Consider the following 144,179-nt stretch of genomic DNA (forward strand, 5'->3'; position numbering starts at 1 on the left):
GAAATGGCTGCATGGGGCGACGCAGTGAAGGTGAAGGTGTTTTCGACAGTGGCGGCATAGCTCAGCACTCAGCTTCTGTTAATGGCTTCAGCCCCTGTGGACTCAGCGAGAACGCCTGGTGTGCGCGGTGGGCGGAGGCAGCCCTAGCGCGGAGGAGACACGCCTCGGCTCTCTGCATGCGTGTAGCGCCGAGGCTGTGAGACGGAGGACTGTATAGCGGAGGAGGCGGAGGGGGCGGTGAGAGCAGCAGCCAGCCCGGTGTTTGCAGTGCTGCAGGTGCGAGTATCTGTGTTGTGTTTACCTCGTTGAGACTGCCGCCTTTGGTGGGGGAGAGGCCCAGAGTGGCCTCCGTGGAGGGGTTTCACCGGAGGTATGTTATAAAGCATCTTTTGGGGGGATTGGCCAAAACGGAGTGAGTGATTTGAGCAAATTAAGCATACCATCCAAAGAAGGCATTACTATCGCTGCCACACGGCAGGAAAGGGGGACCCTTGGAGGCTTAGGCAGATGGATGGATGTTGATACAGGTATCCCTGGGGGGACGGAGGCATGGGGTGTGACCGTCCAAGCGAACCCAGTTAAACTCGAGGATACAGCACAGACCCTGACCCAGACACAAGGAACAAAGGTGAACAGGTATGCTCTTAGGGCTAGACTGACACAGGACCCCTACAAGAAAGCTCGGGGTACCCCACACGAGTATCACCTCCTATCTCTACTGTGAGACCTTGTAGCAAGCGAGGCAGGGTAAAAGTCTGCAATCTGGGCGAGGATCTAGAGGAGTCCGGGTTAGGCTCAATAACCAAAAAGGATATAGCGATAAACAGAAGAAAGGCAAAAACTAAGAAGAGCGTCCCACTATACACAAAGGTCACTCCCTCACTGAAAACATACTATAAAGTTATGGCCTCTAGTACCTCCCAGAAACCATCTAAGTCCTTAAAGCCCCTAAAATCACTGACGCCCTCACCCCGCCTCCTGTTACCCAAATAACAGGCAGTAAGCAGGAAACAGTGGGCCAAAAGAAACTCTCCCCACCGGAGGGGGGCCTTGGAAAGAAGAGAAAATCTGTGAACGCACCTGCGAAGAAATTCCCTAACGAAGATGCTGGAAAGGCGGCTGGCAGAGCAGGCACGGCGGTCAGGGTGGAAAATGATGTCGACGATGATGATGTTGTACTGAGTGTGCACCCGGATGTGAGTCTATCAAATAAATACTCTGCATTGGTAGACAGCAATCCTGAGGATGGTGATACCCTTCAAGTATGCCATCCCTCACTCTGACAGCCTGAGACGTGGAGAAACGCAGTACATATCAGCAAACTCAACCCGGATGTCACATCTTCAACCTTGGCAGATATTCTCTTGACGATGAAAGAGGAGATAACGAACAGGTTCACTGTCTCTGAAAATAACCAAGCGGAGTTGGCAAGCCGCTTTTTAACATCTGAGTCAAATCAGGCAGCTATTCAGGCCTCGTGTGAAGTCTTAGCAAGGAGACTGGACGAGGTCTCCTTAGGAACAGAGGCACTGGAAAAGGAAATGCCATTGATAAGGGAGTCTGTGCAAGCCACAGATGAAGTGGTGGCGAAGTTGAGTGCGCAAAACCGAGAACTAAAAGAAGACATTGAGAGGCTAGAGAATCTTTCTAGACGGAATAACTAAAATTTACTCAATGTGCATGATGCTTTGGAAGGGGCAGACCTGAAGGGGTTTGTGATAATGTTGATAAAGGGAACTGTTCTGAAGGTGGACGACACAGTGGACCTAGCTCGGGAAATCCAGAGGGTGCATCGAGACCCCTTCCGAAGGAACCGGGCGAGGAAGAAACCACAGAAGATCTTAGTCAACTTTTTGACCTATACAGTGAAAGAGCAGATTCTCTTGTTGGCTCTGAAAGAAAAAATAATCGCTTTTAACAGTTCCAACCCCTTCAATTTCCAAATAAGGTCTGATATTTCCCACATGACAGCTACTAGACAGTGGGAGCTTGGGAAAAGGTTGGAGGAGTTAAATCGATTGGGGGTAAGGCCACAGTTAAAGTTTCCTGCACATCTCAGGGTGATGTGGAATAACCACATGCATTCAATAAAATCAGTGGAAGAGGCAGATACTCTAATTTTGAAGATCAGGAAGGAACAGGGGTCGAAGGGCAGCGAGTAGAGTCTCTGTTCTGTCTCTCTTGCTCTTCTTCTTTCTCTCTTCTCTCTTCTTTTTCTTTCTTTCTCCCGACTTCTTCTTTCTCTTCTGTTCTTCTTTCTTTTTGTTTCTTTGTATCCCACTCAGGTGGGCCGATTAGATGCATAAACACCATGATAGAGGGATAACTTTCAGGATCTCATACACTTTAAAAGGAAAAAATGAAAATAAATATTGCATCCGGGTGAGGGAGCTGAGTCAATTCGGCTTAGCCTTTTGGAAGGGGGGGGTTTCTTAAGGGGGGTAGGGCACAGGGGGAGATGGCAAGGGGAGGGGTTACACGGGGAGCAATTGGGGGGGAGCATAGGGGAAAAATAAAAAAAATACTCACCTCACTAGATTCAAGAATATTAGCCTGCTAGGAAATACAATAAACGATGGGAGAACAAAGTTTGGGGAATAAACAGACCACCTTCACTACTTGGAATGTCAACGGAATGCGGTGCCCCCGTAGGCAGAGACTTATTCTTAAACATTTGGAATTGTCGAGTGCTCAGATCTGCCTACTGCAGGAGACTCACCTGAGCTTAATAGAAAGTCGCTCAGTATGTTCCAGGACAAAATGGATAAAATATTTTGAGGTATCTCAGCAGACAGCACACAATAGAGGAGTGACCAAACTAGTGAAACACAGTACAACCTGTACGATTAGAGGGGTCCAAACAGATACCTCTGGGAGATGGATAGTAGTGAAGATAGCTTTGAACAATATAGATATAGTATGTGTCTCCTTTTATGGCCCCAACGTGGATGATCCTTCTTACCTCCTGAAATTACAATCCATACTGATGCTGGAGTCACCACCCTATATTTTGGGAGGGGATTTTAATGTATTATTGGATCCCATAAAAGACAGGTCCAATGTGAGTAACTTTATAGGGGCACCAAAGATACGGCGGGACTGCTAAATATGATTCACGATCTAGACCTGGAGGATGTGTGGAGATCCAAGCAGGGAATGCACCAGGGTTATACATTTTACAGCAAGAAATCCAAACATGCCTCTAGGATCGACTACATATTCGTAGATAGACATTCCACCGTAGATATTGAGAAGATAGGGGTCAAGCCTAGCCTACTATCAGATCACGCTCCTCTACAGTTCGTATACTCAAAAAGCAATCTGCAGGCGCAGTCCAGATGGACACTAAAGAGGGCTATGCTTTCCAACCCCGAGATAATTGACTCTATCCAGGCTTTCACCTCAGAATTCTTTATATTTAATATGGGGTCCACAACCTTGGATGATATCTGGGATGCATACAAGGCTGGGCTGAGAGGGAGGCTCCATGCTATCATATGTTCCAAGAACAGAATGGAGGCAGGGACATTGAAGGAAATCGAGAACAGAATTGGGCAGTTGGAGCTGGAAAGGATTAGTACGCATAGTGCAGACCAGGAACGGCATCTCCAGATCGAACAGGGCCTAGATCTGGCAAAACAAACATATAGAGGGAAGTTAGATGCAAAGTGTAAAGCACAATGGGATGCAAGTAGGATGGAATATTTTGAATATGGAGAGAAGGCAGGAGCATTATTGGCTTGAAAATATAGAACCGACCGGGCTAGGAATGATATCAAAGAGCTAATAATCAACAGCAACGGGGAAACATCGAGTAAAATAGAGGATATGCAAAGATGCCTCCTCACACTATTTACAGATCTATATACAAAGGGGGTTAATCCGTCCACTGAGGCTATACGTACATGGTTGCTCAGCAAAAAATTGCCAACACTATCTGAAGAGGGTAGGATTAGCTTGGACGCCCCTGTCACAGAGGAAGAGATAGTAGCACAAATAAAGAAATCAAAAAACAAAAAAGCTGCCGGCACGGACGCGCTCCCAAGCGAATTTTATAAACATCTGATGGATGAACTGTGCCCCGTTGTTGGCACTATTTTTAATACTGTTTATTCACCTACGGGCAATGTCCCTAACTCATGGAAAGAAGCCATTATTGTTCTGATCTTGAAGCCCGGCAAAGACCTGCCGACTATAACATCTTTATGGGTATTCTGGAGGGGAGATTGGCTAAAATAACACCTAAGCTAATACATACAGATCAGACGGGCTTCATGGTAGGGAGGCATATCGAAGACCAGACATATCTCCTATTAGGGAACATTGACCTAGCAGTTGGGAAATCTGAACCATTTGCCATGGTAGCCTTGGACGCGGCCAAGGCATTCAATAAAGTCTGCTGGGATTATTTGTGGGAAGTGCTGGAAATAATGAGGTTTGGATGGAGAAAACTACCTAGGCAGTAAGTTCAAAATTTAAAAACACAATACAAAAAGGACCAAAACTGAGAGTGAACAGCTTCCAGTTAAGTACATAAGTTTATTACAGTTTATTATAGTCACAATAACAAAAGATAAAATTAACATTTCATAAAAAAATTTAAATTTACACCAATCATGACATAAAAATTCTTGAACATGGAGGGTAAGTTGTGTGTCGACGCGTTTCGGCGACCAGCGCCTTTCTCAAGACAATTTACAATGTTCTGAAAATAAAATACAATGTATAATTTAATGTTACATGCTCGGTTTTCACAATAACATATTATATACATGTTTTCTAAAATATACAGGAATAACTGTTCAATAAACTCAGGTCCCAAATTAATTTAAACATTCCTGATAATTCGAGAAGATATAAAACATCGTTCTAATATCATAACCTCTTTTGTAGCCTGCTATCGTTAGATATAATTTTATTAACATAGTCTAGTGATATAATGACTTGTAATATGCTGATCTCACTGTGTTCATGTTTCAAAGGAAAGTCTATGTTGTTATCCAAAATTATCATCTCTGACAGTTGTAAATCTTGATGCGTCAGCCTACGTGGAAAACATAGATCGAGTATTGATAGAGTATAGAATGAAATGAAGGAAAGAGATTCGCTCTAATGATTACTATTTGTGTCTCTCAACACTGTATTTCTTTCCACTCTTAATTTGTACAAATTTGTATTGATTAAATGGTATTGATGCTTAGGTTCTTAAAGCATAGTTCACCCTATTTTAGAATTAAATTATATAGCACTTACCGCAGGTAATATCAGAATGAACATCTATGTGATGACTTTAGATTAAAACGGTTCCATCTAGTTTTCCGAACCGGATCACGGAATATCGGAATTAAATCTATAATATTGGATGAAAGCAATTGTTTTAATAATTAAAATGCAATTATGTTCGTAGGTAAGCAAAAGCTCTCTAAGAGAGGATTATCTACGAAGGAGGGTAATTTAGTTGATAAGAGAGGCGGTAGGAGGATGCAGGCTTACTGACCTTTCAAGGACGTATGAATTTTTCTTGTTTGCTTCTAATAGGTTGTAAGATTTCAGTCTATTTCATTTAAAAGAATAATAAATGTCTAAATGGAAAATAAAAAATACATCCATTGTATTATACTATATTTTATGCTATATCTGATTTTGTTTAGGGACTATTAGGGAGGTAAAAAAGAATTAACCACTGTTCTTACCAGGATTAGGACTTTAAATAGTTTAGCCTCCACCCTACAGATATATCTCGGTCGATTATAAGTTGCGTGTCGGAATCTGATTTATCTGAATAACTGTAAACAATCACATAACAACCAATTAGATATGGTCAACCTTTAATGATGTCTTCATTCGTCAGGTCTTTATGTGAAAACCCTATTGCATGCTTACCGGGTATATAGATAATGGGATAGCGTCTAAGAATGGGGTTCATGGGCCGTGAGGTACTTGATATGTCCTTTAATCGCCCAACGTTTCAATATATTTAGAGACTTTTGGATCCTTAAAAACAAAAAATGCTTGATATAAGCAAGAGTTTGCATTTGCTAGTGAAAAATCTAATAATTAAAATGCCGGTTATGTATTACGTACCTCTTTTTTTCATTTGGCTATTTAAAATGTCTCCGCAATATAACGAAGTGGAGTATGGGCAAGATAGTACCCGTAGTTAGGGTTTAGCATGTCCCTATCTTTATCTAGGCTTTATAAGGTAAGCTACCCTTAGATAAAGATAGGGACATGCTAAACCCTAGAACGACATACGGGAGCAATAGTTATATGAATTTTAACACAGGAATTATTTTAGCCCCACAGGAATCAGGATAACGGCACTACGGGTACTATCTTGCCCATACTCCACTTCGTTATATTGCGGAGACATTTTAAATAGCCAAATGAAAAAAAGAGGTACGTAATACATAACCGGCATTTTAATTATTAGATTTTTCACTAGCAAATGCAAACTCTTGCTTATATCAAGCATTTTTTGTTTTTAAGGATCCAAAAGTCTCTAAATATATTGAAACGTTGGGCGATTAAAGGACATATCAAGTACCTCACGGCCCATGAACCCCATTCTTAGACGCTATCCCATTATCTATATACCCGGTAAGCATGCAATAGGGTTTTCACATAAAGACCTGACGAATGAAGACATCATTAAAGGTTGACCATATCTAATTGGTTGTTATGTGATTGTTTACAGTTATTCAGATAAATCAGATTCCGACACGCAACTTATAATCGACCGAGATATATCTGTAGGGTGGAGGCTAAACTATTTAAAGTCCTAATCCTGGTAAGAACAGTGGTTAATTCTTTTTTACCTCCCTAATAGTCCCTAAACAAAATCAGATATAGCATAAAATATAGTATAATACAATGGATGTATTTTTTATTTTCCATTTAGACATTTATTATTCTTTTAAATGAAATAGACTGAAATCTTACAACCTATTAGAAGCAAACAAGAAAAATTCATACGTCCTTGAAAGGTCAGTAAGCCTGCATCCTCCTACCGCCTCTCTTATCAACTAAATTACCCTCCTTCGTAGATAATCCTCTCTTAGAGAGCTTTTGCTTACCTACGAACATAATTGCATTTTAATTATTAAAACAATTTCTTTCATCCAATATTATAGATTTAATTCCGATATTCCGTGATCCGGTTCGGAAAACTAGATGGAACCGTTTTAATCTAAAGTCATCACATAGATGTTCATTCTGATATTACCTGCGGTAAGTGCTATATAATTTAATTCTAAAATAGGGTGAACTATGCTTTAAGAACCTAAGCATCAATACCATTTAATCAATAAAAATTTGTACAAATTAAGAGTGGAAAGAAATACAGTGTTGAGAGACACAAATAGTAATCATTAGAGCGAATCTCTTTCCTTCATTTCATTCTATACTCTATCAATACTCGATCTATGTTTTCCACGTAGGCTGACGCATCAAGATTTACAACTGTCAGAGATGATAATTTTGGATAACAACATAGACTTTCCTTTGAAACATGAACACAGTGAGATCAGCATATTACAAGTCATTATATCACTAGACTATGTTAATAAAATTATATCTAACGATAGCAGGCTACAAAAGAGGTTATGATATTAGAACGATGTTTTATATCTTCTCGAATTATCAGGAATGTTTAAATTAATTTGGGACCTGAGTTTATTGAACAGTTATTCCTGTATATTTTAGAAAACATGTATATAATATGTTATTGTGAAAACCGAGCATGTAACATTAAATTATACATTGTATTTTATTTTCAGAACATTGTAAATTGTCTTGAGAAAGGCGCTGGTCGCCGAAACGCGTCGACACACAACTTACCCTCCATGTTCAAGAATTTTTATGTCATGATTGGTGTAAATTTAAATTTTTTTATGAAATGTTAATTTTATCTTTTGTTATTGTGACTATAATAAACTGTAATAAACTTATGTACTTAACTGGAAGCTGTTCACTCTCAGTTTTGGTCCTTTTTGTATTGTGTTTTTAAATTTTGAACTTACTGCCTAGGTAGTTTTCTCCATTGAATTTATTTCCCTGACCTAGGGGTTGATTGTTAACGTGCATACAGGGAACCCTTGTTGTCTTCAAAGAATAATGAGGTTTGGGACAGTATTTATTCATACCTTAAAGAACTGGTATAAAGGTGCCTTTGCAAGGATTCTCCTCAATGGCATATTAACATCCTCTTTTAACATTCAGCAGGGAACCAGACAGGGGTGCCCCATCTCCCCGCTGCTGTTCGGTTTATATATGGAACCCCTGGCCCAGGCAATCAGGCTGGATCCCGCCATAATTCCATTTCAGTCAGGGCAGTATAGATCTAAGCTGGCCCTGTACGCGGATGACCTGATTTTATACACAAGCGACCCAGGTACAGCTATCCCTTGGATCGAGGAACTTACAGCAGAGTTCGGGATATTATCAGGGTACGAGGCGAATAGATTCAAGACCGAAGTTATGTGCTGGAACGTAGATCAATGGCATGCTACTGAGAGTTTGGAGTTCAGGTATCTGGGAATATATATTGTGAGAGATCTGGGCCGTATACCCAAGTTAAACCTAAATGGAACAATGAGGGAAATGGACAGTATGTTTAGCAGATGGAAGAACCTCCCACTGTCCATCTATGGGAAAGTGAACCTAGTGAAAATGGTCATCCTCCCAAAGTTCTCCTACCTGTTTTCCACAATACCGCTAACATTCCCTAAAAAAGGTATTAATAAGATACAGAGTAAAATAGGCAGTTTTGTGTGGGGAGACAAAGGGGTGCGCCTGACCTGGAAGAAACTTAGAAGAAGGCTATTAAAAGGCGGGATAGCTCTCCCTGACATCAGCTTATATGTAGTGGCTTTTCGGTTTAAAAGCCTTCTTATGATACTTACTAAGCCAGACTATTCATCTTGGGGCAGTTTGCTGGGAGAAATGGCAAGAGGAGAAGGGTGTAGGGAGACCTTTATGTTTAAATTTGGATCTCCAAGATTCTTCAAGAGGGTTTGTTTGAAGATACTAAAAAATGCCCTAGAGACATGGTACAGGGTAAGGGTAAGCAGTAGGATTGGGTATTATTCTGACTCTGCCCCAGTTTGTGATTCACCCGGTACCCCGGATTGCCTGAAAGATGCCTTGGCAGCTCCCATAAAAAGGGCAGGGATTTTGAAATGGAAAGAGTTAATTGACGAGGAAGGGGTACACCCATGGGAGTACTTGAGGGCAAAGGTAGGGTCGAATCTATCAAGATTTAAATATCTTCAATTAGTGTCTTGGCATGCGGCGGAACGCGAGGAGATAAAAAGTAATGAGGAAATAGAAAGGCTAAGTCAATCCTCTGCACCTATTAAAAAAGAAATTTCGGTATGGTATCAACATCTACTAAAGGCCGAAGACAATGGGTTAACCCCGGCAGAGGCGTATGGAATAACACCTCTATGGTATCTCAGGCCGAGAGCATGCTAGAACCATCACTGAAGATATAATACAAATGTATAAAACCTGCCTCTTTGAAAAAGAACAATTTTTTCATGGTTAATAGGCTTTATTATACTCCATATAAAATCGGGAAATTTGCCCCTGTACCACCGCCAAAATACCAGAGATTTGAGGAATTGCTGGCAGATGACATCCACATGTTTTCAGAGTGTAAAGATCTGGAATCATTCTCGAAAGATGTGGGACAAGTACTGTCTGGACTTTTTAAGACCAGGGTCGAAATAAATTCCTCTCTGATAATATTTGGAAACAATGGTCTATTCTATCGGACTGCTACATGGCAGCAAAAAGGGCTCTTACTGTATATGATTTTACTGGCTAGGAGGGAAATATGTAGGAGATGGAAAGACCGCTTGTCCCCGAGAAGTGAGGACTGGTTAAAAGCCTCTTTTTTCATGGCATGACTGGAATATGAAAGGGCAGTGGACAAGCCATCTAACATCTGGCATCCTCTAATAAGGTAGGGAAGGAATCTAAGAATGATCCAGTCACTCCAATGATTACACCATGTCCCCGGTACTAAAGGAGAAGGGTGATCAGCCAAGCAGCCCACAGGTAGAGAGTATGGCTGTAAAGGATCCACAAAGGCTTGACACGGTAAGATGAGGAGTAAAAAAAAAAAAAACAGGAGTTTATCCATAAAAGATCAAGGGAGAAGAATCAAATGGGATAGGGTGGTCCCGGAAGCTTTCTTTGAAGACCTCATAACCTAGGAAAGCACAAAAATGGTTCGATAATATTTGCTCAAGGGCTCATGGAGCCCTACTTTCGGCACTTAAAAAAAGGCCTAGAGATAGAGCTCTAGTTGCATCCCTGCGCGAGAATTATAAAACAGCTATCGCCCTACGCAAACGACAAATTAGTGAGGAGGCGTGGGATGATCTTCAATCCATTGCTGTGCTTAGGGATAGTAAGTTCTGGGCAACAATAAATCACCCATTCTTCTCGGAGCAGGAAAAGTTGAAGATTGACTGTGTAATCCCTGATGAACGGTGCCTTCAACATTTTAAGAACATTTATGAAGAGGGGCACCCTGAGTTATCGGAAGTGGATATGACTACTCGACAGACACACCCGCTAAATTTGATGTGGCTGATGTGGAAAGGGTCATTAGAAATATGTCAAAACATAAAGCCCCAAGCCCCGATGGGGTTCCTGCGGACTTATACAGTCTATATCCAAATTTTTGGGCAAAAATCTTGACTAATGTCTTTAATGTGTCTTCACAAATAGGTGTCCCACCTTCGTGGGCCACAGCTATAATAGTCCAAATTTTTAAAAAGGGAGACAGAGGAGACCCCGCCTGTTATAGGCCAATTTCCATGTTAGATTCTGCAGTAAAAATCTTGGGCAGAGTGATTCTTCAGAAACTGGGGGATTGGCTTAAGGACAGGAGGGTGCTCTCTAATCTCCAGTATGGTTTTATAGAACACAGTAGCACCGTGGACCAATGCTTAAATTTACATCTTCTTATAAGCAAGTATACCGTGGCCAAGGATGGGCTACTGCACATGGGCTTCATGGATCTCGCATTTGTGTGTGATCTAGTTAATCGTTCAAAACTATGGCGAATCCTTCTGGACATAGGCATAGATCCCGCCTTGGTAAACTTCCTAAGTGACCTGCACCAGGACCTTTCAGCCTCAGTTAGGGTCAACAGAGAGGGGCGATGCACTGGCCAATTTAGTTCAAGGAGAGGTGTCAGACAAGGCTGTATTCTGGCACCTATACTTTTTACAATTTACATCAATGCCCTAGAGGAATCCCTGGGACTGGCTACTTTAGATATTCTGCATGCAGGGGGAGTGGGATTCCTGGTTCTCCTGTACGCGGATAATGCAGTATTACTGGCATGTACAGGACTGGGCCTACAGAGGCTGCTGGATCATTTCGGTATTTTCATGGAGTCACTAGATCTTAGAGTGAAAATTAAAAAATCTCATGTAATGGTGGCCAGAGCAGGAAGTAGGAACATAAAAGCTAAAACATTTACGTGTAATGGAGCTGAATTATTGACGGTCCCGGTTTTTACGTATTTGGGGGTCCTGTTTGACGAGAAGGGTAAATGGGGCCCTCAACAGAAGCTCAAGAGTAATGTCATTGCGAGATCTGCGGCAGCACTCCTGGGCTTCTCAAAGAGGTTGGGAGCAAGACCAATGGAGGCAATGCTTAGGATTTACAAATCTAAGTGTTTAGCGATTGCCTCGTATGGGGCAGACCTATAGGGCTATACTGCTCTGAATAAAATCCAAATTGCAGAAAATAGGTTCCTAAGATCACTCTTGTCACTTCCCCAGTCAACTCCGACCTATACCCTACATACTGAATTAGGTATGGGCTATATTTCAGACCACCTAAAAATGGCCCTACTGATATGCTGGGTGAAAACGTGGTTAAATTAGGAAATTACATTAAACCATTTGATTTTAAAAGATTGTGTAGCCCTGGACAAGGCAAATAGGATCCCCTGGCTAAGGTACGTTAGAGCGGCGTGCTTTAGGCTTGGTTGACCTGAATTATACACATCAACTGAGGGCCTAAAAAAAGAGAATATAGGTTGGATTAAACATAATTTTTTGAACTTGCTGGAGTTGGAATGAGAAGAGCAGGAGCTTGGGAAACCAGGTGTTAGAAACTATTGAACCGTACTTAAAATGTGTAACCAAGCCTTACTACCGCTTCTTGTTGGTTAGATTTCGGTTCAATCTTATTTATTTAACTTTAGATATTTTTCCAAGGTGGGGGTAGACCGGAAAATATGTTCTCTACACAAGATACTCTACATTTTGTGATGTTTTCTGAGTATTATTCAGAGCCAAGGAAAACATTTTTAAACCCATTATTACATGAGGTTGGCTTCGTACAAGTGAGGCCGGCCCTGCTCTACCTGCAAATGCTCATTAGTATGCTTGTCATCTATAGCGTGGCATGCTTTTTGGTGGTCGCTGCCAGGAATAATAATAATAAGAAAGTTTGTATGTAACCACTTAGTAGGATTCATAGTAGGAAAACGCTTTTTATTAATTATACTTGACACAGCATATGACAAAATTTCGTATTGTAAATAGTGTATTGATGAATTGTAATAATCAAACGCATATTAATTATTTTTTATATTGTAAATTGTTTTTAGGATGTATGTGTTTTTATTGTTCTTTTATGATTTTAACTAATCGAAATAAAGAATTTTTACTGACTGACTGACTTTTATTTTTTTAATTTCTCAACAACTACCGAAAAAAAAGGTCGCTTTCTGAACCAAACTCTACCTTTTTTGCCAAATTTGGTGTAAATTTAGAAAAGCCCTGGGGACCGACACCCCCGGGGCTTTTCTAAATTATTCACGGGGGCACACGGCCTCCCCGCAGCCCTGGGGACTGCCAACCCCGGGCTTGTTTATTAAAAAATAAAATAAACCTGTGTGGGTGGGCTCAAGCCCCCCACATGCCCCGGGGACCGCCACCTTCCAGGGGCACTAATATTGCAAATACGGGGGTCCTTAACGGACCCCGAGCACCGGGAATCACCACCTCCCCGGGACTTTGCACTCATAGGGAGCTCTTGGTGGCCCTGGGGAACACCACCCCCCAGGGCCGGCTCCTGCAGTGTCCCAGGGTACCCACCCCATATACACTACTGTTCCCTTTGAAAGGGCAGCAGCATGACTCCCGCCCTGTCATTGCAAACTTGCTTTGGATTTTGGAAGCGAGAAGCTCTTGCTGCCAAAATCCAAAGTAGGTTGCTTTTCCACATGTGGAGCTGCATCTCAGAAGCTCCCCGTGTGGAAAGGAAATGCCGGCTTCCGCAGGAGGCAGGGAGCTGGCAGGACCGTCGGGCATTGGGGCTCCCCCCACAGGCCCCAACGGAGTGGCCAGGTCACGGGGTATGGGGTCCCCGGTGCTATAATTGGCCTGAGGATGGGGCCATATGGCCCTCCTTCCCCCAATAAATGGATGGCCAAGCATCGGGGGATGGGGTCCCCGGGCAAATAGTGTATTAAAAAAATAAAGAAAAGGAGATGGCCGGCCCCAGGGAATTGGTTCCCCATGGCTGAAATTGGCCTGAGGAGGGAGCCAAGTGGCCCCATGCCATATATATGTTTAAAAAAAAGAATGTTGGCGATGCCTGGGTGATGGGGTCCCCGGAGCCGAAAACGGCCTCTGGAAGGGAGCCATGCAACCCCCTTGCATTTAAAATAAATAAATAGGGGTCAGGCCCTGGGGGATGGGGTCCCCAGGGCCCAAAAAATAGGAAAGGAAGGGGGGCCACACAACCCCCTTCTAAAAAAATAAATAATAAGAAGAGCCGGCATCACACCAGATGCCCTGCCCCCTCCCAGCAACACTATGCAAATGCGCCCTGTGGCGCGTTTTACGTTGGAGAATTAATTCCCCTTCAAACGTCAGGGTCCCTGGGGGCCAAATAGTCCACCAGGTACCTCCAATTAGCACCAAAGGACAGCATTGCAGAGAGGTGTTCCGAGGTCATGCCCCTTTTTACACTTCTGCAACGCAGCTCTGTGGCGCTTACTAGATGTACCTGGTGGGGTAATTGGACCCGAGGAACCCTCAGGTTTCAAGGGAACCTAATCCCCCCAACATGAAATGCGCCACTGGGTGCTTTTGCACAGTGGCGAAGGGAGGCGGCGGGGACTTATGTGACATGTGTACAAACACATCCTGTGGCATGTTTTAAGTTGGAGGATCAAGTCCCCTTGAAACCTGATGTTCCCCGGGGGCTGCTGATGATGTCACTGATTAATCTCAAATTACATCACTGATGACGTCACTGATGACATAATCCAGTGAATGTGTGTTTTTGTGAAGTATACAAATCTGTTTTATTACCTACTGGCGGTCGCCAGTAGGTAGTTATAGTTAGGACCTAGTTTCCATAGGAAATCCACAACATTCTATTTGGAGTAAGTTTGGCGCCAGTGGACGAATCTTCGTGAATTTCTCCAAGAAAATGGCCTGCTCGGTTCCGCTCCTTCCCTGAAAGTTTGGGGGTGATTTGTCAAGCGGGCTGAGAAAAAAGGGGGTCCCAAAATGTGTTTTCACCATGCAATTTTCTATAGGGACCTTTAGCCAGGGTAGATTGCGCTTTTTGTTAAATGGTGTAAATCCGTTCAGTAGTTTTTGAGGAAATTGCAAGTAAAATCATAGCGATATCTAGAGAAGGGGTGCAGCACTCGTACGGAAATTCGTTCAAATACGAGCTCGAGCTGCATGCTGATTGGCTGTCAACTGTCTGTCAACACTCGAAATCAGGAAGTGTTGGCAGTCATCTTGTGCCTCGCTAGAACCGAGTCACAAGAAAACAGTAAAGAAAGTTCAGAAATAAGGGAATGGGGTAGGCTACAAACATGTTGATCCTTTACTCTTGCTCAGTGGGTTGTACATAGATGTTTAGGCTCTTTTTTACTTTTTTTTTTTAAAAGAAAAATCGCGGAGTACCCGTACGGAAATACGTTGAATTACGAGTAGGAGCTGCATGCTGATTGGTTGTGAACTGTCTGTGAATACTCGATACCAGGAAGTGTTGGCAGCCATCTTGTTCGTCACTAGAAGCAGTAAAACAAAGTTGCGAAGTAAGGAAAGGGGGCAGGCTAGAAACATTCTGACCCTTTAGGCTTGCTCAGGGGGTCATACATGGTTGTTTAGGCTCTTTTATTTATTTATTTTTTTCAAAGAAAAATCGTGGTGTACGCGTATGGAAATCTTTGGAATTACAAGCATGAGCTGCATGCTGATTGGGTGTCAACTGTCTGTGAGCACTCTAAACCAGGAAGTGTTGGCAGCATTGTTTATTTTGAAGTAGGCGGGGGGTCACTGGTCTCCTACATTCTTTAGGGACCGCCACCTCCCTGGGGCAGTAAAATTTAAAATAGGGGGTCTGTGATGGCATGGATTTCCCAGCTCTGGGGACTTCCACTTCTCAAGACTTTTAAATGTTGGGAGGGGGTCGCGCGGCCTCCTTGCTGGAACCCTTGATGGCCCTGGGGACCATCATTTCCCAGGGCCGGCTACTGCAGTGTCTCGGGGTGCCTGTCCCCGGGACACTGCTGTTTGTTATGGTAGGGCGGGAGCGCTGTGGCTCCCACTTTAGCACAGCAAACCAGTTTCCTATTTGAAAGAGAGAGCAAGTTAATCTGCTATGTCTTTCAAGTGGGAAAGCAGATTGCTTTTTGTTAGAGAGAGCAACATGTAAGCTTTTCTCTCTGAGAAAGCAATGCCGGTTTTCAAAGGATGCAGGGAGCCGGTTGGGACCGTGGGGGCATTGGCGTTCTCTCCACGGTCCCCAATGTTAATTTTGAGTCCCGGGGGATGAGGTCCCTTTGCAGCTCCTTAAACATTTGTTGATATAACTTCTCCAAAATCTTTTTTTTGTGTTTGGGAACAGAGTATTACTCCAGTGACTTTGTCATCCATGTATTTTTTTTACTTTTTATTTATTTGAATTCTGCTTTATTTACAGTATGTTTCTACCTCTCTTCAGAATGAGTTCCACAGCGTAGCGTCCGTTGCAGTGTTGTTAGCTTTTTTGTTCTTTTGCCTACTTACCAGTTTGATTTTCTATATTCAGTGTCCTATTTGTGTAGCTTTCCTTTGGGTATCTTTTGTGCAGCCTTCTTTTGTGTATGTTTTTTTGAATATGACTTTGTTTATTCAGTGTTTCATCCAGTGTGCTGAATATAGCAGTACATCTGTAGACCTGTACTTTACTCCTTTTCTTTGCCTCCTTCCACCCTAATTGACAACATAATTGGGTGAGTCAAACTAAGGCAGTGCTGTTGTTAAGTTTGCAAAACAGTAGGTAGTATAAATAAATAAATAAAGCACTTGACACAATGCAGAGTGACACTGTATTTATTGTATTTCATTTTAGAATATTTTTAAAAGAATATACACTCCTGTACAAAATATTTGTTTAATTGTAAGATATTTCATATAAATCATAAAATATGCTGATATTACAGTGAAGATACAATTAAGTGTTTATGTTTTTGTACAAGGACCTACAACATAAGAAATTCAGTATGGAAAATCAACAAAATTTGAAAGAGTAAATCATCTCAAGCATACTCAGCAGAGCTTAGCGTAAGGAACTATGTAGGAGTTTCTAAGTTCCTTAGCATACATTTTAGTTGTCCATGACGACGGTACCAGTACTCATTACTACAACGCTGATATGCCATGAGATTAATGAGGTGAGATTCCAAAATATTATCTTTCTGCTGTACTTTATGCATATATTTGCTTGATGAAACATTTTGCAGATGTACACGTGCTTTCATTACATTGTTTTGTACATAAGAAGTCCAGACAAATCACTCTCAAACAAAAGATGGAACAAATATGGAATACATTGTTGAAATCTTGGATTTTCTGCATATAACATTTATGTCTGGTATTCAGATGCAGGAATCTGCACAGGTCGGTCATCATATTGCCCTCTTTTTCGTGTGGGAAGGAACTGAGGGAAAGAACGATCTTCCAAGCTTTTTTCGCATACAGTAATGGGAATTCTCTTTGCTTTTTTCATTTGGAATAACTCTATAGTATTCCCTATCACTTCTTTAGAATGAAGTGGATGAATACTGTAATGTTCGTAGATGTCTTCAGTTATGAAAACATGCAGTTTTTCAATTAGTTCAGATGGGAAGTCAGTATCTTCTACTGTTATTTATTTTTTTCCCACATACACATTTGTTATATAGCAGATAGAACAGAACGTTGCCTTTTTCAATGTTCTAATATCTGGTAATTGTTGCCATATTTTCTTACTCTTAGTAGGAACACCATTGACAAGAACAACTAAATGTTCACACTGTAAATTTTCTACACCAATTGTCTGTGTTCTAAGTAAATCAAGATTGTATTGAATGTTTTCTGTAGTGCTAGCGCTCTTGGTGTCTAATTGTGAACTGTACTGAACGGAGAATTGATTGAAGGCACTTCTAAGCATACATAGTGAAGAGAAATTTACATTGAAAGCTTAATTAAAGTTGTGACCTCCACTGTGTGTAATGTAGATCGAAGGGACTAATTGATACAAATATTAACAAATGCTATTTTGTACAGTTAACAGAATCTGAGGACAGAGTACAATTGTTTGTATGTTAAGAAAGCAAGGGTAGATGTAATGCTGTACTTAATGTACAAGGAAAGCTGAATTGAAGTTGTGAATCCGGCTGTCTGCAGTGTACATTTAATGGTGGATTGTATCAATTGTAATCATGATTGAAATGAAAGATAGAACATGTATGGAATGCTTTGTCAAAGTATGTATGTTTCAGATTGTGACCTGTGTTGTTTGTAGTGTAGATTGTCATTCAGTGTTCTTTTGGACTTGTAAGACGAATTTTGGTATTGTACTAAACCTATAACTGAAATAAATCAAGTTCATGAAATGCAAGAATAATTGATAACCTTAGCCAAGTAAGGTAGCAAGTGTGCACATTTTTAAATATGTTTGGGTGGGGTAGTAGCTACATCAAAAAGGTTCGATAAAGGCCCTCGAGTTTGAATCAGAATATGAAATCGAAGAATAGTTGATAACCACAGTGAAGAAAGGTATTAAGTAGGTTTGTGTATGTGTGGATGATATGTTGATTGGGTGAAAGATGAATAAGGTGAAAAATAAGAATTGCTGAAGATGTGCAAGCTATCCATTTCCTTGCAAGGAAAGTGGGTGTTTTAGTTTTCCAGTCCATTACACCGATGGGGTGTTGGAATCTGCAGTGGGAGCCTGAGAAATGGGTACCATATATAAGGAGGCAAGCTAGTGCAGAAAGTACACACACTGTGCGGTAGAAAGGACACAAGGAAGGACTCAAGTGTGCAAATTTGCCACAGCTATTTTTGGGTAGTAGTTAACAAGAAGGGTCAATGAAGGGGCTGTAGTTTGAATTTTTGAATAATTGATAGCTCTAGTGAAGAAAGGTTGCAAATGTGGAAACTTTTACAACAGTAAAGGTTTAATGAAGGGCCTTGACTTTGAATGAGAATATAAAAATTGAGGAATAATTGATAATCCCAGCGAAGAAAGAAAGCAAGTGTGCATCTAAAGCAACAAAGTACTGTGTAGTGTGTGATGATATGTGGTGCAAGCAGCACGGATTGGTAGGAAAATCTTTAAAATCCAGTTTTCTAATAAATATTGGTTGTCTATTCACAGAAGTAAGTTGAAGTATATTTTCAAAAAGTATGATGTACTTTTTTCTAAATAAGTCATCCCATTCAATATGGTGACATGGTGATGATTTGTGGTGCACTGAGTTAGTAATACCTTTGGCGCTGAGCTTGAATGTACCCTGTGATGATGGTGGTCAGGGTGAGGTACAGTAATTGAAGTAATGCCTTTTGTTGATTGAATTCTGCATCAATTCCATTTAAAAGGACAGTATGTCTCACTGTCACATAAAAGTGTTCACTCTTGTTTGTGATTATTTATGGTGCACTGAGTAAGTAGTATCTTTGGCGGTGAGCTTGTATGTTCCCTGTGCAGTGTGGATTGAAGGCAGTTATTAACATACATAGATGAATGTTTTTTGTCACTTATTTAAACAAAACACATATAGTAGAATTTTGTCAGTATTAAATCAATGAAGGCTGAATTTCCTAGTGTTCAAAGTTTAAGAAAATGTGAGGATATTGTGCAATTGTCTGTGTTTTAAGTAAATCAAGATTGTATTGAATGTGTTCTGTAGTGCTGGCGCTCTTGGTATCTAGTTGTGAACTCTACTGAGCGCTGAATTTATTGAAGGCAGTTCTCAGCACACATAGTGAAGAGAAATGTACATGGAAAAGTGAATTGAAGTTGTGAACCCTGCTGTCTGTAATGTAGATCGAATGTACTAATCCATTGAAACATTGATGAATGGTATTTTGTACAGTTAACAGAATCTTAGGACGGAGTAGAATTGTATCTGCGTTAAGGAAAACAATGTTTAATGTAATGCTGTCCTTAATGGGGAGGGAAAGCTACATTGAAGGTCTGAACGCAGCTGTCTGCAGTGTAGATTGAAGGCAGTTGTTGACACAATGATCAATGAATGCTATTTTGTACACTTAACAGAATGTGAGGACACAGTATAATTGTCTCTGCCTTAAGGAAAGGAAGGCTGAATGCAATGCTGTCCTTTATGTAGAAGGAAAGCTGAATTCAAGTTGTGAACCCAGCTGTCCGTACTGTAGATTGAAGGCAGTTGTTCACACAAAGATTGAAGAATGGTATTTAGTTACAGATAAGAGAATCTGAGGAGACAGTGTAATTCTCTCTGCTTTAAGGAAAAAAAGGCTGAATGCAATGCAGTCCTTAATGTAGAAGGAAAACTGAATTGAAGTTGTGAATACAGGTGTCCCCAGTGTAGATTGAAGGCAGTTGTTGACACAAAGATCGATGAATGCTATTTTATCTTAGTTAACAGAGTCTGTAGTGAGGACACAGTATAATTGTCTCTACGTTAAGGAAATGAAGGCTGAATATAATGTTGTTCTTAATCTAGAAGGAAAACTGATTTAAAGTTGTAAACCCAGCTGTCTGGAGTGTAGATTGAAGGTAGTTGTTAACAGAAAGATCTGTCAAGGCAAGTTGTACAAGTTAACAGTATCCGTGGATGCAGTATGATTGTGTCTGTCTTACGGAAAGGAAAGCTCAATACAATGGTGTCATTAATGTAGAAGGAAAGCTGAATTGAAGTTGTGAACCCGGCTGTCTGCAATGTAGATTGAAGGCAGTTGTTGAAACAAAGATCAAAGAATGCTATTTAGTCACAGATAACAGAATCTAAGGACACAGTATAATTGTCTCTGCCTTAAGGAAAACAAGCAAGAATACAATGCTGTTCTCAATCTAGAAGGAAATCTGATTTGAAGTTGTGAACCGAGCTGTCTGGAGTGTAGATTGAAGGTAGTTGTTCACAGAAAGATCTGTCAAGGCAAGTTGTACAAGTTAACAGTATCTGGGGATGCAGTATAATTTTGTCTATCTTAATAAAAGTAAAGCTCAATACAATGGTGTTGTTAATGTAGGAGGAAAGCTGAAATCAAGTTGTGAACACAGCTGTCTAAAGTGTAGATTGAAGGTAGTTGTAGACACAAAGATTGATGAAAGCTATTTTGTGACTGTTTGCATAACCTGAGGACACAGTATAATTATCCCTGCCTTACGGAAAGCAAGGTTGAATACAATGCTGTCCTTAATTTAGAAGGAAAGCTGAATTTAAGTTGTGAAACCAGCTGTCCGCAGCTGTAGATTGAAGGTAGTTGTTGAAAGAAAGATCTGTCAAGGTAAATTCTGAAAGTTAACAGTATCTGTGGACGCAGTATAATTTTGCCTGTCTTAAGGAAAGTAAAGCTGAATACAATGGTGTATTTAATGTAGAAGGAAAGCTGAATTGAAGTTGTGAACCCGGCTGTCTGCAGTGTAGATTGAAGGCGGTTGTTGAGACAAAGATCAAAGAATGCTATTTAGTCACAGATAGCAGAATCTAAGGACACAGTAAAATTGTCTCTGCCTTAAGGAAAGTAAGCAAGAATACAATGCTGTTCTCAATGTAGAAGGAAAGCTGAATTGAAGTTGTGAACCCAGCTGTCCGCAGTGTCGATTGAAGGTAGCTGTTGACAGAAAGATCAGTCAATGCAAGTTGTGAAAGTTAACAGTATCTGTGGATGCAGTATAATTGTGTCTGTCTTAAGGAAAGTAAGGCTCAATACAATGCTGTCCTCAATGTAGAAGGAAAGCTGAAGTGAAGTTGTGAACCCTGATGTCTGCAATGTATATTGAAGGTGCTACTCGACACAAACATAGATGAATGTTATTTTGTACAGGTAACAGAATCTGAGGACATAGTACAATTGTCTGTCCCTTAAATAAATTGAGACTAATATGCCATACTCTGTTTTAAGACTTTGCAGCATTCTTAAATGTTCAATGGCAAGCATTAAGTTTGATACCATGCTTATGTTATCAATAATGAGAAGTTTCATTTTGTTCAAGAGTCTTCACAACAAGCTTCTCCAGATATCTTGTGGTATTGTAATTTGTTGTTATGCTCCATAGGTAGTATAAGTAAATGAGGTAATGTAGCATTGGTAATGTTAACATTTAGTTATATTTTAATATAAGGAAGTTATTACAAATATGCAATAAGGAAATGATGCTGAATATGGAACTATTCTACTACAAATAAGAATTGGAGAAATTACTGAACATGTCAAAGAAGTTTTACAGAGATGATTAGTTTCAAATTTGTTTCCAAAAGAAAATATTGTTGCTAAGCTTGTAGGTAATTTTAAAATAATTGACAACCCCAATGAAGAAAAGCAGCAAGTGTGAAAATATCCTACATTGATCGGCTGGGGTATTAGCTAAAAAGAAAAGATTAGATAAAGGTCCTTGACTTTGAATCAGAAAATGAAATTGAACAATAATTGATAACCCCTTGCCAAGAAAGACAGTTAGTGTGCACATTTTCACTGCCTTCAGCAGGAGTTGGAGGTACAACAAAAAGTGTTAAAGGGCACGAGTTTGTATCAGAATATATAATTCACGAAAAATTGATAACCCCTAGCCAAAAAAGGAAGTTAATGTGTAAATTTTCACTGCCTTCGGCTGGAGTCGTAGGTACAACAAAAAGCCTCAATAAAGGGCCACAAGTTTGTATCAGAATATGAAATTCACGAACAATTGATAACCCCAGCCAAGAAAGGCAGCAAGTGTGCAATTTTTTATTGCCTTCGGCTGGGGTACTTGTTGCAACAAATAGGCTCGATAAAGGGCTTGTAGTTTGAATACGATATGAAATAAAATAGTTGATAACCATAACCAAGAAACATGAAACAACAAAGGGTTTGGCTAAAGCGCAGTAAGGCCGCGCCGTATTTGATTCTCAACAAAGCAATTTGCCAATACTGCTAATCTGTTCGAGATAAATCTAAATGCACAATGACTGAAACAATTGTAGCATTATGACACAATGGATTTTGGCAGGATTAGTCTTTTTTTATTTTTTGAATGTTTTTACTTATTCAAAACAACAATAATTCGAACATTCTAAAGTGATTCTAAGAAGGGAGAGGGAGTATAAAAGTTTATCTAGTTATGAAAAAGTGAATTAATTTGGCAAAAATAAACGCACAAAGAAGGAGAAAAAATACTGAAAAGTGTTAGGTTAACACTTTTCAGTATTTTTTCTCCTTCTTTGTGCGTTTTAGAATCACTTTAGAATGTTCGAATTATTGTTGTTTTGAATAAGTAAAAACATTCAAAAAATAAAAAAAGACTTATCCTGCCAAAATCCATTGTGTCATAATGCTACAATTGTTTCAGTCATTGTGCATTTAGATTTATCTCGAACAGATTAGCAGTATTGACATAACCAAGAAAGGCAGCAAGTAGGTGTGTGTACATATAGATAATGTGTTGATTGAGTGGAATATGAATAATGTAAAAACTAAGAAAGGCTGTAAGTGAGCAAATTAGCCACTGCTATTCACGGGTAGTAGTTTGCAAGAAGGCTCAGTAAAGGGCCTGCACTATGAACTACAATAACAAAGAAAAGATTTGATAAGCATAGACTATACTGGCTCTTTTTTAATATTGGTAGACTTTTGTTAAGCTTTTTTTCATACATGAACGGCAGGAAGTGCGCAAATTACCCACTGCCATTCGAGAGTAATAGTTACCAAGAAGGCTCAAAAAAGGGCGTGCACTTTGAATTTGTATTACAAGAAGGATAATTGATAACCCCAGCCAAGAAAGGAAGCAAGAGGCCAAATGTACCACTGCCTTCGGCCGGGGTAGTTGATAGAATAAAAACGGCTTGATAAAGGGACTGCAGTTTGAATAGGAATATGAAATTGAACAATAGTTCATTACCCCTGCTAAGAAATGCAGCAAGTGTACACATTTCTTACTGCCTTCTGCCAGTGCAGTATCTATATGAAAAAGGTTGATAAAGGGCCTTGACTTTGAATCAGAATATGAAATTGAACAATAATTGATAATCCCAGTCAAGAAAGGCAGTAAGTGTCTAAATTTGCTACTGCCTTGGACTGGGGTAGAGGCTACAACAAAAAGGTTGAATAAAGAGTTTGAATCAGAATATGAATTTGAAAAAGAATTGATAACTGCAGCCAAAAAAGGTAGCAAGTTGGTGTGTGTTATGTGTAGATGATGTGTTGATTGAGTGGAAGATAAAAAAGGTGAACAATTAGAAAGGCTGCAGACGAGCATACTATCCACTGCGTTGTCAGGGAAGTGGATCTTTGAATTTCCAAATAATTATATGGATAGGGCATCGAACTTTGCAGTAGGAGCATAAGAAATGGCTACGACATCGTAGGAAGCAATGTAAGTGCATTAAGTTACCATTGTGAGGGGTAGGGCTGAAAAATTACAACACCGGGCCCATTTCAGGGACTCTACTTTGAATTAGAATAATACTTGGCAAAGGCTGCAAGAAAGTTAGGAGATATGCGTGTTTTAGGTAGTGGATGCAGAATAAGGTGAAAAGGAAGAAAGGTAGCAGATGTGGAAACAATCCCCTGCCTTGTAAAGGAAATGGGCGTTTGGTTTTCCAATCGATTACAGATTGAGTTGGATTCTGCAGTGGGAGCCTGAGAAAAGGGTATCTCATCTAAGGAGTTATGCAAGTGCACAAAGTACACACACTGTGCGGTAGAAAGGACGCTAGAAAGGACGCAAGTGTGTAAATTACCCACTGCCATTGTCGAGTAATAGTTGCCAAGAAGGCTGAATAAAGGGCCTGCACTTTGAATTTGTATTAGAAGAAGGATAATTGATAACCGCAGCCAAGAAAGGCAGGAAGTAGGTTTGTGTACGTGTAGATGATGAGTTGATTCAGTGTTAGATGAATAATGTGAAAAATAAGAAAGACTACAAGTGTGTAAATTACCTAGTGCCATTCAAGGGTAGTAGTTACCAAGAAGGCTCAATAAAGAGTCTGTACTTTGAATTACATTAACAAACAGAAGATTTGATAACCATAGACTATACTGGCTGTTTTTTAATATTGTTACACTTTTAAGCTTTTGTTTATACATGAATGGCAGGAAGTGCGCAAATTACCCACTGCCATTCACGAGTAATAGTTACCAACAAGGCTCAATAAAGGGCCTGCACTTTGAATTTGTATTACAAGAAGGACAATTGACAACCCCAGCCAAGAAAGGCAGTAAGTGTGCAAATTTCCCACTGCTTTCGGCTGGGGTAGTAGGTAGAACAAAAAGGCTCGATAAGGGGTCATGAGTTTCAATCAGAATTTGAAATTCAAGAGTAATTGATAATCCCAGGCAAGAAAGGCAGCAAGTATGCACATTTTCAACTGCCTTCGGACGGGGTAGTTTTTAGTACAAAAAAGCTTGATAAATGTCTAATAACTAATGTTGAGGACAGCGCTGCTGCTGTTTCTTGTTTTTGATGATGTTGATATAGTGTTTGCATAACACAAAAGGCCATCACAATAAATGCATAGAAATTTAAGTTTACGAAACTCAAGATCAATATGCGACTATGGACTGTTTGCTAAAGATGGTGTTGCAGCTGTTGATGTGCTTGGTGTAGTAGCAAGTGGTTGTCCTGCAATCTCTGTGTTGCAGCTCAAACAAAGTTGTTGGGGTGCAAGTAGTTTATGTGTTTTGTACTATATTTGATGTGCCAAAGGAGTATTTATTGGATTGATCACACCTTCAAAGATATGTTTGGCAAATTTTATAGGTTACTATTGGTTGGTGTTTTTCAGTTAGTATGTGTTTGGACTTCGCTTGAATGTTTAAGGGACACATTAGGGATTCCAAAATAGAGAAATGCTTTGTACTTAGCGAAATCCAATTCTATTTTATGAAGAACGGTTGACTTCTACATCCACCTCTAGTACTAGTGGGAGGGTAGTATTTCAAAGTGTTTGACAGGTTACACTACATGTTTCTATGTAGCTAAAGAAAAGTTAGCTTGGTTATGTATGGGCATGCTCTCACACAAAAGTCTAACTAAGTACACAGATTGCCAGCCACACACTTACTTAAATCCTCTATTTTTGAGGGAACAAACCATAAGAGACTTCCTGGTTCGTACTGGTATATCACTCAAACCCTTTTATTATTTATTTGTTTTTTGTCTTTTTTTAAGTATTGATGTATGAAAGGGACACCTTATCGTTTTGTACACCTTATATACAATTATTTACAATTCGCGATTATTTACAACACAAACACATACACATAACTAGTTGTATTATACAAAGTGAATTGCTCTGATATATATACACTCAAATATTCATACTACGAAGAAAAAATCATCCGTAATTCCATAAAGACCAGAGTCAAAAGTATAAACTTGATGACAATCATAAATCAATGAACTACAGTTGAATGTAGGCAGTTCAAAAAAGGAAAAATAGACTTCAAATTAATTCATTCAGTCCATTCAACCAATAAATGGCAACGCGTTTCGAATCCGGTATGTCAACTCTACGGATTCTCATCAGGGCTCTGTCTTAATACGGGATATCTGCAAGTGTATAAAATAAAACTTGTTTTAGCTACATTTCTGACAGTTGTTTAGCTTCCAACTACATTTAACTCGGATTCCTCATATTACCTGTTGAACCAGCAGCCGCCGGTCAAGGGTAGGGTATTAGTTCTGACTGAGTTTCTTTTCTTTTCGGGATCTAAAAACAAACGCAGGTATCATGACCTGTTCTTGCTCACTTTCTAAGACCAGAATGGGGCACATATGTTATCAACATACCTTACTGGATCATGCTCGTGATCCTACGTTTCCACCAAATGGGAGTTAATTTTCAGTCTTGTATTACAGCCTGAAAATAATGAGAATAACGTTTTACGCGCTTTTTATGCACAGACGGAGAGAGTATGGCACTCGTTGCTCTACTCGGCATACCTGCTCTGAGGGATTCCTCGCTTGGGCTGTTCGTGTTCTAATCGGTTGCAGCGGTAAACTCTTTCTAACCATGTAGGCACCGCTTTCCTCAGTCCTTATTATTTGCGCTCGCTTTCCCTAGAGGAAATAACAGTGTTTTATTAAGTTTCTGGGGCTACTGCAATATTGGTGGCAAATCAAACCCATGTTAGCTCTAGACTTACTTGAACAAGCTGTGACTCGGCATCTAGCTCTCATTCACTTAGTTTGGCAGCCATGTTGTAACATGGTTTTGGACCTACTTATAGCTACTTGCTTGGCGGCCATCTTAGAGTGGGGTCGCTAGAGAAAGCTCTCATTCACTTAGTTTGGCAGCCATGTTGTAACATGGTTTTGGACCTACTTATAGCTACTTACTTGGCGGCCATCTTAGAGTGGGGTCGCTAGATAAGGCTATCATTTAGATGTGAAAAAAGGTGAATTTAAACCACATATGGAAACATACGCGCAATTACCATCGACCCTTTCTTTTGGAGGCACTATATTTGATAAAGCTCACACTCTAGATATTTCAGAAAGCGAGTTGAGCCCGCTGAGTGCGCTATTAAACTTAAGTATAATGTAGGCCTCTTTTTTTAGTAGAAGTTTATCATGGTCAATGGGTCTAGACTGTTGCAGAACATATAGAATTGACCACTTTAAGTCATTCTCAGTGTGTTTATTTTCAATGCAATGCTCCACCATAGGTGCTGTAAGCACTTTATTCTTGATTCAAGACTTATGTTGCGTTATGCGCATATTCACTTGTTGTGTTGTCTTGCCTATGTAAATCTTATTACATGGGCAGATGACTACATACACAACATTTCGTGTTTTACAATTTGAGAAACTTACGTGTTTCCACTTAATATTCCCATGTTGGAATTCCTTCCCTTCCACAGTAGTCCCACAGGCCACGCATGTCCCACATTTATGATGTCCCTCAATGGGTTTCATTCCCCATTGAGACAATAGGTCACTCTTTGGTTTGGGTAATACTATCTCGGCTCGGACAAGATGTCCGATGCTCCTGTTCTTACGATACGCGAAAAGAGGACGGGGAAATGGACAGTCCAGGTTTTCTAGTAAGTGCCAATTTTTTAACACGGTTTGTCTGAATTTGTTTGTGTCAGGCCCAAATGTGGTGACACAGACTATCCGGTCTAGTTCAGCCTTTGATTTTGTTTGTAGCAAACATTCGCGTGGTGTACATCGTGCCCGCTTGAATGAGTTTTTTAACAGTTTTTTCGGATAACCACAGCTTTCCATTTCGTGACAGAATGTGTCAGCGTGTCTTTCATGCACTGACAACTCCGTGCAGTTTCTCCTGATACGGAGCTGTTGGCCATAGGGCAAGTTAGCCTTCAAGTTCCTGGGGTGGTCACTTTGGTGGTGCAGTATTGTGTTTTTATCAGTCTGCTTCTTGTACAAAGAGGAGACCAACTTCCCGTTTGAACATGTGATTTCCACATCCAGGAACGTCATTCTTGTGTCACTGATCTCAATAGAAAATGTAATGTCTGGATGTTTGGAATTAAGCCATCCATGAAATTTCATCAACCGTGTGGCTCCCCTGCCACAGGAGCCACACGTCGTCGATATATCGTAGCCATTGCTTAATGTGACTGCAATATGGGTTATCCTTTTCAATAAATTTCTTCTCATATTCTGCCATATACAATATGGCCATCTCAGGAGCATAGGGGCATCCCATAGCAGTCCCTTTGGTCTGCATAAAAAACTGCTCATTGAATCGGAAGTAATTTTTGCGCAACGCTATTTCTGCCAATTTGAGAATAAAGCTGGTAGGGACTCGATGTGGTCTTGCACAGGCTTCTAAATAAAGCTCAATTACTTCCAATGCCTCTCCTTGGGGTATTTGAGTATAAAGGGACGTGACGTCCATTGTCACAAGCTATTGTGATGCAGGATTAAAATCAGTCCCTTCTACTTTGACGAGGAAATCCATTGTGCCTCTGAGATATGATTTAACAGAGCTGACAAAGGGCTTCAAGAAAAAATCAACATATTTCGCAAGTGGTTTCAGGCAGGAATCGCACCCAGAAACGATGGGTTGTCCTGGCGGCTCATTTAGACTTTTATGGATCTTGGGGAGGAAGTACAGGATTGGAGTCCTGGGATATTTTTTGATTAAAAATTCACCTTCTCTCACACCAACATAGCCTTCATCTAACCCTATTTTAACAGTATCTGCTATCAGTCCCTGAATGTTTTTGACCGGATCTTCCTGTAGGGTTCTATACCAAACAGTGTTGCTCACCTGTGTATTGGCTTCAGCAAGATATTGTTCTCTTGGCCAAAGGACTACAGCTCCGCCTTTGTCGGCCTGTTTCACAACTATCGACGTATCATTCCTCAAGTCATGTAGTGCACTTCTCTGTCCTTTACTCATATTCTGTTGGAAATATTTTTTATTTCTCTCTAGTTTTGTCAATTGAGGAAAGCATGATTTGTTCGAAGGCATAAACCTGTTTAGGACCTTCATACCTAGTCAAAAAATTCCTAAACAGGTTTATGCCTTCGAACAAATCATGCTTTCCTCAATTGACAAACTAGAGAGAAATAAAAAATATTTCCAACAGAATATACCTTTATACTCAAATACCCCAGGGAGAGGCATTGGAAGTAATTGAGCTTTATTTAGAAGCTTGTGCAAGACCACATCGAGTCCCTACCAGTTTTATTCTCAAATTGGCAGAAATAGCGCTGCGCAAAAATTACTTCCGATTCAATGAGCAGTTCTTTATGCAGACCAAAGGGACTGCTATGGGATGCCCCTATGCTCCTGAGATGGCCATATTGTATATGGCAGAATATGAGAAGAAATTTATTGAAAAGGATAACCCATATTGCAGTCACATTAAGCAATGGCTACGATATATCGACGGCGTGTGCCTCCTGTGGCAGGGGAGCCACACGGAGTTGATGAAATTTCATGGATGGCTTAATTCCAAACATCCAGACATTACATTTTCTATTGAGATCAGTGACACAAGAATGACGTTCCTGGATGTGGAAATCACATGTTCAAACGGGAAGTTGGTCTCCTCTTTGTACAAGAAGCAGACTGATAAAAACACAATACTGCATAAGTGACCACCCCAGGAACTTGAAGGCTAACTTGCCCTATGGCCAACAGCTCCGTATCAGGAGAAACTGCACAGAGTTGTCAGAGTATGAAAGACACGCTGACACATTCTGTCACGAAATGGAAAGCCGTGGTTATCCGAAAAAACTGTTAAAAAACTCATTCAAGCGGGCACGATGTACACCACGCGAATGTTTGCTACAAACAAAATCAAAGGCTGAACTAGACCGGATGGTCTGTGTCACCACATTTGGGCCTGACACAAACAAATTCAGACAAACCGTGTTAAAAAATTGGCACTTACTAGAAAACCTGGACTGTCCATTTCCCCGTCCTCTTTTCGCGTATCGTAAGAACAGGAGCATCGGACAACATCTTGTCCGAGCCGAGATAGCAATACCCAAACCTAAGAGTGATCTATTGTCTCAATGGGGAATGAAACCCATTGAGGGACATCATAAATGTGGGACATGCGTAGCCTGTGGGACTACTGTGGAAGGGAAGGAATTCCAACATGGGAATATTAAGTGGAAACACTTAAGTTTCTCAAATTGGAAAACACGAAATGTTGTGTATGTAGTCATCTGCCCATGTAATAAGATTTACATAGGCAAGACAACACAACAAGTGAATATGCGCATAACGCAACATAAGTCTAGAATCAAGAATAAAGTGCTTACAGCACCTATGGTGGAGCATTGCATTGAAAATGAACACACTGAGAATGACTTAAAGTGGTCAATTCTATATGTTCTGCAACAGTCTAGACCCATTGACCATGATAAACTTCTACTAAAAAAAGAGGCCTACCTTATACTTAAGTTTAATAGCGCACTCAGCGGGCTCAACTCGCTTTCTGAAATATCTAGAGTGTGAGCTTTATCAAGTATAGTGCCTCCAAAAGAAAGGGTCGATGGTAATTGCGCGTATGTTTCCATATGTGGTTTAAATTCACCTTTTTTCAGATCTAAATGATAGCCTTCTCTAGCGACCCCACTCTAAGATGGCCGCCAAGCAAGTAGCTATAAGTAGGTCCAAAACCATGTTACAACATGGCTGCCAAACTAAGTGAATGAGAGCTTTCTCTAGCGACCCCACTCTAAGATGGCCGCCAAGCAAGTAGCTATAAGTAGGTCCAAAACCATGTTACAACATGGCTGCCAAACTAAGTGAATGAGAGCTAGATGCCGAGTCACAGCTTGTTCAAGTAAGTCTAGAGCTAACATGGGTTTGATTTGCCACCAATATTGCAGTAGCCCCAGAAACTTAATAAAACGCTGTTATTTCCTCTAGGGAAAGCGAGCGCAAATAATAAGGACTGAGGAAAGCGGTGCCTACATGGTTAGAAAGCGTTTACCGCTGCAACCGATTAGAACACGAACAGCCCAAGCGAGGAATCCCTCAGAGCAGGTATGCCGAGTAGAGCAACGAGTGCCATACTCTCTCCGTCTGTGCACAAAAAGTGCGTAAAACGTTATTCTCATTATTTTCAGGCTGTAATACAAGACTGAAAATTAACTCCCATTTGGTGGAAACGTAGGATCACGAGCATGATCCAGTAAGGTATGTTGATAACATATGTGCCCCATTCTGCTCTTAGAAAGTGAGCAAGAACAGGTCATGATACCTGCGTTTGTTTTTAGATCCCGAAAAGAAAAGAAACTCAGTCAGAACTAATACCCTACCCTTGACCGGGGGCTGCTGGTTCAACAGGTAATATGAGGAATCCAAGTTAAATGTAGTTGGAAGCTAAACAACTGTCAGAAATGTAGCTAAAACAAGTTTTATTTTATACACTTGCAGATATCCAGTATTAAGACAGAGCCCTGATGAGAATCCGTAGAGTTGACATACCGGATTCGAAACGCGTTGCCATTTATTGGTTGAATGGACTGAATGAATTAATTTGAAGTCTATTTTTCCTTTTTTGAACTGCCTACATTCAACTGTAGTTCATTGATTTATGATTGTCATCAAGTTTATACCTTTGACTCTGGTCTTTATGGAATTACGGATGATTTTTTCTTCGTAGTATGAATATTTGAGTGTATATATATCAGAGCAATTCACTTTGTATAATACAACTAGTTATGTGTATGTGTTTGTGTTGTAAATAATCGTGAATTGTAAATAATTGTATATAAGGTGTACAAAACGATAAGGTGTCCCTTTCATACATCAATACTTAAAAAAAGACAAAAAACTAATAAATAATAAAAGGGTTTGAGTGATATACCCGTACGAACCAGGAAGTCTCTTATGGTTTGTTCCCTCAAAAATAGAGGATTTAAGTAAGTGTGTGGCTGGCAATCTGTGTACTTAGTTATATTAATGGTCCAGCTAGCCCCACGTCCCAGGACCTGACTCCCCCATTCTTCTCACACAAAAGTCAGCACTCAGCATTCAGGATTGTAAAGGATTACCATAGGAGTGACTGATGAGTTTACACAAGTCAGTTTACAAAAGAGAAAACAAGTGCAATTGTTTTACATTAGAGATATACAGACCTGAAATATTATGCATTTAAATTCATGAAATCTTTTTTCAAGGTTTGGAAGAAAGCAGTGAAAGGGTGTTTAGAAGCAATACTGTCCAGCATACAAAGTGCATAAATATTTGGACACTCCTCTCCTGCAGTCTAGTCTTGTGTCCAAATTATCTTACAAAGTAATGTTGAGACACACTTTTTTTCACCTGTTACGATTTCCACAATGCTTTTAGAGTTGGAGCAGACTTCGTTTAACATTCCTACTTAATTTTCTTTTTGAAATGTAGTAATTTTTTTGTTTATCTGTTGAAATATAAATTTAAATCTTCCTCTTTGAAGGTGAAAAAGCAACACCGCTCCTCTACACAATATTGTTGTCTAAAAAGTAGTGCTAATTCCACTATCACCAAGGTAGATATCTGACAATAGAATGAATTATATTTTTATACCACTATTCCATAGTCCTAATGTAAAAGGTGTGTTTAGAGTCAACAAAATTAATGCATTTTTAAATATACAGGCTGAAAAAGACAAGTAAGATTTACATTTGATTTTGTTAATTGGAGGTGGTCATCTGCTGCATTGAAAACATTGGGCCTGTTGAGAAGAAAGTGAAAAGTACTTTGTAATTAATATTGCATTGTTTAAAGGTGAATAGCTTTTTGAAATAAAAACTTTATAAGTATTTACATGGTAAACATAGTTCCAGGGTCAGAATGGCCTTTTGAGTCTGTGCAAACCCACTAACTTCCATGTTTTATGCGTTTTTAAGAACTCTTCTCTAATCTTTTGTTATAGTGAAGAATGTTTGGGAATTTCTTCCCGACAATGGCAAACATCAACCAAGGTGTTGGAGGAAAAGTGAATTTGTAAACATTCAGATTTTTGCATGAGTAAATCTACACATGCAAATTTGCTCAACGCTAAAATGTAGTTCACAAATATTTTCTAGGAGTACTATTTCTTGTCCTACTTGTGTACATTTTTGGGAATTCACAAAAGCTGTGTTGCTGCACTTAATTCTAGGACATATTCCATGGGTGCACTTTTGAGACTTTCTTGAATAGTTGGGCCCCTAATTTGGTCTGGCATTAACCGTGACCTTTTGATTTTATTACATCTCTCTCTCACTCAGTTCCCTCCACTCTCATCCACTCTGCTCTCTCTCCTGTCTCTTTCTCTCTCTCTCTTTGTATCGGAGGGCTTCACTGTGAGTCACAGCATTATGCTGTTTCACAAGGAGTATATCAGCACACAAAGTAGTTTTGTTCCGTGCCAGTAACTACTGTGGAAGTTTGTGCTTTTTAAAACCAAAAATATTTTTTGCTTTTGCCAAAGTTTGTTATAATAGTGAGGGGGCAGCATCTTACATGGCAATTAAGTTTTACAGACATGATGCCAAATCGAATCACACCATGAGAAAAGTAAAAAGGTGACTATCAATTTCAGACCTACTGTGTTTGGCAATGGTTGTTGAATTGTGTTTTCCATAATCTTATTGAAAGTAGTTACAGAGATTTTTCATAATGAATATTTTTGGGAAATACTAGCATGGATGAACACGTTATTAAATGATGCTGCAAAAATTTTATAGTAGTTTAGCCAAATGTTTTTTTTCCTGCTTTCTATTTTTTATGAACATTTTATTTTGAAAGCAAAGTATTGTCAAACTTGCTTTTAAGCTTCTGGAATTATTTACGTCAAATTGCAGAGCATTGCGGGAGCAGTATACATAGCCTCATAGTGCTAAACTTTGGAAGTGTGTGTACACTTTTTTTACTACAGAAACTGTCAGTAGTGCAGTCTGAGTTTACAACATTTATTTGGAAAAGTCAGTCTAACTAATAATAATGACTGCATCACTGTTGTAGAAGTTTGAAAGTCTTTAACATATGGACAGAAATATTAACTCGGCAGTAGACATTTCTGATAAGCATACGTGGTTCAGGCGTGTTTCAGAGCTGCACGCTTTTGTATACTGGAGCCACTCACAGTTGTGCACTCAGAGGTTACAACATTTAATTAGAGTGCGCGCCTGAGTAATAAATGCATTCAAATAATGAACCATAAATACAGGTTGAACAGTATTAACATATGGGCAAACATATTACGTTAACTACAGACAGTGCCCTTCTCTGACCCATTATGTGGTACTGCTAACTGTCAGCTATCAGGTTTGTGCTGCTGGGAGCCGGGCCTACTTGTGGCAAGGACACAATACACATGAAAACTTGTTGCCCTTTACCTCAAACAATATGTGCTGTGCGTCGGGCTATAGGAATTACACATCGTTGACGGTGCATAGTCAGCTTTCAAATATAGTGCACACAACTCAGAAAAGATTCTTACCATAAAGTTTTCTGTATTAGTTGCTGAAGCTTTTTGGTTGCAGACACCACAATACTTTTCAATAGACTGTAAATGTAAAAGAGATGTATATTAGGGAATCATAATAGCAATGCTAACCATTGAAAAGGTAGTTTGCAACATAAATTTTATCCTTGAAACCCTCTTTGGTATTTATAAGTATTTTAAAGAAGTTGCATCAAGCAAAAAAACTGTGGCAAACAGGCGGAGTCTCTGAATCTTTCCATTTGTGACCGGTGTTTTTGCATTTGGGATGCATCATCCCAAATGCAAAAATCGCAATTAAGGAATCTCTAAATTGAGATTCCTTAAATTGCGATTGCATTTAAGCAGCAGCGGTTTGTGCAGGGCGTTATGCCAGGCGGTGACATCAGGCAGAGGAGGGGCAGGGTGGGGGTTGTAAAATGCGGGATATAGACGATGTCAGGTAAGTACTGAAAAAAACAAAACACATTTTGTTACCCGCGCTGCATCGTAAAATGGGATGCAGCGCGGGCAACAATTATTTTTTTTCGGTACTTACCTGAACATCATGCATACTGGTATCGAAACAGCTGCGTAAGCTCATCATAAGCATACATAAAGTCATGTGACTTTAAAAGGAGAGATTTGATTGGTTCATAAGTTATCCTATTGTAACTGTTGAAAGTTCCCTCCCATTATAATCATTTGACTTTGACTTTCTAAGAAGAATCATTTCTTCTGACAATTTTTTCAAATAGAAGGAAGATCATTATACGAGCAATGGACTCATCTTCCAGCAGTTCTTCAGAGGGAAGTTTCATTCCTGAAGAACCTCCAAAGAAGGGAAAAAAAGCTCTAATTTGGCAATTTTTTACTTTTCCAGAAGGTCAAAAAAAGGTTAATGCTCCAAATGTAACCTGTAAAATTTGCCAAAAAACTCTTTGAAGGGGTGATCCATTTAAAAATACTCATTTGGCACAGCAAATATGGTGCGACATGTGAAGAACTTGCACCCCAATAACTTTGCTCAAGCTGCAAGAGGGAAGTTTCAGGAGAACCCACCTGCTTCTGCACCAAACACATCAACTACTGCAGCAGAATTTTCAGCAAGCAGTCCACACCCACAAATTGATCCTTATTTTGCAGACATTAAAATTGTATGCATTCATTGCGATAGACTTTTGTGTTATAGGGAGCAGTCCATTGATCTGATGAAACGCAGGATGCAGGAGCATCGCTGTCCTCGAAATAATTTTTTTTTTTTCATTCTTTTGTTCCTGTTTGATACTTTTTGGTTTCCAGTTCAATTTTTTTTTATAGTTTAAAAAAAAACTTGTTGAGAAAACATAAAAAAAATTGAAAAGTAAAAACAGAAGAAAAAAAAATTATTTTTAGAACTACCTTCACTGGTCAAAGAAAGAACTATATTTCTATGTTAGTGTGTATAAGTTTGTCAGAATGAATGTGTAGTTTATAAATGAATAAATGAATATATTACTAGTGTATGGAAAATGTGAAAGTGCATAAATCTATAAGGTGTTTACCTATAGTATACTGTAGTATGTCCGAAGCACTTGAATGTAGTATATGTACATAAATATGTTACAAGTCTGTGCTTCAATTTGCGCTGCTGGTGAAACTGTCTGGGTGAATTTGTATGTGTGAGGGGCGGATTTACAATCCCCTTGTGCCTCTTTTACACAGCCGTTGCATCACTTTTGTGACACAGCGGTGGTGCAAAAGATGTGCCATGGTGTGTTGTATTAAGAATGTGATGCATCTGGAGGGTGCATTACGTTGTAAAGCCCTGTGCAAGAAGGAGGTTTCCCTGTGTAGGAGGGGGTGCCGCAACGTCTCCTTAAAGTGACTGAGGGAAATGTATGTAAAACAGTTACTTTTGAGCTTATGCTGCGTCAAAACCTTGCATATGCTCGAAGCAGGTGTAAGGATTGATACAGCATTGTGAGCATACGGCCCGAGAGCTTTGCTGGAGTTGTGTTATGCTTGCAATCGGAGTCAAGCAATAATTAATCCAAAAAATATTTTGCAATTTAGTTTTGTTAGTATTTTATAATAAGAATATGAAATATAATCTAAAAAAATAAAATAAATATAAATATTTATATTAAAAAAAATATGAAATTAGTATAAAAAGAAAGACATAATAATTAATACATTTATAAATTATTATTTACAAAACCTTTGAAATTCACTGAACGTTATATTTAGGAATTAGTATTTAAAAAACCTTAGAAATTCACTGAAAAAACCATAGGTTATAGCCACGTTATAGTTAGGAATTAGCATTTAAAAAACCTTAGAAATGAACTGAAAAAAACATAGGTTTCATCCATGTTATAGTTAGATGGACATTTCTCTCATACAAAACCATTGAAATTCCTCCGTTATAGTTAGTTCAGCTAACTATAACTCGCACGCCTGCAATGCACTGCTGATGACATCACATATTACATCACTCATGACATGGTCAGTGACATCACTCATGACATCACTGATGACATCTCAAATGACATCACTGATAACATCACTGAGGACATCATCCTTGAGAAAGAGTGGCAGACCTTCTCTCAGCGTAAAATTACCCTTGATACACACATTCAAAAATAGAAACTAAAATTTTCAAAAAAATGGAGATACCAATACCAGTTAGAAAAACCTATTCAGTAATTCCAAAATCTACATACACATCCAGTCATTCACTAACAGTTTTATATAGGCACTCATACATGTACTCACTCATCATATGTACTCATACACCTATACATCTTATTGCACACCGACACTCATCTATAGAGTTACTCACACACAAACTGACACATGCAAATAAACTATCAAACATCCATTTACTTGCATATACAGCTATACACCCACCACTACACTTACTTCTACAGAATCGTACATATACTTACTCTCTTAAACAATCACTTATAGAAACACATACTTATTTATACAGGAACTCTTACAATTTCTCGCTCTCACATATACTTACTTATATACATCACTTTTACACATCAATACTCACATATACTAGTTTAACACATGTGTAGTGACTCATAAAGATACTATTTAGACAATCGATCACTCACTAACACACCCATACACACACTCATCCATTGATAGAGTTCTGCGCACATGCTGTCTTCAAAATACATACAGTGAGTCAGTCATTCATGGATCTATGTGCTAAGTAATATCCCTCACTAAACCATGACAGACACTCATACTGATACTCAAAAATCAAATAATAGCCCATATAGACACTCATATAGCTTCTCACCAACCCATGCAAATATAACCTGTCTGAAACCTATGTTTTTTTCAGTGAATTTCAAAGGTATTTTCAATGACAATTGTCAAATGTATTAATTGTTATATTTATTTCTTTGGTACTGATTTACTAAATTTTTTAAATCTATTTATTTTTAGATATCTTATTTTCTACATTACATAACACATTTTTGATATATATATTTTTAAATTAAAATATTTATTTAATAAATAATTTTTAAATATTTTTTACAATATTTTTATAATATTTTCTTTTTTTACAATTTTTTGAGCAGTCCCGCACCCAACGCGCACCTCTCTCGATTACTGCGCGGAATGTAGCTGCCATTTTACAATTGTTCTCTAGGATCCGCGTAGGATGTGCGATGGGTGTGTATTTTCATGTGCGATCGCTATGGAACCCGTACGCAACTTTAAGCGCATATGCGACATATTAGTATCACGCCACGCCACACTCGTGCATTTCTGCATGACGTTCAAGCAGTGGGCGTGCGACTTCCGCGAAATTTTTTGATACATAAAAAGATAAATAAATGTATTTAATGTAAATATTAAGGCAACAAAAACTATTCTTCTAGTTGTAATAAACATATATTACTTTTAAATGCAATTTCACAGAGTAGCGCTAGGTGCGTGTTGCGTGTACGCACCCAACGCGGATCCCATGTGATAAAAAAAGAGATTTGATTGGTTTATATCACTTACTGTTCAAACTATTGAAGAACCCCACCCATTTCAATTGCTCTTCTCAGACCTTCCTTAGGAGAAGACCTGTTCTGAGAAGAACCTCACTTTTCCTTCGATGGAAATCTGAATTTCTTTTTTGGGTAAAAAAATGGTTTCACCGCTGGAACAATCATCCGATTCTTATGATTTTGTTGCTGAACAATTTCTACCAGAACCTCCCCCTCCCGAAAGGTACACATCCATCGTATGGAAATGTTTTACTTTTCCGGAGGGGCAAAAGAAATGTAATGCCATGAAGGTGACATGCAAGATTTGCCAGGCAGTGCTGTCCAGAGGAGATCCTAATAAAAAAAATACTCCTAGGGCACTGCTATTATACACAAGCACGTCCAATCCCTGCATCCTGTGAACTATGCTCATGAAGAATTTAGAAGACTGCGCCAAAATGCACCTTCGCTACCGGCAATAAAAAGTACTTCTCAGGCTTCACCTTCAACATCACCACCTGACATACGTCCCCAATTTGTGAAATTAAGAATGCACTGCGTGAAGTGCAATCGTTTAATTTGAAATGGGGAGCAGTCAGTAGACCTAGTTTGCAGAGCAATTGATAACCATTGATGCTCGTTTTTTTTTTTATTCCTTCGAAGTTCATGGTTTTGTTCATCCTATTGACTTTTTTCTTTTAAAAAAAAAGGAAAAAAGAAAAAATTGTTAAAAAAATAAAAAAAGTATATAAAAGTACAAAAAAAAAAGTTATTTTCAGAACTAACTACTCTGGTTAAAGAAAGAGCTAAATTTGTATACTAGTGTATGAAAGTTTATATGAATGTATACGTACTACATATTGCATTTGTGGTGTATGGTGATTGTATAACTGCAGAACTATAAGGAAGTGCTGTAGCATGATACTGTAAGCTCTTTACCTACAGCAGGCTAAGGTACTTCTGAACCACAGGGACGCAACATATATACATAAATATATTGCAACTCTGTGCTTCTCTCTGCACTGCTGCCTAAACGACATCGAGGTGGTGACATAGGCACCCTTACACCATGGCGCAAGAATATCTGTGTCATGTGTAGTTTATTTTTGTACAAAAAGGCTCACCTTCCTGCACAAAAACAATCAATGAACAAAGTTTTCTCCTTCAATGTATGTTGTGCATTTTAGCATATATTGAAAGAGAAAAAATGAGGAGAAATAAAAAGAATTCTCCTTGTTGTGCATTGCTACATCAATTTGGAGGATGGTGCAGTAATTACACAAATGTCCAGACTTATCATTTCTGATAAATCGGGTGATGCGTCTTGTTTTGTAAGTATTCTCTGCAAACATGCACAGCAACATCTATAGGACGCCCTTCCAACATAAAGTGGTGTGTATGATGAAGTCATATTTACATGGAAAAGAAAGGGTACACAGATTGCCTTTTCCTCTCCTTGTAAATATGAAAGATTTTTTTACGCTATCACTATGTTAAAAAAGTGACATATTGTTGGCATAGTATGCTTCCTATACATATCTGTTGGGGTGACACTCTGGGGCAGATTTACAAGTTCTCTGCGCCACCAGTACTTCACTTTTCGTGACGTACTGGTGGCGCAGGGGGCTACTCCATATTTACAAGGAGAGGAAAAGTCACCCTGCGTGTCTTTTCCTTTCTTTGTAAATACGGACCCTTCACATGCAGCAATTTGCGGTCATTGAGCGTTTCAAGGGTGTTGCTGTGGGTGTTCCCACGCAACACCCATGGAAAAAGACACATCTCCAGATTTACGAGAAATTGTCAATCTGGAGATGTGTCTGAATGCTACGCCACCCTAGAGGTGGCGTAGGGAGGTGCAATGAGGAAAAATGCTTTTATTTCTCCTTGTTTTTTCTTCTTTCAATGCATGCTGTATTCTATAGCATGCATTGAAAGACGAAAAAGCTTTTAAACAAAAACAATCTACCCAGGGCACAGGCATCCTTGCTCCATGATGCAAGGGTGCCTGTGCCGGTGCTTGGTAGCTGTTTCTGCGCCAGTGCAAGGGAGAGCACAGGAATGCGACATATCATTGTAGATATGTCACATTCCTGTGCTCTGAAAGTGCAGCAGCGTGGCGCAGCCAAAGAGCTTGCGGTGCCATGCTGCGGCACTTTCTTCTAGATATACCCCTCAGTATTCATGTTAATTTTATCCTGTAACTTAAAACATGCACAGAACATCTTTCAACATATATCTACTCCGTCCTTCTCCATTTTCTTCACCTGTGTGCAAACACAGGCTATTGTGCATTTTAATACTTAGTTAAATTTACCTGCACAATAATATAAAAAAAAAATGCCAAACTTTTTTTTCAGTTTTTTAATAAAATGTATTTTAATAAATGTGATACTTTAGAATTAGAATCTGTAAAAGAGAAGAAAAAATACAGTTAAAATACATAGTACTATACTTTTTAGAAAACAGAATAATTTTGACATTTCACAAATTATTGTCTTTGCTTTTTTTGCAGTTATCAGAATATATTGAATTTCACTAGAAACAGTGATTTCAATCATACTCATCACATAACAGCGGGCAAAAAAAATAATCTGTAAGATAGTTTAACCCGTTGGCTGCGTCGAACGTTCATCTCCAGTGCTGAACGTTTGAGAAAAAGGTGGGGCACCGTCGGCCAACGGACGTGCTCAGCACTACCAAGGTAGTGCACGTGACAACCTTTGGCCGACGGCAACAGCCAACGGGTTAAAAAAATAATCCATCCTCAATAAAATACAAATCACACAAATATAAAATGCTTACTGGTAAGAACATTTTATAACTTAAATTTATAAACACTGTAAATGCTGTTGCTTAATACTATACGCATGACAATGTGCAAAAAAAAGTCCGTAATTCAAATAAACACCTTTCCTGAAGGCCAAATGTTATTCTTGAAATCCGTTATTTTGAAATTTTGCAATAGTAATCGTATTAATACATATTAATAAATTCCTCAGAGGCCGAATTTTGTTCTTAAAACTTTGGCTTTAAAAATATTAGGTAGGATTTAGGTAATTCGTTTGGCAAACGTTGTTTAAAATTAACTGAGCATCATTACAAAGTGTCCAGCCTTTTTCACATTTTAGATAGGCAGTGTAATGTCCAGATGTTGTAGAAGGACCATCATGGAAAATTATTGCTACTGCTACGAAAGTCCTTCCTGATATTGATAGTTTACTTGCTACAAAATGTTTTATTAAAGTTTCTAATTTTTTCCATCAGCTGCACTCCATGTTCTGATTTGCTGCTTTAACTAGTTGTAATGTAATGTGTCTTGTAAAGCGCACTGCTGCCCTGAGGCGTCGTGGCGCTGTAGACCACTGGGGAACCCTTCCTGGCTATCCCTGTGAGATGGTCCCTACTGGGTATCTCCAAGGTGAAACCAGGCATCCCCGGAGAATGTGGGAGGCCGTTGTAGAGATGAGGTAAGCTAATGCCCAGAGTTGCCGAGTGTGATCCCTGGTTAGAGTAGGCACCGAGGCGAGAATTATCGAGTCCGCTGACCCTGCCGCGTCGGGAATTGAACCCTGGTCCCAGGCCGTTCTCTGCTTCTGGGTCTGCCGCCTCTAACCAGTGAGCCACACCACTCCACTGGTTATTGAAAGACACTGATTTACAGTCTGGCAATGTCAAATATATAAATCTTTCAGATTCTATGTTAATGCTACATGTATACATACAATTTTCACAATGATGTTTCCATTTATAACAAAGGCCAAAAAGGTTTTCAATTTGTATACCTTAATTTTCCAATATGGTAAGCATATACATTAGAAATTCCTGAGCATATTGTTCGATATTTTGCGTAAATTGTGTAGAACCAGAACATACATCCAAAAGATTACGAATATCACAAACACTTTGGGGCCCATTAGGAAGACGGGTGGACTGTCATCCTGTCATGTCGAGGGACCGCCCGCCATAATATTCTTGAAGCGGGAGTTACGGAAACTTTTTTGGGATACTCTAGCGCTTGTGCTCACTCCTTGTCATGGAAAACTCGGCCTAGTCTGTCCAAGGGAATTTTAGTTAACTCCTGGATGGCCCTATAGTGCCATGTCACTAGGTGTCTGCCCGTCCCCATCTGCAGTATCGTGTGTAGTACTGGGTGTGTTGGGTGTTCACAACTTCGCAGGTCCCAATATGCTTGACCACTGTCCATCAGTTGCCTATGCGTTAAGAATTGTCCCCGCGGGAGGCCGTACCACTCGACTAGCTGTTCATACATTTTCAGTTGCCCCTCGTGGAACAGGGCTTTCATCTCTGTCACTCCGCTGTCAGTCCACGCCCGCAAGTCTCCCTCGGTATAGTATCGCTCCTTCCGAGGAAAGCCCACCAAGGAAAGCTGAGGGGAATATAAGGGTTGCCCCTTCGACAGTCGGTGGATTCGCAACATGCACTTGCAGGCTACAGTTACCTGTATCGGGTTGGTGCGAACCGGTTTGGAGCCTGGCATTAGTATTCGCCTAATGGCGAGCAGGAGCAGCCCCCCACTGTCAGTGATCATCTCGCCCATGTGCCTCTCAGGTGCCCAGTGTAACAGCCACTGGAGTTGCGTGGCTAGAAAATATGATTCAAATGATGGGGCGCCCTGGCCCCCTTCCGTTGTGGGCAGCTGTAAAGTGTGCAGGGCTATTCTATGCCGTCCATCTCCCAAGATCAGTGTTGTGAGAAGCGTGTCCAATTCTTGAAAGAAGGACCGAGATGGGATCACCAGCAGATTTGTGAAGTGATACAGTAGTCTAGGTACCATTATCATTTTGGCTACGGCCACCCGCCCGATAGGCACCAGTGAGAGCGTCTTCCAAAAGCCAATCGTGGAGCGGAGGCCCGCCAACACCCTGCGATGGTTTCCCTCATACAGGTCCTCCGGGGAATGGTATAATCGCACTCCCAGGTATCTGGGGGCCGCCTCACTCCATTTCAAGGTCTGTGTTTCTATCTGCATGTCATGGGGTGCCAGATCAGGACTGAGTGGATAGATCGTCGACTTCCTCCAATTGACATTGAGACCTGACATGGCTTTGAAGTCCTGCAAAGTGCGCCAGATTGAGGTGAGAGCTCTCGTTAAATCCCGGACATAAACGAGCAAGTCGTCCGCGTATAGGGAGACGCAGTGGATCCTGTCTGCTATCGGAATGCCCCATCCCTCCCCCTCCCGTCACAACTGAATGGCCAGGAGTTCTACCACTAGTACAAATAGGAGGGGGGAGAGGGGACACCCCTGCCGGGTCCCCATCTCCACTGGAAACGGGGCCGAGATAAGTTTCCCGATTCGCACCCTGGAGGTGAGGCCCTTGTAGAGGAGTTGGGTGTATGCTGTCAGTGTGGGGCCTTTTTGTATTTCCCACAGGACAGCCAAGTGGTGAGGCCAGGTCAGAGTATCGAACGTCTTCTCTAAGTCAAAGATCAGGCAGGCCGCCCGCGTGAAATGGTCCATGACAGCATCTTCTATGTGGAACAGCCTATGCAGATTATTGGAGGTGTTGCGTCTGCGCACAAAGCCGCACTGGTCGGGATGTACCAAGGCCGGGAGGATTTGACTATAACGGTCGGCCAGTATCTTCCTCAGAATTTTGCAATCCACATTTAGCAGTGTGATCGGCTTATAAGAGGCCGGGAGTGTGGGGACTCTGTGCGGTTTCAGGAACGTCACAGCCAGCGACTCACAGAACGATTCTTGCAGTATGCCCCGGGCCAGGGCGTCCTCAAATGTGAATGCCAAATGGTGTGTTATCTCGGTCATAAAGGTAGTACTCCAGGGGGAAACCCATCCATACCTGGTGATTTTTTCCTTGCTAGCGAGCCTATGGCATGTTTGATGCCGGAGGGCGTGATTTTACAGTCCAGGTCTTTTCTATCCATCTGAGTTTGGCAGAAGGCTTGATATGTAAGGCACTCCTGTGGTAGTTTTCACTAAGCGTGGGCGTAAAATCCGTTTCGTTCACGAAATTTGCGGATTTTTGCCAAATTCACGATCCGCGAACCGCTCGAATTTGCCCAGAAATCCGCAAATTCACAAGCTGCGAAATATTTTGCTTTTTCGCGCTTGAAAAATACAATATCACGCACGCGGTGTTGACTTACCGTGATTCTGAGTCTGCCGAGTGGTTTTTCTCCCGGTTTGAGTGTGCTGCGCCATTTGCGATCTTGCTGTGTGATCGCGCAAGAGTTTTTCGAACGCAATTACGTCATTGCGGCTCGCCATCTTGCACAGCGAGAGTTTGACAACGAGAATACGTCATAAGGGCCCGCGATCACGCATTGCAGGAGTAAACAAGGCCAAACACGTAGATGCAGCGCGCAGCTGACTTCCGGCAGGAGATTTGAACAGCTCGCTTTCCCGAAATTGCAAAAATTGCAATTCTGCACAAGAAATCCACCGCAGGAAGCATAAACCTTCTGAAAATTATGATTTTGATCAGAAAAACTCCTCAGATTGACATTTGGCTGCACTTTCTGGTGCAAGGAGTCCATTTTTTTGGGGGGGATGGGAGGAAGGAAGTGCCCCAACGTCCTGTTCCTGTCCAGCAGACTTCTCCCAGTGCTTTGTCCATGTCCTGGTCACTTTTGATTTTGATCTGGAGCTGGAAGGATTACTTTTTGTGGCAGCTGCTAGATATTTGTATTTGAGGACTTTTTGGACTTTGGAGTTTGGATCACTTTTAGGCTTGAGATTTTACAAGTAAGTTGGTGTTCTTTGTTTGGGACATTGAAGTTGCTGCAACTACAGTTTTAAAAGTTTTTTCACAACTTAAAAAAAATATATATTGTGGGTAGCCACAGTATCCAGTAGGCCGAGGGTTAGTCATGGGTGCATGATACAACTGTTTCTGTGGGTTTATTTTAACTTAATTCTCATTTATGTCATAGAATTTTAGCTCACTGTTATATGTTGATTTTTTTTAAATTTTGGGGTGCCTGTAAAGCCTCACTAGCCAGTAGGCCCAGGTGTAGTGAATGGTGCATGGACCTAGTCTTTCTGTGGGGTGTCCTGAATTTAAAAATCATTGAGGGCATGGATGGCATTGGATTGTGGTGATTTATGTGTGTTTCTTGACTTTTTAGGGTGTTGTTGGGGGCCTGGCCATGTGGGTGGGGGCCATTTTGAGGCCTGGTACAGGCAGGGCCTGGCCATGTGGTGGGGGCCAGGGGGCCATTTTGAAGCCAGGCAGTGTGCTCAGGCCTGCACCCAGTTTGCCTTGCTTTTAACCATTATGCCCAGGGGTACTCAGTGGTGCATGGACCTAGTCTTTCTGTGGGGTGTCTTGATTTTAAACATCATTGAGGGCATGGATGGCATTGGAATGTGGTGATTTTTGTGTGTTTTTCGATTTTATGGGGTGTTTAACTGATGTTCCTTTGGCTTCCATTGCTTTTAGGCGCACAAGAGAACCACCAGTGCCAGGAAGAAGTTGCAGCGGTGTGTGCAGCACAACGTCACGGGACGTCGCATGTGGCCACAGACAAGACAACTCTGCAACTTTGCCTGTCATATTCTGTAGAAAAACTGGGTAGGATTGATATTTCCTTAACAGGGGTCTCATGTTCTTAAAATGAAATGTCCTGTAGTATTCGAAAAGATCAGGGCTGGCTATTCCTCCTTGCTCTTTCTTACTCCTTAGTTTGTTCCATGCAATTCTTGCACTTTTAGACGACCAAATGAAACTGGCTAGTTCACCCTGGATTTTCTTTAGTGCGTCTTTCTGGAATTCCAGGGGGATGGTGTTGAAAAGATATGTTAACTTAGGTAGGATTGACATTTTTATGATGTTAGATCTTCCCTGAAAGGTTAGGGGTAGCCCGTCCCACACTTTGAGTAGTCTTCTTGTTTCTACGAGGACTCTGTTAAGGTTTAGTTGGGGGATTTTTTCTAGCTCATTAACCAGGTTGATTCCCAAATATTTTATTTTATTTCCGGAGTATGGAGTATTGGGGTGTGTATTCCAGCTCATAGCCTCAGTTTTTGCTTGATATGTTAAATAACCTGATACGTTGCCAAACTTAGAAATCGTGTCCTTTATTGCGTTGGTAGAATTTTCAAAGTTATCTGTAAATATCATCAAGTCATCTGCATAGAGTGCAACTTTCTTTGACCATATTTGATGTTCGCAAGGAGATATTGAGGTGTGATTTCTCAGGGAGCATGCGAGGGGCTCGATGTAAAGGTTAAAGAGTAGGGGGGATGGTGGACACCCCTGTCTTGTCCCTCTTTGTATTTCGATGTTGCTGGTGAGGGTTCCGTTGATTAATATTTTTGCTCTTGGTTTTTTGTATATTTCTTTTATCGTGCAGCCAATTCTTGTCCCTAGATTGTATTTTTTGATGACTTGGTTTGCAAAAGGACCAGTTAACTCTGTCAAATGCTTTGGATGCATCGAACGTGATTATAGTTAGGGGCATTTTTTCGCAGATGGCTGTGTCAATTGTTGCAAATAGTTTGTGTGTTATTTTGTGTATTTGTCTTCCTTTCATGAATCCTTTCTGATCAGGATGAATCAGTTTTGATATTACTGTGGATAGCCTCTTTGCTATGACTTGCATGAAGATTTTGTATTCACAATTTAACAATGAAATGGGCCTGTAGGATTCACAATGCTTCACATTTTTTCCAGGTTTTAAGATGATACTGATCGTTGCGTCATTCCAAGAATCGGGAATATTTTCCTGGTCCAAATATATTTTATTTATTAGTTCTGTTAAGTGGGCTACCACTGAATCCTTCAGTGCTAAGTAAAATTCGTTTGGCAATGCATCGGGACCAGCAGCTTTACCCCTTTTAAAATCTTTTATAGCAGCTCTTACTTCTTTGACTTTGATTTCGTTATTTAACTCTTTCTCCTCCTCCTCCGTTAGTGATGGAAGTGGAACGGTGTCTAGATATTTTCTGATTTGGTCGTCAGTTGAGTTTATATCCTCTTTGTATAGTTTGGAGAAAAACGTTGCAAACTCCTGCATTATTACGGAGTCATCAGAACTCAGTATCATTAGGTTGTTCTGAATACAAGATATTTTTTTCCTTTTATGGTCTGTTTTAGTTCTCCATGCCAGCATTTTTCCGCATCCTTCCCCATATTCATGATTTTGACAATTTGCTTGCTTCCCATTTTTTTCTCACTATATTTTCAGGTAGTCGGTTAATTTCTTAAATACACAAGAAAGATACCAAGGGTCTCTGGAGATCCTATACTAAACACTCAAGTGTGGTGTATAGAGGAAAAAAGGAAAATTGGACCAAAGGAGAGAAAGGTCATCATCATGTGGCAACTGTTCTGTGTGCCCACAGACAAAGAAAGTATTATCGGTAGACATTGGTACACAACGCCCCTGGGTTTTAAAATGGCACACAAACTGCAATAGCGAAAAGGTTTTTTACTTAATCACCTGTCCCTGTGCCCTTCGCTATATAGGCATGACAACGAGGAAGGTTAAATTGAGGATACAGGAACACAAAAGCACCATTAGGCGCAATAAAAAAGCAACCCGGTTGACCAATCATTTTCTCATGATGAACCATTCAGTTGAAGATCTAGAATGGCTAGTATTAGAACAGCCATTCATACCTCCGCATGTTAGCAACATTTCCCAATTCCTGTTCAGAAAAGAACAGAAATGGATTTTTAGACTCAAATGCGATACCGAGGGGTTGAACGATGACATTCCGTGGATTCAGCTCTGATGGCATTTTCGCAGATAACAAGCTAAAGCTTTTGAGTCATGAGTCATTCTCATCTTTTTAGATTAGAAGACGTGGCGGTTCCATATGACAAGCAGACAACTAAGGATGGGAAGTTAAAAAGGACATTTCTTCACAAGCTCTCACCTTTGCCTGGGACAATCCAAATTCCCAGTGATGATTTTGCCATTAATGGACACAGGCCCTTTTTTTAAAAACTGATACTTTCAAAAAACTGATACTTAAAACTAATTTGTGGGTATCTTGTGGATAGTCCGAGGTTCACAGACTGATATTCAATTTCATCATAAACCTATCTTGGAAATTCGGTCTCTCTCCTTTTTGCTAAATGTAAGAGGACATGGTATTTGTCTTTGGTCTTCGATGCATACTACGAGCCAATCGATGATAAACACTTCCGGGACCTTGCTAGTCTCACAGGTTTTCATTTGTAATCTGGTTCGGATATGTTTGTGTTAGCTTCCGGTTTGTTTAGAACCAATCATAGTGGGTGAATTGAGGTAAACAAAAAGGGTGTGAGTATGGGTCCCTCTCTGGTCCGCACACAGCTTTTTTAATGGATGTATACGGTTATCCAAAGGAATATCCCTACAAGATCTCCACATTGTCCATTGACACCTGATCATGCGTGAGCCAAATGAAACAAGCACAATTATCGTTGGGTTTTTGCTAAACACATCTCAATTCGTTCAGAATGATTCCTATGCCTTTTAGTGTGACAATTCCAGTGAGTGTTTCAGCGAGGAATTTTTAGCGGCGGTGTGCCTGCATCTGAACCTCACATTTACAGGTTATGGACTGACATTTGGTTCCGTTTCTCACTGGGCATTCTGTTGCAGTGAGACGGAACAGCGATGTAGGTGCATTGTGTTTCCGGTTTCCGGTGTTTTTCAAGAACCAATCACAGAACACTTATGTGAACACTGAGGGTTTCCTTTTGGTCCGCATAAGGTCATTCTAGCTCGTTGCTACAGACAGGCCTAATGTGTTTCCTGTTTCCGGTTTATGTCGGGAACCAATCACTAAACATTTACAGGAACAGTGAGGGTTTCACTGTGGTCCGCATAAGGTATTTTTAGCTCACTGTCTCGGATAGGCTCACTACCTTCCCCTCGGCTCAGATGCCAGACCGAGGTAACGACGGAAAGGTGAGTGAGATACTAGCCAGATCTTGTCGGGCTTTAGATTCTTGTACTATGGGCCATTTTTCCACACTCTGCACACGATAAATATACATATTCGTCAGTTTAGATGTGTGAGATTTTTTTCAATCATATAAGAGCACTTGACAATTACATCGATTACAAGTGCTCTTTTTTCTCATTTTTTGTCATCATCACTTCTGCCCTGCAGTCCTGTCATGGGTCACCACCTACTAGGAGTTACATTTGAAATATTTATGCACCTTTGGGCATAGTATAGACATGTTACATTTTTTCATGTTTTTCCACCCTGGTTCTAGAGCGTGGCCTCTCTGTCCTGAGCGAGCGCCAGGCGAAGTGAGGTCTTCTCCCCTTCATATATGGGTGAGTTAACTATACCTAATCTTGGGAAACTGATTTTAATACATTCGTTGCTTAAAATGATTGACATTTGCTGTGCTTTGTGTGTATCCTTGTCTGTGTTCCTCTTTCCACAGGAGAGTTTATGAAATTGTGATGTGAGACTGCCTTTGAGTTAAAGCATACCGGTAGGTCTACACAATCATTCTCTACTTAGTTTATTTTCCCTGTTGCAGTAGTGTACATCAAAGGTCCTGATGAAAGCCTGTTTAGGCTGAAACATGTCGACCAATAAATATCTATGATGGATAGTAATTCCTTACATACTATCTTCACTCTGCTTTTAACCATGCCGTTGTGATGGTGACACCCATTAATACACTTTTAAGACCTCACAACAGGTATTTTTAAACATCACTCTTTTTTTCACACTTTATGAGCACTGCAAACTGTCCCTTCAGCCTACTAACTCCACCTACTGGTTGTCCGTCTTGCTGGAGGATCCAATACTAGTACCCCTCGATAAATATCTGATGAGGTGTCCAGCAGATACCAGTTTCCATTTCATAAAAACCCAGATGACGAGCTTCCGCCAATGGGTGGGCTGATGGGTATTTTCACATTTCTTTCTCTCCTTTGGTCCTTTTTCCTTTTTTCCTCTATGCACCACAATTGAATGTTTAGTATAGGATCTTCAGAGACCCTTGGTATCTTTCTTGTGTATTTAAGTTGTTCAGTTGGGGGTCAAGATACAAGCAGGTCTATAAATATCATTTCCCCTTGGACCCTTCTCACATTTTGTTCTTGGTAGTCGGTTAATTTCTCCTTAAGGTGTAGGACCTTTTTGTCTAATTTTTCTTTCGGTTCTGAGGAACTTCATTTGTACTGTGGCCCGAGGGATTTTAATTCCTGCATGAACTCCCCCAGTTTCCATTGTCTGTCCTGTGTGACTTTGGACATGTCGGAGCGGATTCTAAAAGTCCAGTTGTCTTTTTTCATTGTTCCATTTTTTAAGCCTTCACTTAGAATTTTTTCTTTTAATGTGTAAGTCTTAAAATTAATTAAGATTTTTCGTGGTGTCTTTCTTTCTTTGCTCTTTCCGAAGGGATCTCTGTGGACCCTTTGAATATCTTCCATCAGGTTGGTCTTCTTGGTCCAAGGAAAAAATTCTTCTAGGAGAGAGACAATGAATTTTTTAATGTCTGACCCTTCCTGATTTCTCTGGGACATTTAGAAATCTTCAATTATTTTTTCCTCGCTTGGTTCTCTAGCGATTCTAGTTTTTCTTTGATAATCCTGTCGCTATCTTTTAGCGATCTTATATCTTTATGGTTTATGTCCACTTTTTTGCTGAGAGTCTCTACTGTAGATTCAATTGCAGTGACTCTTTCTCCTAGATCATTTAGTTTTTGGTCAAGGTTCTCACATATTTCATGTATTTTATTCAGATTAGTTTCTGACACTGTGAATCTCTCCTTCATTTCTCTCATCATTCTATCCATTAATTTTTCCATCAATTTTTCGGTCTGATTAACTGTAAAATCATTCCCTGGTTCATTTGAAGCCGCTTCAGAAGGTTCTGTTCTGTGAGGAGTGTTAGGGCTCAATGTTGACTCCAATTGAGGAGCTTCGTGTGAGGCTTCCCCCCTGTTTGTGAAATTGCCTATGGACTGTGCTTTATCGGTTGAATTTGCCATTTCCACTCCCTCATCCAAGAGGGGAGTTAGTTTTACAATTTTGCTCAGGGGTAGATTTGGGGGCTCGTTCTTGTCTTGTTGGACTATGCCTCTACCCCTGACTTGAACCAACTGTTGGACTTTAAAAAAAGATCTTAAGGAGGGGGTAACTTTAACCTTCTGCTCCTGTTGAGGTTTTCCTTGCTCTTTTGCTTTTGCTGCTCTGGTCTTTGTATTTTGCGATAGGCTTTCGAGGTTAGGAGACCCGTTCTGTTTTCTTTTTGTGCTTCTAGGAACTACAATCTGTTTTATTGGCGGGAGGGTTTGTTTTGAGAATTGTCTATTTCTGAGGCAGAAGAAGGATTTTATTTTGTCACCGCTCTCACTGTGGGATTGCGTGTCTTTACGCCTCTCTACTTTTGGAGCTTCCCGGGTATCCGGTCTGATTACTGTCTCACTGTTTGTCCTCTCACTTCCCCTCAGCACCTCCTCACTCCTCTCTGCAAGGTTACTTCGGCCAGTCCCAGATAGAACCCACTGTGGTGTATCTTGAATTACATTGAGATATTTTGCAAGGTTAAGTTGTTTACACCCCACAATTAAGTCTGGAGCAGCAGCCTCTCACCTCCTTTGCCCCCTGTACCTTGATCATGGGCGTGTAGAAAGTACTCTCGGATTCCTGTTGCAGCTTAGGATTTTGATAACTCACTCTGTTGTTGTGTGACCAGAGGATCCTCCTCTCCAAACTTTTTGGTGCTTGATCTTAGTCTCGGTCTCCTCTGGGGAATTGAGCGATTTTCGGCACTACCCCGGGTTGGAATCTCTCGCTGCTGCTGACTTTTCTGTTTCTGTTTCTTGCTCCGAATCGCTCCCTTTCACTACCCGACAGTGCGGCGAGTCAGCTCTCCCCGTGTCTGCGTTGCAGCATCTGGTTCCGAAGCTACTGCTACTGCCTGAATTCCCCCGGAACAGGAAGGCGATCCTTCCCAGTGCCCTCCGACAGTTTCGGTTTGTGTCTTGCGCTGCCGCCCAGGTCCCGGTGTACGGCGTCTCGTTTGCTCCAGAGGTGCACCAGCGAGGACAAACTTGCATACCGGAATTACCAGTGAACACCAAGGTCTACCAAGTAGAGTCTAGGTGTGATCGCTATTACGCTAATATGCGATAATCATCTTTCAGTTACGTGGGGAAATTTAAGGAAAAAGGTGTGTTTTAATTTTGATTATGCATCGGTGAGGTCAGAGCTCCCGACCGAGCGTCTTAGCCGGCCGCCATCTTCCTCCTGTGATCTCTCCAAACCTTCAAACTCTCTGGCAAAAATCTCTAGAAAAATGCTGGTCTACCCTAAAACCAGCAACCTTGAAAAGGAAACACTTGCTCACAATTCATTTGGCTTATTGGACCCCAAAAAGATTATCGAAATGTAAAGGAACAAACACAAAGTCCTGCCCCAAATGTGGATTGGAGAAGGCGAATGACATCCATATGATCCAGGAATGCTCCCTTCTCACCTCCTTTTGGCATGAAGTTGGTAAGACGACAACTATGGTGTTGGGTCATCAAATAGATGTAAGTATTACCCTTATTATTTTTGGGATCTACCTTACAAATGATATGGAGACAAGTAAGTTGACTAAAAAACAGGAAAAGCTATTGTTTGTATTAAGAAAGATTTGTATTAACTGGGTTAAACCAGCACCTCCTTTACACGCAAACTGCCTAAACTCCATACTAACAACGAATAAACTTTTTTAGCAAAAAGTCACATTTCTGGGAACTTTGGGAACAATATTTTCAAACAGTTAACTAACACCTCTATATAGATCCGGCAACCAAATCCTATGATTAAAGCGATGACAATAATTCAGGCGGAAATCATTTCTGCCGAGTAGCCAGGATGGCTAGCTCTTCCCCGTGTAAGAATTAGAATTATTGACAATGATAAAGGATAAATGAGAAACCTGTTTGCAAACAACACCTAAAGGGATACTCCCCAGTCAATTACGAGAAACACGTGTCAGTGACGGCACAGAACGTTGAAACAACAGACTCCCGAAACTCCTTATACATACAATCGCAAAATGAGGATAAAAAATTAAAAAAACAGTCTGCCCTAAATGGAAGGTTCCTAGCCAGTCCTATTTTGCCAGTTGCGGTTCCAGCACTACATCAAGATGTGAGGGAGGTGATTGGGGCAGCTTTGCAGAAGAGTGCTGTTCACACTATCCACTGACAACAGACATGTGGACCAGTTGCCAAGCCCTTGATTACATGTGCATCACTGCACACTGGGTCTCTTTTGCAGGGGTTAGAGAAAAGACAAATCCAGGTGTTGACCCGGACACAGTTTTTCAAGCTACTCTGAAACATGCAACATTAGCCCTGTTTGCCATGGAGAAAACTCATACTGCACCTAACCTTTTGGACGAGTTTGATAGGAAGGTCTCTGAATGGCTGCATCCAAGAAATCGCACAGTTGGTTATGTTTCCACGGATAATGGCAGTAATATAGTTAAGGCCATGCATCAAAGTGGCTATTTCAGAGTGCCGTGTTTGGTACACTGTATTAACATTGTGGTGCAAGATTTCTTGAAAAAAGAAAACACAGTCAGCAAGTTACTGACCATCTGCCGAAGAATCTGCACACATTTCAGCCATTCTTTTGAGGCCCAGAAGGAGCTGAGGAGCATTCAACATGAATGTAGACTGCCAGTCAAAGGACTCATCCAGGAGGTGGCAACACGTTGGAGATTTAAGCCTGCTACACCATGAGAACATAGTATTCTATTCACGCTCCGTGGATAAGGAATTAACATTAACCTTGGAACAAAGAGTGAAGATATTCCACTTGGTCCACCCCCACTATAGGGGCCAACACTACTCCTTTGATTGCCCAATGTACTAGTCCTGATGAAGACTTGCATGGCCACGGTCCAACTCACCTTTAGGCCTTAAGATGAGTCGAAACGTGGACGCTCCCTCCCCCTTTTAATACCTGGATTGTGAAACACATTTTCTGGTGCAATAAGTTCTTGGAAGCTATGTCTCCATTCATTGAAAAATGTGTATAAAACTGATATCATAGGCCAGGTTTTTGTAAGACGGTGAACTGTGCTACTGATCTATTGTGAATATAATATTGTAAATATCTCTATGTCTTTATCTACTTTCTTCTACTAAGCACCTGACATTTCTTTATCTCCTGCACGCCCTCTTTAGGCAACCTTAAAGTCTCTTATACAGAGATAGTTGTAAATGCAATGAATTAAAATTGCCCCTGATTTTGTAATTGCTGCTGTTGCATTTTGCTGTCTTCTTTGTAAAAGATTTAATACATTGAATGTGTAGGGTTGATCTGAGAGACATATCCTGTAACTATGTGGCAACATTGAACATGTATTGATTAATTCAGTTCAGGTAAAAGATAGGGAAGTATAATTATTAATATTAATAGGAAAACTTACTGGGGCCAGCAGAGGAGCCCTGGCCTGCCTGATTGTGTCCCTTCAACATAAAAGAAAGACACAAACATGGATGATTATTGTCAACCAAATCAAACATTTAAAAAATACAATAACAAATTATTTCGGGGAAATAGACAACAATTGCACTAAATTTATTGACCTATCTGATATGGTCTACTAGGATATTAGTATTGCTGGATTCGCAGACCGTCTACTTGGAAAATTATGTAACTCACTAAACCAACTACAAAAAGGTTCCACTAGGACTGGCAGGCAGCAGTCCGCAGCACGCGAAGTAACAGACGCAGTCCATCGTGATTGCAGACCAGTGAGAAGTTGAACACTAAAAAATGTCCTACTAAATAGCCAGTCATAATATACTCAAACTATCAATCCACCACCACTATCTCTTCTAGTTCAGGCCCTTGTGATGTCCCACATTGACTATGGCAATGTGCTTTATCTTGGAGCGGACAAAGCAACAATTAACAAACTCCAAGTGGTACAAAATTCAGCCGCTCGCCTCTTGCGTAATGTTCCACGGAGAACGTCCGCAATGCAAGCCTTGCGTGACCTACACTGGTTGAGAATCTCAGATCGCGTGACTTTTAAAACACTGTGTTTTTTGTTCAAGATCCGTCAGGGTTCTGCTCCTACTTACCTCCTGAACCTTGTCCAGCCTTATCTACCTGGCCGTTCTTTAAGGTCATCTAATAATGGCAATCTTTTGATTCCAAGAATCTGACTGGCTAAAATGGGAGGTCGCTCGTTCGCATATCTTGGACCGAAGATGTGGAACGTTCTCCCGTTGGCGTTAAAAACAGAAACTAATCTTCTGGCGTTTCGCAAAAAATTGAAGACCTTTCTGTTTTGATCTCCTCACTTCGTGATCTCTTTTTTGCACTTGCTTGTTTTCTTTCTTCAGTCTGTCCCTGGTGCCGGGAAACCCATTGAGGGTAGCTGAGCGCAATACAAATCCAATAAAATAAAATAAAATAAATAAAATTAGTGGCAGGAGTACAAAGGAAGGACTGGACTTGAGTCTCTAGGGGCAGATTTACAAGCCCCTTGCACCTCTTCTGCTCCGTCGTTGCGTGACTTATGTGACGCAGCGGCAGCGCAAAAGAGGCGCCATGGTGCGGGGTATATTAACAACGTGACGGATCTGGGAGATGCATCACGTTGTAAAACCCTGCGCCATCAGGGGGCGTTCCGGCGAAAGGGAGGGTGTTACTGCACAGGAACGCCTCCTAAAAGTGGCTGAGTGAAATCACTTTTAGGCCAATGCTGCATCAAAAACATGCACCTGCTTGAAGTAGATGTACGGCTTGACACAGCATTGGGGAGATAGGGCACCCTAGAGCATTGCTGGATCTGCGTCGTGCTTGTGACGCAACTCCAGCAATGCGTCGCCTTTACGGCAGAGATGCTTGACGCGTCTGTGTCATTTTTGCCCCATGGTGCTAATTTGCAGGGATGTCCCAGTAATTGTAAATCTGCCCCTTAGTGTCTAGCATTACGCAGTTCTGTAAAGTACACTCATACATAATCACTCAGGCCAATGAAATGAGCACAAAATCGAAAACAAGTAAGCATAGTAGCACCTGCACCGAGCAGGCGAGCAGTGCACCTGCAATGCAATCACAGAAGATTTTGAAACATAATTTACCTACAATGTAATCCGCAGCATTATTGCTCTTCAGAAAAAAAAAACATTTGAAATAGAATAACATAGAGCAGGAGAAAACAGAGTAGTGATTAAATAGCTACTACTACTCACCAAGCCCTCGGATCTCGACGCCTAGCGGGTCGAGCATGTCATGTTCACGGTCCAGGATATCGGACCACCGGTGCGTGGCCTGGCTGTAGGTGTGCCGGACCCGAGACTGCCGATACATGGCCCGGCACACCTTCCCCCACAGCTGCCGACGCTCCCGGATCCCGTACCCGACAGTGATCCTGCCGCCTGCTGCGATGGTCTTGGGGAGGCGGCGCTGGACATAAAAAATCAGTGCAGCCACCTCCTCCGAGCAAAAGATCTCCCGGGCTATGACTTGCTCCCCCCTCAATCGCCCTCATGGGAGCCGGGTACGGGGCGCGGGACCCTTCCCTTTCTCCTTCCCGGCTCCCTTTGCCATGGTCCTGGACAGGAATAGAAATAATAAATAGGAAAGAGAATAGGGAAAAAGTAAATAAAAGAAGAGGTAAAAAAGTAGTTTTAAAGTAACCAAAAGTAGAATAAAACACAAAAGATAGATCTAGAAAAATAGAGGGATAGATAATAAGTACAAAAGATTAAAAAACACTTCAAACAAACAAAGGATGGCAAAGATTGAAGCTGGATAGAAAAAGCATGCCCAGACCCATAGCAATGAATAAAAAACAAGATGGCCGCGCCCATTGAGAACCGCGTGGGTAAGTTCTCATGATATTTCCCCCGTGAGTACGCAAAAACACACGCAAACTCATAATAGTGAGCTGCACACAACGCGAGATTGCCAATAGCGCCCGGAAATGGAAATACACAACGCGCACAAGATGGCCACGCCCATGTACGACCGCATGGGTAACTTCACGGTCGGTGCGCTGCAAGCGGCCCGCGAATACGCAAAAAACCCAGCGAACGCGCCAAAAAATAGAAATCTGCAAATTCGCACAAATTTGCGAATTTTGCGAATTGCAAATTAATTTTCGCGCAAATTCGCCGACCGCGAATTTGCAAATTTTGCCCATACTTAGTTTCCACGTTGGGACTGGGGGACGGGGCGGCCTCCAATGGAGGACCAATATGTACGCATTGTGATCTGATATGACTCGCCCCAAGTATACCGTGTACTGCATCTTGGGTAGCAAGTCTGTGGAGCATAGGAACCTATCTAGCTGGACTCGCAGGTCGTGTGGGATGGAATGGAAGGAGTATAGTCTATCAGTTGGGTGTAGCGCTCTCCATGCATCTACCAGAGACCAGTGGTCCAGCCACCGGCGGAAAACGCTGTTTGTTTGTGTGCTGGCAAGTGAATTGGTGGTGGATGTGATCTGTGTAAGTGCAAGTCCAAAACACAATTGTAGTTCCCCCTAGGAGCCATGGTATCCCTGCGTGACGGGCCAATATACCTGTAAGAGTATTCCAGGATTGGTCTTGGTCTATATTGGGGGCGTACACGCATCCTACAAGTATCAGCTGATCCTCCAGCAGGTCTGTCAGAATTACATGCTGTCCCTCCCTGTCAATGAGCCTGGCATGTTCCTTTAAAGGGTACCCCCGGCCTAATCCTTACAAGCATACCTCTGGCAAGGCCTGAGAACCCTGTGGTGCATATCATGCCCCACCATTTTCTGTGCAATCGATCTACTTCCTGTGCCGTCAGGTGTGTCTCATGTAGGAGGGCCACCTGGGCCTGTTGTCGCTTAATATAGGCGTAGACCGAATACCGTTTCCTGGCCGTGTGCATACCCCTGACGTTCAATGTGAGGATATTGTAATCCGTGTTTGACATTTTATGTGTCATGCGTCACCCGTGTGGTATGTGTCCCCACCACTGTGTGCACCCCCCGTGTCCAACCCACTCCCGCCCACCGCTCCCCGCCCGCCGCCAACCAGGAAGTCCACGCTGTGCACTCTGCTCCTCCCCCGCCCGCCCAGGGTTAACTAGAAAAAATAGGAAGGAAAGGGGGATAAAAAACTGCAACTCTGGGATGCGTTCCCAACATCGGGGACCTACTGCTCGAGGCAATACGTCCAAACTGGTTTGCATAGAAAAATAAACTTTAGTTCGTTGTGGATGGTGGTCCCGCGGCCAGTGAAAGCTTCTGAGGTGTGTCCGCCCGTGCCGCCTCTGTCTTTCATTGGTATGACTGGGTTGAGATGTCTTCGACCGTTGTGAGCGCTGTAGTACTGGCCAATGGTCTCCAAGCTGTAGTTCCGGTGAGCGAGGTTCACAGTCTGGCCCCTGTCCCTTTTTGCTCTTGCCAGTTGACCTGACCTTCGCTAGTTCATCATATCAAAGTGTCAGCTGTCTAGGAAGTAACCATGGGAGGCGTCACTGAGCCTTCTCGGGACACGGGTGCGTCGCTGCCCTCATCTTCTGAACTGAACAGATGGGGGCCTTCCTCCATGTCAGATCCTCTGCTCGCGGAGTCCAAGGTGGCCACCACCCGCAGGGCCTTCTGGCGTTCAACAATAGTTTGTGTTAGATCCGGGGAGCCCGTCCCGGATGGGCTGGGTTGCACCTCTAGTTGCGTCAAGGTGATTTTTCTAGGCTGTCGGCTGGCCCTGCGCGCCACCCGCCTGTTTTGTGTTGGTGAGGCATTGCCGCAATGCTGCAGGTGTTTTTCTATCCAGGTGTCCGCCTCCTTCGGGTCCGAAAAGAAATGCGTATTCCCGTCGTGGACAACCCTGAGACAGGCCGGACACAGAAGAGCGTATTGTACATTTCGTTGTTGCAGGGTACGTTTAACTGTCTGAAAGGTAGATCTTTGCCGCTGCACTGCTTGAGAATAGTCCGGAAACAGCATCACCTGTTTGTCTTCCACCTGCAGACGACCGTGCGCTCTGGCGGCGCGAAGGATAGTGTCCTGGGCCCGGAAAATGAGGTACTTCATCAGGAATGCCTGGGGTGGAAGGCCTGGTCTGGGTCTCCGCGCCGGGACTCGGTGCGCCCGCTCGATGGGAAAGTGGGGAGTTAGATCCTTGGCAGGCGTGAATGTTGCGATCCAATCCATGACGTACTTGATCGGGTCAGCTCCCTCCACTCCCTCCGGCAAGTTCATCAAGCGGATGTTTCTCCTTCGGGCGCGCCCTTCCAAGTCATCAGTCTTGTGCTCCAGTGTCTTGACCCAGGCTTGTAGGTCCTTAAGGGCTTGGTGGTGTAGCTGGACCTACGGTTCCATTGTTTGCATTGTCGCTGCACTCTGGCTCACTTTGTCTGTGAGCTTCCTATGGTCGTCCCGCAAGATGTTGAAGTCTGTGGCCAGGGTGTCAAACTTGTGCTCCATCGTCACTTGGGAGTGCTCTTTAGCCGCTAGGACTTGGTCCAGTTTCCTAGACATAGCCTAGTCTCTGGTGGGTTTGTCTCGTGATCTCATCACGCTGATGTCTGCGACGGCGTCTTCTGTGGCCGACCCATGCTGACGGGATTGACTTCCCGTCATGTCCTGTGGGTGCCAGCGACTGATGACAGTCCACCCCGGTCTCGTCACCGGCAAGATCCTCTGCAGTGGCGCGTTCATCTCGTATCCCGACCTCCTGGCCTGTATTCACTGTGGGGTGGTTGGGCTTCCTACTATGGAAACACGGGGTCTCCCTTTGTGGTGTCAACAAAGACGTTGCGGTGAGTATCGTCCACTGCCTCACAGAGAGCTCTAGGGTGACTCTCTGCATTCACGTGTGCCTGCACTAGTCATCGAGCCCTGCACCGTTGTCTGCCGGTTCCCCGCAGGTCTCAAGCGAATGAGGGGGGTGCCAGCAGCCACCCGGGCGCCCTATTTATGCCCTCCAGTCGGCTCCGGGGGGCGCGCTCAGCAGGTGCAGTGCCTCCGCGTCGTTTCGTAGGCCATGAGCGCCCAGGATTGCGACCTCTGTCCCAATCCTCGGGGCCCCAGGGCGTCGCAGCAGGACCCCGCTCTCAGCTGGCACCGCCGCTCCACACTGGCTCTGTGCATGATTCACACCCCCCTGTGGCCCGCTGTGTCCCCCGGTTGATTCCAAGCCACTCTCCTGGCCTTTGCTGGCTGCGAGGTGAGTCAGGTCCAAGTGCTCTCACGGCCACCAGCAGCTTCACATATGTGCCACCTGTTCTGCCCCTCCCAGCGCGGCTCCTCCAGCACTCTTGTTCTCGTTCGGGCCTCACAGGGGTCTCAGATGGCATTCTCTAACCCCAGCGCAGCACATCCCCCACCCCACCAAGTGCACACTGTCTCTGGGCCGCCGGGTTAGGGTGCCGCTGCCTCACCTGGGGGTCATTGATCTCGCGTCCTCCTTGGCGCCAATTGTCCGACGGATCACGCGCTGATGCCTCAGCTTGTTCCGCACCTCGGACGCGATGTGTGGCTCGATAGCGCCCCGTGGCCGGGACAGCACCTCCGGTGCCTCCTCTCGTTGCTCAGGGCCTCTCCGTACTTTGGCTTGACAGGAAGGGGGAGGGAGGGCCCTCCGCACCACCGCGGCGCCCCCTCGAAGTCCAGTAGTCCGGTTCAGCCAGTCGCCTCCTGTCCAAGGCTCCCCAGCCCTGTGCGGACTCCGCCGCTTCGGGGCGGCCACTAGATGCGCGCGGCACCCCGATGCGGGCCCGTCATTTTGAGAAGGCCGGTCTTGGGAGTTGCCACCACTGCGCTCCCGGCTCTGTCGCTCCGCCTAGCTGGGATCTGGGCTTACCAGGGTGTACCCCGCTCCCTCCGGGATCAAGCGCTGGTCACTGCTGCACTTGTGGGCACTTATAATGCCATTAATAGCCACGGGCGCCGGCCGGCAGCCGGAGCCTCACGGAGAGACGTCCTCCATCTTGGCTAGCTCGGCCACGCCCCGTTTTTAGCTCAGGATATATCTTGGTTTTGAATTATATGTGGTACTGATTTATCATTACCATTTTAGTTGTTGGTGAATGGCCATCACCTTTCCTTGGATTTTGTCACAACTCTGCGCAATTATCACCCAGCCATCCAACGTTGTTTGTACATTTTAATTTGGAAATAAATTGGAAAGTAATCGACTCTGCAAAGCTTCTCCACCATGTTCTGTCAGTACGCCAATTTATATATCGAGAAGAATAGTTCCATAATCATCATCATTTGCCTATCGCATATTTGTAATGATTTTCTTGTACTCAAAATATGACCAAATGTTTACATTTCCAACACTACCCAGAGACTTCTGGTGTCTTCATGTGCAAGTGTTTTAAATACTGGTTGTCCTTCTACAGGAGTAAGTTGCAGTAGATCTCCAAACACTATGCCTTTCTACAAATAACACGTCATACTCTGTTTTAAAAATTGTCTGCATTCTTAAATGCACAAAAGCAAGCATTAAGTTTGAGACCATGCTTACCTCATCAATATTCAGAAGTTTAATTTTCTTCAGCACTCTTGAAATTTCACAACAAGCTTCTCCAGATAGCTTGTGATATTCCAATTTGTTTTCATGCTTCACAGGTAGCATCAGTAAATGATGTAATGTAATTCCTTTAACGTTGTGTGCTGCTAACCCAGTTGGAGCAGTTACAACACAAGCCAAATGTTACTCAGTTGTTTTCTGTAGATAACTGGTGATTACTTTAATTAAGAAACTTTTTCCTGTTCCAGCTTGTCCACTCACATACATTTGGATAGGTTGAAAAGATGAGCAAGTACATTCTTTCTTTTCATGAAGAAATCCATGATCAATCTGTTGTCTCACTTGCTGATATATTTCTTTCTGTTCAACATTTAGTTGTTCTTCCAAGTTTGCTAAGTCAGTTACATCTTCTTGAGCTTGATGCATTACTGTTTCTACCTCATTCTTTTTGATTGCTGCTTCATTTTCAACAATTGGTTGTCCTAGTGGATCTTGACTCAGCAGAACTTTGACTGTCTTAAGAACTGTCTCTAGCAATCTCAGCTGCAATAGTAGCTTCTGGATCAATTTCATTGTTCAAAATTTTTACATAATTTGCAAAAGCAGTACATTGTATGTTATCTTTACAAGCATTGAAGGAGTCTTCATAGTTCTGAAAATCTCCAAGTAACTCCAATTCTGAACGCCACACTATGAACAGTTGCAAAAGAGCTAAATAGTAAAATTGCCTTTTATCAGCAGTGTCGCAACTCAGCTTACTGTGATTAATCAAATTTCCTTTTGTTTGTTTTACCAAACATCCTTTGGAACCAATCACTCCATATTTTCCATCATTGATGTTCTCAGTAGTATTCCGTTCAAAAATGTAGTTTTGCAGCACTTCATAGAGACACATGTTCTCAAGATGATGACTTATGTTTAGGTAAAAAGTGTCCAACATATTCGTTTTCAAAATATCTGTACTTTCTGGATCTTTTTATGCTAAATATTTAATTTCTTGAACAAATATCAGTACCCAATTTCGCATTGCAGCAAGACCTAGACTCACCCAAATAATTCTTCTAGATTTGGAGTACAGACTTGCAGATGATAACTGATCACTAGTCTTAAGGCATAATCAATTAGCAGGAGCCCTTTTAAAAGAATTCAGGTTCTCCCAGACCAAACCAGTTCGACCGGCCCTCACCATATATCAAGGTAAGGTTAGAGCATCAATAATCTATGGGGCAGAACTATTGGGCTTCGAAAATTTAGCTTCATTAGTTGTAGATCAGAATACATTTTTAAGGTCATTGACCGGCCTCCCTCAATCTTCCCCTCCTAGGCCCTTACTTCAGATCTAAGGTGTATCTCTTTTGAGGAAGCTGTGGGTTTTAGACCGCTTGCTTATTGGCGTCGACTTTGGACTACTCCAGAGTTAGCGCCCTATGCTAAAGCTGTTAAGTTTACTTGAGAAGCTGATAAATCCAATAACATTATGTGGTTATGAAAGATTAAGGCAACATTATCAGATTTGGGCCTCATTAATTTGTGAGAGGACCCCAAATTGTTTCCCATCCAAACAAGATTTCAAAGCCATTTATAGGGAGATAGTTTCTGTTCTTGGTCTCTGGTACATCACTTACGTGCCTCTTTCTTGATTTTAAAAGCGAATACAGGCTGGAGGCCTATTGGGATTTTATTAAGTGCCCCGGATATAGAAAATTATTTCATCAATGTAGAGTGGGCACTTTCCCACTAAAACCTTTTATGAAAAAGTGTGGGGAAGTCCAAGACACAAAATGTCACAATTGTGTAACTCAGGATGAGACTTTATCACATGTCCTGTTTGTGTGCCCTGCATAGAAGGGACCGCGACACAAGTGGCTTAAACCGGTCTGTAGAATGATTGGAACAAGATCTTGCCATACGGTCAGCAACTAATAAAGACGGAAATTGAGATAACCGATCTGAGCATTTATATGCTCCAATTTCTCGATGGGATAACATCTTCAAACAGAAACTGTATAATTTCTTACTTAGACTCTTTTCGGGAGAAATCTCTTCCCACATTTCTTTCAATTCCGTCTTTTCTGATTTTGTAATGTAGGACGTTACATATAGAGCAAAAGCAATGAAATTGTCTGCAACATATTGAATATCCATGTTAGCATTCCACATGGACAGAATAACCGGATTCTAGTCATTTATGTATTTTGACTCTTTGCTTCTTAAATTGTAGGTAATTTTTGGAGACTTTCTTGTGATGACATGTCGCATACCGGACATAAAATGGTTCACTCTTCCTTTGGACATTTGGTATAGAACTTATCCTTAGACTTGTACTTTCGTCTGCAGTATTTTCCACATCAATGGCTTTGGAATCGTAAGACTTGTTGTCTTAAGTTGTTTTCTTCTGTACTTTTGGGTACAGCACATGTGGGCATATTCTTCAATAAAAGACAAAACAGTATCATCTGAATCTGTTCCGAATTTTAGGGCATCCTTGATCCATAATAGCATATGTATATGAGGAGCACCTCTTGCTTGATACTCCTTTATCCAAAAGAAATCCACAACTTCTCCAAGAGGAGGATTTTTTTAATGCAAATAAAAGACATAATTGTTTCAAATCTATGATTAAAATACCTGCATAAATTAACAGGATCCAAGGAGCACAATTCTCCAGCTATCTTGTGTTCAATATTTTTTATATTGGAATTTGCCTCTCGAAGAAATTCAAGTAAAGCATCCCAAGCGTACTCAGTCAATCAATCAATCAAGGCATTTATTTAGAGCACTAATCACCCAGATGGTCTCAAGGCGCTAGCACATCTTAGGGTTAGGAACGATGTAGGAGTTCCTAAGTTCTGTGGCATACATTTCAGTTCTCCATTACGACGGTATCAATATTCATTAGTGCCACACTGACATGCCATTAGATTAATCAGCTGAGATTCTAAATGATCATCCCTCTGGTGCACTTTATCCATAAAATCCTTTGCAGAAACATTTTGCAGATGTTCCCTTATATTCAATATGTGATTGACTGCATATGAAAGTCCAGACAAGTCACTTTCAAACAAAAGATGAAATATATATGGGATACATGGTCTAAATCTTGAATCTTCTGCATATAATCTTGTTGTCCGATATTCAGATGCAGGAATTTGCACAGGTCGTTTGTCATATCGTCTTCCTTTTCCTGTTGGAAACATTTGCGGAAAACAACGAGCTTCCAAGCTCTCTTCCCATACCCTCATGGGACTTCCCTATGCTTTTTTCATTTGAAACAACTCAATAGTGTTCCCCATTACTTCTTTTGAATGAAGTGGATGTACACTGCAATGTTCATAGATTTCTTAACTTCTTGACATATCCACTTTTTCAATTTGTGAACTCGACGTTTCAGTATCTGCTTCTAAAAGTATTTCTTCTTCTCCGATATAAAATTTTATATAGTACTCATTGTTTTTTATTAAATACAAAGTCGCCTTCTGCTCTTTCCTAACATCCACTAACTCATGACAGATTTTCCTACTGTTAGTAGGAACGCCATTAACTAGAATCACTAGTGGTTTATTTTCTACACTCTCTACACCAATAGTTTCCACATTTTTCTTTAAATCTCATGCTAAATATACAACTCTTCCTTTTAATCTTCTCTGTAAATCTGAAGGAGGCAATGTACATGTTTTAGGCTTCATACGAACAATAGCCTGAAACGGGTGCACACATTGAATGAGAATAGACTCAAATGTATTTAAATGTATCAATTCTTGAGGAATAGCAACCAACTCTAGATTATTATGAACTGCTCTAGTGGGCATTTTATTCTGATCTAATTTGTTATAACAATATTTACAAATATGCTGATCAGAACCCAAATCCAGACAATTTTCTACCAACAAATAAGTTGCATATTCCTTCCACATATCATTATTTTCCCTTTCACTTTTTAAATACAGATCAACACTCCTAGTCTGATTTTTATAGTGAGTTCGCCAGCAACAAATTCAAGAGTAATTTGGCCTTTCACCTGAAATCACCTTAAACTTTGTAATTTCACCTTCACATTTTTTGTACAACTATGTTCAACATACTCTTCAACATTTTCTTCTAGTAATGTCTGAGTTTCTTCACTCTCTTGTTCAGGACCAAAGCAACAAAACTCAATATCATCACTAATCTTCTTCACATCTGAAACTGACCCACACTGAAGAGCACTGTTAAACTCATTTAACTTTAGTGCTGGACTTTATGCATAATACAATCTTCTGACTAACTTCCGCATTTGAGTATGATGTACTGTCAACATCCTGAAATGATGAAAAACACTTTGATATACTTTTCTAGAAAGACAAGCCAGAGAATAACCTTGCAAACCAATATTTTTTCTCACTCTGCAAGGGTCTATTCTTGCGACATCTTAATCTTTTGTTTAACACTTTTTACTATATTCTCGTAGGAAGTTACGTAAAAGATCAATCGATTCTTGTCGTACACCACAAATAATACTGCAATACCACGTGTACACTGTGGCTTTAGCACGTCTGCCTAAAACTTCATCAGCTATCACTTCTTCTGCATTTCTGGGAACCATTTTCTCTTTCTCAATTGGATAACCATTTCTAACCCCATAAGCTCGACCACTGGTGTCAACTGCATGCAACAAATCATTGGTCTGAAAATAACTCTCTTCATTAAAGAAAGGCTCCAAACTTGAACCGTGTTTCCATTCCCCCCAAAAACATCTAAAGAATTAGTTCTGTTAAATACTCTTTTCCTCTTACTTTTGGACTTCATTGAATGGATTGGTTTATCTAGTGATCCAATTCTGTTTAAAACTAAAATAAATAGTTTTCTTTTTACTTCAAAAGTCTTTTCAACAATGGATTCAATATGCTTCTTCTTTTTATAAAATAGTGATCTCTTTTTATGTTTCTTCAAATCTTTCAGCAAATTATGTACTCTCTATTTTAAAATACTTTCTTTCAAATTTATTTAAACAGATTTTCTCTTCTTTTACCAAAAGCCAATTCTTTTGACTTCACATTTGCTTTTTTTCCTTTCCTATTATTTTGATTTTTTTTCTTGTTGAAGCGTCATCACTGCTTTCAATATTTTGAACATTTTTTTTAATAAAGTACTTTGTAATCTTACCAGAAGATTTTCGCTTTTTGGCCACATTATGTTGCTCATCCAATACTTGTTGTTGAGTTATCTTTAAGTAAATATCCTTTATCTCTCTATTTCTTTTTCGACCTTTTTCAGGCATGATAACTGTATTTTAATGATGATAAACACAGAACTAAGCACACGGGTCACAAGTTCAGCACACAATGTTGCTAAGGCAAACAGCTGGTGTGCTTGACTTTTCAAAATATCACCTAATCTAATGTAATGTTCCATTCAAACAGTTTTTCTTAACCAATAAGAAATATGCTTTTAAAAAAACAGAAATATGCACCCTACTTTTCAGACTATAATGTTTTTAAACAGTCAATCATTTCTATTGTTTTTTTCAAAACTACACCTTATCCACCATTTCAGACAAATCTTACTTTTCAAACTGCCATTTCATTTACAGAGACCATCTCAGTGCAGTGTGGATTGTGGGACACAGCTATATTTTCTGCACCCAAAGGTACACAGTAAATGGAGCCATTAACAAAGACCTAGATTTACTAAATGTAGACATTACATGGATTGGACAGAGAGGGTTACAGTAGCACCAATTGATGCCATTGGTTAAATCCTTTTTACATCTCCAACCACCTGGCCTCATATTTGTGCACTGTGGTAGCAATGACATAGGCACTTCGACTAGGGTAGGTCTGGAAATGCTTATGAAAGACACCTTTACTGAATTGAATATCAGTTTCCCCCCAAACTGCCTTTGTCTTTTCTAACATATGGCAAAGGCAGAAATAGAACTGGTCAAATCAATTTTGCCCACAGATTGAGAAAGCTAGGAAACATGTCAATAAATATGTTTATGCTTTTCTCAGAGATCAAAGAATGGGGTCCATTTACCACAACAATCTGCGTTTCAATATGGATGGCATCTATTGGACAGATGGTGTACATTTTACAGATGAGGGTAATAGAGTCTTCCTCTTGAACCTTAGACTCTGCATAGGTACTTACTTGTAAGTGCCAACATTCTCTCAATAAACACAAGGGCTCTTTTTAGAGCCACCCAAAATCTAAACACATAAGCTTCATGTATATCTAATAAATATTACTTTTTTTCCCTTGGAGTCGTGCACCCGACAGGTTAGAGTCCTGCACCCAACACGTGCACACCATGGAGCCATAGCAAACAGAAATGGCGGGCCCTGGGACTTGAGGGACCTTAAAGCCCCCCTTAACAATTTTTGAAAAAGCCCCAGGGGGTAGCGGGCCTTTAAACCCCCCAACCCATCTATTTTACTGGTGGGGTGGCGGTTGAGCTACCCCCACCACCCATTAATGTTTTAGCCCCGGAGGGTGGCGATCCCCGGTGCTATGAAGCCCCTCTGGGACCCCATAAAATTTAAACCTTTTGCCCCCGAAATTTGGCCCCCCGGTAGCTAAATATTAAAGCCTGCTCTTCCTTTTTTTATGTTTGTTTACGCCATGATCCACAAACCCTAAGCGTACTTTGCCATTTTTAGAAAAAAAATGTGGCCCTGGGAGTTGTTGTGGGACCCTCTAAGCAGGTATAGAGGGTCAAGATATTTCTACCCTACCCCCTTTATAGGTTTTCCACACTTCGCCCGCTGACTTCTTCAACCTCGCTTCTACCGAGGAACAACATGGCTGCCAACACTTCCTGGTTTCGAATGTTGACAACCACTTGACAGCCAATCAGCCTAATGCGCGTGATCAGGACGGTGCACTTAGAGTGTTCGCAAGATGCACTGATCCACCGAAGTCATGGATATATGAACTTTTAATTGTAATTTTCTCAGAAACTAATGAAAAGATTTACACCATATAAGCAAAAGGCACGGGTCTGAACCAAGGACTACAACTTTGCCAAATGTGGTGTAATTCCGTTGAGCCGTTCGGGCTGTAGCCGCGATGGAAAATTGCATTTGGAAAACAAGTGACCCCCCTTTTTTCTCAGCCCCTGCTTCACAAATCACCCCAAGACTTTCAGGATAGGAGCGGACCGGAGTGCTTGACCAGTTTTGGACATTTTGTGAAGATTCGTCAACCGGCACCAAAGTTATTCCAAATAGAATGTTGCGGATTTCCTAAGGAAAATAGGTGCTCACTATAACTACCTACTAACCGCCATATATATATATATATATATATATATATGGCGGTTAGTAGGTAGTTATAGTGAGCACCTATTTTCCTTAGGAAATCCGCAACATTCTATTTGGAATAACTTTGGTGCCGGTTGACGAATCTTCACAAAATGTCCAAAACTGGTCAAGCGCTCCGGCGGTCGCCAGTAGGTATATATAGTTAGGATTTTTTCCCTATGGGATTTCTGAAAATTCTATGTCTAATAACTTTGGTGTTTGTGGACGAAATTGGCTGAAATTTTCAGGAAAATGGCACATTTTGTTTCTGAGCAGCCCCTGAAAATTTGGGGGGGGGTCGTCAGGGGGGGGGGCCAGAAAAAGGGGGGTCCCAAAACGCGTTTTTCCCATGTTAATTTCCATAGGGCGGTTGGACTCACTTTTAGCCCAAACGGCTGAATGGATTTCCACGAAACTTGGCAAAATTGTAGCGACTGTTAGCCCGATGTGCCTTTGCTAGGTCTCAATATATGTGCTTCAGTGGATTTTGAGAAATTAACGTTTAAATCAAGATATATATCTGTAACAGCGCTCCGGGCAGCGATCCGGTTCGCGTACTTTTCGCGTTACGGAACTTTGCGCACGGAAAGCTGATTGGCTCTTCGGTGTCTGTCAACATTCTAAACAGTCCGGTGCAGCCGCCATCTTGTCTCTCGGTAGGATCGAGAGACAAGAGGAGGCCAAAACAAAGGGGGAAATTACCATAAGGGGGCATAGTAGATCCTCATTGACCCCCTAGGTTTTATGTGGAGGTTTTAAAAGGGCCCAGGAGGGTCATAAAATTATTATTTTTTTTTTTTTGCGTGGTTAGCGCCTAGTACGCGAACCGGAAAGCGTTCTAGGCAGCGTACTATAAGGATAATAGAATGATACACTTTTCAAATACTGTATGTTAATTGTTTGTTGTTTTTGTTGGTTTTTTTTGTTTTCTTTTTTTTTAAAGTTTTTTTTTTATTTTGATTGTTTTTCATAATTTATTAAACTTTCTAACATTTGAGTGTCTGAAATGTCATTATTTTCTTGAAATATTGTTTGCAATCTGTGAGGTTGTAAAATGTCCTCATTTGCAAGGAGGGTATCTACTGCTTGGACACATTGCAGCAGTTCATTATCCAAGCTTTCATCCATAAATTCCATGTCAATTTGTTCAATCAATTCCTGGCTGCTCTCTTGCAGGTCCATCTCAAAAGAAACTTGCTGCTCGCCTTCCATTTTGCCTGAAATTTGGATTAAAAAAATATATATTAGTAGAGATAGGGCACTGTTGGGATTAATTTTAGATAGGCAGTTTTTATCAGTGAATTTATCTTTTGGCAGTGTATAGTATCAGAGTGGAAATAGGACTATAAAAAAGTGTATGTGATTTAACCAAGACAAGCCTTACTCCATTCATAACTATAACAGAGAAGTCTATCTAAATACATTACTACTACAGAGGGATAGTGTATATCTAGCAGAAAAAGTCTACTATATTAAGTTATAGTGCACAATATATTTCATTTCTAAAAATTATAACTTACCTTCACAAAGAAGTTGAAGTTTTTTGAAGCTATTGAAATGTGAGGTACAACAAGAAGTAGTAGTCAAAATGGCTGTGTTTCCTTCTCTTCCTTTATATATATACAGGTATATAACCAATCAAATGTCAGGTAATAAAAGTGGAAAATGAAAGTAACATTTTCATTGGTTGTCAATTCCAACAGTTCCGATGTGTTTTGTGAAGTAATTTACCTCACGGTACTTGGAGAGGTCTACAGGCTAAATGGCTAAATGAAATTTCAATCAAATTTGTGAGAATGAAAGGGATTGTTATGTAGTATGAGCTAATTTATATTTGGTGAGAGTGTCTGTAGTCGTTTTTCTGTAAATTACTTTCCCACCTTTTTTTTGGACCGCTTCCCGGGAAGCGGTCCGGTCCGCGAACTAGGAGCGTAACGGGAGTCCACCATTTTGTGTTTCGGTCGAATCAAGGTATAAAATGGAGGGTAAATAATGTTCTGAATGGGTAGAAGGGGGCATGGTACAAGTATTTTGACCCCCTACGTTTTCTGAGGGTGGCTGAGGAGGACTATATGTGCGAAGAAAAAACTTTTTTTTTGAAATTTTGCGCGGTTAGCTTCCAGTTCGCGTACCGGATAGCGCTCTTTGAGCGTAGTTTGTTGAAAATTACAGAAAAAAAGTTAGAAAAAAAATAATAAAAGTGTGTGATCAGATGAAGGGTAGCTCTGAGAAGAGCTTTTGGGTTTATGGTACATTTAGGTACTTATAAGTAGGTACCAATGCACAGTCTTAAATTCAGAATGAAAATTCTGTTGCCCTCATCTGAGAAGTGAACTCCATCTCCTCTGTAGATATCTTGCATGTAGTAACGCAAGTTATTGTTGTACAGAGAGCCCATTCCATGGTCTCTCATGAAAGCTGAAACAGATTTGTTTACATGCTTCCTCGCTTTCTCAATTTGTGGACAAAATTGGTTGGACCACCTCCATTTCTGTCTTTGGCATATATTGGAATATACCAAGGCAGTTTGAGGAAAAAGTGCCATTAATTGCTCAAAGGTGTCCTTTAAAAGCATTTCCAGACCTACCCCTGTCAAAGTGCCCAAATCATTACCTCCACAGTGCACTATTAACAGGTCAGGTTTTGGCAAATGCATAAAGGTTTTCACCAATGGTATCAATTGGTGACATTTTAATCCTCTTTGGCCCAACCACTTAATTTCCACATCTTGTAAATTGAGGTTAGGTAAATTTCTGTTCTCAGCATACCTTTGAGCCCAGTGGATGTAACTATGTCCAACAATCCAGACCTTAAACATGGTGGGAGAAGGTTGTTCTGCAGTCAGATGAAGTGTGGTAATGAAAGGGCAGTTAAAACAGTAGGAGTTTCTAAAGAAAAAAAAGTGTGGATTTGCAATGCTAATGAATCATTAGCAGTGATTGGTGCATTTCCATTTCTGAAAACAGAAAGTTAGGGTGCATGGATGTGTTCTTTGAAACATGTAATTTGAATGGTCAAGGAAGAAACAGTTAATGAAAGATTGCACTGGATACGCAGGTGCACTGAGAGTTCAGAGTTCAATTGAAACATTGTTGTGTGAATTTGCAAACATGAGAGGTCTTCCAGGAGGTGGTTGCTATGGAAAAAAGGCAGAGAGGGCAGAGGGGGGAAGGGTTTTGATTTGAAAAAAGTGAGGGAAGAGTTATGATTGGCTAATATGAGAGATATGTGAAATGAATATCTGTATTTCTGTGCTTTCAATAGCTGCAGCCTTTGGAGTGCATCCTTTTTCTTCTGGTGAAGACAATTTGGTGTATTTCTGAGACTGTTTTCAAAACTCAAAAAATATTTGCTAAGGTGAGAAAAGATTTATTTAATTTAGATAGAGAATAGTATGATTTAAGGAGAAAATGATGAAGAAAGCTGTGTTTTTAAAATGTGGTTTTGTCTCTAGTGATATACTAATAGAATTAGTTTCTTTGAGAAATTGTAATTGCATATTCGGTGTAGCATTCTGGCATGCAGTAACACAAGTTATTGTGGTACATGGAGCCCATTCCATGGTCTGTTATGTAAGCTATGTTGTTTTTAAAAACGATTTTAGAAATCAATTACATTTCTGGATATGTACTGCTAGAGCTTCATAGGTTGTTTTGGGCTATATTTATAAGGCATTTGAGTGTCTTTGATGTTATGTTTTCCTTTTTAAATGGAAAGCGTTCCTCATGGGGCCCTGAGCAGTTCTTAGCCATGTTATTTAATGGGAAGTGGATAACATGGCTAAGAGCATTTGCTGGAAAATGCATGAATATCGCTGACTTTTCAGCGATATTCATGCATTGCGGCCGTTTTTTTTCGCATTTGCGAGCAGTTCTTAGCCATGTTATCCAATGGGAGGTGGATAACATGGCTAAGAGCATTTGCTGGATAATGCATGAATATCGTTGACTTTTCAGCGATATTCATGCATTGCGGCCGTTTTTAATCGCATTTGCGATAAACAATTACATTTCTTGATATGTACTGTTAGAGCTTCATAGGTTGTTTGGGGTCATATTTAGAAGGCATTTTAGTGTCTTTGATGTTATGTTTACCTTTTTAAATGGAAAGCGTTCCTCATGGGGCAAGTGTCTTGTAAATACGCTCCCACTTGCGCTTGGCAAATTTAGATTTTGATTATGGGAGTTACCTAGCCATGTTAATAGTGTCCCAAAAATGGTGCTAGGGCATTCCAGAAAACACTTTCATGTGTCTCAAGGACATTTTTAGTCATTTCTTCATGAATGCAGGTATACAATTGATTTATATGCTGTGTTTAAAAACGAATTTTGAAATCAATTAAATTTCTGGATATGTACTGTTAGTGCTTCATAGGTTGTTTGGGGTCATATTTAGAAGGCATTTTAGTGTCTTTGATGTTATGTTTACTTTTTTAAATGGAAAGCGTTCCTCATGGGGCCCTGAGCAGTTCTTAGCCATGTTATTTAATGGGAAGTGGATAACATGGCTAAGAGCATTTGCTGGAAAATGCATGAATATCGCTGACTTTTCAGCGATATTCATGCATTGTGGCCGTTTTTTTTCGCATTTGCGAGCAGTTCTTAGCCATGTTATCCAATGGGAGGTGGATAACATGGCTAAGAGCATTTGCTGGATAATGCATGAATATCGTTGACTTTTCAGCGATATTCATGCATTGCGGCCGTTTTTAATCGCATTTGCGATAATCAATTACATTTCTTGATATGTTTTGTTAGAGCTTCATAGGTTGTTTGGGGTCATATTTAGAAGGCATTTTAGTGTCTTTGATGTTATGTTTACCTTTTTAAATGGAAAGCGTTCCTCATGGGGCAAGTGTCTTGTAAATACGCTCCCACTTGCGCTTGGCAAATTTTGTTTTTGATTATGGGAGTTACCTAGCCATGTTAATAGTGTCCCAAAAATGGTGCTAGGGCATTCCAGAAAACACTTTCATGTGTCTCAAGGACATTTTTAGTCATTTCTTCATGAATGCAGGTGTACAATTGATTTATATGCTGTGTTTAAAAACGAATTTTGAAATCAATTAAATTTCTGGATATGCACTGTTAGAGCTTCATAGGTTGTTTGGGGTCATATTTAGAAGGCATTTTAGTGTCTTTGATGTTATGTTTACCTTTTTAAATGGAAAGCGTTCCTCATGGGGCCCTGAGCAGTTCTTAGCCATGTTATTTAATAGGAAGTGGATAACATGGCTAAGAGCATTTGCTGGAAAATGCATGAATATCGCTGACTTTTCAGCGATATTCATGCATTGCGGCCGTTTTTTTTTCGCATTTGCGAGCAGTTCTTAGCCATGTTATCCAATGGGAGGTGGATAACATGGCTAAGAGCATTTGCTTCAAAGGTTGTTTGGGGTCATACACCATTTTTGGGAAATTATTAACATGCCTATGTAACTCCCATAATCAAAATCTAAATTTGCCAACCGCAGGTGGGAGCGTATTTACAAGAAATTTGCACCATGAAGAACGTAAAATAGCATAATAGATACTCAAATGCCTTATAAATATGACCCAAAACAACTTATGAAGCACTAGCAGTGCATATTTCCAGAAATGTATTGGTTTTCATTTAATGATTTACTTCATTGGTAGGCCTTCACATGTTTTTTTACCTTGGTTTTTTTCAGTGAAAATCTTATCTGCAACCATGTGTTGGCCTCACCTCAAATAAACAAAACAGGTGATGGACTGAATGTGGATCAATGACACACATTCACCCCAGTCTAAAGATCTGGGCCTAAACAAACCTTTAGATAGGCTACATCTTATCGTCATCCTGAATTAATCATTTAAAATATTAGGGAGTGATTTATGATTGTTCTATGCCTGTTTTGTACCATTGAGTGTCATTTTTGTGATGCAGTGCTGGTGGAAAACATTTGCTATGTTAAATAATTAGTAGGGCATTAAGTTTTAGATGACTGTTATTCATTTACTGTTTGGTAATAGTGGTTAATAACATTTTTTATTATATTTTTCCACAGATTCAACTACAGATTCTTTCATAGTTTGGAAAATGCCTACAAAAAATAGAATAAGAAAGGCTAGAAAACGTCAAAGACAGCAGGATGATGTTTTATTGCAGCAGTCCTCTTCCCCAAATACTTGTCAAAACACCAAGAAAGGTCCGGGTAAGAGCACGAAATCATTCTTAAGAAATATTTGTAGTAAGAAAAGTTTTTCTCCCAAAAATGTTTCAGTCCACAAAAAGAAAAGCAATTTAAATGGAAAGGAGAGACCCATCACAAATGTTACTGGTAGAGGAAGAGATAACTCTGTGCATGATAGTAGAAGGAAACAACAGTTTAGGGACATTCGAAATCGAATGTTCCGTAACAGGATAATAGTTAATTTATTGAAAAATATTAAAAAAAAAGGCCAACAGAAAGCGGCATTTTATAAGAAGAAGAAAAATGTAGAGAAAATTATTGATCATGCTTTTGAAATTAAGCGAAAGTTGTTTATTTTGGTAATCAATAGAATTAGGAAACTAAGCAAGGTAATTTCTGATTTCAAAACAAAAAGTAGATGGAAGAGAGTAGTAAATCGTACTAACTTTTGTGAAGTTTTTTCCGGAGAATGGATGCATAGTTCAAGTTGTGAGGCATTTTTTAATGAGGAGAGTTATTTTCAGGATAATGATTTGGTGTTTAAAGTTGACACCAGTGGTCGAGCTTATGAAGTGAAGGATGGTTGTCCAGTTGAAAAAGAACAACTTGTGACAACAGAGACAGGAGAGGCGCTAAGTGATGAGGTTTTAGGAAGACGTCCTAAGGGTCCTGTGTACATTTGGAAGTGTAGTTCTATTTGCAGTGTGCAACAGGTTTCCATCAATTTGCTTTGTGATTTTATACGGACATTTAATAAGAAAAGTTTGAAGCAGAAAATGAAGTTGTTGCAAGATTTAGATCCTTGCAGAGTGAGACAAATGACAGGTTTGCGTGGTCATTCACTGGCTTGTCTTTCCAGGAGAGTATGCCAGAGTGTTTTTCATCATTTCAGGATGCTAGCAGTGCATCATAATAAAGTGAGAAAATTAGTGAGAATGTTGTATTATGCTAAGAGTCCAGCAATTATGCTTAAACAATTATGTGCTGCTCTTTTGCATGGTTCTGAAATAGATGTGAAGAATATTTGTGAAGAAATTGAGTTTTGTTACTTTGGTAGTAAAGATGAGAATGTTCAAATTGACCCTGAAGTAGAGGGTAATGTTGAAGATAATGTACAGGTTTCCAGTACAGATTATTTTCAGAAGGAAATTGCCACGTTTCAGATGAAATCAAGTGAGAGGCCTAATTTCACTTGTGTATGTTGTCGACGCACTTATTATAAGAATCAGACTAAGTTAGTGGATTTATATGCAAAAAGTGAAAGGGAAAATAATAGTGAATGGAAGGATTTTGCCACATACTTGATGGTAGAAAATTGTTTTGATTTGGGAGTGGACCAACGTGTGTGTACTTATTGTTGTAATAAATTAAATCAAAACCAGATGCCTGCTAGGGCGGTTCATAATAATCTGGAATTGGTTGAGATTCCTTCAGAATTGAAGGATTTAAATACTTATGAATCTATTTTGATTCAAAGTATCCATCCCTTTCAGGCTATTGTAAGAATGGAGCCAAAGACAGGGAAGTTGCCTCCAGCAGATTTACAGAGAGGATTAAAGGGAAGAGTTGTTTATTTGCCTCTAGATTTGAACAAAAACATTAACACAATTGGAGTTGAGAAAGTGGAAGAGGAACCTCTGGTTATCTTGGTTAATGGAGTTCCGATAAAGAATAAGAAAATATGGCAAGATTTAGTGGATGTTAGGAAAGTGAAAAATGCAACTTTGTATTTGAAGAAAAATAATAAGTACTATAAGAATGTATATGTTGCAGAAGAGGAAGTAAGTGATGAAGAGGATAGCGTTTTGTGTGCTGGCCAAATTGAGAAAGTAGAGGTGTCTAATAGTGAAGAAATATATGAACATTATAGTGTTCATCCTTTGCATTCCAAGGAAGTCATGGGGAATGCAATTGAGTTGTTTCAAATGAAACAAGCCAAAGGGAGTCCCATTAGTGTTTGGGAGGAAAGTTTGGAAGCTCGGTGTTTCCCACAGCTATTTCCCACAGGTCAAGGAGGAAGATATGATGAGCGACCTCATCAAATTCCTGCGTCTGAATACCGGACTTTACGATTGTATGCAGAAGATCCTAGGTTTCGTCAATGCATTCCCTATTTGTTTCATCTCTTGTTTGAAAGCGATCTGTCAGGACTGTCATATGCAGTGAACCACATTTTAAAAAGTGGTATACAGATGCGAAACATCTCGGCAAGTGACTTTATGCATAAAGTCAATGTCCAAGACAGTATTTTGGATTCTCACCTTATTAATCTCATGGCGTGTCAGCGTGGTACTAATGAGTACTGGTACCGTCGTCATGGTGATTTAAAATGTATGCTGAGGAACTTAGGAACTCCAACATGGTTCCTCACTCTGAGCTGTGCCGAGTATGGCTGGGAAGACTTACTTGAATTTCTACGAGAGGCAAATGGAAATATTGAAAACATTGAATTCAAGACACCTGGAGAACTGTGTTCTTTGGATCCAGTGAATGTATGCAGGTACTTCAATCATAGATTTGAAGCTATGATGTCTTTCATCACAAATAAGAAGAATCCACCTCGGGGCGTGGCTAAGCACGCAATGGCGGAGGACGCGTTAGGGTAGAGCTCCGTGCCAAGCTCCCCTTCCCTGAGCCGTTTCTCCGCCGAATTTAATCCTAGCCGCCCGAAACTGCTGGCGGACCCTCCCGGAGCTCTCCTCGGCAATCTGGCCGACTTTTGTCTCGGGGCTCCGACGAGGCTGACCCCGACCTATCCTGCGGACCTCCTGCGGGATCCGCTGACACCTGGCCGGCGGGGCGGCTGCGGGAGTCCGAGGCTTGGGCCCAGCTCACAGGCCCTAACTGGTAGGCCACGCCACACTGTCCGTGGCCCCCTGGCCGGCTGCTGCCGCGCTGTGAGCAACCTCCGGTGGCCCGGCGATCGCCTTGAACCGCAGCGGGACTCCAGCGGAGGGCCCGGACCAAGCGGGAAGTGGGCCCCCGGCCCCCACATCGCGGCCGTCGCGCGACTGCTGCCCTGCGAACTGGCGGGCTCCTTGGACCTCTGGAGGGCACACCTAGGGCACATCTAGGGCAGGCGAGGCGTGGAGATCGACCCCAGAGAGGCGCCGGTGACGTGGCGGCCCGACCAGCGGGGGCCCCTCTCCGAGACACAGCACAGCCATCGGAGCCACCCGGTGAGTCCCTCCTGCGCCCGCCAGCATAGAGGAGCCCACGCGGAGCGACAGCCCGGGCACTGCGGCCCCAAGACCTGCAGCACAGCAGACCGTCCCTCCCCTCGCCTGGACGCCACACCACTGCCGGAGACAGGCTGACCGCCCTCCCCTGGGACGGAGACACACGACGGTGTGCCCCACGCCGGGCCCACCTGCGGGGCCCCCCCACGGGGACAATCACTGCCTGAAGGTCGGCGAGGCACACGAGAGGCTGTGACCCGGGCCGGAACCGGTGGTCAGACCCGTTCACGACGCCTGGACCCCTCGGACTCACGCACAGTGCCGGTCCCCCCGGCCCCCACTACAACTGAGGCGGAGTGACTGGGCCGCGACCCGCTAGCGCCCCGGGGGGCAATCGGCGCGGCCGCGGACCGCCAGGGACGAGCACGGGCGAAGGAGGGGACAGGACCCCCCCGCCTGCGCCGAGCCCCCCGCGCAAGGCCGCCCGCTGGAGGACCCCCCCCCCCTAGGGGACAACAATGACGGCCTAACCAAAGGGACTAGCCAGCACTCGCGGGGCCCCAACCCAGGCACGCAGCGCTTCGGGGGACGCCGTCACTGGAGCAACGCCGGGGGCCGACCCTGCAGGACAGGCGCCACCAGCACATGTCCGGGGGAGTGCGGACCCGCACCGGGACCGGAGGGGCCCCGCCGAAGGGGAAGACGGACAAGCGGATACACAAAATGGCCGCCGAGCAACTGGCTGCGAGGCTTGACAGCGTGCTGTCAGCGGTGGAACGGATGGAGCAGTCCCTCCAGCAAACTAGAACCTCCCTGGAGTCCAAAATTGACGGGGTCGCAGTGGACCTGACCCTCCTGCGTGATGACCATAGGAAATTGTCCGACCGCACCAAGACCCTGGAAGGCGCAGTGAAGGAGATCGAGCCCAAAGTCACCCAGACTGACAGACACGTATAGGACCTCCTGAACAGAGTGGAGTTCCTGGAGGACAGGGCTGAGGACGCGGAAGGGAGGGCGAGACGCAACAACATTAGACTTGTGGGGGTTCCAGAGAAATGGGAAGGGAACCGCCCGGCCGAACATGTGGAAGAATGGCTACGGACACTTTTGCCCGAAGGCTCGCTGTCACCGCACTTCGTCGTGGAGCGCGCACATCGGGTGCCAACGAGACCCTATACCACCGGCGCCAACCCGAGGCCGCTGCTCTTCAGGATACTGAACTACAGGGACAGAGACACGGTGCTGCGTGAGGCACGGCGATTGGGCGAGGTGCGCATAGACAACGCGTCGATCATGTTCTTCCCCGACTACACCATCCAGGTGCAGCGCCAGAGGCACGACTTCATGGCAGTGAAGAGGAGACTGCGCACCGCGGGCCTCAAGTACTCCCTGCTATTCCCTGCCAAGCTGAGAGTGGTGGCGGGAGACAGCACTTACTTCTTCAACACACCCGAGGAGGCCGACGAGTGGCTGGACGGAGGCACGGACACGGCACCGAAACACTCTCGCGGAGGTGAGACGAGGACCAGGCCACGAGCACCGCGACGACGCCGCAGGCACAGGACCCAACAGTCCCAACACGCGGAGGAGGGGGCGGGACTCTCCCCCACACAGGACCAGATGCTCCGAGAACAACGCGATGCACTGCAGAAGGTCTCCCAAATAAGCAACTCATCCTCCCACGAGACGGCCCAGGAGGACGGCCAACAGCCGGTACCCAGCGACGACGACGAGGCCATATACGGGATCCCGAACTCACAGATCTCGGTGGAACTGCCCATCGTCACGCCGCAAACATCAGACCTGATCCACTGACCCTACGGGGGATGTCTGCGTTGGCCTTGCCATGACGAGGGAGGGGTTGGCAGTGGTCGCCTGGATGATGGTGCGCAATCGGCGCCCGCCACTGCTGGGGTCACCCCCCACCCCCCCCCCCCCCCCCCCTGCCAGCTGATCGAACTGTGGACACCTGGAACAGTGAGTAATGCCCTTATGGCACAAGTGGTAAGCTGGGAGGGTGTTGTAGGGGTGGTCTTTTAGCGCGCATCTGCGCCTGGTCGCACACAAGATGGGCGATTTGGAGCATTGGACCGCAGTGGGCGGCCACTATTGTCCTGTATTGTAAGGCTCACGGAAGCGGCCTGCTTCCCCTAAAACTGACTATACATACATCCTGCCGAACTTGTGCTTAGCACACACTACCCCTTGAACAAAGCAAGAATGTTCCTCTCTCTTGAGAGTATGGACGGTGGCCCGTTCCGCCACTGCCCTTTTGGTATTTTAGTGGGGTTAGCCCGCTGTTGGTTGTTGTTCTTTACTGTTTTTTTTCCCTGTCCTTATGTTTTCCCAAACTTTGCTGAGTGTAATGTGGGGGGTGGGAACGGAAGAGCTGGGGGAGCCACTGCTGGGGCCTTTGGTGATGCCGCTGCTATTGGAAGGGTCAGGGGGGAATGTATATTGCTGCAATGTCTGCCATAAAAATATGCACGTGGAACATTAGAGGTATGCACACACCCGCGCGCAGGTACCAAATCTACTCCTACTTGAAGAGGCAGAACGTGCAGGTCGCGCTATTGCAGGAAACACACCTGAGTGGGGCGGAGGTGACAGCGCTGAGGCGGAGATGGAGGGGACAACTGTATGCCACTGAATACTCCTCGTACGCCCGCGGGGCGCTGCTGTGGGTAAAGCCGGGAACTCCCTTTGTAATGTCGGACGTACACATAGATGCGGAGGGGAGGTATGTCCTGGTGAAGGGCCGCATAGACGGGCAACCAGTGGTCCTGGCGTCCATTTACGCTCCAAACACGGATCAGGGCGCCTTCCTGGCGCGTATCTCAGGGAAATTAGCGCCCTGGCACGGCGTCCCATGGATCCTGGGGGGCGACTATAACGCGGTACTAGACCCAGTGCTGGACCGTTCGGTCCCGCCGAGGCCAGAGGCGACACCCCAGGGGGCCACGAGGGCACTCACACAGTGGGCGACGCAGTGGGGTCTGAAAGATGCATGGCGTGCGCACAATCTGAACACTAGGGTGTACTCGTACTTCTCGGGAGCACATGCATTACATGTTCGCCTCGACAGATACATGGTGTCAGCGGACATGTTGCCCCATATCACTGACTCACAATACCTGGGTAGGACACACTCCGACCATAACCCCCATACACTGCACATGGCCTGGGAACGCCCGCGCCCGCCAATCCCCACGTGGCGACTGCAACCTGCATTACTGCTAGATGCCCCCTTTAGAGATTCCCTGCAGGCCAGCGTAGCGCAATACTTCGAAGACAACTCAGATACAGCATCCTCCCCGAGAGTAGAGTGGGACGCATTCAAGGTGGTGGTACGGGGACATTGCTTGAGCACCCAGGGGAGCATACGGTGGAAGTTGGAGGAGGACTTGCGCAGGGTGGAGGCGGACCTACTCGGCGGGGAGCAGGAGGCGGTGGAGGGTGCAGGTGACCGGCTGCAGGCGGCCCGGGCGGAACACGAAACGCTACTGGAACGGCTGCGGCACGTCAACTTTGCGGCCCATTCGGCGCGAGTGCACCAGCACGGTGACAAGCCCGGCAGGCTATTGGCCTGGTTAGTCAGGCAGGAGGAACGCACGGAGCCGGTCTCCGTCATCCGCACGGCTGAGGGAGACCTAGTGTACACCCAAACTAGGATACACCAAGCGTTTGTGGGACACTACCGGGCCCTATACAAGTCGCAACTGAGAGTAACTGCGGCCTACATAGCAGAATACCTGTCAGACATCCCGCTGCCCTCCCTTATGGGTCCACAACAGGACGCCCTGGGGGCGCCATTCTCCGCGGACGAAATACGCGAGGCCATCTTCGCACTGTCCAACGGCAAATCACCTGGCCCGGATGGACTGCCCGCCGAATTTTTTAAGGCGTGTTCAGACACGCTGGTTCCGGAGTTGCTCAAGTTGTACAATACAGCAATGGAAGAATCAGCACTCCCAGACTCGCTTAACAAGGCAAACTTGGTCTCGCTGCTGAAGCCGGGCAGAGATGGCGCACTTATGGGGTCCTATAGACCGTTGGCCATGCTAAATACTGATTATAAAATTTTCACCTCACTCCTGGCCCGCCGCCTGGCCCTGGAGGCACCTACTCTGATACACGCCGATCAAAATGGCTTCATGCCGGCGCGGAGCACGTCTCGTAATCTACGCCGCCTCTTCCGGATTCAGGAAGCGGCTCTGACGCATTGGCCTAGATCGGGGTGCCTGGTCCTGGACCTGGAGAAGGCCTTCGATTCGGTAGAATGGCCATACCTGGGAGCCGTGCTGGACAGATTTGAGGTGGGAGATGCATTTGCCGACATGGTCGGTCTGCTCTACCAGAGACCCAGTGTCCGAGTGAGGACGGGAAGGCTGCTGTCGGAGAAGATTGGGGTGCGCAGAGGCACCAGGCAAGGCTGCCCCCTGTCCCCCCTCCTCTTCTCCTTAGCCATCGAACCACTAGCAGCTCTGCTACGGGACAGAGGAGCGGAATGGGGGATCCCATTGGCTGACGGTACGCACATAGTCTCACTCTATGCAGACGACCTGCTGCTTTATGTGCGGGACCTCACTGCGGTGCCAGCCGAGCTATCGGACGTCTTCCAGAACTTCGCAGAGGTCTCGGGCCTCAGGGTCAACTGGGCCAAGTCCGGGGCATACTCGTTTAGCCGTGATCAGGAGGAATGCGATGTGCATCTTGGAGGGGCCAGGCTCGCTTGGTACCCGACCACGTTTAAATACCTAGGACTGCACATCTATAGAGACCCACAGGACTTACTAGAGGGCAACCTGGTGCGCGCCATTTCTTCTCTGCGAGCCCAGATGTCCTTCTGGAAAACCCTTCCGCTGAACGTGCCCAGCCGCATCGCCCTTACTAAAATGATCGCGCTCCCTAGGCTGCTATACTACTTCGCGAATATCCCCACGTATGTCCCCACGCGGATATTCCGCGATCTGGAATCGATGCTCCGTGGCTTGATCTGGAACACGGGGCGACCTCGAGTGGCGCTGGCTAAACTGTACTCTCCGACCGCGGAGGGAGGATTGGCTGTCCCCAACATGGAGCTGTATTACCTGGCCGCGCAGCTCCAGTGGGTGACGTACTGGCTCAGCGATGCACATCTGGACGATACGGCCACTGCGGACTACCAGTGGACACATCCCCAGACCTGCGCCCTGTTTCACCAATTGACCAAGGGACCCCGTCCCCTGCCCATGCATGTGGCCGTGGCCTGCAAATGTTTTCTCCGCAGCCTGAAGCTGACGCACAATACCAGGCCATATGCTCCTGCCCTCCCCCTGCTGGGCACCCCCAGGAGGAGCGGGGTGGTTACGCAGCGCAATCTGGACCACTGGGTCGCGGCTGGAGTAGAGACCATGGGTGACCTGTATTCTGACGGAGCCCTGCTCTCATTTGCGGAGTTATCTGACACCACGGGACTCCCGGCCGGGCAGTTCCTACTCCATGCATCGGTGCTGCGGGCATACACTGACTCCTGGGGTGACATCCAGGATGAACCACCGATGCACCACCTGGTCCAATATCTACATGTAATGGGCAGAGGCTCGCACATCACGCATTGGTTGGCGCAGGCGCTTCTTATCCACACGCAAAAACCCACGCAGCAGATTAGGGCTAAATGGGCGGCGCACCGTGGGAGGGATTGGACGGACAAGGAGTGGAACCTAGTACTGGCTAGCCCCGTGAACATCCCCCGCAATTCCCGCTTCCGTGTCATCCAACTATACATCTTGCACCAGGCATACCTAACGCCAGATAGAATTAACAGATACTTTGCAGTCGACACTGCTGTTTGTCCCAGATGTGACCTGTTAGGCGCAGACATCCTGCACATGCTTTGGCACTGCCCAACCCTGACCACGTACTGGGGGGAGGTGACCTCACTCCTGAACCACAGCACGGGCCCGGGCCTGCCGGACACGTGGGAGGCGTCCATCCTCGGCCTCTATAAAAGAACCAAGCTAAACAAAACGCAGGCACGGTTCTGGGATCTGGGCCTCGTTACGGCCAAACGGCTGATTACGCGACACTGGAAGCGGCGGGAACCGCCCACCCCAAAACACTGGTTTGCATCCTTTACCAACTGGGCCGGGGCGGGAGGCACGGCGCTCCGCCGGGAAGAAATAGCGGGCCTGCGGCAGTTCCCGATAGCTCAGCTCTGGGATGGCATCCTGGGGTCCCTGAAGGGGGAGGGCACTGTCAGAGGGCTCACATAGACTGGGTGAGGCCGGAGGTGGGTCACAGGGGCTAATGCTGTATCGCAGGAATCATCGCAAGCGGCGCCACCCCCCCCCCCCCACCCCCCCCCTGACGCAGACAAGAAACAACCAGCGCGTGAACCTCAGACACGACCCAACACCCACGCAGGCGCCCATCAGCGGCCATTGCCCAGCAGCGCGCCCCAAGCATAAAGCTGCTGACATCGCCCCCGCAAGCACACACCCCCCCCCCCACCCACTATCACATATATGTTTACATGTTTGTAGTATCGGACCCCTGCTCACGGACGGTGGCCTCTCTGCCCCCTCGTGTTGAAGAGGGCAGAAGCCGCTGACGGCGCTACGGATGGCGACTGCAGGCGTGGACGCAGATAGCCACACCGGCAGCGAGGCTCCTCCACCTGAATGCCACATGCTCCACTAACAAGGCCGGCGACCGATGGCACACCATGGCCCGCAGGGGCCATCCCACTCCAAGTTCAGGCACACTTGCGCGCGCACACCTCTGACCTCCAGTTGCACTGTGACAGCATCGGCAAACAACACACCGTACAGAGGTGGCACCTGCTAACACCGTGCCTGTGGGACAGACTTCGAGTGGGGAAGCCGCGATAGGAACATTGGGACGCACCGATACGAACTGTTTTGTTTAGTTTGCCGATTTCATGGCTCAGTTCTAGAAAAAAAATGAAAAATAAGGCGTCATTTATGGACTTTTCCTTTCTTGACTTAAGAAAATGTGATTATCTTCTCCAAGTCCTAGCACACCGGGGACACAAGGGACGCAATGACATGCCCTTTTTATGATGGCCCACACCCCCACGATTTACCGTTCATTTGCAGCCGGCCCGCAGGGTTGTAGGCTTTGCTATGTATACTGTACCTTTGAACGTCTTAAAAAAAAAAAAAAAAAAAAAAAAAAAAAAATAAGAAGAATCCACCTCTTGGAGAGGTGTTGGATTTCTTCTGGAGAAAGGAGTACCAAGCAAGAGGTGCTCCTCATATACATATGTTGTTGTGGATCAAGGATGCACCTAAATTTGGAACAGATCCGGATGACTTAGTGATGAATTTCATAGAACAGTATTCTACGTGTGCTGTTCCAAACGCAACGGAGAAGAAAAGCCTAAGAGAACAAGTTCTACGTTTCCAAAGCCATCGTTGTGGAAAGTACTGTCGTCGTAAATTCAGAAACAAGGACAAGTTCTACACCAAATGTCGTTTCAACTTTCCACGACCGGTGATTTCTAAAGGAAGAGTGAACAGTTTGATGTCTTCGCTGCGACATAATGTGACGAGGAAATCACCCAAGAATACATACAATTTGAAAAGGAACGAAGAGTCCAAGTACATCAATGACTACAACCCAGTGATTTTGTCCATGTGGAATGCTAACATGGATATACAGTTTGTGGCTGACAACTGTATGGCTGTGGCTCGGTATGTGACATCTTACATCACCAAAAAAGAAAAGACCGAACTGAAGGATATGTGGGAGGACATTTCCCATGAAAAGAGCCTCAGCAAGAAGTTGTACAGTTTCAGTCTGAAGATGTTGTCGCATCGAGAAATCGGAGCTTATGAATGTTCTGATCGATTGTCTTCAGCAAGTCTCTATGCCAAATCCAGGAGTCTCGTTTGGGCGAGTCTTGGTCTTGCTGCAACGCGAAATCGAGTTCTAAAACCTGTCCGGGAAATTGAGTATTTGGCAGAAAAGGAACCAAACAGTACCGACATTTTGAAGACCAACATGTTGGATACATATTATCCAAATCGAAGCAGTCACCTTGAGAATGTTTGTCTATATGAGGTTCTACAAAATTATATATTCAAGAGGAACATCAAAGAAGATATTGAGAAAGGAGTGTATGCTGTAATTGGAAGTGAGGGATGCCTGGTCAAGCAAAGAAAATGCCAATTAGTAAACCATCGAAAATTGAGTGGTGAATCTCCAGAAAAAAAGGAGTTTTTTTATTTAGCACTTTTGCAACTTTTCAAGCCTTGGCGTGCAGAAGAGGAACTGCTTGGAGATTTCCTCTGTTACGAAGACTCTTTCAATGCAGCCAAGGAGTCCATAGAATGTCCTGCTTTTTCTAAATATCAAGAAATGCTAACTTTGGAAATTGAGCAGGAAGCAACGATTGCAGCCGAGATTGCCAGAGACAGTTCTCAGGACAGTCAGAGTTCTGTTTCATTGAGTCAAGATCCACTTGGAGGACCTATTATTGAAAATGAAGCTGCCACTGCTATGAATTAAGTAGAAAGAGCCATGGCACATGCTCAGGAGGATTCAGTTAACTTAGAAGACTTGGAAAAACAACTCAACGTTGAGCAGAGGAAAATATATGATGAAGTTACCAAGGAAATTGAGCACGGATTAAGTCATGAGAAGAACGCGTGCTCATGTACATCGTTGAAGCCTGTCCGACTGTACGTGAGTGGAGAAGCGGGAACTGGAAAAAGTTTCCTCATTAAAGCAATCTCTTGTTATTTGCAGGAAAGGACTGAGTCATCGCTGTCTTGTGTTGTCACCGCTCCTACTGGACTGGCAGCACATAACATTAAAGGTATTACTTTGCATCGTCTACTGATGCTGCCGGTGGAGCATGACAACAAATTACAATACAACAAGTTATCTGGGGATGCTTGCTGTGAAGTTTCAAGAGTCTTGAGGAAAATGAAACTACTTATCATTGACGAAGTAAGCATGGTTTCCAATGTCATGCTTGCCTTTGTGCATTTGAGAATGCAAGAAGTACTTAAAACTGAATATGATGTGTTATTTGGTGGCAAACACATCATTGTTTTCGGAGATCTTCTGCAGCTGACACCAGTAAAAGGTCAACCTGTGTTCAAAATACTCACGCATGAAGATACCAGGAAGTGCCTAGGGAGCATTGGCAACGTCAATATATGGTTAAACTTCAATTATGCTGAACTGCATGAAAATATGCGTCAAGCAAAGGATGAAGATTACAAGAATATTCTACAAGATATTAGAATTGGAAAAGTGACCGAGCATGGGAAAGAAGCTTTAAATGCACGATTACTGTCCAATTTATATCCCAAACAAGAGATTGTGCCTGAGAATATTTTTAAGAAAATTACTGAGAAGAAATCCGGGATATGTTTGATGCCAACTCTTGCAGAATGTGCCATCTTCAACAACAAAATGTTGAATTTAGAAAAGCAAGAGATTGTGAAACTTGAAGCTATTGACAGAATAGAGCATATGGGATCAACAATTATTTTGTCTGAGAATTTGAAATCAAAATTGGATTCATTAGAGAAGACTATATCTAAAACAGCGGGTTTTGAAAAGACTTTGAATGTGTGTTTAAATTGCCGAATCATTTTGAGAAGGAATTTACATGTAGAAAGAGGTCTGGTAAATGGATCAATGGGTAATGTTGTTGATTTTGAGAAATACAGAAGTAGAGATGGAATTGAATTTTTAAAAATTAAATTTGATGGCATTGAGGAAGTACAGCAAATTGGTCGTTGTTCTGCTAGGTTTTTGCTTGTTAAAGACTTATATGTTCGCCGTAAACAGTTTCCTGTTTGCTTGGCATATGCGGTGACAATCCATAAATCGCAAGGTTTAAGTGTAGACAGTGCATTGGTGAATATTGGCAGTTCTGTGTTCAAGGAGGGTATGGCATATGTGGCATTGTCACGAGTTAGAACTTTATCGGGATTGTACTTGATTGACTGTGATGTCACAAACATTTGTGCGGATCTAGATTGTGTTAAGGAATACAATAGGTTAAGAAGAGAGTATGCGCCACATTTGCCTCAATATCCTTTGTTTGAGAAACGTGTGGTAGGCCGGAAACGTAGAAATATCAGTAATAGTAGGGAGGTTGTTGCAAAAAGACTAAAAGTCAATGAACCGAAAATTGTTAGCAGAAAGAAAGTGGATTCTGTTGAAGATGTTGTTGGTTTTCAATTTGAAAACAGTTCTGGTGTCAACTGCTATGCAAATGTAGTGGTTAATGTTCTCTTTTCACTAGAGAGTTTAAAAGAACAGATTCTGTTGAATTCAGAACAAATTTTATGCTGTTTGTTGAATTCTGTTTTCGAGAAATGTAGCACTGATCGAACAAAAGTAGAAAGTGTGTCTGAAGTTCGTTATCTGTTAGATGAATGTTCAGGTCAAACAGACTTCTCTGAAAATAATCAGCAAGATTGTCAGGAGTTTTTAATGTATATGCTTGATATATTGCAAGATGAGGGTGTAGATGTAGATCACCTGTTTGGGCTTTCTTATCAATGGCAGCATGACTGCGAGAACTGTATGGTATCAAGTACTACTAGTGTAGACTCAGAAAGATTTATATATTTAACTTTGCCAGACAGTAAATCAGTGTCCTTTAATAAGCTAGTAAATGCAGCGGATCACAACATGGAGTGTAGCCAATGTAAATGTGATATGATGTCAACATTATTTATACGTAGATATGGCCAGTATGTCATTTTAATGATCCAACGATGTAAGCCTGATGGATCAAAATTGTCAACTTTAATAAAAAAAATTGTGGCTTCTCAGCTGTCAATATCAGGGAGGACTTTTGTAACTGTAGCAATTATCTTTCACGATGGTCCTTCAACAACATCAGGACATTATACAGCTTACTTAAAGTCTCGAAACTGCTGGTCATTCTGCAATGATTCTGTTGTAACTTTCAAAAAAAAATTGCCGTTTGACCTTAAAAATTCTTACCTGGTGTTTTTAAAACCAAAATTTTAAAGAAAGTTTTTGGGGATTTCCTGTGAGGAATTGGAAATTGTTCATCAAGTAGAGGGAATGTAAGTCTGCAATGCTGTCTATATTATTCGTCCAAAACTTTTAAATATAATGTCAATTTTAAAATCCAACTATATAAACCTGATGCAAGTAAGTCTGCTTCATAGTAAGCAGTATCAGTGTCATAGGAAAAGGAGAATATGAGTGACAAAGAAGAGTAAGATATTAGTAGTCCAGGATTGTGAAAATATTCTCAAATGTTTTCTTTTTGAAAGATGCGAAAATAGAAAATGACGGGATTTGATTTGAAGAATTACAAGATTAGCGAATCGCTGCAACATGATTTGGCCTAGTGGAAACATGTGATAGAATGTGAGAAGTCTTTTTTTGTATGTAACATGTTTTTCGAAATGATGGAGGTTTTCTTTCAGAAAGTGCCGGGCTGAAAATATTTATAGCACAACAGAGTGGATGCTGTTCATAGGAGATCCTTTGACGTTATTGAAAGTAAGTTAATTTTAAGGAGTTTTGAATTCAGAATTCTTATGTTGTATGGGTTTTTTAAACACAATCATTTTGATTGTGTTTTTTTTCCCCGCTGTTACATGATGAATACCTTCAAATCACTGATATAAGTGAAATTTGATACATTCTGAGAACAGCAAAAATAAACCTTTTAACATGTATAATTAATGTTCTGCTTTTTGTACTTATGATATACATTTAGAAATGTGAGGTAGATATTTAAAAAGTGAGTCTTCTGTAAGTGTCAATTCTAATGCTTACAGTGCTGTACTTCTGAAAACTGTTTTTTTTTTAAAAAAAGAAATAGGCCTCACCTCTAAGAAAGCTCTTGAAAGCACACATCTTATTTGCATCCTGAAACAATCATTTAAAATGTTAGACACAATTTTATGATGGTTTTACATCTCTTTTGCGCTGTTATTGCATCACTATTGTGAGACATAAGCAATGCAAAAGAAGCATCATGTTTCTAAATAGGCCTCATTTCATCAGCATGAAGATACTGTTTGTTTAAAATAAATATCTTTAGGATTGTGTACGGGTCATAGAGAAGTAGAGGTTTCTGTAAGTGTCAAAGTTGTTTAAAACCTGTTTCTTCTTGAACCTTTTCCCTTCTTTTTTCTAATTTTTAAATACATGTTTTAATATTTTTGGAAATGTTTGTTCTCTCATTTACAGATTGAATATATGAAAAATTTTCTTTAAAAGTTATCAAGAATTATAAGGTAAATGTTTTCTACTTTTATAACCCGCATTCCACTGCTGATGATGTCACTGACTATGTTATGAATGATGTAATAAGTGGGCATGTTTTACTACAATGGTAGGTCTTCACATCTATTATGTCCTCTGTATTCTTCAACAAGCATAAATTTGATATGCAACCCAGAGTACGGTTCACCTTAAACAAACTTTTTGAGAGGACACACCTTATTGTCACCCTCAATCAATCATTTAATCTATCACATTTAACATCTATTAGTTCTACTGCTTCATTTCTTTAATCTTTACTTTCCTGTGTTTGCTACTTCTCTCATTCCTTTCTCTATTACTTAATTTTTCTACTCCTTCCAGTATTTTTCTCACTCCCTCTCTTCTCATACTTCGTCATTATTATTCACTTATTCTGTCTCTATTAATATTACTGTTTCTGAATGATCTCCAAAAATTTTTAAAACAAGAACAGTAAGTATAAGGATAGGAAAAGACATTTATGTTACAAGAAAGACAGCTATAGGAAGTAAACAAAAAAAACTGTTACTCGCAATCCACTGCTGATGATGTCACTGACCATGTCAAAAATTATGTAATATATGACATGATCAGAAGTGAATTGCGGGTAACAGTATCTTTTCTTTACTCCCTATAGCTGTCTTTTTTGTAATATAACTGTCTGTTTCCTTTCCTTATACTTACTGTTCTTTTTTAAAAAAAAATTTTTTTGGTTCGCTTAAAGTTCGCGTACCGGAGTGCGAACTGGGAGCGAACTAATAGAAATAGAGCTTGGCAGAGTTCAAAGAATTCTACCAATTTTTTTTAATAATGGGGAGGTAGTTCTGAATAGAACTTTTTTTTTGTTTTTGTTGTTTTATTTTTTTTTTTATTTTTTGGAACATTTTTTATATTTTTTTGTTTTTTTCTGAACATTTTGTATTTTTTTTTATTTTTTGGGGGGTAGGGGGGAAACAAAAATGATTCAGTGAAAAGGGCTCAACAGGAGCAACGAAAAAAAGAAGAATTTATTTCTTGGGTCGTTTTGGGCACACATGATTGTTGATGGCTCTCATTATAAGGATAATGCTACTTTCGCGGTAGCAAAGTGTCTGGTTGCACCACACACAGACTTGCTTCACTTCCCCCATGTTGATTTGGATGTTCGGGATCAACTCCCTCGCCTCCGGTCCCGATACCTCCTGAACAACGGATCTTCTCGACATTTCTGGGGGATTTTGTTGTTGGTCGCGAAGCTGGGCATTGCTGTCATTGTTAGGGTGCCACCGACTCATGTGCCTGTGCATTGTATAATTCCCATAGCTGTACTTTTTGTCAGTACCCCTGGAAAGACGATCGCCGCAAATGCGGCAAAAGACGTATCTGGCATTGACTTTTTTTTGGTCAGCTGGAAATTTAAAAAATTGCCAGATGTAATTTTCTTTCCTGTTATATCTCCTGGGCTCTTCTGGCAAAAACTCAGGAATTTCTTCTTCTTCCTCCTCTTCTTGATTTTCTTCCTCTTCTATAATTAGTGAAGTATGTGGTCTTTTCTTCCCATGAGGAGGTGGAGGAGGTGGTGGGGGCACACTGGCTGAAGCAACCATTGAAGCCATTGCTGAAGAATCAAAAGGGGTCTTTCTCTCACCAAGATGAAAGTCAGAGTGAGGAAAGAAGGAGGGGTTTTCATCATTTGGGAGAAGGAAAAATTCTAAACCAATGAAAAGTGTTAATTTTACATCACATGACCAAGTATTACATCATTAGGAAACCAAAAGTGAAATGAACCAATGAAAAGTGTTATTATCGAGTCACATGACCTGTTGTATTTACGTTTCGCGCTTTGCTCCGCTTTCCGGTCCACTTCCGGGTCCGCTAACTTGGCGCGTCCAATGACGTATTACGCGATAACGCAAAACGTCATACAACAGTTACGCTAAAGGAACGTTTACCGGTTCGCGTACTAAGCCGCGGCTTTAAATTGAGCTAACGGGAAGCAGACCGGTTCGCGGACTGGGAGCGAAACAAAAAAAATTGTCTAAAATACATGAAAAATATATTTCTTGATTTAAAGAAGAATACATTTTACAGCTACAGATATTAGCTTTTAAAAAACCATTGAAATTCAATGAAAAAACCATAGGTTATAGACCATATATAGTTAGGAATTTGCATTTTCAAAACCTTTAAAATTCAATGAAAAAACCATTGGTTTTAGGCCATATATAGTTAGGGATTTGCATTTACAAAACCTTATTTTACTCGCATAAAACCATTGAAATTCCATATATAGTTAGATGCGCTAACTATATATCGCGCACCCGCAATCCACTGCTGATGATGTCACATATTACATCATTCATGACATGGTCAGTGACATCACTGATGACATCACTGATGACCACTCAAATGACATCACTGATGACATCTCAAATGACATCACTGATGACATCACAGATGACTACTCAAATGACATCACAGATGAAATCATTAATGTGTTAATACGATGAACCTCTACAGACTCTGATATATCCTTAGATACACTCAGTGAAAACAGACACTCACAGATTGTCACTCATCCATGGAGTTACTCATACACCTAGACAGTCATGCAAAGAATCAAACACACCTCCAATTCCTCAACTATACAGTTATACACACCTTACTTATTGAAACATATTCTAACACATATTTACTCTCTTATATAATCCCTAATAAAAGTTCACAATGATCCATACAGCCACTCACACATTCACTGGCTCTGATGCACAGTTATTTATATATGTCAACTCTCACATGTACTGTGTTTTACATATGTACTTACTTTGACATGTAGCACTGAGATATCCATTCACTCACCAATACACTCATGCACACAGTCAACCGCTCATACAGCTGTTTCCACATGCACTTTTGAAACCATACATCTAGTGAATCAACTGCTCACACATCTATGCACAGAGTCACACACCTCCCAGCCACTCACACACATACTCAGTCTCCCATACAAATACTTGAGCAACCAATCAATAACCCATATAGTTATTCATATAGCTACTGATCAACACATGCAGCAGTTTACAGAACAGATATAATGATGCACAAATTAATACAGTTTAATCACTAACCCATGCACTCAGTGAGACACATTTAATCACTCCCTCATACAATCAGTCATGCACCTACTAAATCCTTCATCCAGACATTTATACATCCACTCATTCTTCAATATGTAAGACATATTTTAACTTTACAGAAACATACAGTCACTGGATGTTGTGATCAGTGATGTCATCAGTGATGTCACTGACCATGTCATGAATGATGTAATATGTGACATCATCAGCAGTGGATTGCGGGTGCGCGATATATAGTTAGCGCATCTAACTATATATGGAATTTCAATGGTTTTATGCGAGTAAAATAAGGTTTTGTAAATGCAAATCCCTAACTATATATGGCCTAAAACCAATGGTTTTTTCATTGAATTTTAAAGGTTTTGAAAATGCAAATTCCTAACTATATATGGTCTATAGCCTATGGTTTTTTCATTGAATATATATATATATATATATATATATATATATATTCACTGAAAAAACCATAGGTTATAGACCATATATAGTTAGGAATTTGCATTTACAAAACCTTGAAAATTCACTGAAAAAACCATTGGTTAAAGACCATATATAGTTAGGGATTAGCATTTACAAAACCTTATTTTACTCGCATAAAACCATTGAAATTCGCATATATAGTCAGTTGCGCTAACTATATATCGCGCACCCGCAATCCACTGCTGATGATGTCACATATTACATCATTCATGACATGGTCAGTGACATCACTGATGACATCACTGATGACATCTCAAATGACATCACTGATGACATCACTGATGACATCTCAAATGATATCACTGATGACATCACTGATGACATCTCATTTGACATTACTGATCACATCACTGATGATATCATTTATGTGATAATACAATGAACATCTTCAGACTTTAATATAACCTTAGATACAATCAGTGTAAACAGACACTCACAGACTGTCACTTATCCATGGAGTTACTCACACACCTAGTCAGTCATGCAAAGAATCAATCACACCTCCATTTTCTCAGCTATACAGTTATACACACCTTACTTATTCTAACATATACTAACACATATTTACTCTCTTATACAATCCCTGATACATGTTCACAATGATCCATACAGCCACTCACACATTCACATTCACTGGCTCTTATGCACAGTTATTTATATATGTCAACTCTCGCATGTACTGTGGTTTACATATGTACTTACTTTGACATGTAGCACTGAGATATCCATTCACTCACCAATACACTCATGCACAGTCAACCGCCCATACAGCTGTTTCCACATGCACTTTTGAACCCATACATATAGTGAATCAACTACTCACACATCTATACTCATATAGCTACTGATCAACACATGCAGCAGTTTACAGAACAACAGACATAATGATACACAAATTAAGACAGTTTAGTCACTAACTCATGCACTCAGTGAGACACACTAAATCACTCACTCATACAGTCAGTCATGCACCTACTAAATCCTTCATCCAGACACTTATACATCCACTCATTCTTCAATATGTAAGACATATTTTAACTTTACAGAAACATAAAGTCACTGGGTGATGTCATCAGTGATGTCATTTGAGATGTCATCAGTGATGTCACTGACCATGTCATGAATGATGTAATATGTGACATCATCAGCAGTGGATTGCGGGTGCGCGATATATAGTTAGCGCAACTAACTATATATGCGAATTTCAATGGTTTTATGCAAGTAAAATAAGGTTTTGTAAATGCTAATCCCTAACTATATATGGTCTTTAACCAATGGTTTTTTCAGTGAATTTTCAAGGTTTTGTAAATGCAAATTCCTAACTATATATGGTCTATAACCTATGGTTTTTTCAGTGAATTTCATTGGTTTTTTAAAAGCTAATATCTATAGCTGTAAAATATATTCTTTATTACGTGACGTATCACGTAGCCACGTGAGACGCCTCATGACGTCTCTGCCGGGCAAACAAAACCCGTAACGTAAGCGCGCCAGAGCACGCTTACAGATATATATATATTGTTTTTGACCTTAATTAGACAAAATCCACACGTGCACATATCTTGAGGCCTTGCAAAGGCACATCAAACAAACAGTCTCTACAATTTTGCCAAGTTTGGTGGAAATCTATTCCTTTAAATTTTATTTTACTTTTTTACTGTTTCTTTTGGTTTTCCCCTTGTTCTGCTTACTGGAACGCTACCCGGTACGCAAACCGGACGCTCCAAAACACAAGATGTCGGACTCCCGTTACGCTACCGTTTAGAACAATATAAATGTCTGGATATATATATTCACTGAAAAAACCATAGGTTATAGACCATATATAGTTAGGAATTAGCATTTACAAAACCTTGAAAATTCACTGAAAAAAACATAGGTTATAGACCATTTATAGTTAGGAATAAGCATTTACAAAACCATATTTTACTCACACAAAACCATTGAAATTTCATATATAGTTAGTTGCACTAACTATATATCGCGCACCCGCAATCCACTGCTGATGATGTCACACATTACATCATTCATGACATGGTCAGTGACATCACTGATGACATCACTGATGACATCCCAAATTACATCACTGATGACATCTCAAATGACATCACTGATGACAGGAAACTATACCATGCATCGCCATATGACCAGGTGGCATCCACTAAACTACAGCCGTGCAGAGTTGCGTGACCTGCAGGAAAATCCACCAACAACTCCTGTGGCCAGGTCAACTTCGCATATCTCTTTGACAGGAGGAGAGGCACAGGAAACCGTACCAAACATTCAGAAGAACTTTAAACACATGAAACTAACCTGTTTGTATTGCAGTGCATTACTATCATGTGGTAACATGAGCATAAAGTTAATGAACATTGCTTATGAAAATCACAATTGCCCTAACCAACCCAGACAGTAATTTTTTTTTGCTCCTGTTGAGCCCTTTTCAATGCCTGTTTTTTGTTGTTTCCCCTCCATCAAAAACAAAAAAAAACATAAAACTGTTCAAAAAATATAAAAAAAACAAAAAATGTTTAGAAAAAAAAATAAATAAATAAAACAACAAAAACATTAAAAAAAAAGTTATTTTCAGAACTACCTCCCCTTTCAAATAAAATTGCTAGAATGCTTAGCACTCTGGCAAGCTCTATTTCGTTTGGTTCGCTTTCCCGTTCGCTGCCCGGTTTGCGAACTAGAAGCGAACCAAAAATTTTTTTTTAAAAAAAAAGAAGAGTTAGTATAAGGGAAGTAAACAGAGAGTAATGTTAAAAGAAAGACAGCTATAGGGAGTAAACCAGAGATACTGTTTAATAGATCTATTTACAGAAGAAAAGATGGAAGAGGGTATAATTGCGAAAAACAAAATGAATAAGGAAGTGAAAGAAAAAAAAGAGAGTAGAACAATAACAAAGAAGAGTTTCTTGGAGAATGTGAGTGAATGTTCAAAATAAGATTAAAACATGTGGAATAACAGAGAGAAAAAATAGAAAACAGAAAAGAAAAAATAACAGAAAAAGATTAATTGAAACAGCAAAGAAATGTAAATAACATAGAGCCATATCATCAACATAGGCAATAAAAGTTTTGCATTTTTTATCAGCAGAAATATGTCGCCAAAGCATTCTAATTAGCTTGATACATATGACCCCAAGTGAGGCCTGTCTTGCAACATGGTGCATCTTTTTCATCACTGCTGCATCGGTTTCATGTGGCACGGTTTTAAAACAGCATGACACATTTGCCTAGATGCATCAATTTGTAATTTTGACGCCTCATAACATATCTTTTGCACCGCCACTGCGTCACAAAACTGACGCACAGTGGCGCAAAAGAGGCATACATATATCATAAATCTGTCCCTAACATTTTAAATAATTAATTCAGGATGACGATAAGGTGTGGTCTCTCCTGAGGTTTGTTTAAGGTGAGACCTACTCAGGGTTACAGATCAATTTTACGCTTGTTGAAGAATACAGAGGAGATAATACATGTGAAGGCCTACCAATGAAGTAAGTCATGTCCTCTTATTACATCATTCATGACATGGTCAGTGACATCATCAGCAGTGCATTGCGGGTAAAAAGAGTAGAAAACATTTACCTTATGATTCTTGTTAACTTTTAAAAATATTTTTTCATACTTTCAATCTGTAAAAGAGAGAACAAACATTTCCAAAAATATTAAAACATGTATTTAAAAATTAGAAAAGAGAAGGAAAAAGGTTCAAGAAGAAACAGTTGTTCAACAACTTTGACATTTACAGAAGCCTCTGCTTCTCTACGTCCCCTACACAATCCTAAAGATATATATTTTAAACAAACAGTATCTTCATGCTGATGAAGTGAGGCCTATTTTGGAACATGGTGCTTCTTTTGCACTGCTGATGTCTCACAATAGTGATGCAATAGCAGTGCAAAAAAGATGTAAAGCCATCATAAAATTGTGTCTAACATTTTAAATGATTGTTTCAGGATGCAAATAAGATGTGTACTTTCAAGAGGTTTCTTTGAGGTGAGGCCTATTCAGTTTTTTTTTTAAAAAAACAGTACCCAGAAGTACAGCACTGTAAGCATTAACTTTGACACTTACAGAAGACTCAGTTTCTCCATATCTACCTCACATTTCTAAATGTATATCATAAGTACAAAAAGCAGAACATTAATTATACATGTTAAATGGTTTATTTTTGCTGTTCTCAGAATGTATCAAATTTCACTTAAATCAGTGACTTGAAGGTATTCATCATGTAACAGCGGGGAAAAAAAAACACAATCAAAATGATTGTGTTTAAAAAACCCATATAACCTAAGAAATCTGAATTCAAAACTCCTTAAAATTAACTTACTTTCCATAACGTCGAAGGATGTCCTATGAACAGCGTCCACTCTGTTGTGCTATAAATATTTTCAGCCCGCCACTTTCTGAAAGAAAACCTCCATCGTTTTGAAAAATATGTTACATACAAGAAAAGACTTCTCACATTCTACCACATGTTTCCACTTGGCCAAATCATGTTGCAGCGATTCACAACTCTTGTCATTCTTCCAATCAAATCCCGTCATTTTCTATTTTCGCAACTTTCAAAAAGAAAACATTTAAGATTATTTTCACAATCCTGGACTACTAATATCTTACCCTTCTTTCTCACTCATGTTCTCCTTTTCCTATGAAACTGATAGTGCTTACTATGAAGCAGACTTACTTGCATCAGGTTTATATAGTTGGATTTTTAAATTGACATTATAATTAAAAGTTTTGGATCAATAATCTAGACAGCATTGCAGACTTACATTCCCTCTACTTGATGAACCTTTTGCAATTCCTCAGAGGAAATCCCGAGATTCTTTCCTTAAAATTTTGGTTTTAAAAACACCAGGTAAGAATTTTTAAGGTCAAACGGCAATTTTTTTTTTAAAGTTACAACAGAATCATTGCAGAATGACCAGCCGTTTCGAGACTTTAAATAAGCTGTGTAATGTCCTGATGTTGTTGAAGGACCATCGTGATAGATAATTGCTACAGTTACAAAAGTCCTTCCTGATATTGACAGCTGAGAAGCCACAAATTTTTTTATTAAAGTTGACAATTTTGATCCATCAGGCCTACATCGTTGGATCATTAAAATGACATACTGGCCATATCTACGTATAAATAATGTTGACATCATTTCAGATTTACATTGGCTACACTCCATGTTGTGATCCGCTGCATTTACTAGCTTATTAAAGGAGACTGATTTACTGTCTGGCAAAGTTAAATATATAAATCTTTCTGAGTCTACACTAGTAGTACTTGATACCATACAGTTCTCGCAGTCATGCTGCCATTGATAAGAAAGCCCAAACAGGTGATCTACATCTACACCCTCATCTTGCAATACATCAAGCATATACATTAAAAACTCCTGACAATCTTGCTGATTATTTTCAGAGAAGTCTGTTTGACCTGAACATTCATCTAACAGATAACGAACTTCAGACACACTTTCTACTTTTGTTCGATCAGTGCTACATTTCTCGAAAACAGAATTCAACAAACAGCATAAACTTTGTTCTGAATTCAACACAATCTGTTCTTTTAAACTCTCTAGTGAAAAGAGAACATTAACCACTACATTTGCATAGCAGTTGACACCAGAACTGTTTTAAAAATTGAAAACCGACAACATCTTCAACAGAATCCACTTTCTTTCTGCTAACAATTTTCGGTTCATCGACTTTTGGTCTTTTTGCTACAACCTCCCTACTATTACTGATATTTCTTCGTTTCCGGCCTACCACACGTTTCTCAAACAAAGGATATTGAGGCAAATGTGGCGCATACTCTTTTCTTAACCTATTGTATTCCTTAACACAATCTAGATCCGCACAAATGTTTGTGACATCACAGTCAATCAAGTACAATCCCGATAAAGTTCTAACTCGTGACAATGCCACATATGCCATACCCTCCTTGAACACAGAACTGCCAATATTCACCAATGCACTATCTACACTTAAACCTTGCGATTTATGGATTGTCACCGTATATGCCAAGCAAACAGGAAACTGTTTACGGCGAACATATAAGTCTTTAACAAGCAAAAACCTAGCAGAACAACGACCAATTAGCTGTACTTCCTCAATGCCATCAAATTTAATTTTTAAAAATTCAATTCCATCTCTATTTCGGTATTTCTCAAAATCCACAACATTACCCATTGATCCATTTACCAGACCTCTTTCAACATGTAAATTCCTTCTCAAAATGATTCGGCAATTTAAACACACATTCAAAGTCTTTTCAAAACCCGCTGTTTTAGATATAGTCTTCTCTAATGAATCCAATTTTGATTTCAAATTCTCAGACAAAATAATTGTTGATCCCATATGCTCTATTCTGTCAATAGCTTCAAGTTTCACAATCTCTTGCTTTTCTAAATTCAACATTTTGTTGTTGAAGATGGCACATTCTGCAAGAGTTGGCATCAAACATATTCCGGATTTCTTCTCAGTAATTTTCTGAAAAATATTCTCAGGCACAATGTCTTGTTCGGGATATAAATTTGAAAGTAATCGTGCATTTAAAGCTTCTTTTCCATGCTCGGTCACTTTTCCAATTCTAATATCTTGTAGAATATTCTTGTAATCTTCATCCTTCGCCTGACGCATATTTTCATGCAGTTCAGCATAATTGAAGTTTAACCATATATTGACGTTGCCAATGCTCCCTAGGCACTTCCTGGTATCTTCATGCGTGAGTATTTTGAACACAGGTTGACCTTTTACTGGTGTCAGCTGCAGAAGATCTCCGAAAACAATGATGTGTTTGCCACCAAATAACACATCATACTCAGTTTTAAGAACTTCTTGCATTCTCAAATGCACAAAGGCAAGCATGACATTGGAAACCATGCTTACTTCATCAATGATAAGAAGTTTCATTTTCCTCAAGACTCTTGAAACTTCACAACAAGCATCCCCAGATAACTTGTGGTATTGTAATTTGTTGTCATGCTCCACTGGCAGCATCAGTAGACAATGCAAAGTAATACCTTTAATGTTATGTGCTGCCAGTCCAGTAGGAGCGGTGACAACACAAGACAGCGATGACTCAGTCCTTTCCTGCAAATAACAAGAAATTACTTTAATAAGGAAACTTTTTCCAGTTCCCGCTTCTCCACTCACGTACAGTCGGACAGGCTTCAACGATGTACATGAGCACTCTTTCTTCTCATGACTTAATCCATGCTCAATTTGCTTGGTAACTTCATCATATATTTTCCTCTGCTCAACGTTGAGTTGTTTTTCCAAGTCTTCTAAGTTAACTGAATCCTCCTGAGCATGTGCCATGGCTCTTTCCACTTCATTCATAGCAGTGGCAGCTTCATTTTTGATAATAGGTCCTCCAAGTGGATCCTGACTCAATGAAACAGAACTCTGACTATCCTGAGAACTGTCTCTGGCAATTTCGGCTGCAATCGTTGCTTCCTGCTCAATTTCCAAAGTCAACATTTCTTGATATTTGGGAAAAGCAGGACATTCTATGGTCTCCTTAGCAGCAGTGAAAGAGTCTTCGTAACAGAGGAAATCTCCAAGCAGTTCCTCTTCTGCACGCCAAGGCTTGAAAAGTTGCAAAAGTGCTAAATAGAAAAACTCCTTTTTTTCTGGAGATTCGCCACTCAATTTTCGATGGTTTACTAATTGGCATTTTCTTTGCTTCACCAGACATCCCTCACTTCCAATTACAGCATACACTCCTTTCTCAATATCTTCTTTGATGTTCCTCTTGAATATATAATTTTGGAGAACCTCATATAGACAAACATTCTCAAGATGACTGCTTCGATTTGGATAATATGTATCCAACATGTTGGTCTTCAAAATGTCAGTACTGTTTGGTTCCTTTTCTGCCAAATACTCAATTTCCCGGACAGGTTTTAGAACTCGATTTCGCGTTGCAGCAAGACCAAGACTCGCCCAAACGATACTCTTGGATTTGGCATAGAGACTTGCTGAAGACAACCGGTCACAACATTCGTAAGCTCCGATTTCTCGATGCGACAACATCTTCAGACTGAAACTGTACAACTTCTTGCTGAGGCTCTTTTCATGGGAAATGTCCTCCCACATATCCTTCAATTCTGTCTTTTCTTTTTTGGTGATGTAAGATGTCACATACCGAGCCACAGCCATACAGTTGTCAGCCACAAACTGTATATCCATGTTAGCATTCCACATGGACAAAATCACTGGGTTGTAGTCGTTGATGCACTTGGACTCTTCGTTCCTTTTCAAATTGTATGTATTTTTGGGTGATTTCCTCGTGACATTATGTCGCAGCGAAGACATCAAACTGTTCACTCTTCCTTTAGAAATCACCGGTCGTGGAAAGTTGAAACGACATTTGGTGTAGAACGTAGAATACTGTTCTATGAAGTTCATCACTAAGTCATCCAGGTCTGTTCCAAATTTAGGTGCATCCTTGATCTACAGCAACATATGTATATGAGGAGCACCTCTTGCTTGGTACTCCTTTCTCCAGAAGAAATCCAACACCTCTCCAAGAGGTGGATTCTTCTTATTTGTGATGAAAGACATCATAGCTTCAAATCTATGATTGAAGTACCTGCATACATTCACTGGATCCAAAGAACACAGTTCTCCAGGTGTCTTGAATCCAATGTTTTCAATATTTCCATTTGCCGCTCGTAGAAATTCAAGTAAGTCTTCGCAGCCGTACTCGGCACAGCTCAGAGTAAGGAACCATGTTGGAGTTCCTAAGTTCCTCAGCATACATTTTAAATCACCATGACGACGGTACCAGTACTCATTAGTACCACGCTGACACGCCATGAGATTAATTAGGTGAGAATCCAAAATACTGTCTTGGACATTGACTTTATGCATAAAGTCACTTGCCGAGATGTTTCGCATCTGTATACCACTTTTTAAGATGTGGTTCACTGCATATGACAGTCCAGACAGATCGCTTTCAAACAGGAGATGAAACAAATAGGGAATGCATTGACGAAACCTAGGATATTCTGCATACAATCGTAAAGTCCGGTATTCAGACGCAGGAATCTGATGAGGCCGCTCATCATATCTTCCTCCTTGATCTGTTGGAAATAGCTGTGGGAAACACCGAGCTTCTAAACTTTCCTCCCAAACACTAATGGGACTCCCTTTGGCTTGTTTCATTTGAAACAACTCAATTGCATTCCCCATGACTTCCTTGGAATGCAAAGGATGAACACTATAATGTTCATATATTTCTTCACTTTTAGAGGCCTCTACTTTCTCAATTTGGCCAGCACACAAATCGCTATCCTCTTCATCACTTACTTCCTCTTCTGCAACATATACATTTATATAGTACTTATTATTTTTCTTCAAATACAATGTTGCCTTTTTGACTTTCCTAACATCCACTAAATCTTGCCATATTTTCTTATTCTTTGTCGGAACCCCATTAACCAAGATAACCAGAGGTTCCTCCTCCACTTTTTCTACTCCAATTGTGTTAATGTTTTTGTTCAAATCTAGAGGCAAATAAACAACTCTTCCCTTTAATCCTCTCTGTAAATCTGATGGAGGCAACTTCCCTGTCTTTGGCTCCATTCTTACAATAGCCTGTAAGGGATGGATACTTTGAATCAAAATAGATTCATAAGTATTTAAATCCTTCAATTCAGAAGGAACCTCAACCAATTCCAGATTATTATGAACCGCCCTAGCAGGCATCTGGTTTTGGTTTAATTTGTTACAACAATAAGTACATACACGTTGATCCAATCCCAAATCAAAATAATTTTCTACCATCAAGTATGTGGCAAAATCCTTCCATTCACTATTATTTTCCCTTTCACTTTTTGCATATAAATCCACTAACTTAGTCTGATTCTTATAATAAGTGCGTCGACAACACACACAAGTGAAATTAGGCCTCTCACTTGATTTCATCTGAAACGTGGCAATTTCCTTCTGAAATTTATCTGTACTAGAAACCTGTACATTATCTTCAACATTACCCTCTACTTCTGGGTCAATTTGAACATTCTCATCTTTACTTCCAAAGTAACAAAACTCAATTACTTCACAAATATTCTTGACATCTATTTCAGAACCATGCAAAAGAGCAGCACATAATTGTTTAAGCATAATTGCTGGACTCTTAGCATAATACAACATTCTCACTAATTTTCTCACTTTATTATGATGCACTGCTAGCATCCTGAAATGATGAAAAACACTCTGGCATACTCTCCTGGAAAGACAAGCCAGTGAATGACCTCGCAAACCTGTCATTTGTCTCACTCTGCAAGGATCTAAATCTTGCAACAACTTCATTTTCTGCTTCAAACTTTTCTTATTAAATGTCCGTATAAAATCACAAAACAAATTGATGGAAACCTGTCGCACACTACAAATAGAACTACACTTCCAAATGTACACAGGACCCTTAGGACGTCTTCCTAAAACCTCATTACCTAACACCTCGTCTGTCTCTGTTGTCACAAGTTTTTCTTTTTCAACTGGACAACCATCTTTCACTTCATAAGCTCGACCACTGGTGTCAACTGCAAACACCAAATCATTATCCTGAAAATAACTCTCCTCATTAAAAAATGCCTCACAACTTGAACTATGCATCCATTCTCCGGAAAAAACTTCACAAAAGTTACTACGATTTACTACTCTCTTCCATCTACTATTTGATTTGAAATCAGAAATTACCTTGTTTAGTTTCCTAATTCTATTGATTATCAAAATAAACAACTTTCGCTTAATTTCAAAAGCATGATCAATAATTTTCTCTACATTTTTCTTCTTCTTATAAAATGCCACTTTCTGTTGGCCTTTCTTAATATTTTTTAATAAATTAACTATTATCCTGTTGCGGAACATTCGTTTTCGAATGTCCCTAAACTGTTGTTTCCTTCTACTATCATGCACAGAGTTATCTCTTCCTCTACCAGTAACATTTTTAATGGGTCTTTCCTTTCCATTTAAATTGCTTTTCTTTTTCTGGACTGAAACATTTTTGAGAGAAATACTTTTTTTACTACAAATATTTCTTATGAATGATTTCGTGCTCTTACCCGGAGCTTTCTTGGTGATTTCACGAGTATTTTGGGTAGAGGACTGCTGCAATAATACATCATCTTGCTGTCTTTGACGTTTTCTCGCCTTTCTAATTCGATTCTTAGTTGGCATTTTTTAAATTTAGAAATGATGTGCAGTTGAATCTGTGGAAAAATATAATAAAAAATGTTATTAACCACTATTACCAAACAGTAAATGAATAACAGTCATCAAAAACTTAACACCCTACTTATTATATAACATAGCAAATCTTTTGCACCACCACTGCGTCACAAAAATGACACACAGTGGTATAAAACAGGCATACAACAATCATAAATCTCTCCCTAACATTTTAAATGATTTATTCAGGTTGACGATAAAGTGTGGCCTATCTAGAGGTTTGTTTGGGCCCAGATCTTTGGACTGGGGTAAATGGGTGTCATTGATCCACATTCGGTCCATCACCTGTTTTGTTTGTTTGAGGTGAGGCCAACACATGGTTGCAGATGAGATTTTCACTTGTTTAAGAAAACAAAGGAGATAATACATGTGAAGGCCTAGCAATGAAGTAAGTCATGTCCACTTCACTCTTGAACAAAGGGCAGACATCTTTTGAATCTGTGGTCACACCTAAACTTCATCTGCGCAATGTCATTCATAAACTTAGGAAACACTAGTGATGTAATTGAAAAATGTGAAGTTTCTTTTCCTCATTTCAGAATTACATCACCTGTGTTTCCTCATTGACTTAAAATGTCCTTAATACACATGAAAGCGTTTTTTTGATTGCCCTTGCACCATTTTTGGGTCAATTTGAACATGGCTATGTTACTCCCATAATCAAAATCTAAATTTGCCAACCACAGGTGGGAGCGAATTTACAAGAAACTTGACCCATGAGGAACGCTTTCCATTTAAAAAGGGAAAAATAATATCATAGACACTCAAATGCCTTATAAATATGACCCAAAACAACCTATGAAGCTCTAGCAGTACATATCTAGAAATGTAATTGTTTTCAAAAAATCGTTTTTAAACACAGCATATAAATCAATTGTATACCTGCATTCAAGAGGAAATGACTGAAAATGTCCTTGAGACACATGAAAGCGTTTTATTGAATGCCCTTGCACCATTTTTGGGACATTATTAACATGGCTATGTAACTCCCATAATCAAAATCTAAATTTGCCAAGCACAGGTGGGAGCGTATTTACAACAAACTTGCCCCATGAAGAACGCTTTCCATTTAAAAAGGGAAAAATAACATCATAGACACTCAAATGCCTTATAAATATGACCCAAACAACCTATGAAGCTCTAGCAGTACATATCCAGAAATGTAATTGATTTCAAAAAATCGTTTTTAAACACAGCAAATAAATCAATTGTATACCTACATTCAAGAGGAAATGATTAAAAATGTCCTTGAAACACACGAAAGCGTTTTTAGGAATGCCCTTGCACCATTTTTGGGACATTAATAACATGGCTATGTTACTCCCATAATCAAAATCTAAATTTGCCAACCACAGGTGGAAGCGTATTTACAAGAAACTTGCCCCATGAGGAACGCTTTCCATTTAAAAAGGGAAAAATAACATCATAGACACTCAAATGTCTTATAAATATGACCCAAAACAACCTATGAAGCTCTTGCAGTACATATCCAGAAATGTAATTGATTTCAAAAAAACGTTTTTAAACACAGCATATAAATCAATTGTATACCTGCATTCAAGAGGAAATGACTGAAAATGTCCTTGAGACACATGAAAGCGTTTTATTGAATGCCCTTGCACCATTTTTGGGACATTATTAACATGGCTATGTAACTCCCATAATCAAAATCTAAATTTGCCAAGCACAGGTGGGAGCGTATTTACAACAAACTTGCCCCATGAGGAACGCTTTCCATTTAAAAAGGGAAAAATAACATCATAGACACTCAAATGCCTTATAAATATGACCCAAACAACCTATGAAGCTCTAGCAGAACATATCCAGAAATGTAATTGTTTTCAAAAATCGTTTTTAAACACAACATATCTGTTTCAGCTTACATGAGAGACCATGGAATGGGCTCCATGTACAACAATAACTTGTGTTACTGCATGCCAGATTGCTACACAAAATATGCAATTAACATTTCTCAAAGAAACAAAATCTATTTGTATATCACTTGAGACAAAGCCACATTTTAAAAACACAGCTTTCTTCATCATTTTCTCCTTAAATCATACTATTCTCTATCTAAATTAAATAAATCTTTTCTCACCTTAGCAAATACTTTTTGAGTTTCAAAACAGTCTCAGAAATACACCAAATTGTCTTCAGCAGAACAAAGAGGATGCACTCCAGAGGCTGCAGCTATTGAAAGCACAGAAATACAGATATTCATTACACATATCTCTCATATTAGCCAATCATAACTCTTCCCTCACTTTTTTCAAATCAAAACCCTTCCCCCCTCTGCCCTCTCTGCCTTTTTTGCTTAGCAACCACCTCCTGAAAGACCTCTCATGTTTGAAGTTCACACAACAATGTTTCAATTGAACTCTGAACTCTCAGTGCACCTGCGTATCCAGTGCAATCTTTCATTAAATGTTTTTTCCTTGACCATTCAAATTACATCTTTCAAAGAACACATCCATGCACCCTAACTTTCTGTTTTCAGAAATGGAAATCCACCAATCACTGCTAATGAATCATTAGCACTGAAACTCCACAGTTTTTTTCTTTACAAACTCCTACTGTTTCAACTGCCCTTTCATTACCACACTTCATCTGACTGCAGCACAACCTTCTCTCACCATGTTTAAAGTCTGGATTGTTGGACATAGTTACATCCACTGGGCTCAAAGGTATGCTGAGAACAGAAATTTACCTAACCTCAATTTACAAGATGTGGAAATTAAGTGGTTGGGCCAAAGAGGATTAAAATGTCACTAATTGATACCATTGGTGAAAACCTTTATGCATTTGCCAAAACCTGACCTGTTAATTGTGCACTGTGGAGGTAATTATTTGGGCACTTTGACTGGAGTAGGTCTGGAAATGCTTTTAAAGGACACCTTTGAGCAATTAATGGCACTTTTACCTCAAACTGCCTTGGTATATTCCAATATATGCCAAAGACAGAAATGGAGGTGGTCCAACCAATTTTGTCCACAAATTGAGAAAGCGAGGAAGCATGTAAACAAATCTGTTTCAGCTTACATGAGAGACCATGGAATGGGCTCCTTGTACAACAATAACTTGCGTTACTACATGCAAGATATCTACAGAGGAGATGGAGTTCACTTCTCAGATGAGGGCAACAGAATTTTCATTCTGAATTTAAGACTGTGCATTGGTACCTACTTATAAGTACCTAAATGTACCATAAACCCAAAAGCTCTTCTCAGAGCTACCCTTCATCTGATCACTCACAATTATTATTTTTTTCTAACTTTTTTCACTAATTTTCCACAAAATACGCTCCCCGGGGCGCTACCCGGTTCGCGAACCGAAAGCTAACCTCGCGGAATTTTTTAAAAAAATGTTTTTTTCCGCACATATAAGCCTCCTCAGCCACCCTCAGAAAACCTAGGGGGTCAGGATAAGTCTACCATGACCCCTTCTACCCATTCTAAACATTATTTGCCCTCCATCTTGTATCTTAATGCAACCGAAACACAAAATGGTGGACTCCCGTGACGCTTAAAGTTCGCGAACCGAGCCGCTTCCCGGGAAGCGGTCCAAAAAAAAGGTGGGAAAGTAATTTACAGAAAAACGACTAGAGACACTCTCACCAAATATAGATTAGCTCATACTACATAACAATCCCTTTCATTTTCACAAATTTGATTGAAATTCCATTTAGCCATTTAGCCTGTAGACCTCTCTAAGTACCGTGAGGTAAATTACTTCACAAAACACATCTGAAGTGTTGGAATTGACAACCAATGAAAATGTTACTTTCATTTTCTAATTTTATTACCTGACATTTGATTGGTTATATACCTGAATATATATAAAGGAAGAGAAGGAAACACAGCCATTTTGACTACTACTTCTTGTTGTATATATCATTTGGAATATCAGTAATCACTTCAACTTGTTTCTAAAGGTAAGTTGTTATTTTTAAAACTGAAGTATATTGTGCACTATAAGTAAATATGGTAAACTTTTTCAGATAGTTATATACTATCCCTCTGTAGTGGTTATAGATTTAGATAGACTTCTCTGTTATAGTTATGGATGGACTTAGACTTCTCTTGTATAATTATAAATTTACTTACGTTAAATCACATACACTTTTTTATATTCCTACTTCCACTCTGATACTATACACTGCCCAAAGATAAATTCACTGATAAAAAATGCCTATCTAAAATTATTCCCAACAGTGCCCTATCTCTACTAATATATATTTTTTTAATCCAAATTTCAGGCAAAATGGAAGGCGAAAACCAAGTTTCTTTTGAAATGGACCTGCAAGAGAGCAGCCAAGAATTGATTGATACAATTGATCAAATTGACATGGAATTTATGGATGAAACTTTGGATAAAGAACTGCTGCAATGTGTCCAAGCAGTAGATGACCTCCTTGAAAATGAGGACATTTTACAACCTCACAGATTGCAAACAATATTCCCAGAAAATAATGACATTTCAGACACTGAAATGTTAGAAAGTTTAATAAATTATGAAAAACAATCAAAATAAAAAAAAATACTTTAAAAATAAAGAAAACAAAAAAAACAACAAAAACAACAAACAATTAACATACAGTATTAGAAAAGTCTATCATTCTTTTATCCTTATAGTACGCTGCCCAGAACGCTTCCCGGTTCGCGAACTTGGCGCTCACCACTCACCCTTTTAAAACCTCCACATAAAACCTAGGGGGTCAACGAGGATCTACTATGCCCCCTTATGGTAATTTCCCCCTTTGTTTTGGCCTCCTCTTGTCTCTCGATCCTACCGAGAGACAAGATGGCGGCCGCTCCGGACTGTTTAGAATGTTGACAGACACCGGAGAGCCAATCAGCTTCGCTTCGCAAAGTTCCGATACGCGAAAAGTTCGCGAACCGGAGCGCTGCCCGGAGCGCTTCCCGGAGCGCTGTTACAGATATATATCTTGTTTTAAACGTTAATTTCTCAAAATCCACTGAAGCACATATATTGAGACCTAGCAAAGGCACATCGGGCTAACAGTCCCTACAATTTTGCCAAGTTTCGTGGAAATCCATTGAGCCGTTCGGGCTAAAAGTGAGGCCAACCGCCCTATGGAAATTAACATGGGAAAAACGCGTTTTGGGACCCCCCTTTTATCTCAGCCCCCCCTTGCCGAACACCCCCCAAATTTCCAGGAGCTGCTCAGAAACAAAATGTGCCATTTTCCTGAAAATTTCAGCCGATTCCTTCCACAAACACCAAAGTTATTAGACATAGAATTTTCCGAAATCCCATAGGGAAAAAATCCTAACTATATATACCTACTGGCGACCGCCAGTAGGTCATATATACATATATATATATATATATATATATATATATATATATATATATTCTCACAAAGACGATCCTTCCATGCACGAGAGCGCTCGACAGTGTGTGCTCGGCCCAAGGGCTGGATCATAGCCCAATTATTAATTTTGAACACAAGGAGGGCGGCACAACTGGATACTTATTTAGAAGCTTTTATTGCACAAACACTCCACCAACGCGTTTCAGCCTCACAGCTTGTCTCACGGTCAGCAAGTCCCTTTTTGCTTTTCATTTTTATACTGCCCCATTTTAGCCATAAGGTGGCATTATGGGATACCTAGTTTTTCAAGCAAAATATTTCAAAACAACACATTAATAACAGACAAAGGACTGGTGTGCTCTGATTATACAAGTATAGTACTTAGCGTCCTTAGTTAGATTCACTTAGGGCTTTTTTATGTGAGTTCATAGTCTCTGTACTTAAGTACTGGGTATAGTACCCTATTATAGTCAATAAAGTTTAAGCTGAGTTCAAGTTCACTCGAGATGTATGTGGAGATCCTCTCCAAAGTTCATGCCTCTGGGGTATTTTGTTCGGAATCGGACTATGAAACGTGATTCCATCTGTCGTAGAAGACGGACCGTGTCTCCTCCTCTGTCTTGTTTGGTCAACATCTTCAATCCATAGAAATTCATGACTCGCCAATCCCCACATTGACAGATGTTAAGATGTTTTGCTGTGGCATATAGCATGTTTGAGTTCTTTACAGCCCGGATGTGCTCCAGTATTCTTTTCTTTAACATGCACGTAGTGGACCCTATGTATTTCATTCCACATTTGCATTCTATCACATACACTACGTTTTTGGATGTGCATTTGATGTACTGTTTGATCGGCATGTATTTTCCATCTGGTTCCATTACATTCTTCATTTTTTTGCCTTTCTTACATGCTTTGCATGTAGTACATGGTTTGAAGCCCACATTTTGTTCTGTCCACCATTTGGGTTGTTGATTGATCTGAAAGAGGCTTTTGACTAATAGGTCTTGAAGAGATGTGTTTTTTTTGTATGTGATGGAAGGATATTTGCCGGCCAATGGCCCGATGTCTGGATCGTTAGTTATTAGATGCCAATATTTTTTCATTTTTTTTGCAAGCAATCCACTTTCTTTGTTGTAAGTGGTTATGAATCTTGGGGGATCCTTGTCTTGTGGGGGTTTCTTCTTTTCGATTAGAGTCTCTGCTCTCGTGAGTTTGTCAACCTTCTTTTTACAGTCTTTCAACACATAGTCCTTATATCCTCTTGATTGGAATCTTGCTTTACTTTCAAGTATCATTTTTTCAGCATCTTCCGGTTTTGAACAGTTTTTCTTTAATCGTACATATTCTCCATATGGGATGCTTTTAAGTAGTGATTTTGGGTGAAAACTGGTGCCATGGAGTACACTAATGGTGGCAGTCTTTTTTCGGAACAGCGTGGTTTCCAATTTGCCCTCTGAGATATAGACCTTAGTGTCTAAAAAGTCTATCTCTTTCTTGTTGGTTGAGCATGTGAATTGGAGTCCAATGTCATTCTGATTGAGTGTGGTAAAGAATTTCTGAAATTGATCATTGGTCCCATTCCAAATTAGGAAAAGGTCATCGATATATCTGACCCAAAGTATTATTCGGTCAAGTTCTTCCTGTTTGCTGTTGTTCCATGCTATCATTTTTTCCCAATATCCTATGGTGATATTCGCATAGTTGGGAGAAAAAGATATTCCCATGGCAGTTCCTCATTCTTGCTTGTACAGATCATTATTAAAAAGAAACACATTGTTGGTTAGGCATAGTTCTATCATCTTGAGAAGCATTGATGTGTGTTGCATTTCTTTAATGCTGCGCTGTTGCAAAAAGTATTTACACGCTTTCAAGCCTACTTCGTGTCTTATCGATGTAAAGAGTGACACGACGTCTATTGTCACTAGAAGATAGCTTGGATTCCATGATATATCCATTAAGATCCTCAAAAAATCTCCGGTGTCCTTCAAGTAGGATGGCATACTTTGAGCAATCGGAGCGAGAAAAGTATCAACATACCTTGAGACCTTTTCGTATAATGAGCTGCAAGAGGACACAATGGGTCTCCCTGGAGGATTGATTAGCGTTTTATGAATTTTCGGTAAAAAATAGACACACGGAGTGATTGGATATTCCGTGGGCATATATTTTCTCTCATCTTCATTTATCAATCCTTTTGCTTGCCAAGTTTGTAGTTGTTCTTTTAAGTCGGACATCATTTTCACTATAGGGTTTGATTTCAATTTGCTGTAGTGTTGAGAAATGTTTAGTTGTCGTTCCGCCTCTCGAATATAATCATTGGTGTCCAGGATAACGATATTTCCCCCTTTATCGGCGGGTTTTATCGTTATGGTTGCATTGTTCATAATATTTTATATAGCCTTTCTTTCTTTGGTTGATAAGTTTTGTCTGTTGTTGTCTTTGACCTTTATAAGGTTATCCAGCTCTTCGGTCATGGCGTCTGAGAACAAGTCAATTTTATTTCCTGGTGATAGGACTGGACAATATCGGGATTTGTTCTTTAATCCGGTGTTTTTGCTTGAATTCGTTTGAATATCCATTTGTTCCAACATTTGTGAGTCCGTTTTATATATATATATATATATATATATATATATATTTATATATATATATATATATATATATATATATATATATATATATATATATATATATATATATATATATATATATATATATATATATATATATATATATATATATATATATATATATATTCAATGAAAAAACCATTGGTTTTAGGCCATATATAGTTAGGGATTTGCATTTACAAAACCTTATTTTACTCGCATAAAACCATTGAAATTCCATATATAGTTAGATGCGCTAACTATATATCGCACACCCGCAATCCACTGCTGATGATGTCACATATTACATCATTCATGACATGGTCAGTGACATCACTGATGACATCACTGATGACAACTCAAATGACATCACTGATGACAACATCCAGTGACTGTATGTTTCTGTAAAGTTAAAATATGTCTTACATATTGAAGAATGAGTGGATGTATAAATGTCTGGATGAAGGATTTAGTAGGTGCATGACTGATTGTATGAGGGAGTGATTAAATGTGTCCCACTGAGTGCATGGGTTAGTGATTAAACTGTATTAATTTGTGCATCATTATATCTGTTGTTCTGTAAACTGCTGCATGTGTTGATCAGTAGCTATATGAATAACTATATGGGTTATTGATTGGTTGCTCAAGTATTTGTATGGGAGACTGAGTATGTGTGTGGGTGGCTGGGAGGTGTGTGACTCTGTGCATAGATGTGTAAGCAGTTGATTCACTAGGTGTATGAGTTCAAGAGTGCATGTGGAAACAGCTATATGGGCGGTTGACTGTGTGCATGAGTGTATTGGTGAGTGAATGGATATCTCAGTGCTACATGTCAAAGTAAGTACATATGTAAAACACAGTACATGTGAGAGTTAACATATATAAATAACTGTGCATAAGAGCCAGTGAATGTGTGAGTGGCTGTATGGATCATTGTGAACATGTATCAAGGATTGTATAAGAGAGTAAATATGTGTTAGAATATGTTTCAATAAGTAAGGTGTGTATAACTGTATAGTTGAGGAATTGGAGGTGTGTTTGATTCTTTGCATGACTGTCTAGGTGTATGAGTAACTCCATGGATGAGTGACAGTCTGTGAGTGTCTGTTTTCACTGAGTGTATCTAAGGATATATCAGAGTCTGTAGAGGTTCATCGTATTAACACATGAATGATGTCATCTGTGATGTTGTCAGTGATGTCATTTGAGTTGTCATCAGTGATGTCATCAGTGATGTCATTTGAGATGTCATCAGTGATGTCATTTGAGTTGTCATCAGTGATGTCATCAGTGATGTCACTGACCATGTCATGAATGATGTAATATGTGACATCATCAGCAGTGGATTGCGGGTGCGCGATATATAGTTAGCGCATCTAACTATATATGGAATTTCAATGGTTTTATGCGAGTAAAATAAGGTTTTGTAAATGCAAATCCCTAACTATATATGGCCTAAAACCAATGGTTTTTTCATTGAATTTTCAAGGTTTTGTAAATGCAAATTCCTAACTATATATCGACTATAACCTATGGTTTTTTCAGTGAATTTCAATGGTATTTTAATAGCAAATATGAAAAGCTTTAAAATGTCAAGTACGTGATAGATAAAAACATTTTCGTATTTATGCACGCTGATGTGCTTTGAACGCTGCACCCCCCCCTCCCCTCTTTTCTCTTAGTAGTACTCTCACTTTGCAGATAGTGAACGGTAGTTAACGCAGGCCTTTGCCCCCGTTGTAATCCGTCGTGCCTGCTTCTCTCCATTTGATTGATTGTTATCCAAGCATTTACTGTTTTAGAATTGGTTCTCTTTGGATCATTCTCTATTTACAAACAAGCACAAAGTCGCAATACTCTGTTTAGTCTTTGCAGATAGTGAAAAATCGTGTAAAAAAATAAAAGTAATCGAGCAAAATCAGTAGGCCACTAATTGGATCTCTTTTTGACCTCGCTAAAATAGAAATATTAGGAACAACCCTTCATGAGAAATACGAAAATAGTGAGATGAACTGAGCTCCACACCATGAGGGCTGCAAGACAGCTCGACTCCGTCACCCACCCCGCCCAAAATAACGACAAACCCTATGCAAATATTAAAAATATAGACAACACACCAGCAAAGAAACAGGGTAAAACATTTTATTAAATAACTATTTACATAACTATTTTATACTTTTTATTGCCCGATCCGGCTAGCTCAATCGATCGAGCATGAAACTCATGCAGTCTGATAGCAAGCGTTGCTACTGATGCTAAGCAGACCAAAACTGGTTTTCAGTTTGTACATTTTTCTAGATTTTTCAATCCAAGGTTGGTTGACTTTGTAGAACGATGGCTTCAGATTTTCAACATACGGTGTGGTGGCGCGGACTGGGAGGGGGCACTTTGCTCCTGCCCCCTCCCCAAGTAAGATTTTCATACGTGAAAGTACGTTAATGCTTTTGGTCCCTGAGTTGCTTCAATGTCACTGCCATTCTCAAATGGCATAAGTTCTGGATGTTGGGTGCCATAGTTCAGAGTTCTGAGCAGCGCTTGTAACACTGTCTGAAGCTTATTTCCACCTACTGCAGCTTCACTATTCTCAAAGTAAGTGAGTGTCGTTTGTGGACCTGACTGCATTTGAAAACAATGTGATATGTTACCTTCCTAAACAGCTTGACGGAGGCCCCCGAGGGGCGGTGTGATGGCCATGGACTCGGAGAAGACGCTTGGCTCCGACCCCCTCCCCAAGTCTTATAGCACTGGTGTAGCCTGAGATCGCCCCCGACATAGGCGGCCGGCTCCCGGGGTCCGGCGGAACTTTTTGCCTTTTGATGACTCTTCTATTCTGGACCTTGTCCCACAATCCGTTTGACCTGAAGACACGCTGTAGTGGGGCGCCCCTTTACCGTTTCATTTGCCATTCCGCCCGCTTTTGCTACACTGTGCCTCTTCCGCCATTCAGCTGTTTACCGCCCGCTCTTGCGACTACAGCGTCTCGCTCACCATGTAGTTGAGTTGCTCCCGCTCTTGCGGTGCAGCGATAGGCGGCTGCCACAGGACTCTCAAAATGGCGGCCGGCTCTTCGGTTTTGGGCCTGGTCCACTAAAATGGCCCTGGGACACCTTTGAACTCGGACGCTTCCCTGATAGGGCTTGGGTCCCATTCTCGAAAGCGTCCCCTCAGCCGTGAAGATTCTACAAAAGTCTTGGGGGCCCCCGACTCCCGCAGGCTTCTGGTGGGGAGCGGCTGCCATGTCTGCTCGTGGAATGGCCACGACGGAGCTACGAGATGGTAGTGCTCTCATGCTGACGCCAGCTTTAGTCTGAAACATCCAGAAACACTGTAGACTACCAATTCGATCAGTTCCGGTAGCGCCCCAACATGACCCGGAAGAGAAGAACTTGCCCTCCCCTCTTTGACTGATGGTTCTTGTTGCCTGTCCCCTCTGTTGTCATTTAACAGAATTTTTTGGACTGCTGAAAGGGGTTGTGTTCCGAACGCTGGTTGGTGGAGACATTTTGACTATATTCTTGACCTACGTTGTCTCGTAATGCGTTATATGACACGCCGCGTTAGCGCACCCGGAAGTGATCCGAGGCGCGGCGCGCAGCGCGTAACGTAAGCATAACAGGCCATGTGACTTGTTAATAAAACTTTTCATTGGTTCATTTTACTTTTGTTATTTTAATGATGAAAAGCTTGGTCATATGACCTAAAAATTACGCTTTTTATTGTTTTCGAACATTATTTTTTTTTAAACATATGTTATAATATTCCAGGCTAATGTACTTTCCCGGAAAATTTACAACTGTCCTGCAAGTAAAATATATTCCTTTTTCGAGAAAAAGGGCGTTTCTTCGTTCCATGACGGAGCCGTTGAGTAAAAGAGACTCGGCCTGCTGTCTTAGTCGCCGATACCCCTGATTATCAGATTCTTATCGATCACTTTATGTTGCAGAAATGAAAAACACAACTGCCCTTGACCATTTATCTTTACTGCGTTCCTACATATTATACCTTTTATCCGTCATGTAATTGGACTACTTTATTTCACTTGCCTTTTACTGATTCGAAAACAGTGACTAAAAGTAAAAACTTTACCAATGTAAATACTACTACCATGTTTTGTTTTAAAAACCTTTATTGTGAAAATGTCAGTATACAAATACGGGCCTATAACCACGTGGGCCGGCCACGGAGCAAACTGGAATCGTATATGATGAGGAGACATTTACATTATGGAGGAACGTAACGAACGAGCCATTAGGTTGCAAGAACTAAGGTGTCTAACAGTTGCGGAATCGGTGGACGTACATTTTGTAATTAAAATACGACAGGGCCACTTACAAAAAAGTTGACTAGATATACATTTGCGTGCAAGTACCATGGGTGACGTTAATTCGAACTTTCAATAGTACAGTAATCAATAACACATCAGAACTTAATATCAATAGGGATGTCGAAATATTCAATCAATTCTCGTCCCCGCCCGCCATGAGCATCAAAAATGCATTCATATCTCGTGATATCAAGGTTGTTCAACTAGTACACAACAATGAGTTACGAGTCCCATTTATACCGGCGCCATTTTGGGCGAGGCCGGGCAGGTCCAAGATATAGTCAAAATGTCTCCACCAACCATCGGCCAGACCAGAACCCTTTTCGGCCCTTTATGCTACAAGATGGTGTCTTCCATTCAGAAAATATTATTGGCAGCATTTTGAAAGGAAACATAAACAGCCGTTCTCCTAGTGAGTTTCACATTGTTACATTTAGGAAGAATGTTGAAGAGTAGTATGTGGAAAATCTGAAGCCATTTTTCTACAAACTCTCAATCAGCCTTGGATGGAAAAAAAATCCTGAAGAATGTACAAACTGAAAACCAATTTTTGTCTGTATAGCATCAACAGCAACGCTTGAGTCAGCTTTGTGTCAAGCCGCCATTTTCATTCACTCAATAGCGTCCCCCTGCACACATTCAGGGACCTGGTAGTGTCTTCAGGTGAAACGGATTGTAGGACAAGAAGCAGAAAAGAAAAGGAAAAAAGTTCCGCCGGACCTCGGGAGCCGGCCGCCTATGTCATGTGCGACCTTTTGCCATTCCAGGGCAATAGTGAAGCTGCAGCAGGTGCAAATAAGCTTCAGACAGTCTTACAAGCACTGCTCAGAACTCTCAACTATGGCACTCAACATCCAGGACTTGCCATTCGGATCTTGGCGCCTTGTGCTGGTTCCGACCTATTCACACATCGGTCCACTACTGACATCACCTCATAAGCCAACGGGGCACCCCACGCCGACTTTCGGCGCAGCATTGTAGGATGGCCACACCAGTGCGGCAACTTGCTGGACACCACCTCGGTGCCATCCGGATCTCGGCGCGTTCGAGTCACTGTACCGCAAGAGTGACCGCAACTCAGCTGGACACGCCGTCTTTCGGCGCAGCATTGTAGGATGGCCACACCAGTGCGGCAATTTGATGGACACCACCTCGGTGCCATCCGGATCTCGGTGCGTTGTGCTGCCTTCGGCCTACTGTAGCCGCAAGTGCGGACGCAACTCAGTTGGACGGCGAGTGAAACGCTAAGGGGCGCCGCACTGCAGCCGAGGAGCCTCCATCTTGGGGGAGACGCACAGCCCCCACTGACTGACGCGACCTCACAGGCCAACGGGGCGCCCCACGCCGACTTTCGGCGCAGCATTGTAGGATGGCCACACCAGTGCGGCAATTTGCTGGACACCACCTCGTTGCCATCCGGATCTCAGCGCGTTGTGCTGCCTTCGGCCTATTCGCACATCGGTCCGCTACTGACGCCGCCTCACGTGCCAACGGATTTTCTACGCTTTTTGTAGCACTATGCCGCATAACAGGTCATGTGACTTGTTTATAAAACTTTTCATTGGTTCATTTTACTTTTGGTTTCCTAAAGATGGAAGGCTTGGTCATATGACCTAAAAATAACACTTTTCATTGGTTTAGAATTTTTTTTTTTCCCAAACGATGAAAGCCCCACCTTGTTTCTGGATGTTTCAGACTAAAGCTGGCGTCAGCATGAGAGCACCACCATCTCGTAGCTCCGTCGTGGTCATTCCGCGAGCAATCATGGCAGCCGCTCCCCACCGGAAGCCTGCGGGAGTCGAGGGCCCCCAAGACTTTTGTAGAATCTTCACGGCTGAGGGGACGCTTTTCGAGAATGGAGCCCAAGCCCTAGCAGGCAAGCGTCCGAGTTCCAAGGTGTCCCAGGGCCATTTTAGTGGACCAGGCCCAAAACCGAAGAGCCGTCCGCCATTTTAAGAGTCATGTGGCAGCCGCCTATCGCTGCACTGCAAGAGTGGGAGCAACTCAACAACATGGTGAGCGAGACGCTGTAGCCGCAAGAGCGGGCGCAACTCAGCTGGATGGCCGCCACCTGGGGAGGCCCGTTCACGCCGCCTCCCCCCCCCCCCCCCGGGCCGCCCCACGCCAATTTTCGGAGCAGCATTGTAGGATACCAAAACCAGTGCGGCAGTTTAATGGACATCACCTGGGTGCCATCAACATCTCAGCGCGTTCTGCTGCCTTGGGACTATTCGCACAACAGACCGCTACTGACGAGGCCTCCCCCCGCACCACCCGGGACGCCCCACGCCAATTTTCGGAGCAGCATTGTAGGATACCAAAACCGGTGCGGCACCCAGGCGACATCACCTGGGTGCCGTCCAGAACTCAGCACGTTGTGCTGCCTTGGGACTATTCGCACAAAAGACAGCTTCTGACAATTGTTGCTTTTTTGGTGAAAAATGTTTAAATGTTTTTACAGTTTTTGTTCCGTTCATTATATTTAAAAGTTAATAAAGTTTTATAATCTTACTTTGTTGGAGTGTTATATATTTTTTTTAAAACGGGTGAATGGGGCCTTGAATCGGGTTATTGTCATGTGTGGGCTTTGCAAGTGTACTGCTACGGGATCGGACATTTCAAACTCAAATGCACGTTCTTTTTCTTACCTTTCCGAAGCATGGAGCGCAATAGCAGGCAGAGAAAGGGTGATGCAAGTGTTGAACACTGCCTAGCCTGGAAGTTACTGGCCCTCCCCCCCCCCCCCCCGCCCGCTCCTGAAAGAGGACACACACACACCGCCGCCCCGAGTACTTCACAGATCTTTAAAAGACCATGCGCTTGTTTATGAGGCTTAAATGGTTTATCACCCCTTCTAGAACCCCTGCATCGACCCTCTGACGTTTCCTGGAAGAATTACCACGTAACACAATACCAAGCCCTGTCAGCTGAACCCCCCGAGGAATCATGGCGCATATTATCAAGGGGGTTTATCTCCGCTTTTTTGGCTTTAAAAGCCAAGAAAGCAGAGATAAAATTATCTCCCTATTACCAAGCTGTCGCTAACACCAGTTAGTGACAGCTAAAAGGAGATAGCGACCATCGTGGGCCCCGCTTTGCATGTCAGTGATAGTGCCCTGAGCAGTTCTTAGCCATGTTATCCAATGGGAGGTGGATAACATGGCTAAGAGCATTTGCTCGATAATACATGAATATCGCTGACTTTTCTGCGATATTCATGCATTGCGGCCGTTTTTTATCGCATTTGCGATAAACCTTGCTAATAGCAAGGTTTATCTGCGATAAAAATCGCCGATGTGCGGCGATAATTTTTGTCTCTAAACAAGTTAGAGACAAAAATTATCGCTAGTTGTTGGTAATATGCCCCCGGGTTTTTGCTTGCAGAAATCGGGAGGCGGGAGACTAGCACTGAAATCAGTAGTCTCACGCCTGAATCGGGAGGATTGGCATGTCTGGATTCTCTACAGCTGGGGCCATAAACTACATCCGCAGGGCTAGGTGATAGCCTGGGACCGGCCTGGCATCTAAAATGGCTGCCGTGCACGACAAAATTGTGGCATTGGAAAAAAGGCAAGATGGCGCAGACAATGTTTATCAATAAGGATTCATTTATAACAAAATATTTTATCGCAGTGACAAATTGGCGGTCAACACTTCCTGATTTCCATCGAATCGAACGTTAACAGACGTCACGCAGCAAAAAAAATAAAAAGCTCACGCACAGCCGCTGGAAGAGATGTATCAACATATATGAGCCTCCTCAGCCACCCTCATGAAACATAGGGGATTAGGATACGTCTCCCACACCCCCTTATACCTAGTAATTTAATTAAAACGAAGCACAAAATGGCGAATTCCCGTTTCGCTACCAGTTTGCGGCCCAGTTCGCGGCCCGTGAAGCGCTTCTACCGTGAAAAATCATTTTTTTTTTATTTTCCCCACGGGACCCTTTAATAACCCCAACAACATTTCTAGGGGGTCAAGAGGGGTATACCTTGCCCCCTTTCATTAAATTCCCCCTTCGTTTTTCACCTCTTCTTCTCTCTCGATCCTACCGAGAGATAAGATGGCGGCCGCTCCGGACTGTTTAGAATGTTGACAGACACCGGAGAGCCAATCAGCTTTCTGCGCTCAAAGTTCCGTTTCGCGAAAAGTAAGCGAACCGGAGCGCAGCCTGGAGCGCTGTTACAGATATATATCTTGTTTTAAACGTTAATTTCTCAAAAACTACTGGAGCACATATATTGAGACCTAGCAAAGGCACATCGGGCTAACAGTCCCTACAATTTTGCCAAGTTTCGTGCAAATCCATTCAGCCGTTCGAGCTAAAAGTGAGTCCAACCGCCCTATGGAAATTAACATGGGAAAAACGCGTTTTGGGACCCCCCTTTTTTCTCGGCCCCCCCTCGACAAAACCCCCCCAAATTTTCAAGGGCTGCTCAGAAACAAAATGTGCCATTTTCCTGAAAATTTCAGCCGATTCCACAAACGCCAAAGTTATTAGACATAGAATTTTCAAAAGTTCCATAGAGAAAAAATCCTAACTATATATACCTACTGGCGATAGCCAGTAGGTAATATACATATATATATATATATATATATATATATATATATATATATATATATATATATATATATATATATATATATATATATATATATATATATATATGTGTTGTATGCCACTTATATGTATGTAAGCTGTGGTAATGAGTTGAAGAACTTGGAATGTAATTACTGTTCTATTTTGAAGGTTCTGATAGAGTTTAGTTGAAGCCTGACTGTGCTTGTAGCCAGTCCTTGTGGTTGTTAAGCTGTTTATCTTCTTGGTGAATAAACCTACTCCTGGAACTATACATTGAGGACCTGGTTTCTTTACAACATATTGGCGACAGTGGGAGTATTGTTCCATCAATAGAAGATACAGCGTTCACTTCGTACAAAGTAAGTAATGTAACTTTATTTGAATCTGTGCTTAATAGCACCAGCGGCTGTATTATAAACTGTGCCTTAATTGCACCAGCGGCTGTGAAAACTTTCAGTTCTCAAACTTTGGAATATTGAAATCTATGGATATGTATTTTACCACTATTTCATAGCATTGAAGCTACTGCAGCTGTTTAAAAAATCGTGCTTTTGATAGCACCTGCGGCAGTCTTTTAATCCTCGTTTTTCATTGTTACGATAATTTTGTGATTTCTTGGGTTAAAATTGACGCCTTGGAAAAAAGTTTAAGTGCTTGTTGCCAGGTTGCGCGTATCCATTCTCTCATCCGTTCTACATCATCGGCAAAGGATTGTGGGAGCGCGGTGCATTGTGGGAGTGATGTTGTCACGTTGCATCACGTTTTTGGCCATCTTGGATTGGGATTTTTTTTTTCTTGTTCATCATTTCAACGTACGAGAGAGCAACAATGTACATGCATTTCCTGAATCTAACAAACGTTACTCTAATCTCTACAGCGATGTACACGCTTATTTGTATATTATTTTAACAAGTCATTGGTGAACAATTTCAGGGTTGTGTATGTTATTTTGTGCAATCAGAAAATAAGTCTAAATCTATGCATTGAATTAGTATTTAACAATTTGGTAAAGTGCTTATATTAACTTTAACTAGAAAAGTTACCAGAATTTATCCTGAATCAATTTTTAAAGGAATAAAAATTTCAGTTCATTTTATTTAATATACTCGATAATTACAAGAAGGCTTCGACATGTCTAATATAATGGTTCCACCTCATTTCTTACCTACAGCAGGAGAACCAAAGATGGAATGGTATTTGTGGTATCCCATGTTTTTGGCATATGTTGACGTATTGGAAGAAGATGGTTGTTCTTCAAAAAGAACTTGATTTATTACGTTTATCTTTAGGGGGTTAAGGCATTAAAGAATTATCAGAATTGCCTCCATTGGAAGATTCTGATGAATCAGATGTTTTTGAGATTGCTATTAAACAGCTTAGTATTAGATTCGGGATGAAAGTAAACACAGTGAGGGAACGTTTTAAATTGTATTCAAGGGCACAAAAAGAAAATGAATCTATTGAAAATTATATTTCAGCTTTATGTGCTCTAGCTGGATCCTGTGCATTTGATACAATTAACTATAAACAGGTTTTAAGGGACCAAATAATGATGAAAACTAAAAGTAAGAAAATACAAGAAAGATTGTGGTTAGGAACTGAAACTTCGCTTAAAGCTGTAGTTAATATAGCAAAAGGAATCGAACAATCTGAAAAAATTGTAAGTGAAATAAGGGGTCAAAATCAAACTGTGTCAGTTAAAATACAAGAGTCTGGGCCTGAGGTTTCAATTGTTAAAAGTCAAACAGTTCAAAAGAAAACTTTTTATCCTAACGAAAAGATAGTGTTATGAAAGAGAATAGAATGGGTAACAGACGTACATTCATAATATGCTACAGATGTGGATGTTTTGACCATGTAGGAAATTAAAAAAAATGTCCTGCATTAAATAAAATGTGTGTAAAATGTAAGAAAAGTGGACACTTTGGCAAAATGTGCCGTTCTCCTCAGAAAGTAAATTGTATTCCTTTAGATGAAGAAGGGACAATTGAAGAATTTTGTGAATTCAATTGCATTTCAGGTATCTCTTTGGATAACTGAGTATTGTTAAAATTGATGGTAAAGATGTTTCAAGGTTAGTAGATTCTTGTGCATGGTATTCTATAATTGGTGAGGACGTTTTTGAAGAGTTGTGGCCCAACAGAGAATTTTTTAGCCCTGACATCAAACCAGGCAGTTATTCAGGACATAAAATTGAACTAGAAGGATTTTTTTGGGCTGAGGTCAGTTTTAAAGATAGGTCTACAAAAGTGAAGATTTATATAGCTCACAAGGGGTAGTCTATCTTGGGATGGCCTCACCAAAAAGAAATGGGAATTAAATTAGACCCTAATGCTTCTCCACCAGTATACATTGTGTCATCATATAATGGAGAATTTGTTTCTGACATAAAAAATATGTTTCCAAAAGTTTTTGAAAAAAAGTTGGGAGAATATGTTCCGTTTAAACATAAAATTGTTCTTAAGGATAATGCTGTACCCGTTAGCATAGAGTTAGGAATGTACCTCTAGCTTATCGTGACAAACTAAAAGTTATTCTTAATGACTTAGTTAAATCTAACATCATTGAACCTATTGAATCGTCTCCTTGGGTTTCTCCAATTGTTCTTTCCCTTAAAAGTAATGGCGAGCTCCGCTTATGTGTGGATCTTTGCTGTTTAAACAAAGAAATGTGGACAGACATGCGTCCGTTACCCACATTTAATGAATTAATTTCTACTTTTTCAGGAGCGTGTGTTTTTACAACTTTAGATCTCGCAAGCGCATACCATCAAGTAGTGTTACAAGACAAATCTAAACATTTAACAGCCTTTGTTACACCAGAGGGGATGTAACGCTATTTGTGTATGTCATTTGGACTTGCTAGTGCTGCATCCGTCTTTTAACGGCTAATGAAAGAAATGCTTGAAGGTTGCAAAGGGGCTATTGCATTCCAAAATGACATTTTAGTTTATGGGAATGATGTTAAACAGCATGATAAAAATTTGAAAGCGGCTTTGAACAACATACAATCAGAAGGTTTAACACTTAAGTTTTCCAAATGTAAATTCAGACAACAGAAAGTTGAATATTTGGGAAACAAGATATCAAAGGATGGTATTAAGCCAAAATTCGATCACATCTCCAGTATCTCTAAAGCACCTGCCCCGATTAATAAGGAACAATTGTTCTATTTCTTAGGCCTAACAGAGTATTTGAGCAAATTTGTAAAGAATTATGCATCTAAAGTGTCTTCTTTACATTTGTTACTTAAAAAAATGCTACGTTTGTATCGAATAATGAACAGCAAGTGCAATTTAATGAGTTAAAAAAAGAAATTTGTTCTGCTCCATTTTTAAAACCATATGCTATTGGCAAAGAATGTATTGTGGCCGTAGATACAAGTAACACTGGTCTAGGAGCAGTTCTCTTGCAGAAAGATGCTGGTGAAGAGAACATTGTTTCCTATGCATCAAGGACTTTAAAAGGTGCTGAATATAATTATTCAGCAATAGAAAAGGAGCTATTGGCTTGTACGTGGGCTGCTCAGCATTTTCGTCAGTTTTTGTGGGGCACTAAGTTTTTGCTTAGAACTGACCATAAACCTCTTGTGAATATGTTAGCTGCTGGTGGTGGTAGAGTTCTAACAGCTCGATTGGCTAGGTTGGCGGCAAAACTACAGGAGTATCAATGCACTGTGGAGTATATTCCAGGTAGACTCAATGTCCATGCAGATTGTATGTCCAGGTTAGCTTTACCTCATCAGGATGAATAGCATATTGAGGAATGTGATGTAGCTTATACCATGCAAGATATAAATGTGAATGATGTTGCAGTGGTTTTCGAGGATGTCTGGATTAAAGCTATGTCAGAAGATAATACTCTTTGTTCACTTGATAGCTATCTAAAAAATGGCTGGCCAGAAGAAATGAAGTTGTCAGGTGATTTGAGTTCATTTTTTAAAGTCAAGGATGAACTCATGTGTTCACATAACATTATTACTAGAGGTGATAAAATAGTACCTCCATTTTCAGTCAGGGAAGATCTAATTAAAATTGCTCATGAAGGTCACATCGGTATGTCAACTACTAGGAGGCGTTTACGGGAATACTATTGGTGGCCTTTAATGGATGCTGTTGTGGACAGATGGGTCAGGAATTGTGTTCCATGTGCTAATAGTGATAAAACTGTGAAACCTTTGTCTGCACAGGTTACTCCTATTGAATATTCAGAGGGTCCATGGAGAAGATTAGGAATCGATATTATTGGGCTTTTATACATATCTGTCAATAAGAAAGTTTATGGTTTGGTCTTGATTGACTATTTTTCGAAATGGCCGGAGATAAAAATTGTGGAAAGGGTCACTTCCAGTCAAGGTATTGATTTTCTCAACAATATATTCAGTCATGAGGGTTTACCTTCAGAAATAATTTCAGATAATGGTACACAGTTTATTAGCAATGAAATTTAATTGTTTTTCAAAGAGCAAGGTATCATTCACAAGAGAGCTTCTAATTATAACCCACAGGCTAATGGTCAAGTTGAGCGCTTCAACAGAGTTGTCAAATAATTGATTCAATTAGCAGTTAGGAGCAATTTGGATTGGAAAAAAGCATTACGTGCTACTTTGCTCACTTATCGCATTTCACCTAATTCTGTAACTGGTTGTTCTCCTTTTGAGTTATTAAGAGGGAGAAAATCTGGTTCTAAGTTATTACCTTGGTGGTTAAAATCTGATGAATCCAGCATGTCTAGTTTGGATATTAATAGATGAGGGAATGTGTTAAAAGGTACCAAGAGAAAATGGGTAAAAGTTCAAAAAAGAAGTTAACTGGTTACAAAGTCAGAATTGGTGACTCAGTTCGTGTTAAATTAGGAGGCTCATCTTCTAAAATATGGGCAAAGTGGTCTGATCCTATTAGAGTTACAGAGGTTTTTAGCAAAGCAGTGCGAGTTGAAGGCGGAAGATTTGGAATTTTTAAATTCCAAGAAATTATTTTCTCATGCATATGATGAAGAAGATGTTCCAAATTTTTGGATAACTTTAACGCTTTGCAAGACACTCAAAATGTTGTGACTAATACAAGAAGTGTTACTGAGCAGACAATTGATGCTTTGCAAAATATTCAAGAGGTTGTGAATGACACAAGAGTCGGTACTGAAGAGATAAATGATTCCTGTGCTATTGAGACACAAATAATATAACTCTTTATTGTACAGTTAATAAAAACCATTACAAAAATATAAAATACCTGAATATTTAAAAAGCAGAAGATGAACATTAGACAGCAGATAAACAGGTAATGAGTCATAAAATTTGTAAAAATTAATCTTGTGCTTAAAAATTGCCGTGTCAGGGACAGGGAGAACAGTCATGGTTAATGTACGAGTTCATGATGGAGGTTAAGACTTTACCAAGGTTCCCCTCTTTTTCTCAAAATTAGTTATGAATTGGACTGCTCCATAGATAATTTATAAAAATGAATCTCGTGCTTAAAAATTGCTGTGTCTGGGACAGGGAGAACAGTCATTGTTAATGTACGAGTTCATGATGGAGGTTAAGACTTTACCAAGGTTCCTCTCTTTTTCTCAAAATTAGTTAAGAATTGGACTGCTCCACAAATAAGTTGAGGGTCCACAGAGCACCATGTTTGTATAATTGCAGACCGACAGGTACGTACTCCAATTTCATTGAACTTTGCCTTTAGTCTGCTCCGGCGTTCCAAATTCATGGCGGGACAGATGCAGATCAGATGAATTAGGTCTTGTTTTCTTGCTCCACAAAATTTGCACCCTTTATTTTCTTGCATCCACCATTTTGGTTGATCAAAGTTTGTTGGGAGGTTACCCAGCCTCAATGTAAGATATTTGGATTTGATATGCACTGAGAAAGCAAGTTGTAGATATGCTGCCGGAACCAGCTTTTAATATGATTGTATTGTCATCCAGGCATGTGCACGATGACTCATGGATGACTTATCGTTAAGTAATGAATGTCTGCTGGCCGCATTCGTTGCTGTTTGTTTGAACAATGGCACCGGAAGCCTGGTTTCTCAAAGTGGGGCCAATTCTGTTGTTTCTAAAGAGAGTTTTAAAAATGTGGCATACTGGGAATTAGGACTGTTATGGATTGCTTCCCACATGGCATGATAAATCTCTGTTCCCTGGATCATCCAGACTTCGTACCAAATTTTGACAGCCTCATATTTTTTTAGCAGAACTTGAGATTGCAGGCCAAATTCAAGTCGAACTTGTGTGGGTGATGCATTAATTGGCAAACCAAATGCACGCTTGTAGATTTTTGTTTGATTATTTCTATAAGCTGTGCACTCTTGCCTTGATGTAATACGCTCCCGTAAGATATTGTTGGTAGTGACTTAGCTTTCATTATGTTTGAGGGCGGATTGAACATAGGGCCTCTAAGTTTCGTTGATTGATTGCTGAATGCGTGTAACAAAGCGATCCCCTTCTTTTCTATGGCATTTAAATGCATTGCGAAGTTTAGGCGCTTGTCTAGTTGTTCTCCCAGATACTTATAACTTTCCACCACTTTCAGTTTGCTCTTATCTATTGCGAATGCTGGTGGCGCTTTGTGGCAACGAGTTATAACCATGATCTTTGTCTTCTTGCTCTTTATTTTTAATAGGTTTAATTTTGTGTGTCTGGTTTAGTTCTTGCAGTAGACGTTGTAAACCAATTTTCGTCTGGCTGAGTAAAACCACTTCATCGGCATAGGATAGATGTGTAACACGCAGGTGACCTAGCCATGGTGGATGAGCGTTGATCTGATCCAAGTTTGAGGTTAAATCAGCCATAAATAAATTGAAGAGATGGGGTGCCAACACGCAGCCTTGTTTTAGACCATCAAAGGTACTGATCTTTAGAGTTAGCCGCTGTCCGTTGTCAATCTTTACCTGCATCCAGGTGTTGGTGTGCAGGTCGATGATTGGAATTAAGATTGAATCTGGCAGGCCCTGCTGCTTCAGTTTGTACCAAAGTAAATGCCTGCTAACACGGTCAAAGGCCGCCTTGAAGTCTACAAAACAGGCATAAAGTGCTTGATGATTTTGTAAACTTTTTTTCGCGATTAGGCTCAAGGCCAATATGTTTGCCATCGTGCCTGTTCCGCGGAGAAACCCTGTCTGGTTTATCAGGAGCTTTTTATTGGTTTCAGACCATTTTGCAAGATCCGCTAGTACCAGGGATGCGTAATATTTAGCTTCTACATCAATGAGGGCTATCAACCGGTAATTGACCGGGTTTTTGCGATCTCCGCCTTTGTAAAATGGATTAATAATTGCTCCCTGCAACTTTCTGGGTGCGGACATGTGTTGTTTATAGATCGAAACAGGTGGTTAAATTTACCAGCCCAATAATGTGGGTCCTCCTTATAAATTGCCTGCGGGATGCCATTCGGTCATGGCGCGCTGTCTTACCTACTTCTTCTGATTATTTGTGATATTTGAAGTTCATCGCTAGTCCGCAACGATTGGTCTAAACTTTCCTTTTGGATTCTGTACATGTTTGACCAGTCATAAGGCGTATCTTTCAAGGCCACTATACTCGATGTAGTTGCTGGCCGCTGTAATGCTGATCTTATTGAGAAGGTGTCGGCTATGTGTTGGACCCATGCACTTTCGGTTATACAGGTCATACTTATGACTTTTGCTGATCTGCTGAGATAGTTAACTTGCAGCCAAAAGGCCCTGGTGTCAGATTTTTTTATGTTATACAACATTTTAGTCCAGAACTCATTGGCTTGATGTTTTTTCTCCGTCCAAATTAGCTTCTTATAGAGTTTCCCTATTGTTCGAACTTCCTGCCAAGCACTTGAATTGGCCTTATGACCTTGTGCTCGTCTTGTGAATTTCCGCAAGCGTCTTCTCAAAGTAAGTGTGGCTTTTGAATAGGCAGCACTGTTTGTTGGGTTAGCCTTCTTAATAATATTAATACTTGTCCTGGGTAACTTGTTTAGATAATCCAAGTCTCAGAACACAGATCTTTATCTAAGACTAAGGATTGAAGTTCCTTCTCGGCATCCTGCGCTATTTGTGGCAGAGTGGTACTTGTCCGCCTCAATCGCTTCAGATTGATTGTAGATACTTCGCCTACCATAGTTTGTACTTGTTGGCACCTTGAAGGAGTCATTTTTATTTCAATATGCTACATTGAATGATCAATATCTAGTGAGCTGATTATTTGGAAATTTTTTATCAGTCTTAGCAAGGGTAGTGTGACTACAGTGTAGTCCAAAATTGTGCTTTGTTCCGTGACCTATGTAGGTTGTAGAAGGTGGTTTATCTTGAACATATCTTCCGTTTAACACCCTTAATCCGATATGCTCAAGGTCCCACATCAATTGCCTACCGGTTGTGTCCATCTTCTTTGCAGGTGGAATCTCCCGGGGTTCTACGCCCCACTGCTCATTTGCTATAATGATGTGATCCTCTTCTTCAGGGCAATGCAGAAGATTGGCATTGAAATCGCCTGTCAAGATAATGTACCATCTTGGTTATTCAAGGCGAAAGTTGGAGATGACATTATTGATGCATTTACAGAGCTCTTTTTTAGCTGTGTTTTTCGGGTGGGCATATACATTGATTAAGATAATTCTTCAAATTTTACCCTGGGACATCCCATCCAGTTTGATGATTTGCATATCTGCCGATGATGTGGGTAATTGAGAGGCCTTGATCTTAAGTGCGGTGGATATGTATACCGAAAGTCCCCCCTTGGCACGTCTGTAACGCTGGGAGCGGGTTGCGCTGGCATGGAAAAATAGTCTACCTGGTACATCAATTGGCTCCATTAACCATGTTTCCTGGAGGGCTATGATGTCATTCGCGCCCCAGGTATCTGTTTATCTGGTATCATTTAAAATGTCTTTTGCTCCTGCGATGTTCCAGGAGAGAAGTTTAATCGAATTCCCCTCTACTTTGCCTGCCTGGCGACAGGTTCAATCGTCATTAGTGCGCTATGTCAGACCCCTGCTATCATTTTTGTCGTTATCTGCTCCCCTGGCGCCATGTAATACAGAATGTATGGATTGACTTGCCCGTGTGTGATCTTCTCTTTTGCCATGCTTCCTTAGGAGGGGAGATGGATATCCCGATTTTGCTTCTTCTTTCAGATTAATTCCCCACTCCTCGAATTTGGTGGTTTCAGCAAGAATACACTTGACAATTCCCTCGTTTCTCCATGTTGTGAATGTGCCTTCCATTGCTACGTTGTCTCCGAGGGAGAAAATTCTATTGAAAGTAGATCAGCCGTTATTATTTACCTGAGACTTGTAATTATGGATGTCAAGTGAAGAATGTTTCCTCGATTTAGATAGTCTTGCGTACCATGTACTTTGTAATTTGGAATGAAGAGTAGCCTTCCTACTGTTGTGGTTTTTGAGTCTGGTGTTAACTCACTGGTGAAGCGTGCGTTATCGTTTGGCCAAGTCCTTCTTGTTTTGTGGCTTCCGTGGCCCTTTATATCAACACACGGGTGTTTTGTTATTTGCTTATTAGCATCCTTCTGAGGCTGTTCGATTGACATACTGCCCTTGGGAATTCCATTTTTGCAATCTTGTTTTAGGCCGCCATTTTGTGTATAGTGCCCTTTTTCCCTGGCGACGGACGTGGGACTGGGTCCACTACATTTGTTAATTCAGTGTTTTGTTGTGGTTCTTTGTTGCCTGAGGTTATTATTACTTGTAATTGTTCGTAACAGCCCTTGTCTACCTTGACTGTGATTGACCTGATGTTTTTATTATCACTTTTGCCTGATCTGCAATTGGCATTTGGAATAGTGATCTGGATGGGCGATGCCTTCTTGTTATTTTCCGTGCCTTTAATGACCATCCTTTGGCATCCCTGATTAGTGGCCTCAGGTTTATTTTGATCAGACTCATTAATGTTGAGCTTTTTGCTCTGCTGCGGTGTGCACGCTTTTTGATTAGGAATAATCACCTTATGTTGCAAATCACTTTGTGGACTCGCTGGAGATTCATTTTGTTCTGCTACGTCGCTATCCACTTGTTCCATGCTCCAATCCGCATCACTTGAGACAGATGATGAGGTCGTAAGGTCGGTTTTAGTACCTGAAGTTTGTGGTTGTGCAATCCCCTCACGATTCATAGGTATTTTGGATGCCACCCTATGCGTCTGGTCAGTTGGTCTTTTGGACATGGATTTGGGTCTCTCTTTTTGGGGTGTGTGCTTCAGATCTTTACATTCGTTCTTTGCCCTTGTGGGTGATATTTGTGCCCTCAGGTTTGGATCAAATTCAGATTTTTTTTGTTCTTTTACACACTTAAAAATGGGGTAGCTAATCAACACCTGCTTCTCTGCAGGTAAACACTTTGGCAGCTGATTTCAGTTCTTTCTTGCTCGTTTTTTTTCCCGCTTTGTTAGACCTTTTTGATTTATCTGATTTTCTTTCCCGTCCAGCTCGGGTTGATCTTTCTCAGTTGGTTTACGACAGTTAGAGTGTCCGACAGGGGATTTGATTCCTGATGTTTTTATTCTCTCTGATGGAGCGTCATTTAGCTTTATTAATTCATTATACTTAATTCTTTGATCCAATGTTTGTTGTACTAACACTTCTGTTTTGTTTTTATTGCTCCTTTTGGGTGTGACTGTGTCCTTGGTTGAAGGGTTTATACACTGCACAAAGGAAATAAGGTCACTTCCATTTAGTGTACTGATGTTACTTTGATTGGCGAGCCTGCATTCCTGCAAAATGTCCTTCAGTATGGATGGCAGATCTTTCAATTTTTCCAATATGGGGTTGCAACTGCATATCTTGGATGATCCCCACGGACGAATTTGCTCCTGGATCATATCAAATGTGATGACCATAGTATGTAGTTTTTTGTTTATACCGGATATATATATCCAGCAATGGAGCTCATTAGTTGTATTTGTATGTCTAATTTGTCAGACTGCATGTTTAGGGTTTTAATTGAGGTTTCCAGTATGCTCCCCAATACACTATGTAGTGTTATTATTGATTCCAATTTTTATTTAATTCTTGCCTTTGTTCTTGCTGGCGTTGATTCACTTTATTATGAGTTATGTCAGATTCCCAAAATGCGTGCTCTATGGGAATCCTGACTGTTTGCAGGTCCTCGTCTTTTTTGTGTGGTTTGCCCTGACTTTTTGATATAACTAGATCAATCCCCGCTGAAACACTTGAGATTTCAATTACCGATGTTTCCTTGAGGCCCTTTGCACTATGGCTTACGGGTGGGTGTAGGGATGCATCCGCGTCCTCAACATCTACACAATGATTCAGCCTGATGGATATCTCAACTATATTTGTATTTGAGGTTTCCATGATTGATGTGTTGTTTACATTTTTGAGTGTTACTTCCTGGAACTCCACATTCGTTGCTAATGATTTGTTGTGGAGTTGTGTTTGCTCCAGATTAAGTACATTTACTTTATCGTCAGACTGCACCATGTGTGTAAATGAAATACCTTTATTATCAGTTTGTAGTTGGGGTTGGATTTGCCCCCCCCCCCCCACCAAGGTAGTTTACAGTCCTTTCTCTCTTGATTGAGGTTTATCGCTACCTGGTTTGGGCGCGGTTCATGCCTTGGGGTTGAGTGACTATTGGGATATTCATTATGTGCTTCGTTGTGGGCGCTGGTATTACACTGCCCTTCGTTACTGCGAGAGACCTCTTGACTTTCAACCATTAAATGATTCAAATTTATGTCTAATGTTGGTGGAACAAATAATGTGGTTGTGCTTTCATTTATGTTTTGTTTTTTACTTGTTTTCATTTTTAGTGAGGTCCCTTCACTTGCATCGTCCATGGTTCTATTGTTTGCTCCTGATGATATTTGGTGTTTTACTTGTCCTGAGGCTATGTCATGATTTTTATTTTCCATGTGCACTTGGGCTTGTGTTTGTATTGTGTGTTTTATATTTTCCCAAGCCGTTTGCACACAATTTCTTATTTCCTCAGATCCATTTTTCCTCCCTGGGGTCGAGTTAGAACAAGACTGTGATGCCATTGTGTCTGTTGTCTTTGTTGGTTTGCATGGAGACATTTGTTTTTGAAGACCGTTCGGTGTTGCTGGAATTGTATACATTGCGGATACTGGGTCTTTTAGGAATGTGAATTTGCCGGTGGAGTTCATTGTACCAAAGAGTAAATCGGGGGTATTAATGTGGTGACCGTGCTATCCTCAGTGGAGGGAGTAGAGGTTTTAATCTTGGCTTTCTTTTTTGCTATTTGCGGGGTTTTTTTTCGTGTCCTCCCCGACCTCATCTCTTAACCGTTGCTCCCCTTTTTTTTCTGTTGGTATTTTACTTTGGTTTGTTCATTGGTGACGCCTTGCGTAAGTAAAAGCTTCTACCCCTTGTTTTTCCCCTACTTTGTTGTTCCTTTGCAATGATGTTTTTTTAGATTTTTTAGAGCAGTCTATGTGTCGCGTTATCCAACAGGAGTCACTGTGACCCTTCTGCTTCTTGTTTTGATGACTCCCTGAAAAGCTCACTGCTCACAGCTCACACTCCGGGGGTCTCTAGCGACCTCTAGCGTCCTAAATCCTAATCTTAATCCTCCTTTCCAGACAGAAATATCAGTCACAATTTGTGATTTGCAAGCATGGGCAGCTCCTGTCGGTATCCTTTCAGGGACCAGGGGGGGGGGGGGTGGCAACAGCGTGGATTTGAGCCTGGAGCTGTTATTAAACCGGCAAAGGAGTTTAGGCAAATGGAGGGATAAAGCAAGTGAGGTCTGTTTAGTAACCGGGTGCCGCTTACCGGTTGCAGATGCCAAAGTCAACCGCTGGGTAATGGAGCAGCGTCTTTCCGGCTGTTGATGTTCTGCAGCTTCCACACCCCCTGCAGCCTCTCTACTCCTCACTCGATCTCTCCCTCTCAGTTGACGGCGATGACTGCATCGTTCACCGCTCTCCGGCTGGCCCCTCCCACCTCCTGCCGTCCGCCGCTCCACCTCACCTCGCAATGCAGCACCGAGGCTCTGGAACTCTGCGGAACTCGCAGCTCGCAGCTCTCAGCTCTCCGCTGAACTTCAAGACAGCATCAACGGCCCAGAACTGGCTTCTCGGCCTAAGCAAACAATAGTTGGAAGCCGGTGGCCAGTAGCCCGTTTTCCCGCAACAGCCTTTTTTCCGTTTTCCGCTGCAGCCTGTTCCGTCCGATCGGAGATGGCATTCTGGCGTTCTGGCAATTTGCGACTCACAGCTCTCTGGCGCACTCTACTGGACAACTCTCCCTGACTCTGACTCTGATTCTGACTCCTGTGTTATTGATCATGATAATTCTGAGCAAATGGTTGTAGAAAATGTTGTTAGAAAAAGTTCACGTGTTTCACATCCACCTGTAAAAATGAAAGATTATGTTTGTTCTTATTTATTTATTTTTTTTTTTTTTTCTTAAAGGAGGGAGGTGTGTTGTATGCCACTTATTTTGTATGTAAGCTGTGGTAATGAGTTGTAGAACTTGGAATGTAATTACTGTTCTATGTTGAAGGTTCTGATAGAGTTCAGTTGAAGCCTGACTGTGCTTGTAGCTAGTCCTTGTGGTTGTTAAGCTGTTTATCGTCTTGGTGAATAAACCTACTCTTAGAACTATACATTGAAGACCTGGTTTCTTTACAACAATATGTAAACAAGGGTATGCCTAATAATTCCCATTGAAAAATCGCCTCAATTCGCATATTTTTAAAACAAAATGAATATCTAGCAGACAAGTAAAAAATCATCAATAATATCTTGTTAATACATTGGTACTGATTGTAAACTTTTCAAAACTTGATCTATAATAAGATGTAAGGTGACTTCTGCTTGATATTGCTACACAGTATTGGACATCCATTTGCATGAATCTCATTTTCCTGAAAGCTTAATAGAGCATATAGTGGGCATAAACCAGAATCTTCTATGCAATCTTATAAAGTGCTAGTGCTGTTTAATACTCTCTTACAGTGCCAGCATACTAAAGTGCAACGTGCAACATATTCACAGGCTAAAAAATTGCAGAAGCATGAAGAACTTAGAGCGGAAAACAATTCATACATATATGACATGCAAGTGTAAAAGTCTTCACTATAAATCATCCCAGATGGTGACTTAGTATCAAGTTCTAAAAATATATCTGGTCTCTAATAAATGGAGAAGTGCCTCACGGTTGTCTCCCCTTCTCAATAGTAAGATGGTATCTACCACAAAATATTTTAGAAATGCTGGATTTTTACTGTGTGCATCTTTTAAATGTCTAGCGACGGGGTACGAGGGATCACAGTAGTTGATTGCCCTGATGTGCTGGAGTATCCTCTTGTGAACTTGCAGCTTAGTGCTACCCACATAGCGCAGGCCACAGGGACACTCCAGCACATAAACTGCATACTCTGTTTTGCATGTAAGTAATTTGGTTATAGGTATAACCTCTGTTCTAAAGGGACTAGTGCATGATGTTGTACTAGTCACATGTCTGCTTGCCTTGCACGATGAACATTTCGCAAAACCCTTATGGGAAGATAACCAAGTTTTAGACATTATCACCACTGGGCTACCTTTTACTAGCATGTTACTCATTGATTGTGGCTTTCTGAATGTTACATCTGGGGTTTTAGATATTAAATATCCCAATACCGGGTCATTGCACACCAACACCTAGTTCTTGTTTAGTATTTTTAGAATTTGCCGGTGCTGTGTGTTGTATGTGAGAATCATTTGATTTGCGGAGTCTGTAGACTTCATGCCCTCGCACTGAGTAATACACTTCACTGCAAGGGTGTCCTCCCTTGCAATATTGTTAGTCTTGGCAATGACGGCATCTACATCTTGGAGGTATAGCCCCTAGCAAGGAACCTATCCCTGCTCTCTTGTTGAGCCAAGTAACACTGATGGGAGGTGCTCATGGGAGGTGCTGCAAATACGTTTAATACTCAACATCTCTCCATAAGTTATACTTTGGATAAGGTGTCTGGGATGATGGCTGGTGGCGTGCAAAACTGTATTGTTAGCAGTAGGTTTCTTGTGTAATTTAGATTCAACTCTTCCTTCCCTGATAAAGACCTCAACATCTAATAAATATACCTGTTTCTCTGCTCATAGCAGCAGTGAAGTGTAGGTTGAGATTATTAGAATTAACCTGCTCTAAGAAATGGAGTGCCAGATCTTCAGGGCCCCTTCAAATCAAGAACAGATCATCTATATATCTATACCAGTTACTTACTTGTTGGCTCATGATTTCTAGATAGGTGTTGGATAGGACTTGCTCCTCCCATTGCCCCATAAGCAAAGAGGCATAACTCGGGGAGAAGCAATCCCCCGTTGCAACAAATCTAGTTTGCTGGTATACATGTTTTTTTTTTAAAGAGTTTTATATAGCACAAACTAGACCCGAGAACTAGCGGTCGCCAGTAGGTAGATATAGTTAGGAACTAGTTTCCATAGGAAATCCACAACATTCTATTTGGAATATCTTCGGTGCCAGTGGACGAATCTTCGCAAATTTCTCTAAGAAAATGGCCTGCTTCGTTCCGCTCCTTCCCTGAAAGTTTGGGGGTGATTCGTCAAGTGGGGGCCAAGAAAACGGGGGTCCCAAAACATGTTTTCCCCATGCAATTTTCCATAGCGACCTTTAGCCAGGGCTACAGCCCGAACGGCTGAACGGAATTACACGACATTTGGCAGAGAGGTAGAGTTTGCTTTGCAGATTGTGCTTTTTGTTAAATGGTGTAAATCCGTTCAGTAGTTTCTCAGAAAATTGCAAGTAAAATCATAGCGATATCTAGAGACGGAGTTCAGCACGCGTACGGAAATCCGTTCAATTACGAGCACGAGCTGCATGCTGATTGGCTGTGAACTGTCTGTCAATACTCGAAACCAGGAAGTGTTGGCGGCCATCTTGTGCCTCGGTAGCACAGAAACACAAGAAAACAGTAAAACAAAGTTGAGAAATAAGGGAAGGGGGTAGGCTAGAAACATTCTGACCCTTTACGCTTGCTCAGTGGGTCGTACATGGATGTTTAGGCTCTATTTTTCTTTTTTCTTTTTAAGAAAAATTGCGGTGTACGCGTAGGGAAATATGTACAATTACGAGCAGGAGCTGCATGCTGATTGGCTGTGAACTGTCTGTCAACACTCGAAACCAGGAAGTGTTAGCAGCCATCTTGTTCGTCGCTAGAACCGAGTCACAAGAAAACAGTAAACAAAGTTGAGAAATAAGGAAAGGGGGCAGGGTAGAACCATCCTGACCCTGTAGGCTTCATCAGGGGTTAGGTTTAGAATTTTAGGGCTATCTTTTTTATTTTATTTTGAATGGAAAAATCGCAGATTACGCATAATTATGAGCATGAGCTGCATGCTGATTGGTTGTCAACTGTTTGTCGACACTCGAAACCAGGAAGTGTTGGCTGCTGTGTTGTTGGTCGCTAGAACCGAGTCACAAGAAAACAGTAACAAAAAAAAGTTGAGAAATAAGGAAAGGGGTCATGGTAGAAACATCCTGATCCTGTAGGCTTGTTCAGGGGGTCGTTCATGGATTTTTAAGCTCTATATAATTTTTTTATTTAAAATGTAAAAATTGCGGCGTACGCGGACGGAAATTCGCACAATCACAAGTTGAATGTTGATTGACTGTCAACGCTTCAAGCTAGGAAGTGTTAGCAGCCATGTTTTATTTTTAAGTGTGGCGAGGGGTGGCCTCATGGCCCTCATACATGCCCCGGGGTCCACCACCTTCCTGGGGCAGTGATATTTAAAATAGGGGGCCGTGAGGGCAGGGACCTCCTAGCTCCAGGGGTTACCACTTTTCGGGGCAATATAATGTTGGGAGGGGGTCGCGCTGCTCCGTCCTGGAGCTCTTGATTGTTCTGGGAAGCACCACTCGTACATGCCCCGGGGACCACCCCTTCCTGGGGCAGTAATATTTAAAATAGGGGGGGTCTGTGATGGCAGGGACCACTTTTCAGGGCTTTTTAATGTTGAGAGGTGGTCGCGCGGCCTCCGTACTGGAGCTCTTGATTATTCTGGGGACCACCATGTCTCAGGGCTGACTCCTGCAGTGGGACACTGCTGTTTGGTATGGTAGGGCAGGAGCTTCGCAGCTCCCACTTCAGCACAGCAACCCGGTTTCCTATTTGAAAGAGAGAGCAAGTTATGCTGCTGTGTCTTTCAAGTAGGAAAGCAGATTGCTCTTCGATAGAGAGCAGCATATAAACTGCTCTCTCTGACAAAGCAATGCCGGCTCTCGAAAGATGCGGGGAACCGGCTGGGACCGTGCGGGCATTGGTGTTCCCCACACGGTTCCTAATGATATTTTTTGAATCCCGTGGAATAGGTTCCTTTGCAGCTCCTTAAACATTCGTATATATAATTTTTGCAAAATCCTTTTTTGTGTTTTGGAACAGAGTATTACTCCAGTGACTTTGTCATCCATGCATGTTTTTTTCTTTTTCTTTTTCTTTACTTGTATTCCGTTTTCTTTACAGTATGTTTCTACCTCTTCAGAATGAGTTCCACAGCGTAGCGTCTGTGGCAGTGTTGTTAGCTTTTTTGTTCTTTTACCTACTTACCAGTTTGCTTTCAAAATTTGGTGTGCTATTTGTGTGGCTTTCTTTTGTGTATCCTTTGTGCAGCCTTCTTTTGTCTATGTTTTGAATTTGACTTTGTTTATTCAGTGCTTTATACAGTGTTCTGAATATAGCAGTACATCTGTAGACATGTACTTCACTTCTTTTCTTTGCCTCTATCCACCCTAATTGACAACTTAATGAGGGCATTGCTGTCATATCTGTTTTAAGTTTGCAACACAGTGGGTAGGATAAATAAAGCACTTGACACAATGTAGAGTGACACTATTTATTGTATTTAATTTTCCAATGTTTTTAAAATAGAATACACTCATGTACAACATATTGTTTGATTTGAAAAATAAATATTTAATATAATTTTTTTAATCACCACATAAGCTGATATTATAGTAAAGATAAAAATAAGTGTTTATGTACAAGGAGCTACAACAGAAGAAATTCCGTATGGAAAATCAACAAAAGATTTTGGAAGACATTTTCGAAATTAGTACCAGTATCATAGAAGAGCTGAACATACTTTTTACAAGTAGCGAGAATGAAGAGGAAGATATAAATGCTGCAGATATTAGCTGTTATTTCCTAGATTAAAGGTTAGAAGTAGATTTCCAGGAAGCATTAGATGACATCGAGTATGATCATATGAGTTTTGAAATTTATAATGAGGTATATGAAATACATGATTAAATTATTTTAGAAGGTCTATTAAGTTATGAAATGTTATAAGAAAACATTTATTAAAATGGTTTGAGACATACTTGTTTCAGAATTGTAATCATTCAGGTAGTACAGAAGTAGTCATGTTGCAAAGTTGGCCTTAGGGCATGGACTGCTTCAAACCCCTATAGACTACGTATGCACTCTTCCATGCACCGGCAAATTTGTCTTTTATACCTTTTTATGCCCAGTCTGTATCCTTAAAGTTCCAGGAAACACTAACCCACTTTCAGAAAGGCAGCAATTGTGCAAATGTCTTACTGCCTTCGGCTGGGGTAGTTGTTACAACAAAAAGGCTTGATAAAGGGTCTGTACTTTAAATACGATTATTATATAGAATAGTTGATAACCATAGCCAAGAAAGGCAGCAAGTAGGCGTGTGTACGTGTAGATGATGTGTTGATTGAGTGGAAGATTAATAATGTAAAAAATAAGAAATGCTGCAAGTGTGCAGATTACTAAGTGCCTTTAGCCGGGGTAGTAGTTACAACAAAAAGGCTCAATGAAGGGCCTTGACGTTCAATCAGAATGTGAAAATTGAAGAATAATTGATAATACCAGTCAAGAAAGGCAGAAAGTGTGCAATTTAAGCAGTGCTTTCGGCTGAGGTAGTTGATACTAATTAGAAGATAATGTCAAAAAAGTTATGTTGAGCATAGTGATGCTCCTGATCCATGCATTTTATTAGGTCGATATGCTCCCCGTCAGACAAAAGTTCATCATATAAATGCATAGAATGTTAATTTCACCGAAATGAGGAATAATTTGTGGGTGTGGATTGCTTGCTGAATATGCTGCTGCAGCAATCGATGTGGTTGGTGCAGCAGCAGGTGCGTTTTCCTGTAACATCCGTGTTGGATGTTGAGCAAAGTTATTGGGGTACAAGTTCTTGATATGTCGCAATAGACTCATAGGTATTTAAATCCATCAGTTCAGAAGGAATTATTAGGAAGATTATTTTATTATGCACAGCTCTAGCAGGCATTTTGTTTGTATCTAATTTGTTATAAAAATATTTAGAAATATGCTGATCAGAATCCAAATCAAAACAATTCTCTAACAAATAAGTTGCGAAATGCTTCTAGTCATTATTATTTTCCTTTTCACTTTTTAAATACAGATGAACAATCCTGGTTTGATTTTTATAACGAGTTCGTTGAAAACAAATGGAAGAATAAATTGGAGTTTCTAGTGAAATCACCTTAAACTTTGTAATATGTTGCTCAAAATTATCTACAGTACAACATTGTACATTCTGTTCCACATTTTCTTCTATTAATATCTCCGTTTCTGCACGGTTTTCCTGAGGACCAAAGTAACTAAGCTGAATTTCTTCAGAGACATTTGTTACATCTGATACAGATGGACTGAAAAGAGTACTGTTCATTTTTTTTTAACAATAGTGCTGGAGTTTTTGCGTAATACATTGGTCTGATTAATTTTCTGATTTGAGTATGATGAACTGGTAACATTCTGAATTGGTGAAAAACACTTTGGCATACTTTTTTAGAAAGACAAGCCAGAGAATGACTTTGCAACCAGTATTTTCTTTCACTCTGCAAGAGTCTAGTTCTTGCCACATCTTAATCTTTTGTTTAACACTTTCCTTAATATAGGTATGTAAGAAATTGCATAAAAAATTAATAGATTCTTCACTTACAGTTTAAATACTACTACAATTGCAAGTGTTCACTGGAGTTTTAGGACATCTCCCTAAAAGTTCCTCAGCTAACACTTCTTTTGCATTTCTAGGAACTATTTTCTCTTTCACAATAGCACAACCATTTCTAAGCTTCATAGGCATGACTACTGGTGTCATGTGCATGCAAATCATTACTCTGAAGATAACTTGTCATTAAAAAAAGGCTTAGAACTTGAACTATGGTTCCATTCACCCAAAAAAACTCTGAAAGATTACTTTTGTTAGTTTCTTTTTTCCATTTACTTTTGGCCTTCATTAAAGGGATCGATGAATGCAATTTTGTCACAGTTAACAGAATCTGTGGACACAGTACACTTGTCTGTCTCAAATAAAGCAAAGCTACATTCAATGTTGTACTTAGTGTAAATGGAAAGGTGAATTGAAGTTGTTAATCCTCCTGTCCGTAGTGTAGGTCGAAGGCAGTAGTTGACACAGAAATGGAGGGATGCTTTTTGTCTCTTTTTTAATACAAAATCTGAAGACATACAGTAGAAACATCTATAATTTTCAAGAAATGAAGGCTGAATGTCCTACTGTACAATCTGTAAGAAAATGTGATGACATTATGAAATTGTTTGTTTTAAATAAATGAAGATTGTATTGAATGTTTTCTGCACTACTGGCGGTATTGGTATCTAGTTGTGAACTCTAGTGAGTGCTGAATTTATTGAGGGCTCTTCTTTGTAGACATAAGAGAAATTTACATGCAAAACTGAATTGAAGTTGTGAACCCTGCTGTCCGTAATGTACATCGAAGGCACTAATTGATACACACATTGATGAATGCTATTTTGTACAGTTAACAGAATGTGAGGACGTAGCATAATTGTCTCTGCCTTAAGGGAAAGCAAGGCTGAATACAAAGCTGTCCTTAATGTAGAAGAAAAGCTGAATGCAAGTTGTGAACTCAGCTGTCTGCAATGAAGATTGAAGCCAGTTGTTGAGACAAAGATTGATGAATACTATTTTGTCACAGTTAACAGAATCTGAGGACACAGTATAATTGTCTCTGCGTTAAGGAAAGCAAGGGTGAATACAATGCTGTCCTTAATGTAGAAGGAAAGCTGAATGCAAGTTGTGAACAGAGCTGTCTGTAATGAAGATTGAAGCCAGTTGTTGAGACAAAGATTGATGAATACTATTTTGTCACAGTTAACAGAATCTGAGGACAGAGTATAATTGTATATGTCATAAGGAAAACAATGTTGAATGTAATGCTGTCCTTAATGTAGAAGGATAGCTGAATTGAAGTTGTGAACCCTGCCGTCTGTAGCGTAGATTGAAGGCAGTTGTTGATACAAAGATTGATGAATGCTATTTTGTCACAGTTAACCCCTTCCATGCTCATGACGGAACGGTTCGGTCATGAGCGTCGGTTGGCCTGTGCTCATGACGGACCGTTCCGTCATGGTTCCATAAGCCCAATGCAACGTTCAGCACAGCGCAGGAATTTGCGCCGCGCTGAAGCGGTTAAGAGAATCAGAGGACACAGCATAATTGTCTCTGCCTTAAGGAAAGCAAGGCTAATTGCAATGCTGTCCTTAATGTAGAAGGAAAACTGAATTGAAGTTGTGAATGCAGCTGTCCCCAGTGTAGATTAAACGCAGTTGTTGACACAAAGATCTATGAATGCTATTTTATATTAGTTAACAGAGTCTGAGGACACAGTGTAATTGTCTCTGGCTTAAGGAAAGCAAGGCTGGACACAATGCTGTCCTTAATGTAGAAGGAACGCAGAATTCAAGTTGTGAACCCAGCTGTTCGCAGTGTAGATTGAAGGCAGGTGTTGAGACAAAGACTGATGAATGCTATTTTGTCACAGTTAACAAAATGTGAGGACAGAGTAG

Source organism: Lissotriton vulgaris, chromosome 4_1 (assembly GCF_964263255.1).
Source record: "Lissotriton vulgaris chromosome 4_1, aLisVul1.2, whole genome shotgun sequence".
Classification (NCBI taxonomy): Eukaryota; Metazoa; Chordata; class Amphibia; order Caudata; family Salamandridae; genus Lissotriton; species Lissotriton vulgaris.